This window comes from Ixodes scapularis, unplaced genomic scaffold (genome assembly GCF_016920785.2).
Source record: "Ixodes scapularis isolate PalLabHiFi unplaced genomic scaffold, ASM1692078v2 PGA_scaffold3__209_contigs__length_174095766, whole genome shotgun sequence".
Lineage (NCBI taxonomy): Eukaryota > Metazoa > Arthropoda > Arachnida > Ixodida > Ixodidae > Ixodes > Ixodes scapularis.
This window is the reverse complement of record NW_024609868.1, coordinates 98555972-98700150: the sequence shown is the minus strand read 5'-3', so window position 1 is coordinate 98700150 and position 144179 is coordinate 98555972. Positions and strand designations below refer to the sequence as shown.

At 44.6% G+C, this 144179-nt stretch overlaps 1 protein-coding gene and 1 non-coding gene across 2 annotated transcripts; one reads left to right on the top strand and one right to left on the bottom strand.

Moving 5' to 3' along the window:
• The first annotated feature begins 32156 nt into the window (after positions 1–32156).
• On the top strand, positions 32157–125914 carry LOC8043514 (sodium-coupled monocarboxylate transporter 2). The gene is made up of 15 exons (XM_042292809.1): positions 32157–32483; positions 42270–42335; positions 42979–43030; positions 43106–43173; positions 47586–47743; positions 59362–59502; positions 64227–64356; positions 65017–65105; positions 84274–84383; positions 90243–90310; positions 105817–105903; positions 116979–117151; positions 123938–124041; positions 125690–125790; positions 125906–125914. The coding sequence occupies exons 1-15, from the start codon at positions 32157–32159 to the stop codon at positions 125912–125914; spliced, it is 1683 nt and encodes a 560-aa protein (XP_042148743.1).
• A 5043-nt stretch (positions 125915–130957) lies between these two features.
• On the bottom strand, positions 130958–131029 carry Trnaw-cca. Its single transcript has one exon. It is a non-coding gene; the product is annotated as a tRNA-Trp (tRNA).
• Positions 131030–144179: the final 13150 nt, after the last annotated feature.

Sequence of the window (144179 nt, the reverse complement as noted above, 5' to 3'; positions counted from 1 at the left end):
AAACAGAAATGCTCAAGGTCAATGAACCTCCTAAAGGTGCTTTCACACAAGTCTTGGGGTAGCGATCGGGAATGCCTCCTTCGTCTCTATCGCTACTTGGTTCTTTCAAAATTGGATTATGGATGTGTAGTGTATGGATCCGCAGGTCAATCTACCTTTCAGGTGTTGGACCCAATCCACCATCAAGGTCTGGGGCTTTCCACTGGTGCTTATCGAACGTCCCCTATTCCTAGCCTATATGCTGAGAGTAATGAATATTCACTTGAAAAAAGACGGTTTTATTTAGGCTTCCAGTATGCATTAAGAATTCGCTCTGTCCCTTCTCATCCGATCCATCAAGCAATTCAGGGTTCTCGCTATGAAACTACATTCCAGAACAAGCCATCTGTCGTACCCCCTTTTACGCAGAGAATTAAAACATATTCACAGGCTTACAACCTTGACAGTTTCAGCCTAGTTGCCCAACTTCCACTGGCAGTGGCTCCTTGGGAGTGCGTAGCACCCATAATCAATTTTACTCTGATCAAATGTAATAAGCGGCAAACTCCTGTTGCTGCCCTGCAGCAGGAGTTTTCCCAGGTTGCTTATACGTACAGTGACTATTGGAGTTTCTTCACAGATGATACTAAGAGTGACTGTGCTGTCGGTTGTGCTGTTATAAGCGAGACATGGAAGGTTGTTAGGCGTCTTGATGCCAGAGCCTCAATATTTACTGCAGAATTATATGCTTTAATTTTAGCTGTTGAATTCATTATAGAAAACGCTTTCCAGCATTCTGTTATCTACTCTGATTCTCTCAGCGCTTTAAAGGCACTTGCTTCTTTGGAAGTACCAAAGAATACCTTCGTTACTAGGCTCCGGAACATTGTGCACACTGCAGCAAAATCAGATTTACACATCAATTTCTGTTGGGTGCCTAGTCACGTCGGTATTCAAGGAAATGAGGATGCTGATAGAGCTGCCAGTATGTTCATTGAGAGGCAAGTGGATATCAAGGACATTCCGTACACTGATTACAAACACAGTCTTAAAAAAGCAATCCAGAAAAAGTGGCAGTTAGAATGGGACAAGGAAATACACAACAAGCTTCATAGTGTGAAACCTGCCCTGCGGGAATGGGCAAGTTGCCGACACAGGGAGCGCTTCTTTGAGATTGTGCTCTGTCGTCTGAGACTGGGACACACCCATCTCACGCATGGGTACCTCCTACGGGCAGAGGCAGCTCCGAAATGTGAACACTGTAACGAGTCTTTGAGCGTCATGCATATTCTTATAGTATGTCCCAAGTTCCATCACGAACGCACCACTTTTTTCTCTACCTTTTTCCGGAATCGCGTCCCGTTCCACCTGGCATTATTATTGGGTGATGAACCTCTTGTGCCGCACCGTCAAGTTTTTAAGTTTTTAGATAGCATTGGCGTCCTACATCGGCTATGAAATTTAGTTTGTTTTCTTTTCTATTACGTTTACCTGAAAATTAGTGGTGGCAGAGAGCCGGCGATCTTGTATCGTCGGCACATTTTCCATACTTCCTTGTGTGAATGAAATTCCTTTAGAGTGCCTCTGGTTAGTGGAGCATTGGTTAAAATTTCTGGAGGCCTTAATAGGCCTGTATCTTGTAAGGTTTTAATAATTTATTTTCCATAGTTTTAAGATGGAACGACCTACTATAGGTCTTTTCTGTATTGCCTTTAATTTACCTTGTGTTTGGCACACTATGGCCTTAGTTGCCGCTGTGCCATTAAACACCTAAGTTTCTTCGTCTTCTTTTGTTTTAAATGATGTTTTCGTCAAATTGTTTTCGTGCCCTGTTGCCTCCAACTTTGCCGCAGCTCCAGTTTGTAACTTTTTGCCAATGTATCTTGTCAATGTAGAATCTGAAGGGATTGCTAACATAATTGAAAATCCTAAAACCTCTTCGGCAGCCAGCATCGACAATGTAACTGTTAAGTTTCTAAAGAACACTAAAACGTATTCAAGCATTATTCTATATTATCTTTTTCCCAGTCTCTCGAACAAGGATTATTACCCAGTGACTGGAAGGTGGGAAGGTGATTCCAATTCATAAAGGCGGCGATAAACATAATCCTATTAATTTCCGCCCGATCTCTCTAACGAGCATCCCTTGAAAAATTCTTGAACACGTAATATATTCACATCTTGTTCATTTTCTTGGCTCCAACTCTTCAACACAGCTCAACATGGTTTTCGAAAGTTTTATTACTGTGATACCAAAACTACTAGCATTAACTCATCATCTTCACCTCACTCTATACTGGGGTTCTACGACTGACTGCATATTCCTGGATTTCTCAAAAGCTTTTGACAAGATTTCTCACCAGCTACTTCTTCATAAACTTAGTAACCTTAACATAAATCCCAATTTCTTCACATGGATAAAATCATTCCTAACGAATCGCTTCTAATTTGGTCGGACTAATGACACTAATTCTTCGCTCTCACCTGTTAACTCCGGTGTCCCTCAGGGCTCCGTACTCGGTCCACTCTTATTTCTTATTTATATCAATGGTCTTCCTGTGCATGTTTCTTCCTCTCTTAGTCTATTCGCTGACGATTGTGTAATTTATAAAGAGATAGTTAACGACTCTGACATTTCCGCCCTTCAGGTTGAGATTAACATCTGCAAATGGTGCAAGAAATCGCTCATGGAGCTTAACATCACTAAATATACATCTATGAGAGTATCTCCTCATAACAACACTTGTCCTTCTTACTCTATCTAGTTTCTGTGTCCCCCTATAAATATCTCGGCATTCACATAACCAACGACCTCTCCTGGAATATCCACGTCCAATATGTCACTAACAACGTAAATAGGCTTTCGGGCTATCTCAAGCATAACTTTTCGCTTGCTCCTCTTTCGTTAAAACTTCTCCTCTATAAAACCCTAGTTCGTCCTAAACTGGAATATGCAGCTTTTATCTGGAGCCCCGGTATCACCCTTGCATCAGCTGTCGAATCTATGCAGAATCGTTCTGCCCGTTTCATACTCTTAAACTATCATCGTACAGCCAGTGTTACTTCCATGAAATCGTCCCTCTCCTTGCCTGATCTCTCTTTCCGAAGAACAATATTTCGTCTATGTTTATTTCACAAGATTTACTACTCTAACCCCACTCTCCGTCAAACATTTTCTAGAACCATCGTACATATCATCACGTGTAGACCATGACCTAAAGGTAGGGACTCCCCGTTGCAGCACATCCACTTTTAATGCTTCTTTTCTACCCCAAACCTGGAATCGCCTTCCCGCACATATAGTCTCAATAACTAACAATGTTGATTTTAAAAATGTTATTACTAACTTTTTAACAGATGATGCGTAGCGCGTGTTTTTTTTCCTGTGTGTTTGTGTGTTTGTGTGTGTGATTTTTTGTATTTTTTGCCTCGTTCAACTATGTTGCTTTTATGTGTTGACCGCCCACTCCCCTCTGTAATGCCTTCAGGCCCTGAGGGAATAATAAATAAAATGAATATGAAATGAAAATGATTCAGCATTTCTATTCATGTCAGCTTCATACTGGATGCTGATATCTCGCACCTCCTAAAAATGGCGCACATACAACTTTCCATGCCTTGCCAAGCAAACTGACAGCTTTTTCTCTATAGCCTACCGTTTCATCAACCAGAGCAGCCTTTTTTTTCTGTTTTCCGATGGACAAGGAAGTGCGCACAGTTTTACATATTCTATGTTTTCTTCCTTCGATATCCATTGATCACGTGTAATGCGTCGTAAAGTGATCGAGCACTGCTGCTCTTTTGCTTGGCTTTGGAGGCAACTGTGCACTTCTATTTTGTCCTGCGACAATTCATCTAGCTGCGGATTAATTGCCAGATCATTTGTTAATGCGTTAGCATTAGTTCCCACATGACAGAAAAAAATTATGACGGCGGCCGTCGGTGGACAAAACAATGGAAATGGAAGCGCGCCGCGCAGAGAGGGGGAGAGCAGTGAAGGATGAAAGCGAGAGGGAAGCGACGTCACTGGGAAGAAGCCAATTCGCGCGCGGATGTTGGGGCGAGTTTGCAGTTGCAGGTGTGTGGAACGCGTACGCCTTGGTGTGAGTTACAAAATGAAGTGTGAACCAAGTACTAGCGCTGGTCGAGGTAGGCGGCAAAAAATTAAAGGAAGATTCATTGGTACATTCTTATGGAATGCGTCAGGATGACCCTTGGGGATACGCCACACACGACCTTGTAACGAAGCCAAGAAGAGGCGGCAAAATATAGAGGAAGCAAAAGAGAAAGCCCATCGAGAAAGTCAAAAGAGAAAAGTAAAGGGGTCGCCGCTAGCGTTTTCCAAAGGTAAACGCGTGTGGCGTTTTCCAGGGGTCATACTAACGCGTTCAGTGAGGATCAATCAATGTTTTACTAAACAGGTCTTTGGTGTCACAGTGTAGCAATCCGCCGACTTCAAGGTTCTGCCGACAACGATATTGTTCTAGACCACTTGCTGATTCAGTTTTCTAACTTCCTGCCCTGAATGATCGCACTCGACTTTTTCCAATATCTTACTAAGGACTGCAATCTAAAATTATGTGAATTGTATTTCCTTCAGCACCTCGTCATACTGTTCTGACATGTATAGTGCACTGATTTTCCCATCAGCTGCGGTGTTTTAAATAAAGCCAATTTGTTTTTTGCTACCTCGCGGTTAGTCATTTGCGTTTTGTTTTATCGGACAGAACGTATTAGTATTGTTCAGTTGTTTTTTTTTCTTGTTCACACAGCGCAGCCCGAAACATCACGCGTATTCTTCAGCGGAGCAGTAAGAGACCCTGACCACTACAAGTCAAGGCTCTGCCTAGCTCGCGTCAGCGTTGCCGTCAATGAGTATTTCAGCGTCTCACAAAGAGCGCGACGCTAGCCCACGGTGACGCCAGAGGCTCCTTTTTCTTACATTACAGTGTACTCGTCCACACACTTCAGCGTGTTTGCCGCTTAGGCCGGGTCGGGGATCTACCGGGCGTCCGCGAGAAAACTTAACCCTGTTTACGCACCTCAAAAATAAACTAGACACCTCGGAGAGCTCGAACTGCGTCAGAACGCAGCCCCATCCGTTCAAACAAGATGCCGAAGTTTCAGCACTAACTATTACCGGAATAAAAAGTTGGAAGTGAAAACTGCTTTTGTTTATGAGAGGATGCCGTCCGTGAAAAAGCAACTGACGAAATGCCGCTGTTTGCGACCGAATCTCACAGATGGGGCCACTCGCCCTTGAGGCTTCCCGCGCTCCCTCGCTAGTCTAAACCGAACGACTGGCGGCAAAGTTACAATACCTGAAAAAGTATCGTACATTTGTCCCCAACTTTGTCGGTTCTAAATAGAAAAAAACCAACAAAACAAACAGTCTGAAATTGTAGTCCCTCGGGTTTTTTTTTAATGAAAATGCATCCCGCCAAATACCGAAGCAGACGTCGCCTTCTTTTTTCTTCACAAACGCCGACAGTCATCTACGCGCACCTGCACTGATTGTTTATGTTCAGTTTTGTTTTGTTACCAACTGGTGTTCCTTATGCAGCAGTTACGCGCAAACAACAGAGTCAACTCGCACTAGGGTACGCCGAACTGGTGAGCTTTAAAAAGGTCAAGCACAAGTTCTTTTTGGAGTTCGGCTTACGGCTACCTTTCAAGTTGGTTATCTGAACATGGGCCCGGTGCTTTGCAGAAATAGTAGCCTCAAGAACAAAACGCACGTCTTCCGCGTTCCTCCTCAATAGAAAGAGCTCCGCCTCGCCATCGTCGGTGCCTTCAAGGTAGATTCTCATTTCTCTTTGCGAAGAACCACATGTTTGTTCGGTGTATCCAAGCACACCGCGCGCAAAGCTACCCGCGAGATTCGCCCGTACAAGCTTTTCCTGATACATGAGCTGTTGCCAGGTGACTACGAAAGTGACTCGACTTTTTCTGGGACGAGCTCCTCAAGATTGCACAAGACCCATCACATCTGCTGTTTTTGCTGTTTAGTGATGAGACAACATTTCACCTGGATGGGCGGGTCAACACCCAGAACTGCCCTTTATTTGAGTTTGACGAATCGGCAGTGGACACTGAGGGCGTTGTAGTCACGGGAAGTAAGAGTTTTCGTGCGGAGTCTGGAGAGCGGGTGTCGTTGGCCCCTTCTTCATCGACGGCAACGTGTCTGGAGACACCTATCTGCAGATGATGCAGAATGAGTTTCTTCCCGATTTGTAAGCGCTGCCCCTGCAGCGGAACGTATGCATTGTTATGCAAGATTGGGCGCCACCCTGCTGGGCGACAACCGTAAGGCACTGGCATGGCACCACTGATCTCTGTCTTTTTGCTCTATCGCGTTTGTCCGCTCCGCAAATACGGCCACTGGAGGCCATCATTTTTGGTAGAGTTATATTACCTCTAGCCACACAATAGCAGTATGGTGGCTCAATCTGCCACTCGTTAGATAGGGTACAGCTGGTGCAGCCACTATCATCCATCCATGGCAGACAGCGTTGTGACAGTTGTGGTGTCAGGCTTACATAAAAATAGCCGTGGATGATATTTCGTGCTAGATTGAAATTGTTCGACGAAACATTGGGTTGAAACCCGGCGTGAATGGTAGCCCGATCTTTGAGGACCCGGTGAAAATTTCACAAATTCGCAGCATCGCGAAAAGCAGCACAGAACGCATCGAAAGTCCCATCAAAAGAGGCATCGAAAGCAGACGCCGGTACGGCGTCTGCTTTCGATGAGAGCTGTGCTACTTTCCCCCGGTGCTGCGCTTTCGTAGAACTTTCGCCGGGTCCTCAAAGATGTGGCTGCCGTTGAAGCCGGGTTTCAAAAATCTGTGCTTCGTCGAACAACTTTTATCAGGCACGAAATATCACCCACGGTACAAAGTACTAGATCAACGGCTATTTTTATGACAGCCTACCGCCACAGCGCTGTCCGCCATATTGCTATGATGGCAAGACATAATATAACTCTACCAAAAAGATGGCCGTCCGTGGCCGCATTCCTGTCCATAGGTCGAGCTGGTCAAACGTGATCCAGAAAATAGACATAGAGATCATTGTATGACACCATCTTTCCAGGACACTGGATGGGCCGGGGATCGCCGAACATGCAGTGGCCGCCCCGATCGCCAGACCTCGCAACATGCGACTTTTTTCTTTTTTAAGTTTGAGGTGTAGAGGGGCCGAAACCCCACACTCGACGACTTAAAGCAGCGCATCGAGGCAGGGTTCGTTCTCATGACGGACGATATTCGAGCTGCGGCATTCGGGTAGTACGTGACCGGGCTTCACCTCTACACTTGGCGCCTAGGAGACAACGTCGAACCCCTGGTTCCGACTGAAGTAGAGCCATAGGGCACTTCTTAAAACTGATCTGACAACAGTCTACGGGACAAATTTACATCTTACCTTCAAGTGTATGGTTTATTTATTTTAATACCCCAACAAAGGCCCTTTCAGGACTGCCATATGCTGTAGTCACAGAGCCTGGCCACTCGTACCTATTGTCGCGGCTGCTGTTCCGTGTCTCTGAATCCCCATGCAAAGAAGATTCATTGTATGCGTCCTCTTTACTCCTCAGATGTCGATTCCGTAGTTACCTTCAGCTTATGCAGTCCGGTGTCGCACACTATGTGCAACCTGTAAATCAGTGAAAGGCTCGCGTCAAAAAAACACATTTGCCGAGCTAACTGATCAAGCAGCAAGACATCTTTGTCCAGGATAAACAAAGTTGTTAAACAAATAGACAATTTAGCGAGCGTAACCTTGGTTAAACAAAGTCCAGCAACAACCTGGAGTTGTATCCGAACCGAACGGAGCACGTCGGAAACGATGCGACGCCACCGTGCCGCAAACCACTAGACCCAAACTGAAACTAACCAAAAATCCCTAGCCGATGGAGGCGCCATCTGCGAGCTGCGGTCGCAAATAGCGGCAGTCAGTCTGCTGCTTCTTACGGGCGGCGTCCTCTCATAGAGGAAAACAATTTTTCACTTTTCACTTTTTATTTAGGTAATGGCAAGTGTTGAAACTTTGCTATCCTGCTCGAAGGCTAGGGGATACGTTCTGACGGAGTTTGAGCCCTCCACCATGTCTAGTTTATTGTTGCGGTACAAAAAAACAGAATTGGTGTTCTCGCGGACGACCGGTACTAACGATTGCATGCACAAGCCTTATCCTTTACTTTATATTGTACCAGCTCGCTTTGAAAGACCATCGATGACGTTTAGACGCGTTGATGACCTCAACAAAGCACGTTCTGTAGGGTACAGCTGACACACTTTTTGTCTTAAAGAAATACATTTTGCTTTTAATTACTCCCCATTACAGAGTGATAATTGTGTTTCGGTGACAAAAACTGCAAAAGGCCGCGTCTGAGTAGCTGAGCTGTTTAATCGCTCCGCTAGTCATGGAGAGATCCCTGGTTTCGTACCAGGAGCGGGCGGAATTTTTCAGCGGCCGCCAATCACCTAGACCAGTTGTTCTCAACCATCGATGTTTCGCGGAAACCTTGTGGATCGACGGGGAGGATGGAGGACCCCGTTCGTGGTGAGGGGTGTGGGAAGGTATGGGTTAAATATACTAAGAATATAATAAATATATTTAACGAAGGGATAATGTGAAGTAGACTTCTCTTATTGACATACACACAAAAAAAAACTCGCCCGGAAATAAGAAAAACAAAATTCGTTCTCGATTTGAAAAAAAAGTAAAATTTTTATTACCGGGATTGACTGTCGTATTAGGGCTTTGCGGACCCCTAGAATGCCTCGCGGACCCCAATTTGAGAACCACTTGCCTAGAGGAAGCGAGTTGCGGTCTATTTCGGCTAAGTCACTTTATTCTAGCGTAAACCTTATCCAGACTTGTACGTAATGCGCTACAAGTAACAAAATTACTTGTAATCCCTTACACATATGAGTAATTTGGTAACGGGATAATTACATATTTACTAGAGCAATTTCAAAGGAATTTCCTTCCATATTTTGTAATACCTTATTTTTTTTTTCACGACACACCCCACCCCAAAAAGTGTTTTTTTTTTTTCTTGTTTTCGTAAAGTCGAGCGCATTCAAACTGTCACGCGCATTGACCAGCGCAAAAAGAGGCTTGACACTCTTCAGCTCCCCAAAGCCTTTCTTTACAACACCAAGCTCCTGAATCTATTTGAATATATTTTTAAGACCCTAACTACAATGTCAGAACTAACTTCTACGTTAACCAAAGAGCGGATGCCTCGATGAACCCAATGGAGAAGTTCGGATGGCACAAACGCGTCTTCGTTACAATTATACGCTAAGAGCACTGTCACTGTAGTCATACACAGCTTAGAAACTACAGGGCGTGAATCATTATTTTCACTCTTCTTACTGCGTGATTCGTTCTTCGGTGATCTTATCAACTAACACCGCAATTCATTTGGGATAAAAGCGATGATCAAATGCTCGAGGCACGCCTTGCATTTTTTCAGCAGTCATGGACTATACGCAGTGTCATTTGGCAAGATCCAGGATTGTGCAAAGTGGACGGCACCTCTATTCCAGAGTCCCCTACAAACATCACGGAAAGGAGTGTCACGCTGTCCACAATGCGCAGTACTAAATGTTATACCGTACGTTACAATAATAAATACATTACGCTCATTTTACAGCCACGCCCAAAATCATCGCCATTACCAAAGTCAGAGGGAAGCGAAGCCACTCAAGATTAGGATTAAGACGGCAAGCTCTATTGCAGACGACACAAACGGAAGCAATACTGACAGGAAAATACAGCCCTGTGTCGGTGCAACATGGCGTTATAATAGAAACCTCCACCTTGCGTGGTTTGCATCTTCAATGTTGGATCTGTTTTTCACATTGAAATTCCTGCAATATGACCGAATCGGGTACATGACTCTGACTAGCTATTACATTACTGATTACAATCACAAGCTAGTTTACCGAAATTATGTACGGTTTCAATTTGTGCTCGATTCATTATGATATGATCACGAGCATAAATATGCTCAAAAGGGTAGGACACAAATTTAACGTATGATGTACGCGTTCCTGAATTCTGGACTTCATAAAGTATTAGGTGTGCTCCTTGTGAACTGAACCGCCCGTAGTAAGACAGAGTCCTACATACACGCACCGTTGATGAGTCGGGTCCTTTATTTCCGCTAATCAAATTGTATAATAAATGCGGTTTGCTAGGTTCTTCAAAGTTCTAAAAAACAATTGACAAGTCTTCAAACTAAAAGGTAATAGTGTTGTGCCTATGTTTACACAGCTGGAAGTTAAACAGCCCCAGTGGGCGTATGGTTCCTCAGCTCTAGAGGAGTAATTTAGGAAGTGCAGTCCTGCCGCTAGCCTGGGGTCTTTAGCGTGCATCACGCAGTGATAATACACGACCACATGCCGCTACCACGCTCATCTAGATCAGAATGGGCAGGGATGGGGAAAGATCCCAGAATCCCTGGGTTCTGCAGTGCAAGCTTCCGCTCCATGGGCTCCGAGGTATAGTATTGTATATATAACCATATTGTATTTACAAAGAAAATGAGAAAAACAAAATGATAAGTGTTCATTGAAAAAAAGCACCTCACTAAATAAACCAAATTCTCATTCAAACCTGTCACGGTATATACCAGTGGTGGCCAAACTGTGGCTCCCGAGCCGCATGCAACTCTTCGCTTGTTAAAGTGCGGCTCGCAGCTCCCTCCACCTCCCCCCCCCCCCTTACCACCCCCCTCCCTCTCCCTCCCGGTCACACGAGCACTTCCTTAAAAAGAGAAATGGAACATGTTTTAAATCGAAAGAGAGGTTGAGGTTTGGTAGTCTTGGGTGCTACTGCTACCTTACGTACAGTTGGACTGCTTTTGACTCGAATACATTGAAAGTAGTTTGAATTTCGTCTATTGGCTCTGGACAAAAGTTCGCCCCCCCCCCCCCCCCAACCCTCCTTTCTGCCTTTCCTCTTCCATGCGGCTCATGGAACTTCCGTGGTTTTGCTTGCGGCTCTTAGGCTGGGTCGGCCTGGTTGCCCCTGGTATATACAATGGAGAGTCCGTGGTCGTCGTCGCGCAGTCACCGCTCAATCCCTTGGGCCTGTTTGGTTACAACTGTGGATGAGCTTGTCTAGAGACCTCGGGTGACTTGTGGCTTGTACCTTGTGCATCGAAAAAGTTATGTCTCCTCTAAGAACCCAGGATTTCGTCCCGGACACTCCTTGCTCGGGGGCCGCGGAGTCGGCCGTCCGAGTCCGGTGGAAGCGCTTTTAATATCTCGCTCGAGCCAAGACATTTTCAAACGTTGCTCCATACAGGCCTTCTTTGAACGTTTTTTTTTTTCGAACGTCATATTGACTTTTGTTACTCGCTCTGCTCGTGCTTTTTTCACGTCTGTCTGTTTTTGTTTTTTTCGCTCCTCTTCAGCCCAGATCATCACGAGAAGCCCCCAAATACGTTTCACCCTCTATCGCCGCGCGCATCACCGAGAAAAAACGCTTATCCGTGCATCTAGAAGTTTCGTGTCTATTCTTAGCCCAGTGTGCAAAATAAGGAGGCCAGAACGACCTTGCAGAGTCAGTCTTTCCCCAGCTAACTCCCGAACATTCTAGGTCGAATGCTCGAGATGACAAGCATAGTAGATAAAAAGCCGAGCGCGGTATTGTCCATTCATTCACTGATTCACTGTCGCGATAGGCAGCTCTTACGCCAACGCACCGTTGCTCGGTGATGCCGCTGTTGACGCTTGCTGCTTCTTTCTCAACGTGCGTGTGTTCTTCGTTTTTTGTTTTTGGCCTAAGTTCGCCGATTAAACCTTTATTTTTCCTTCATTATTCATCGTCTCGTCGCCTTCATTCGTGACATTTCTGGTGGAGGTACAGTCGGCAACCAACGTCCCCAGGACGCGCGAGCTGCGACTGGAACGCATTGCTCTCCCATGCCCATACAAAAATGGTCTATGGTTGTCTATGGAAATTTTTATGGCTGTTTATCACCCCCTATGGCCCTCTATGGTCGGCCATAGAAATCCATAAAGACAGCTACAGCCAGCTATAGAAAAATCTATGGCCCTGTGTCTAAAGACTGGGAACCAATACATTTTCTTTACCCGCTTATAGATTGTTCTATGGACACAAGTCTAAAGACTGGAAACCAATAAATTGTCTTTAACCCTCTATAGAAAATTTTATGGCCCAGAGTCTAAAGACTGGGAACCAATAAAATTGCTTTAGACGCCTATAGAATATTATATGGCCCCATTTCTAAAGACAGCGAACCAAGAAATGTTTTTTACCCGCCTATAAAAAAATCCTTTGGCCCCGAGTTTAAATACTGGAAACCAATTATTGGTCTTTACTCGTCTATAGAAAAATTTATGGCCCCGATTCTAAAGGCCAAGAACCAATACATTTTCTTTCCACGCCTATAGAAAATCACTACCGGCGCTTACTTTTTAGTAAAAACACTCCACGTTAGAAAATTAAATCAATACTAAATTTTTGTAATGGAGGTGACAAACCATGACCCAAGATATGTTCTCTGCTGTTGCAACGAGTCGTGAAAATTAGTAATATCGTTTGTTTGAAGAAGCCATGAAAATATTTGTGCCACAATTAAAATTATTTATTACCCCCCAAAAGTGAAAATAAATTACAATGGCGCCGAACACTGCAACCAAGCAATGGCTTGATTGCAATCTTCAGCACCAGTGTACTGCATGTCATCACTGCATTGTCAACGTGATTCATCAAACTTATCAAAAAGATAATCAATAAATTTTAGTTAATTAGCCTAATGATCTACATTTGCTTTTTTCAGGGTGTCGAATTAAGAGATGGGGGCTATTCCAAGAGACAATTCAAATAATGTATTAAATACGAGTAATATTTGCTCCGCCTCTCCGTGTTTTTGAGACAAATGATGGGTCACCGGGAAAGTCGGATTCAAAAATTAGACTGCTATATATACAGCTAGTGCGAACATAGCATACGTTCGTACTAAATGTATAAATGGCAGTCCGGTGTTGCTGCGTTGTTGCTGTTCTGTGGGGTAGTGTTCTACTTGTGTTGTGTGTACTCTGTGTGTTCAGATATGTATGTATATCTACCATGTAGCGTTCACAAGTTTGGGGAACTTGAAGTAAATTTTTTTAGAGTTTGCTGGCTAAAGAGAGCCATAGGATAAGCCATAGAGGAGTCTTTAGCCAACCATTAGAAAAGCTAAAGAGCGCTATGGCTGGACAGCGATAGGGCCATAGACAAAGCTAAAGAGCCCCATAAAGGCGACCATAAGAAATGCTAAAGACAGCCATAGAAAATTCTTTAGCTAATTGGGCCAAATAGCTAAAGCCGACCATACAAAGAATTTTCTATAGCCGACCATAGGACATTTTTGTATGGGTGTGCCGGCGGGTCGCCTGGTTTCGAGATCACACAAAAGCGCATGCGCGTCCTACTGTGCCTGCAGGCATGTGTGTTTTCCCGCTTTTCTGCGTCGCGGCGCCTAACTCGGAATCGGGGGCATAGTACCGCCTCGGAGATAGCGCTTGCGGCTGACGAGCGTCTGCTACACATTCCGAAACTGGAGATACCGCCTGCGGCATTGCGCCGCATTTCGCCGTGTCAGCGCATCTTGCTTTATAACCAGCTGAGCCTATCCCTCAGTTGAGCAGCGCGACTCCTTGCTTAATATGTGCCATGTCAGTAAGTGCAATCTCCGAGGCAGTACCACGCGCCCGATTCCGAGTTAGGCTCCGCGCCGCAGAAAAGCGGGAAAACACACATGCTTGCAGGCACAGTAGGACGCGCATGCGCTTTTGAGTGATCTCGAAACCAGGCGACCCGCCGGCAGATGGCGGAGCGATGCGTTTCAGTCGCAGCTCGCGGGTCCTGGGGACTTTTGTCCCCGACTGTACAAAGTGCAACCCGTGCAGCGTACCCCCCGTAGGGCCCGTACTGCTAGCCCGCTCCCCAGCCAAAGAAGATTTTTTGATGAAAAAGCCAAAGCACGAGCAACCCATACAAAAATGGTCTATGGTCGGCTATAGAAAATCCTTTGTATGGCCGGCTATAGCAAATTGGCCCAATTAGCTATAGCCGTTTCTATGGCTGTCTATAGCTTTCCCTATGGTCTCCTCTATAGTTGTCTATAGCTTTTTCAATGGAAATTTCGCTATCGAATTCGGTATGGTTTAGTCTATGGGTCTCTTTAGAATGGATGCTATAGCCGCCTATGGCTTTTCTTTTGGTTCCTTTAGCCGCCTACAGCATTTTGTATGGTCTGCTATAGAGATCTCTATGGCTTACTTTATGGATCTTTTTAGACACCGTGCTATAGCTGCCTATGGCTTTTCCTACGGTTTCTTTAGCCGTCTATTGCCCTTTGTATGGTCCACTATAGCTCATTCTATAGCTCGTCTTATGGTTCTCTATACCCATCGTGCTACAGCTTTCTAAAGCATTTCATATGGTCCCTTTAGCCGCCTATAGCATATTGTATGGTTTGCTATAGAGATCTCTATGGCTTACTCTATGGATCTTTTTAGACACCGTGCTATAGCTGCCTATGGCTTTTCCTGCGGTTTCTTTAGCCGTCTATTGCCCTTTGTATGGTCCACTATAGCTCATTCTATAGCTCGTCTTATGGTTCTCTATACCCATCGTGCTACAGCTTTCTATAGCATTTCATATGGTCCCTTTAGCCGCCTATAGCATATTGTATGGTTTGCTATAGAGATCTCTATGGCTTACTCTATGGATCTTTTTAGACACCGTGCTATAGCTGCCTATGGCTTTTCCTACGGTTTCTTTAGCCGTCTATTGCCCTTTGTATGGTCCGCTATAGCTCATTCTATAGCTCGTCTTATGGTTCTCTATACCCATCGTGCTACAGCTTTCTATAGCATTTCATATGGTCCCTTTAGCCGCCTATAGCATATTGTATGGTTTGCTATAGAGATCTCTATGGCTTACTCTATGGATCTTTTTAGACACCGTGCTATAGCTGCCTATGGCTTTTCCTACGGTTTCTTTAGCCGTCTATTGCCAATACCACCTAGAAGACAAGGCCTGCGCATGACGTTTCGTTAGTAGATCCCCGACCTGCCCCAAGCGGCAAACAGCCCGAAGCTTGACGAGAGTAGGGGCCGCGTCGCAACTACGTCGCATTCACTTGCGGCCGCAGCTGTGTGCGTGACTGTTGAGCGCGAGCTGATAGCGAGCTTCCAGTGCATTTGCGACGTGCACGCGAACGCTCCCTCGGCCAGGAGCGCGAGCTAGCATGCGCTCCTGGCTTTGAGACGCGCATTTCTAGCGCGCGCGCTCGTTCTGCGGTAGAACGCTTCGAAGCAGCTACCCGGGGTATAAACAGCGCCATCGAAAATGGCGTCCAGTGTCAGCGTCCAGCGTCCAACGAAGGGCTTTTCAGCCCTTCGCGCAGCAGTAAGGCAATTTCGCTCATGCATTTGACGCTCCACGTGAACGTCTAACTTCATCGTATGCTATTTGCAAAAGAAACTCGGCGTGAGCATCTGTTTCATTATCTGTTACACAAACCACCGAAGCAGGCGATGGAGCAGACGATGTAGCAGACGATGTTGCTCATCCGGGCTAGCTAGGGGGCGCTGAGGGGATCTACTAGTGATGACGTTTAGAGGAGGAAACGCGCAGGCCTTGTGTTCTAGGTGGTATTGCTATTGCCCTTTGTATGGTCCGCTATAGCTCATTCTATAGCTCGTCTTATGGTTCTCTATACCCATCGTGCTACAGCTTTCTATAGCATTTCATATGGTTCCTTTAGCCGCCTATAGCATATTGTATGGTTTACTATAGAGATCTCTATGGCTTACTCTATGGATCTTTTTAAACACCGTGCTATAGCTGCCTATGGCTTTTCCTACGGTTTCTTTAGCCGTCTATTGCCCTTTGTATGGTCCGCTATAGCTCATTCTAAAGTTCGTCTTATGGTTCTCTATACCCACCGTGCTACAGCTGCCTATAGAATTTTTTATGGTTCCTTTAGCCACCTATAGCATCTTGTATGGTGTGCTGTAGAAATCTCTATGCCTTACTCTATGGATCTTTTTAGACACCGTGCAATAGCTGCCTATGGCTTTTTCTATGATTTCTTTTGCTGCCTATTGCTCTCTGTATGGTTTGCTATAGCTTCTTCTATATCTCGTCTTATGAGTCTCTTTACCATCGTGCCATAGCTGCCTGTAGCTTTTCTTTTTACCGCAATCGTATGAAATGTGAAACAAATTATTTGTTGTCACTGGACATCTTTAAAAAAAACCTTGAGAGACGTGCCGAACTTCATAGCCCCATTTAAAACAAAGAGCTAACATTTCAACAAAACAACAACAAAAGACAAATGCACTCACGCAGGTGTTTGCAAAAGCACAGGTAAACAGACACAAGGTATTGTTTTCAAATTTCCTAGAAGTTTATTACACACAGCCCATTCTGTAGACAAGCACACACTAAGCAATCTCTACTATGTGAAGAGGTACTACTGAGCTGTTATACAACTGAGAATATTGTAAAGCAAACAAGAACCAAAGGCAATTCCTGGGTAGTGTCTAGTCCCCCGGCAGCCGGCCGAATTCCCCCCCCCCCTTCCCCCCGAAATTCTAATGCCAGTCGCCACTCATTGGCGCTGCAATCAGTTTATCAAAAGGCGTTTCATCGAGATCGTTTCATCAACACGTGACGTTTATAAACAACTCAAAATATGTTTTTTTTTTAATGATTTGCCAAGAAGTGGCGTGAACGGGTGGGCTGAGTCGGTGAGCACGCGCCTCAGGAATACAGGCGCGACGAAATGTCCCTGCAGCGTGCAATTCGCGTAACGAGTGCCGACTAAACTTGTGTCCATGAAGCGTCTATCCACGAAAAGGTGTCCATGAAACGTCTTTTCACAAAACGCAGAGAGAATAAGAATGTCAGTATTCTAACTACAATTTTCACATGATTTCAGAGAGCTAATGGCAGGCGACTGCGGTAGAATTACGGGGAAATTATTCTCCCAGCTGTCAGAAGATAGGCACTGCCAGGAGACATACACTACAGAACGGTCAATTGTCGCCGAGTAGGTTGCAGCGCACTTACGTTCAAAATACTGGACTTGAAAGATGTAATCCGAAATATACGTCGACACGGGCACTGCAGACCAACCACTCAAACACAAAACCGAGAAGGAAGGGATCCGTGAAGATTCACCACGATGTAGCACAAGCTGTCATTTGCCGAACCGAACACTGAACGGATCACAAGAATGTCTTGGGCTTCTTTGAAGAAATCGCTTGTTGCCGACATACGGGTAGGACTTTTCGATCGGGATACCTTTTAACATAGAAGCGAAATCCACAGCAGCCCCGCGGGCCGCACGACACGCGAAACTAGGTCCGCAAGCAGCCTCATTCCGAGATTGGCAGCGGCTATTACGTCATCCGTCAAACCACGTGATCACGCTCCTTCCGTTACATGCGCACAGAGAGCGGAGTGAAGCGATAGAAAGTCTACGGTTGATTGGTTCGCCGAGTCCGCACCTTCTGCAATGCTTTTAGCTTAGGGAGAGAGAGAAAACAGAAAAATTGAAAAGCAGAGCTCCTTCAAGGCCAGAACGGGGGTGCGATCACAAAGACTAATCCTCAGGGGCATACCAACAATGAACACAGCCAGAGAATGTGTCACTTATATCCTGTTGACAGTTCGAGCCAAGGTTGATAGTGCAGTGAATGCTATGTGTGGCTTTGGGCTTAAGGCAGGTGCCGTGTCCAGCGTTATCACCAGCTTCGAGACAGTTGTCACGGGACCCTAACCGGAGACATGATTGGCCTCAAACACGCATAGCGTCTACTCTGCTGTCACTACCGAGTGAACAGGACAGCTCCATGAAGGCCCCCCAGGTTTTGGACTTCTTTCTAAAGCTGCACTTCCCAGAAGTGACCCAAAACGAGGCATGTTTGAAAATATCATATTTTACGCCTTTTAGCCCACATTCTAATTCAAAATGAATAATTAACTGCGAATACTTTCTCTTTGCGCAGGATGTCCACAAACAAATAAATAAATAAATAAATATGTATATATATATATATATATATATATATTTTTTTTTTTTTTTTACCAAGCACTTTTGAATTATGTGTACACTGTTAGGTTCGCATTATTAAACGTCAATTTTGGGAATCTTTGCATCGTTGTGGCATCTATGATTGTGTGGTTTAAGAAATTTGTGCCGTAACACGTTTTTCATCCGTGAGTTCACTCTATATCACTGCCATCAATTACAATCTCTGAGCAGCATGATGACTCATGATGGGGATGTGTGCTCCAAGAAGCTCCAATGAGTTTAATGTCTCATAATTTAAAGAAAAAGAAGAAAAATTAGCCACAGCGCTTGCTGATTTGTTGAATTCGCAGAATAGAAAGATATTAGGACGCACCTAGGGTAGCGCGTGCCTAATGATATTAATTTTTTTTTCGGCTGTTATTTTTGTATATTTCGCCGTTCTCGACATGGGCTTGACGGACATTGCACCGCTGCTTACGCCCTGCCGGGGTAAGCTTTTTTGTTGTTACGACACTCTATCGCGCTATAGGCGCGTCGATTTAACGCTCATGAGGCCTCGAGAGAACTGTGAATTGTTTAGTCAGAGCAACGACGCAGCAATCGCGAAATGAGAGACGACTGCGTGGGACTCTCGAGCAGCGTTAACTTGCTGATGATGCAGGGCGCTGCTTTGTCGTTGAGATTCTTTGTCCTGCGAACGCCGGCGAAAACGGTCCAGTGCTCGGCATACCCTAGGCAGCAGCGCCTGTCAGCGACCGCCCGCGCAGCATCGCAACCTTTCTGGAGCCTACTGGCAGTCTGCGAGCGCCGACGATTTATCGTTGCGACTTGAATGGAAGCATTTTATGAACTCCTGCGGCGAACATGAAACACCGCGAACATGAACTCCCGCGAACATAATCCCCGCGACGGCGAACCGCCGGCGCTCGCAGACGGTGGGTTCCGGTGCTGTGCGAACGGTTGTTGGAGGACGCTGCGTAGGGTATACGCCGGGCACTGGAACGGCTTCGAAGCCATTCGAAGGGCAAAGGATTCGCGACGACCAAGTAGTGTCTTGCATCTTCAGTAAGCTAACGGTGCTCGAGAGTCCCAAGCTTACATTTCCACAGAGCGAGCGCGGCCGGCCAGATCGAGGCGCAGTCAGCACTCGCGTCGCGATTGCTACGTCGTTGCTCTGCCTACACCGATGACATGTGCACCGTCATTCAAACCCGCCCTCTCGAGACTTTATACGAGTCCAATAGACGGCTTTATAGCGCGATAAACCGTCGTGACAAGAGTAAAGCTCTCCTCTGTAGTGGTGTAAGCAGCGTTCTTGACGCCGCGTCGAGAACGACGAAATATACACACAAAAAAAACATTAAATATATTTAACACACCAGGCAGAAAGAAATACAAACATGGCAGGGACACGGACAACGTAGAAGGCGCGCTACGAAATACATATGCTTACAAAATACACTGGAAACGACAGATAATTACAGCTAAAAAACGGAAGATTGAGATGACGTCAACGCCGAAATAAGGCAATGCGCAGGGAAAGCATGCCGGCAAAACTGCTAAGGACGCTTTTGTGATCGCGGGCGTATAACCTCGGCGACGTACGCCCCGTTAACCTGGCTGAAGAAAATTCTCGCCCCGATCGAGCGCATGAATGACTCTCTTCCACTTTCGTACATCTGCGGTAAAAAAAAAAAAAAAAAAAAAAAAAAAAAAGAGGGTCGCGGGCCTATGGCCTCAGCAAACCAGTGAGCCGACTAAAAAAATTGGATGGTCGCGAGTCTATAGCTCGGGAGACATACATCACTCTATAGCCGGCTAAAGTACATTGTAAGGTCGGAGGCTATAGCATTGGTGACATAGAACACTTTTGAGTCGGCTAAAGAAAATTCAATGGTCGCGATTCTATAGATTTATGGACATACACCACTCTATAGTCGGCTAAAGCACATTGAATGATCGGAGGCCTAAAGCTTTGGTGACATAAAACGCTATAGAGACGGCTAAAGAAAGTTCGATGGTCGCGAGTCTATAGATTTGAGGACATACACCACTCTATAGCCGGCTAAAGAACATTGAAAGGTCAAAGGCCTATAGCTTTGGTGACATAAAATGCTATAGAGTAGGCTAAAGAATATTCAATGGTCGCGATTCTATAGATTTAGGGACATACACCACTCTATAGCCGGCTAAAGCACATTCAATAGTCGCGAATCTATAGCATCAAGGACATACATATTTCTATAGCTCGCTAAAGAATATTGAATAGTCGCGAGTCTATAGCTGCGTAGTCATAAATTATTCTATAGCCAGGTATAGAAATCGGAATGGTCGAGTTTCTAAAGCTTTGAAGACATACATTTTCCTATAGGTGGCTATAGCGTGTTTTATGGTTTCTAATGGCTGACCATAGAGGGCCATAGAAGGTGATAGCTCACCATAGGATTTTCTATAGACGTCCATAGATCATTTTTGTATGGGAAGTAAGGCAATCTCCGGAGTTTCGTCTTCTGCCAGCCAAGATCAAGACCAAACCGTTGAAGAGCCCAAACATGAACACCCAGTCGCCGCAGATCTCGACCGCCACTTCCATCATCTACCTGCCCACCGCTCCTCGTACGCCGACTCTCTTCCACGGGGATCCACGAGGACGTCGAGGACTGGATCCAAGACATTGTACAACCTGAGACGGGGGTTTACAAGGTGGGACAAACACAAACGTCTGTCTTATAATACCCAGCTCGCCTGTCTAGTTACGTTCACTGGATTTGACATTACGAGCGCGTGGCACGCCACAACGAATGGACTGCAGAGCACTGCCTGCAGAACCTCTATTTCTCGCTGGAAGTTACTGCGAGGCACCGTTCGAGAACCACGATGCTTCGCCTACGTCGGGGGGCATCTGCGTGGCCGAGTTGAAGCTGACATTTACTAGCCAACACTGAGGGCAGCGGTCGGAGGATCTACTTCAAACACAGACTCAAGCCCCCCCCCCCCCCCCCCCGCCCCATAAAAAAAAAAAAAAAGCATGACAAGTTTTGTTGAAGATGGACTACGCCTGAGTGCACGCGCCGACCCGCAAGCAACCGAGGACGAGTCACGCTTCCTCATGTAAGGCGTGAAGAGCGAAATCATCGGCGGGCTTTTCCGTAACCCCCGACTACCATTAAAGAATTTGTGACCGACGCAACCAACTACGAGTAAGTTCCGTCGGCCAGAGCTGGACATTAGCAAAGACTCGCAGGTGTATGGACTCTTCCCGCCACCTCAACAACTTGCTTTGACGTCAACAGTGTCGCTACCAAAAACCTGTGACAGATTATCCAAAACGTCGCTCGGGACGAGCTTAAGAAGCTACTGCCAGCTCCCAACTGCCCGGCTTCGCTCTCGATCGCCTTGATGGTTTGAAAAGAAGTCCTGCCAGCTTTTCAACCGGGGATGCCCGTCGACACGCCAGTTCCCAGGAAACCGCGATGTTGAGCTAGGCCGCAATTGCCCGACAACCACCGCACCTTGCTCACCTGTATACGGCACCATCATGACGTGAACCTTCATCGCCATAGTACGTCCGGCAAGGGGAACCTCCACCAAGAAAGACGGACGTCTGGAGGACGGCCGATCGACACCTGATGTGTTACCTTTGTGGGGTAGCCCAACATCTGCACCGGCGATGCCCCTACCGACAGCTCGGGCTTTGTGGGTACGCACCAAACGTACACCGCCCAAGGAGCAGAAAACGCCCGAGGGACATCAAGGTGTTGTTGCGTCGACCACCACACCCCGGGCGAGCTCAACCCCGAGGGTCCCACTCGCCGTCCCCGCGCCGTCAGGTGACGCTTCTTCGTAGATCCCTTGGATATTGTCTGTCCCCCATTTTTCCTCGGGAATGCTTAGCATGGCAAGTCTCGGAAGTGAAGTAATAGTAGACAGACGACGTAAAAAGCCTCCAAGAACGTCTGAGTGCTTCACTCTTTTGACGGCACGCATCGCAACGGCGCTTCTCTCGGGAAGAGGAATCGGCGTCACCAGGGGCGTGGTGGAGCTTGATAATGAAGGTGCCGTGGTGCATGTGACAAACTTTTGAGAGTAGGCTCAACAGCTTACCAAGGACACCACTGTCGGCAACATCGAGGACCTCCTGGACCCAGCCGCAATCACCGCAATTCCGAAGAAATTTTCTCGAACGCAACACAAGAGTACAGCGCCCTCGCAGCTCGACGTCGATCCCAAGCTCCTAGCTCTAAAACGGCAGCAACTAATTCATCTCCTTGTGGAATGCAAGGACTGTTTTGCGACGTCATCAAAAATGCGCTAAACAGCGGTTGCGTAGTATCGCATTGTTACCGACGACGGTGCGCACCCAGTCCACCAGTCGCCGTACCATGTTTTCATAAAATATAGGGATGTCATCCGAGACTAGGTTCAAGGAATGCTTGATGATGACATCTTCCAGCCGTCAAGCAGTCGGTTGGCTTCCCCGGTCGCCCTGGTAAAGTAAAAAACGGGACCTTGAGGTAATGTGTAGACTACCGTCGACAAAGCGCAATAATAAAGGCGGTCTATCCGCTACACTGTATCAACGATACTCTTGACCGTCTGCGCAACTCTCACTTGTTTCGTCGATGGACTTAAAAGGAGGCCACTGGCAGATCAAAGTTGATGAACGGGGCCCTGAGAAGACTGCTTTCGTCAAGCCCGGTGGGCTGTACAAGTGTAAAGTCATCCCTTTCGGAGTTTGCACAGGACCAGAAACCTTCCAGCCTGTCATGAACGCTTTGCCAACTAGTCTGAAATATCAGAGCTGCCTCGTCTACCTCGACAATGTAGTAGACGACTTCAAGCTGTGCTCCAGGCCACAAAGACGTCTGAATTCGGTCTCAAGCCAACAAAATGTCGGTTTTGCTACGGTTAAATGAAGTTCCTCGGTCACAATGTGAGCAGCGAAGGTGTATGCCCTGATCCTGCAAAAACAAACGTAGTAGCCGAATTTCCCCGCCCATCAGATAATAAAGCGGTTCAGAAATTTTTTGGAATGTGTGAGTACCATAGGCGCTTCGTTCGAGATTTCGCCAAAATTTCGGCTCCGCCGACACACCTACCAAAAGATGCCATGAATTTCTAGTGGGAGGAAAAGTAGCAGCATGTTATCGACGAGGTTAATAAGTGACGCATCCAGACACCTCCAATTCTCGGCCACTTCGAACAGTCTGCGGAGACGGAAATTCACACAGACGCCAGTAAGACAGGACTGAGGTCTGCCCTCGTCCAGCGGCACGATGCTACAGAGCGAGTAATCACCTACGCAAGTCGGACTCTGTCAAAGGTGGAAAGCAAACAGTCCACAAAGGAGAAGGAATGCCTCGCAGTCCTCTAGGCAATAACAACGTTTCTTCCTCACCTGTACGGAAGTCTTTTTGTGGGGTTACAGACCCTCATTCGCTCTGCTGGTTCGCGAAGCAAAAGAGCCCATCAAAACGTCTTCCCCGGTGGGGTCACCGACTCCAAGAATTAGACTTGGCTGTGGTCAACAAGTCCGGCCATAGGCAGAGTGACGCCGGCTGCTTATCGAGAGCACATTTTGAGCTGGCGTCCAAGGGCACCAACGACGACGGCGTCGACGGCGTTTTCTTGGCGCAGTGAACGCCAGCAATATGACAGTAGTACCACGAAAGGATCCTGAGCTGCGCGCGCTCGTCGAGCACCTGGAGGGACAAGGGAATGCAGTTCTACAAGTGTTCGCACGAGCCCTGACAACCTTTACAGTTCATTAAGGTACACTCCACAAAAAACACTTCAGCGGGAAGAACTTAACGTGGCTGTTGGTTATACCCACACGTCTCCCGAGCGGAAGTGTTCCAAGCCTGTCATGGCGACCAGACGGCTGGACATCTGGGATATCCCAGAACACTTGCGAAAATTCGCGAAACGTACTACAGGCCCAAGCTCCCGAAGACCGTCTATCTCAGCCACGAGTGTCAACGACACAAAAAACACCGACGAAAACAGCAGGACTCTTGCAACCGATCGTCCCCCCTCCCCAAGTGTGCAATTCCAGCAGATCGGAATAAGTTTGCTTGGTCTTGGCACCTTCGACGATGAAAAACAGCTGTGTAGTCATCGCACCCGATTATCTTACCCGGTACGCCGACGCGAAAGCCCTTCCTTCGGGGTAGGCTGTTAGGCTTGACTAGCTCTTCGTTGAATCCATGTCCTCAGGCAGCGGTGCTCCCGAAGTGCTAATCACAGATCCAGGGTCGACGTTCCTAGAGCAACTGACGCAAGAAATTCTCTCCCTCAGCCACACGAGATACTGTCAAGCCACTGCGTACTACCTGCAGACCAACGGGCTGACGGAGCGGCTCAACAAGACCATTGCCGACTTGATATCGATGTACATCAATGTAGAGCAGAAACTTTGGGATGAATGTTTACCGTACGTCACGTTCGCCTACAACAATGCAGTTCAAGACACCCCTTGTGTTACACGTCTCCAGCTGGTGCATGTGAAAAAGGTAACGACTATGGTCGACGCGATGTTGCCCCACAAGCTAGCTGACGACGGGAGCAACGGCGCCAGGTGGTTGCCGAACCAGTTGTAGAAGTTCGCCAGACCGCCCGACTACGCATTCAAAATCAGCAACTTGTCGACCCTGCCCGTTACAACATTTCTCGTCGCGACGTTCACTTCCAGCACTACTGGCCTCGTCGCGATTCGGAATGCTCGACGGGCGTGGGTGTGAACACCCATCCGTCACCGCGGCGCCTCAGGGTGATACTGTTGAAACTGTTGAAACGGTATTTCGGACTGTACAAGGCAGGTCGTCGCCTCGGGTAGCTGAACTACGAAGTGGTGCCCGGCGGAATGCAAGCATTATCACGACGCCAACTACGCCCCGAGGTCGTTCCCGTTGTTCGACTCAAGCCATTCTACACTGGATAGGTCTGAGGCCTATTTATGGTTCAGACGACCCCTCGATTTACTGATCGGTGGTTTAGCTTTATGTTAGTTTACTTAAGGCTACATCAGGGTGACGCACTCCTAAAGGGGAGTAATGCCGCGTGCATGACTGAGAAAAACGCTTCTACGTGCATTTAAAGCTTCGTGTTTATTCTTACCCAGAGTGTAAAAAGTTAAGGAGGAAAGAATGTTCTTGACTAATCAGTCTCGTTCTAGCTAACATCCAAACATTCTAGGTCAAATGTTACAGATGACGAGCGTAGTAGATAAGGAGCCGAACGCGATATTGCTTATTCATACACTGGGCGCGTTAAGTCCGAGCTCCTTTACTCCTACTCCTACGCTCCGAGTTTCATACTCCGAGCGCAGCAACTAAACTGCACATGGCGTACAAGAGAGCGACACACCGAAACTGTCGACTAGCTGCGCGAGCTCCTTCCGACCGGACGGTTATCAGGAACCAAGCATCTCGAGGATACGAATGGAAGAAGCCGAAATTACATTGAAGAGGAATTAATTATAGGCCTATGTGAAGCGGCATAGTGTAAAGTGAAAAATACGGCGTCGTTATGAAGTGTCTACAAACGTTTTAATATTCCTGAAAAGTTTGAAGACTCGCTTCAAGCAGTTATGTGGAAAGTGAGCTTGGCTAATTTTTTTATTTATCATGCATGCTCTTCAGATTTAAATTAAATACAACATTCTTGAACCCGCCTACAGACGCGGGAAACCCTCAAACGTGTCAGATATTGTGTGGTTCGGTTCTGCAGCGCGAGACGGAAGTCATCAATGTGCTACGCCGGTACCGGCACACCGTCCTTCAATATATATCACAACTTGTTTTCAAGCGAGATGCATGAACGAACCTTTCCCGCAACGCTAAGTGATTCTTCGGCTTTCCGATGTTATTATTTTTATTCGCTGCGGCTGTGCGAAGCATTTTAAAAAGGGCAGCGGTCCGACTGCCTTTTCGACAAATTTTCTGTCGCCGAGCTATCGGTGCACTCGTTCGATAAATCAATTCGTTTTCCGGCAAGACGCACAAACAATCCTTTTCCAAAAAGTTCCGGCTGGTAGCAGTGTATAGTATTGTTTCTTTGGACTGAGTGATTTGTAAGTGGGAACGCACCTTTGATGGTCAAACCCTTTCTTTATGTTCAGCAGCGTTTTCACCTACGTTCGCCGGGTAGCGGTGGTTATGCTAGAATGTGTCCCTTTGTGTGAGTGTCCCACAGCCAAGGTGAAGAGAGATAAGAGAAGGTTTACCGAAGTGTCATTGTCCTCTTGTCATGTGTTTTTTTTTTTTTTTTTTGTAGAGACGGCGTTGGAGATGGGGTATATAAAGCGTGTTCGAAATAAACTTTGCAGCTGAGTTTGAGACGTTGCCTCCTCTTTTACTACCTTCTGTTGTGTTCTCTTCCTGCCCCAGTCTCAGGTTTACAATCATGTTCAATCCTTTTCCCCAATGTTAACTGATGTTTCGGCTTTCTCATAGAAGTATCTTATTTGCTGGGCTAATCATTATAAAAGGGGCAGCGGTCCGAATGCCTCCTCAGCTCGACCACTTTTTTGTCGCAGTGCTACCGGCACGCTACCGTTCAATAGATGAATTTCGTTCCAGGCGAGATGCACGAGCAAACGTTTTGCGGTCTTTCTGTCTTAGCTTTCAAATCGAATTGTTTTTGCCTGCTGTATTAAGCACTAATTAGCTGACAAGAGGCAGCTGTCCGGTTGCGCCTTTCGTCTCAATTGTCTCGACAACATGGTAGCCACCTTGTTAGTGTACGCGACGTCACGGAGTGCGAAGAAGTCACTCGCACTCCGAAAAATACTTGGTGCACGAAGCGCGTGCTCGAATGTTTGTCTCTGACGGCAGTCCTATCCGTTTAGTGAAAAGAGTCAAACTCTTGCTCACCGGAGTACGGACTTTAAGCCCCGACTGATTCACTCTCCCGATAGCCAGCTGCCACCGCGACCCACCGTCGCTCGCTGCTGCCGCCGTCAACGCTCCCTGCTGCTTCCTCGTCGTCTGTTCTTCCTTTTTTTCTCTCTGGCAGAAGTTCGCCAATGAACTTTTTTTCATTTTCAGTTCATAATTTATCGTCTTGTCACCTTCATCCGTAACACTACCACATTGATGTCTTGCCTCATTCGGTGAGTGCGAATGGCGCTACCTTTTAGACACTTAGGGTGCTGGTGTACTTCCCTTGGGGCCATTCCTGTTCTCGTGCCACGCGCCCAAATCTCCTCAAGTAGGAGTCGAGGTAGTCCACCTCTGTTCGTCAAACACAGGCATGAGCTAGTGCGAGCTAAGGATTAGCGTAAGCACGAGTCCTGGATCCCTCGCTTCCTCCTGCTCCACCTAGCCCGTTCCCACCTGCCTCAACTAGACAACATTTTAAATCGAGGGTATGTCGGTCTGATTTAAATCACGATACGAATCATCATTTAAATCACGATTTCAATAATATTGATTTTTATTCTGCACCCTGCTGCTCAGTCTTTTGGGTCTCCGTGGTTGCAACTGGGGATAAGCTTGTCGAAAGACCTTGGATAACTTGTTGCTCGTAGGGATTGTTCAGCGAAGGGGTTAAATCTCCTTCCAAGGACCCAGGAATTTGTCCTAAACAATCCTTGCCGGGGGTCACAAAGCCGGCTGTCCGAGTTCAATGGAAGCCATTTTTGAATCCAGCTCGAGCAAAGTCTTTTTCGAACGCTTCCTCTTCTTTTTCACTGTTCTTTTCGTCCCGTGTTGTCTTTTTTCGAACTCCGCCTTGATGTTGGTCGCGCACTCTGCGCGTGATTTTCTTGCGTTAGTGTCTTCTCGCTTCTGTTTAGTCGACATTATCACAAGGCCTATTTGTTTTTCATAAATGCACATAAAGAAATCGTTCCGCCTCTCCACTCTCGTGAAGAAGGAAGTCCAGCAGAGCTGTACTCGATACACAATGTGCTCCTTCTTCGTCGTCGTCTGTTGTTCGCGCCGTTTCCTACGATGAATTCCCACCAACGCGCCAAACTATCCATTCTTCTATTATAGCTGGAATGGTTGCCGCCATCTACGAGCGATGGCGGAAATCATACTGGTTGTGTGTTTGCCGCCGTCGCTTATAGATGGCGGTAGCTGTCCAGGCAGGTTTGTGTCGACATACCGGACACGATCCTGGGGAACCTAGCACTTAATAGCTCCGCTGTAAAACGCGCAGCTTTCATTGTCTTTGTCTATTCTGTCGGAGTTATAGAAAGCCATCTATAGGGAGTATTCACTGACGGCCATAGCTGTGTGCCCTTGTAATGAGCGCGTGCTGACAGCGAGCTTCCACAGTTCGATTGCAATGTGAATTTCCCACCATCAAGATTAAACATGTCAAGGGTATATGGATTTTCGAGATTTCACTTAAGCTCAATAATTGCGGTGGCGTAAATGCTCAAGTTATATGGTGTAAAAAATACTTACACCGTTGCGATGCCAAACTTGATCGGCACTGGGATGACATGTCCGTGCAAGTACCGCCAATAGATGATGGGTTTGCCTGCTCTGGCCACCGACTGCACTGGAGAAAGCCACAGTGTGCGGTGAAAACTACAGTAAGGTGTAGAATGAAAGCCGAAAGAAATGCTGAGTAATCAAATTTAATACCGCATTCAATTCTTCTAGTAATATCGCAATTTGTGCATGCAAATTAGACTTTTACTTCAACACGAAGGTACAGTGTGATTTTCAGAAAGGCTCCCGCGGTCCTTGCAAGTGCGTCAGTTCGAGCGATATGCTATGTGCGCTAAGCAGTGTTGCGGGCGTTACCGAAAAAAAAAGGTAATGATACAGCTTACTCTTTAATTGCAAATAGAAAACGCGTTACCGACCTAAGTTACCCTTAAATTAAAAAAGCGCATTCCCTTCAACATTACCGATAAAAAGTAGCCCACGTCACTTTTGGGTCACTGCGTGCATATGAATTAAAAGTTGTTTGCTGTTTCTACGTTACAGGTATGCGTAAGCGCCGTATTTCAAGAAATACTATGTCCAAGCAGAAGCATAACATAAACACTTAATGTTTTTTTTTTCGGTTTCACTAAGGAACAAGGAGGCAATGTTTGAAGGAATGTGGGATGATCGTGCAATCATTAATATGACTTAGCGCCTAGCAACACACAAAAAAATGGAAGTGTAATTTTCTTAAATCGTCGGAAGAATAAGTAACGAGTAACGTAACTGGTTTACCCATTACTCGGCGGAATGAACGCAAATGCGTTATGCTTTACCGTTTTGAAAAAGGTACAGAGCATGTTACCACCTTAACAAAAAATTATCGCGTCACCGGTACCGCCGTTGCTTGGAACGCGTTTCCGTCAGCACTCGCGCTAAGGAAATTGTAACACGCTTACTGAGATTGCAAAGGTTCTATCCAACTCAATTCGCCGTGCTATTAGCACGTTTCTCATAAGCATACCACAAAATTGTGTAGCTTAAGCAGACCCCACAAGAAAACCCATACTGTTGGCTTGCCGGAGAGAAGTAAACAACTGCGCCGCTGGAAATTTTCGGTGTGTCTTTAGAAAAGTTTTAATGCGACTTTTGAATCTAAAGGCCAGCGTTATGATACTCTAAAGTCACATAATAAGAATCACTGCTTTACCTTCTAATTTATTTGCTGATATCGCGTGTTTACCTTTGTCGTGAACACGTTTGGTGCCGAGTTTCTATAAACGTGGGCCGTTCTCAATATGTGTTTCAACCATGTTTTAGAAGCTTTGGTAACCCTAATGAAGATTCTCACTTTTTTTATCACAACATATTTGACCAAAGTGTAGAAGAACAGCGGCACTTATGAGCATTTTACGGTTGGTATTTCATCTCGTTTAACTCGCGTCATACGCAGAGTAACTTTTTTGTGCACACCTCTACGTTTCAGAGAGAGCTCTTTCGATCAGACCTGCAGGCAGCACACCTACCAGGCCAGATGGAGTCACCGGAAACTTATAGCAGCGTGGATAATAAGACCAGAGTCTAGAGCGTTTTGTCGGCACATGTACATTATTCGTGTTGGAATGTGGACGTTTAAAATGCAATACATGAACAATGATTTTAAAAAGGCCACTTTATATAAAAAGTTACCACATCTGTAGCAACAATTACTGATACTGAAAACGTGTGTAACGTGAAAAATGGTCAACATTTAAAAATTTTGAAATTTGTTTTATTAAACACCACTCAAATCAGGGATTTCTAAACAGCCGTCAAAATATGCCCTACTAATTGTCAAATCATTTAAGGGACATTGTTTTTTTTTTATTTATTGGTAAGGTCCTGTGGGGTTGCACCGAAAGGCATGACCGGATGATATCTACTTCACACGAAAAAAGATATCGCTACCTATGATGAGTCGACCCGGCGCTTTTAAAAATTCCTACTTTTCTTGCTGGAAGCATGGGACTCTGATTGTACTTCGGAAAATAAGCAAACAAGAGCTTTCAACGTTTAAGTTTTACTTAGAGTCGGAATTGCGTGTTACGACACTATATAGAGACAAGAAAGCTTCTAGTTTTGACATTCAATAAACTATACGCCTCGATATGTCACAGGGTTAATTCTACCGCCTGCATCCACATTAGGAGGAAATGTGACTTTGTGTATGCAGGCGCCGATTTTTCCATTGTGTTTTGCAGGGTACGTAACACTCTGCCCGCCCTATACAACACTCAATTTTAATAAAGAGTTAACTATTTTTATTTGGGGCGTGGCAGCCAGACGGTTAAATCCTTTCAAAATAAAATTAGTAGCTTCATTTCTGTACACAACTAATGTTTACGTTTCATTGTCGTCCTCGTGTGAGCCATTGTTGACAACGATTTCGTAGATAAAGAAGGCTCCTGTTGGGAGTAATGTGAGTATAAAGCCAAAGCACACCTTTTGAAAAAAAAAAAAAATAAGTAGAAAAATGCTGGTATAAAAAAGTTTATTGACGAAGATAGTAAGATGTGTTGTTTTCTTTTTTTGAAACGGTTGACCTCAAAACATGTTATATCAAGAAAAAGCGAATCAAGGCATAATCGACACGCGCACGCTTTCTAATTTGTTTTTGGAACTGTTTATTTATTTTGTTAAGTAAACACAAAACGTCACATAGACATTTAAAAAAAAGGGCTTCTGGCCTGTTTCATTTTCAGTATTCGTTCCTATGGTGCGTGATTTGCTCGCTTTTCGAAGCGACGAACATGCGCGTGCTGGGCTGAAGAGATCGCGGGGCAGAGGATGCGTATATATTGGACTGGTGTATAGGGAGTATTCACGGGCGGCAATAGCTGTGTGCGCGACTACCGAGCGCGTGCTTACGACGGGCTTTCAGAGTTCTTTTGCAACGTGCATTCCACACCATCAAGATTTCCAGACTCAGCAACCTATTAATGTGAGGTCGTTCTGGAGATTCCCATCAAACGGCGTCTTCAAGTATGGCGTCCAGTAGATATAAAGACGAATGCTTGGTATACACGTTTCTCACAAGAGCGAAGGTCATCTTGAATGTCGTCACTTCTGGTATGCGGTAACACATCGCTTTGATCTCTCCACGCCACTGGAAGGTGTTCACGAAGAATACGTGATTGTTACACAGTCTTGTTTTGGCCTCACCTCTATCTTCTCGCATATTCCAAGCTGAAATGGTTTATTATTTTTTAGTTCCGGATACCATATGCGGAACCCACGTGACTGACATATATAGAAGATAGAAAACGTCTATAAAGGGGTGGAAAGTGATTAACGGCCGCTCACCGTCCTGGTTTTACATATGCACCATGTTTAACTGTTAAAATATTTTAATGGTCAACGCGTATCTATGCATGTAAAAAAAAGTTGCGGCTGCAGAAATAAAAACTTATTTAAAGAAGAAAATATATTCCCGTGTTCAACACAAATGTACCGAACTTCACTCGTAAATAGTTTGCGAAAACTTAACATAACAAACAATGAAAAGAAAGGTCATTCACACAGATGAAATGCTTTTCTTTCGCGCGTGTACCGTACCGGTACACCGGATGCGTGCGGCAGACAGCGAAATGAGACGATATCAACTAACATTCAAATAAAACGTTTGCCGGCACACTTCTATCATAGCCCTTGGGCTTGCAGGCACGAAAAATCATGTCCCATGTCAGCGAGTACGCTATATTTGGAATTCTCATTCTTGGGACACTCGGCCCTGGAGTCTTCTTCTCTCTTAGGAGAACCGGCCCCCTGAGTGTAGATGAAGTATTCTTGGGAAGCCGTAATCTGGCGTCAATACCACTGGCCCTATCCGCGTTTGCGTCTCTGTTGTCGTCGGCGAGCCTCATTGCCTTCATTGCCCACTACTACGCGTATGGAGTCCACATGGCCTGGTCTTTTATCACGGTCACGTTGTGTCTCCCCATCACTGTTCACATCATCATCCCCGTACTCTACCGACTGAAGATCACCTCCCTTTTTGAGGTAAGGCAGAACGTCAAGCACAAGTAACGCAGTTCCTTTCGTCGGAAAATTTTGTCTTTCTCTGTGAATTTAAGGTCTTAAAAAGCCCAAAAAAGCCAGGGTGGAATAAGACCTAACATTGTTTTTAGCCAGAGTATTGGTATATTTGCCCTAATCTGCCAAACCATGTGCCAACGTTACGCTTTACTGCTGACAATATATGTCTGTCATCTGGCATTCTTGGGGCTAAATCGCCCAAAAAGATGAATGAGTGAATGGGCCTATAATGCCAAACAAAAAGATGAATGGGCCTATAATGCCAAACAAGTACCCCATGTATGCTTCATTTCTATTTCTTTGGTTCATACGTGGAAATTTTGGCTCAATCTGGGACCCTAGCAATTATGTCGCGAGTTAACACAAGCCACAGACACACACACACACACAAAAAAAATCTCTCTGGCAATAACTAAACTCTAAAGCAAAACGGCATAAGCGCCCAAGTTGGGCGCCTGGGTTTGCCGACCTCGTGCCAAGTTGGACGTTTCTCTGACGTGCTACCTGGGACATTCAGTTATTTCTGTACGAAATCCACAATGCTCTTCATTTTCAATACGAACGTGGAGAGTCTGTTAGGTATCCTTTGAAGGAAGCCGACGCCAAAGTTCCGGACACGTTTTCGATCATATTTCGAAAAGTGAGCAGTCTAGTAAGATATAATGCGTTTTAGATGACGGCCTTGTGGTGACCTGCTAGAATCTAATGCTTGTCAAATTCGGGGTCTTTGTTATAGAAAATAAATTCAACCAATTCCTCATCTAATACTTCGTTTATTCTAGGTAATTAGTTCTAAAATAATTGAAATGTGTATGTTCATACTTAATCGTGATTAAAAAAATGAAAAAATGTTTACCATTCCCGTGTAACGCCGAATTAGAGCGCACCTTTTGAGGGGAAGGAGGGGGGGATACGAAAAGAAGGGTATGCCCCTCCTCCACATTCGTACCCTCCCATCTTTCACTAATGCGCCCCTCCCGCTTTGCGGGAAATTGTCGTTAAATTTCCCACTAAATTAGCGAAAACATTTCCTGCTAAATTTAGCGCGGAATTTTTTTTTTTTGCTAAATTTGGTGGCGAATGTTTTTTCGCCAAATGTAGCGGGAAAAGTTTTCCGCTAGATTTAGCGGGACATTTTTTTCGCTAAATCAAGTAGGGAAATTTTTAAACTAGATTTAGTGGGGAAATTTAGCCAAAATTCAGCGCACCGTGACGCCATGAGTGACGTCCCTCGTGACTCTCGTGACGTCACACGTGACGTCACGTGTGACGTCATTATGGGAAACAGCCCATAATGCAACGAGCCGTTACGCCGACGGCGACGCCGACTCCGAAACCGCTCAAGCCGGAACCGGGCGCTTCTGAGGCGCGCTCTAAAACGAATAGGATAATAAAGATTAAAGGGATACTTCAATGAAATTTGAAATATTCCCGTCGTGTTCAAAAATAGGTTGAATATGATCCACAATATCCGTAATTTACAATCGCACGTTTGTTTTTCGAGCCTGGTGGCTGTATTTTTCGTTATAAACGGCCCACTCTGGCAAGCGCTCGGAGAAGGCCCAGCGGAGACCACGTGTCATCCAACGCAATTGTGACGTAGGTCGTCTCAGGACGAGCAAAGCTACGGCGAGGCTGACGTTGAGAGGATGGCGTAATCGTTCCAGCCACCGAAGCGGCTTCTTTTGTACGAGTTTTGAGTGGCGGGTTCATCTTCTGTAATCTTGTAGGGGGACAATGGCGACTTCTGCGACACACAAAAGGCATTCTCGGGAAGAGAGGAGTTCCTCCTGCCCCTCTCCTCTCGTCGTCCCGGAGGCGAGACAACCTCCGTTACTAGCTGTCAAGGTTCCTAGACGACCATTACAAGCGAGGCGTTAGCGACATCACCAGGTGTTCTTTGCTAATCGTTTAATTCGTTTTAGAATTCCTTTTCGTGGCTTTTTTAACAAGCTATTGGTATGTTCGATGTGATGCTGCTCCTTTGAACATATATAGACCAAATAATGAGCGCCTAAATTTCGTTGTGGTATCCCTTTAAAGGGTGCAGTTCTTGACATTTCGTTATGAAATCTATAGCTACAACTTATTCACATGTGCGGAAATTATCAAGCAGTACAGTCTAGAAACGTTCTGCGGCTGTGTTAAGAATAGATGACTGTCTTATCAAATATATAAAAAAAAATATTTAATTTAGCTTGTGTCGAACATTTGTGGATAGCATAGAAGGAAATGCAACATCTGTCAAACGCATTATTTTTGTTTAAATAACGCATCTAGCTGAATAAACATGAATTTTATTGAGAACTAGAGCAACGTTCTTTTTGATCAACAAACCACATTTCACAAGAGAAATATCCGGGTCCAGCAACGTCAGAAAACACTAATGGGACACACCTTAGATCCCAGAGAGTTGTGAACTTTACACCAATATATCTTGCTCTGTGCTACAAAGAGCGTACAATAAGGTGTCGCCAGTCAAAGCTAAGATTTTCGCAAAAACAAAAGTAAAAAAAAAAGTAATTCTTTTCAGCACTAATGTCATCAGCGATTATCATGTACACTTCTTCTCATGCACAACTGTACAGTTTTAGTGGCCGCGGTTGCTGCAAAAGCAATTGAGCATTATTGGCGAGGAGATTGAACTACGGGGGGGCGCAGTTTCATTATCTTTATTATCACCACGAACAATCGCTGTGTCAAACAACTCCGACGCTAGCACTCGCCTAGCGTTCGACGCATCGTTTCCCCGCCCGCTGAACATTTGTTTCTAGCGATATGGTGCGCACTTGCTGCGTACCACAATGCTCAAAGACAGCTTTCGAACCGGGTATTTTGCTAGGCGCGTCGCAGAGAGAGAGCGTGCATAACCGAATGGTTACCACGCTTGACTTTTACGCGGAAGATCTGCGTTCGATTCCAGGTAGCGGAATGTTCTTTTATTTATTCGTTCTACTTTTCGTTCTCGCAAGTTCGAGAACTTTCTCGTCTCATCGAGTTACGAATGTTCTACGCGCCGAACGTTCTAGGCCGAATGTTCCAGAAACCCACGCCGGTACAAAAGGTGCTCCGCGTGGCAAGCCGGGGTCAGCCTTGACCAGTGTTCGATCCTGCTGTTACGCCAACTTTGACGCCCACGACGCTCTGCTGTTATCTTCTATCCCATTCTTGGTTCGGCCACACGTTTGCCCCATTAAACATTTATTTATGCCGTTTATTTATTTTTCGTTTCGTCACCACCTGTGACATTCTGGTGGAGGTGCGGGGTACCGCATGTCCCGCAGCGTACCCCTCCGAGGCACCACTGGCAAGTCTGTCAGCAAGCCCACGACAACCCGACGAAGAAACTATTAGGAAGTCGCCGCACCTAAGGCCTACACGCGGAATTCGGTCTTTTGCCACCCAGGATCAAGCAGCCAACGAGGCCGACAATGGACAACCAGTTTTCGCCGACTCCGACCGCCGCCTCTGCCGTTGTCTACCTACCCGTCACACCAAGGACTCGGACGCTTTTCCACGGGGAAGTCCACGAGGACATCGAGGGTTGGCTGCAAAACTATAAACCTGTGGCCCGCCATAACGGGTGGCCAGCTGAGTACTGCTTGCAGAACACCCACTTCTCTCTAGAAGGAACTGCGAGGCACTGGATGGAAAACCACGAGGCTTCTATGACGGCGTGGGAGGTGTGCACGCAAGAACTGAGGAAGGCGTTTGCCTGCCAACCCGGACGTGAGAGGGCTGAAGATGTGCCCTGAACAAGAGCCCAAACCCTAAACGAGAACACCACCACCTTCGTCGAGGATGTTCTCCGCATGAGCGCCCAAGCCGATCCTCAGGTTACCGAGAAGAAGAAGCTGCCCCACCTGGCGAGTGGTATGAAACGCGAGATATTTGGCGGACTCATCGGCAATCTCCCGACAACTGTCAATGGGTTCGCCACGGAGGCGACCAATATGAAACGTGCTCTACTAGTACGCGCCAGACACTACCAGGGACTTCCCAGGGCGTCGGTGCCTTTTCGACTTCCGGGTGCAACACCACGGACATCCTCGAGATCATGCGGGACGTCGTCCGGGAGAAAATTAAGAAGCTTCTACAAGCTTCTACGACGTCGTGCGGGAGAAAATTAAGAAGCCTCTGCGTAGGCTTAGCGTCTTTGTCTGCCATGGCGGGCGTTGCAGGATGCGCCACGTCGACGGCTCACTCGCTGCGTCGCTCCTCCGGGACGGATCCCATTCCTGACACCATGTCTCGCAGGGAAGGAGCGACCAGCCACACCGGATTCTGGAACCCAAGTGTTTTATTATCACTTTTCTCGAACTGAAGATAACCCCGAGCATGCGCACTAGCATGGACCGAAGTACGCGTCGCCGCGGGGCACGCGAGTGAAAACTGTCGTGTCAGCACTACGCAGAAGCAAGTTCATGAGATGCTGAGCGACGACATAATCCAACCTTCGAGCCGTTCATGGGCCTCTCCAGTCCTACTGGTTAAGAAGAACGGAACACTTAGGTTCTGCGTCGACTACCGGCAGCTGAACGCGGTGGCAAAGAAAGGCGTCTATCCACTCCCCCCCCCCCCCCCCTTTCCATCGACGACACGTTAGACCGGCTGCGCCACTCTCAATACTATCATCGATGGACGTGAAGAGCGGCTACTGGCAGTTCAAAGTCGAGGAACGGGAGCGGGAGAAGACAGCTTTCGTCACGCCGGATAGGTTATACGAGTTAAAGGTGATGTTTTCCGACTATGCATGGCGCCAGTAACTTTCCAGCCTGTCATGGAGACCGTACTGGCAAGACTGAAGTGGCAGAGCTGTGTCTTCTACCTCGGCGACGTCGAAAGGGTTGCCGGCGACTTTGACGAGCACTTGCGACGACCCCCAGCTGTTCTCCAAGCTATGCGAACCGCCGGACTCACCCTCAAGCCGTCAACCTGTCGGTTCGCCTACGACAAACTGATGTTCCTAGGCCACGTGGTTAGTAACGAAGGCCTTTGCCCAGACCCAGAGGAGACTCACGCCGTCGCGGCATTTCCAGAGCTGACAGACAAGAAGGCCGCGCGAAGAATTGCTTGGCTTATGTCCCTACCATAGGAGCTTCATTCGAAATTTCGCAAGGATTTCTGCACCGCTTACAAACCTCACGAAGGACGCCGAGAAGTTCGAATGGGCGGAGGAGTAGCAGCAGGCGTTCGACGAGCTGGAGCTACGACTCCTAACTTCTCCTGTTCTTGGACACTTCGATTAGGATGCGAAAACCGAGATTCACACGGACGCAAGTAATGAAGGCTTTGGAGCGGTACTGGTTCAAGTGCAAAAAGGCACCAAGCGAGTCATCGCCTACGCAGGTCGGACACTGTGCAAGGCGGAAAGAAATTACTCCACGACTGAAAAATAATGTATTGTGGTCGTCTGGGAAACTACGAAGTTTCGACCGTACCTGTATGGGAGCCCGTTCCGCGTAGTCACGGATTACCACTTGCTCTGCTGGCTTGCGAACCTCAAGCACCTTTTAGGACGCCTCGCTGGAAGAAGTCTTCGACTACAGGAGTTCAACATGACCGTGGTTTACAAGTCAGGCCGCAAGCACAGCGACGTCGACTACCTATCCAGAGCCCCTTTGGAGAGTCCTCCCGAGAGCAGTGACGGCGATGACGACAAGTGCTTCCTAGGCGCACTGAACACGCAGTTTTCACGGCGCGATAAATGTCAGCGACTAGGCAGCACTTCAAGGAGCCGATCCCGATCTGCGCGCACTAATAGAGCTCCTGAAAGGGCGCGGGAGTACCATACCACGTGGTTGCTCATGAGCCCTGCCAACCTTCGTCATTCGACAAGGTGTACTCTTTAAAGAGAACATCGGAGACAACTCGCCTTGGCTGCTGGCGGTCCCGATCGACTTTCGAGAGATTCTTTAAGCCTGCCACGACGCTTCGAACGCCGGACACCTTCGTTACAGTCACACGCTGGCTCGTATTCGTAAAAAGTGTTACAGGCCCAAGCTCTTAAACACCGTTCACCTATATACTTGATCTTGCCATAACTGCCAGCGACGCAAGAAATTTCCGACGAGGTCTGCTGGTCTACTGCAGCCAATTCCTGCGTTAAGTGCACCCTTCCAGCAGATCAAAATGATCTACTTGGCCATTTTCCACCGTCAACGTCAGAAAACCGCTGTAATATCGTCGCCTCAGATTATCTGACACGGTACGCCTAAACGAAAGCCCTTCCTTCACGAACTATTGTGGAAGTCGCCAAGTATTTCATTGAGTCCTTCGTCCTGCCGCACGGCGCTCCCGAAGTTCTCGTTAAAGGCCGTGGATCATCGTTCATGGCTCAGCTGACACAAGAAATCCTTCGACTCTGTAGCAGCCGCCAATGTCGAACCATTGAGTACCATACGCAGACGAATGGACTAACGGAAAGGCTAAATAAAATTATTGCCGTCATGATCTCCATGTATGTCGACGTAGAGCACGACACGTGGGACAAGGTATTACCTAACGTGACGTTTGCTTACAAAACGATGGTGCAAGAGACCACAGGAGTAACACCGTCTCAACTGGTACATGGCGGTAAAGTAACGACCACGTAACATATTACCTGCCTCATGGCAGCTTGTGAGCAGCGATGTGGGCATTGGCCACCGTTGGCTCTGGTGCAACGCTGCACTCGATGACATGATCGTAGTTGAGCGCGTCCTCTCCTTCTACGAGACACCGCTTGCCTTCCCTGATGTCTTCCAAGATTGTCGCAAGAGACAGGGTAACTTAAAATGAAGTGCGTGTTTTCTGAATCATTAAGATAAACAAATTCGGCAGAGACACTTAAGATTGCTTGCGTGCAGACTGCTTACCTGTAAGAATGCGAAAGGATTCCTTCATGCAGTGCATTCTTACAAACAGCGTGCCGCATCTTCCTTTTTTCACACGGCGCTCCGGCGGTGACATCACGCTCCCCACTGCGCAGGCCCGGAGAACACCGCCGGCTCCACGGCTTCCGTAACGATGCATCTGTGTTGCTGTAATTTTCTTTGTGTTCTACTTATAAGGCGCGTCCGCTTTGTTCTTGAGCACGTTGCCGACTTTCGTGACGAAACATCTGCGTTGCTGTGCTTTTGGCCAATGGGAATTGAGTCGGTCTTACGCTGCGGACGGTTACAGACAACGCCGCGGCTTCGCTCCATGGGACAGTAAATGCTTTCGCATCAACAGAGACGCCACGGCGGCCACATACGATCCAGCGCGCGCGGCCGATGCGACACGGCTGGCACGGCACGCCGACGCGTTACGGCACTTGGGCTTGTTTTGCCTTCCAATATGACTTCGAAGACATTCAACGCAAGAGGGGACTAGATGACTCCTATTTGCGTCGTCTTTCATGGCAGCGAATGTAGCAATAATTGCGGTTGGAGCGTTTGTTTGCCACGCAGCGTTAGTTCTCAAGGTGGCTGCTAGGGAGCGCCACTCCTTGATCTCTTTCCTAACAGGCAATCGGTTCTTGTGCTAAGAACTCAAGCAACGTAAATCGACTTCGATCAATTGTTCTGTGGTGACCTCACGCGACGGTGCCTTCAGGCAAGCGGCCGTGCGCGCCCGGGCCAGCCGGGCCTCCCAGCAAGCAGCCAACTGCAGACGGAGCGCGCACCCTCCGGCGCGCGTGATGTAAACAGAGAGCGAGCTCGCAGGTCGAGCCCCAGGGCTCCGGCGAGCTCGACCAACGAGGAGGAGGATACAGGAGAAGGATGGGAGGAGGAGGAGAGGAGGACGGGAGTAGGAGAAGAGGCGAGGAGGAGGAAGAAGGAAAAAGAGGAGGGAGGAGGGAGAGAGGAGGATGATCACGAAAGAAGTAGAGGAGGAGGAGAGGGAGAGGAGGAGGACGGAAGGGGAAGAAACGAGGGAGAGGAATAGGGGAGGAGTAGGAGGAGAGGGCACGAGTATAGAAGTTGAAGGAGCAGGGGAGAGGAGGAGTAGGAGGGGAGGAGGAGTAGGAGAGGAAGGAAGAACGAGGAGGAAATGACGGGAGGGCGAGGAGTCGAGGACGACGGGAGGATTATGGGGTACGGAGGAGAAGGAGGAGGGGCATTCCTTTCCTTTCGTACCCTCCTCTCCTCCTCCTCGAGAGCTGCGCTCTAATTTCGCGTTACAGAGATTTGTAAACGTCTTTAATTTTTTTCGTGTTCAGCTAAGACCACGTATTAACAGTTGGTATTCCCATTTGTTTGTAAAAGCTCGCGTGTCACAAGAAAGCACCTAGACAAGTAAAACCAACTGAAAAAGATGACACTTTTCTCTGTTTCTCAAGAAAACTTTTTTTCCAATTTTACATTAAGGTATGGTTTAGAGGGAAAAAAAGAAGAAAGAAACACGTCTGTAGATATAAGAAATAGACACGGCCGGGTTTTTTATACGGCTTTCCCGTCGCAGTGTTGTGCCAGAAATGCAACAAGAGATATTTTCGCACACTCACAAGCAATCTTAAACGTCGGTGCCCTCCTTTTGCACACAGTGGTGCTCCGTAGTTTTGTTCTTTCCAACTGCAAACGCAACATATGTAGTGAAATAATATGCAGTCAATTTGCAGTTTCATTGGTACAGTCGCCGGCCATATGAGCTCCCCCGGCCGAACGCCGACCGGAGCAGCGAAAATCCCGCATGCGGCGCGTCGAGCGTTGCCGCGTTCTGGGGGCCAGGCTATTGAGACCAAACCATTCCGTCATCAAAGGGGTGGACGCAGGAATTAATAGCATTCCGCGTTTTGGAACGTAAATCTGAAGCACGGCCGATTACAATCCCGCTTCCGGTTGTAGGTAAACGCAAACGGCTTATCGAAATTTTTCATTGCCTAACATCTCTGACGTTGTATGCTACTTTTTTATTTGAAAAACCGGTTTGTCATTTTAAATATCTTCTACCCGAAGAGTAATCCTACGCACAAGCCCCCTTTCTTGCAACCGTTCTTAAACCAAGATTAAACAGTGACAAGCGTCTTTGAAATAACTTATTTAATCTATAAGGATATGCAATAGACAACAACAAAAAAGATTTATATCGAAGCTGAATAAAGATTCAGGAACTTTTCATGGACGCGTTTTATCGAGGAGACTCTATTGTTATGCGTTCAGTAGCGTGCTGCTTCGCCAAGGGTAATTCTCTTCTCGATGACTTTGCAGATGGCTTCCTGGTCGGCCACTTCTCGCTTGCCGAGGGATGCTGATTGTCATGCCTATTATCATATCAAACATAGGGTTTCTAGATTTGTAAACATCGATCGAACACTGCTGCTTTATCTATACGCCTGAAGCAAGCTCCAGTTTATCAGCAGTTATAACACCATCTCCGAAAACTTAGGGCTGAAACCCGAAAACGGAAATTCTGATCGGCCATGTTTTTTTTTATTCACACTTCTAAAGGCTGGAATCCCGATAAATGCTATGAGTCCACCCCTTTGATAAAGGAATGGTTTGGTCCCAATACCCCGGCTCCCAAAGTGCGGCAACGCTCGACGCGCCGCGTGCGGGATTTTCGCTGATCCGGTCGGCGTTCGGCCGGGGGAGCTCATTTGGCCGGCGACTGTACTTATTTACAAAATGTATTATGTTACTCTAAAAAGAAGATATACAGTGATTGAGGAGTACTACACCACCGACTGCATAAATGAAGGCACAGCCAGCAATATTTCTGAATAATACTTCATGTCACTGCCGTCAAAGTAAGTATGAGTAAGAGTGATGTGTCCTTTTTCTACAGTACCTGCGTGCTCGATATGGAAGGAAAATCTCACTGACAGCCTGCGCAATTTACTTCATTATAACGGTATGACACAAAAACTATCCTACAAAATTTTCATTTTTCGTTTGTACAAAGGTTGATATTGAAGGTATCATAAACCGAGAATTTTTACTGATGCCAGAATTTTGCACTTTCTGAACATTTCTGCCCAATCAGCTCATTAGGGGAAGATGTTGCTCGGAGACAATTTTATTTTAATTTGCTCTAATATAACAACACTGTAGCTACTTACAAGGTTTTGCCTTTCTTTTAAATCCAATATTGAATTTAATTTAGCTTGTATTTGAAGGAGAACCGCGCTATGGAGGAATGAGGTTATTTAAACGAAAACAGAGTTTTCTCCGCCTGTAAAACGGACTACTACTAGGAAAGTTGTTATATATCTTTAGAGCGGCGAATATATGACGAGAGTAGCTCCTCGAATATGTCTTCGGAAACCATGGAAGTAAACACAAAATGAATTACTGCAGTTCTACCCACTGTTACATTAAGAAAATATTGGGGGTCACCTACCATTCAGTTGAATGTAAGACATCCCTGTCGTAGTCTGATCGGTAAAGAAAGTCACAGTGGCGTTCATTGCTCGCTCGCCAGAACAACTCGTACAAGGAAACGGCGTTCCTGACAACGTTGTTTGAATTAAAGAATTTAATTAAATATTTTTCAGCAAAGCCTCGGAGCGGTGGTCATATTTTCAGCTGCAATGGCAGTCGCAACAAGTGAGTTACTTTGTTGCAGCTTTGTTGAATGTATGGTTGCCAGCAATACCCCAGTATGAACGTTTGTTTATGCAGTATTTCAGGTGTCATTCCTGTGTTGCTGCTTTGCCATCGGATTTACGGGCACCTTGTACACTGCACTGGTATGTTTCATGCCTTATCAAAATAAGTACTTCAAGAAAGAGGACCGATTAAATAGTTTATTTTAACTTTTACTGAAGCCAATTAATCAGACGTGATATGTTTTTGAAGATCAACAATAATACAGGTCATCTTGTATTACGCATAATAGTTACCGTTGGCTAACGCCCTCAATGTTTGGAACGATCCCGCAAATAAAAAAGTTGTAAGTGTTTATAATGTTTTATAGTTGTAACGTATTATCGTCATAACGTATTATAGTTATAACGTTTCTTTTTTTTTTTTAAGGCTGCAAGTTTTTTTACTTGGCTTATTCTAGGGTAATGAATATCCTCGTTCTTTGTACTGCTCATTGCCTGTTACAGGCCGCCCGATCTTCTTGGATTCCCATCCTTTCTTGAGAAAAGTTTGGAATCACTCGCGCAGATGTATCCCACAGACGTATTTATACTCACTGGAGACTTTAACTACCCTGAAATCCCTTGGCCTGTTGTACCTGCTCGCATGCCGTTTGACTCGTGGCGCTGCCTTCCCGCTCAGGCCCGAGGTTTTGTTGATTTGTGCAGTCCGTACTCACTGTCCCAAATGATTAATGAACCAACTCGCGCTTCTGCAATTCTCGACGTCTTTCTTACTACCAACCCTGAGTGTGTCACAGCTGTCGAACTCCTAGAGCCTCTTAGTGATCACTCTTCTATTCACGTTCAACTGTGAATACCCACCAGTAAGTCATGCCCTTTAACTAAGACTGTGTTCAGCTATCCACGAGCCGACCAGAATGCTCTCCTCCTGCATCTATCCCGTTTCAGGCATACCTTCCTGGATGGCTTGCAGTATAGAAATGTTGACGAAAATTGGACCCTGGTCAGGAGCGCGTTAATGGAAGCCTTGCATACATTTGTTCCCAGAGTTCATATCAGGTCATGTACTGAACGACCTTGGTTCGCCGTCAGTCTCAAACGGCTCCTGAGCAAAAAGCAAAGGCTCTACAGCCGCGCAAAACAAATTAGAACCCAATCAGCGTGGTCTAAATACCGAGAATGCGCTTCGAGATGTAAATACGAAATTAAGAAGGCTGAGCACAAGTTCTTTAATATCGACCTCTTTAATTTACTGAAAACAAACCCCAAAAATTCTGGTCAACTATAAAATCTAAGCAAATTAGACCATCCCCCCAGATATTTGACTCAGACGGAAATGAACTCTCGGAAAGAGAAAGCTGCGAGAGCCTCAACTCTTATTTAGGCGACGTCTTCACTGAAGAGTCTTTTCCATTACCCGACCATATCCCTCAATATACAACCGTAGCCAGTATGTACTCTATTTCCATTACCCTGCCTGGCATCGAGAAACTGATCGACAGCCTTCCCAATAATTCTGCCCCAGGCCCGGACGATATATCAACTAAACTGCTCAAATTAACCAAATCAGTTTTTAGTACTCTTTTATGTAGAATATTCCAACAGTCTATTGACTCCGGTGACATACCCCTTGACTGGAGGCATGCTAGGGTTTGCCCAATATATAAAAGCGGTGACAAAGACTGCCCCAGCAATTATAGGCCTATTTCTCTCACTTGTGTTGCAAGTAAGTTGATGGAGCATATCAATACACAAATATTATGAACTACATGGCTGATAATGGTCTACTTTTTGTAAACCAGCACGGTTTCCGGCGGTCTCTGTCCTGTGATACCCAACTTTTCGAATTCGTAAGAGACATTCATAAAAACCTACATCTTCGTGCAGAAACGCATGCTATTTTTATAGATTTCTCCAAAGCGTGCGACAAGGTTCCTCACCAACGTTTATTATTAAAACTACGATCGCTTCAAATTGATGAAACTCTGATTAATTGAATAGCTAACTTCCTCTCAAACCGAACACAATATGTCACCCTTAACAATAGTTGCTCTTCATCTATAGTGGTCACATCTGGAGTACCTCAGGGAACCGTGCTGTGTCCTTTGTTATTTCTCATTTATGTGAATGATTTACCTTCGCTAATTAAGTCTTCAATTAGGTTATATGCTGACAACTGTGTTGTGTATTCTAAAGTAACCAATCGCTCTGACTGTGCAGAGCTTCAAGCTGATCTATGTGCTATTGAATCTTGGTGTGAAAGGTGGCAGATGCAAATCAATGTAAATAAAACCAAACAAATGACCTTTACTACGAAACATAACACAATAAACTTTCAATACTCCCTTTCCGGTAATACAATAGAAAATGTACCAATTTACAAGTACCTCGGTGTTAACTTAACAAGCAATCTCTCATGGGAAAATCATATAACCTATATTATTAGCAAAGCTAATCAGGCTCTCGGCTTTCTGCGACGCAATCTCTCCCTTGCCTCCAAGGAAACTAAATTATTAGCATACACCTCACTTGTCCGTCCCCAGTTAGAGTACGCCTCATCTGTCTGGAATCCCCATCAGTTAATTTTAGAATATATGTTAGAAGCAGTCCAAAACCGCGCAGCACGGTTTATTCATCGAAATTATACCTTCCCTACTAGTATCACCACTCTTAAAGCTCAACTTGGTCTTCCTTCTCTCAAAACGCGTAGGACGGTATCCGCCTTAACTATTCTTCATAATTTTTACTACCATCTTCCTTTCCAGAAAACTTTGTACTGTATACCCGCTCCTCATATCTCCCGTCGCTTAGATAATTCCTGCGAACTATTTTTATCCGCTCTGAGGACCAATACCTTTAAATTTTTTCCCCTGCAGCTTTCCGTTACCAATTGGAATAAACTGCCAGATCCAATAGTAATCATATCGGACAGTTCAAAATTTAGAGAAGCACTTGCCACCTTTTACGGCGCGTAACTGACGTTTTTGCTATCTTTTGTTTGTTTTTCTTGTTTGTACCGGTGTACTTAAATCTTAGAAATACTGCCCGTTCCCTTATGTAAAGCCCCACGTGGGCATTTAAGGGATAAATAAATGAAAAAATGAAAAATGAAAATCAAAAGTATATTTCAGATTAATTGCCAAGTAGACACAACAGAGCTTCAAATCAGTGCTGAAGCCCCCCCCCCCCCCCCCCTCCAACACACAAACACACACACACTTCCCTTCGCGTTCGATGGCAGGAGCGCATCATGCTATATTATAAAGATAATTCAACACTTGCGCGCCTTCCGCAAGCCTCACCCGAGCAGACAAGAGCGCTTCTCGCATTCGCTTGCAAGCCGCTAGTGCAAGGCAATTGAAAACTCTGGGTATGACGTTGCACTCAGAGGTTGGCTTTTTCGGTTTTATTTCATTGATTGATACCTTCGGGTAAATTGTTCGTGATAGTGAAATTCACAGGACACAAATTCCTTAGAATTGGTCTCTGACTCGATTTTTTCGATAATGTTTTCAGACTTGACAGCTTAGAGCATGCTGGTGAAGTTACAGGGATAAAATAATGCAACAAGAGTAGCGAAGAGGACGGTTGCCACTCTCAATGTTTAGAACGCTGCCGTTCATGTAGCTTTTCTTTATCCCCGTAACTGTTCAGATTCCCTTTATTATAAGAATTTACAGCTAAATCAAATCTGTACTGTTGAAACAATCTGTAATCATGAACTTGGCACTAGAAAGAGTGAGGTCTAGCATGTCTTGGAGCATAAAGCTACGCAAGTTTATATTGCGTTGCTGCTATTACGCAATATTCTTGTGGTTCTCGTAGAAAATCTATTGCCACTAGTATCGTACCCTACTGCATATTTTAAAAAGTGTTTCATTGCTCGTCTATTGGAACCATGCGTCTCAGGCTTTTAATATGTTCATCTTATTTGTTTCTGGTATCTTTAGTTTCACGTTCCAATCGGGCACAGTTGGTAAAAAAATGTCAGCAAAACATCAAGCAAACCAAGTTAAAATAATGCACAGCTTTCGTGTCGCAAAACGCTACCAAATCAGACTGAGAAGCAAAGTATTAATAGATTTGTTACCTAATTTAGTTCGTTCTGACAAAATACAACACACCCCCAGACCAGAAGATAAATATCTCTAACGAAGCCGAAAGTATAAGAGAGGCAGTGCTTCTGATGTCTTTTTTTCTTTTTCGTGGTTCGCAGTGCAATTGAAATTTAATGCTTGATTTCAGTCTTCATTGAGGAACTGCTTCAAACGTTTTACCAAGTAGCACGATTACTTAGTAAAAACTAAGAAAACATGCCAGCTTTTTCTTATTGCGAAATGAAAAGGTAGGAAAATTACTTTCACGTTGTGCATACCTTCATTGTGTGAAATATACTTTATTACGTGTGAATCACCGTTCTGGATAACTTATAAAGTGTCTGAATTGTTGGTATTTTTTCGTTGTCATCTTGCATTGGCACTACTTTAATTCGAGAATTACAATAATAATTATATATGTAATCTGTTGCATACCCACTTACCTTCTACTTGCAGGGAGGCTTGAGAGCCGTAGTGTGGACGGATTGCGTGCAGGCCATGATCATGATAGTCGCACCTATCACGATAATTGTGAAGATCACATACGACTCCCACTCCGGTCATTTCAAGCTTCGTCCTTTGAGTGATATCAATCTACGACCATACGTTCTTGAGTAAGGTGCTCTATTTCGAGTAGAAAATACATTACAGTGACACTAAGTACCTTAGTCCAATCCTACACCGTTGTTACTATGCCAATATTGTCATTTACATTCTATTGAAAACGTCTCGAAGGAAAATCTTTAATATATTATTAATACAAATATGTGAAAGCAAACCCCCAAAATTATTTTTGTGATTAATGACCGTAAGGTAATCTACAAATGTATTTAATTTACGTTTCACTATAAACATAACTCTAAATTTTGCTTTTATTCAACCTTTATGGCTCGTACCAATGAAGAAATCTCATTTGCTTTTACGGTGCATAATGAGGAGTAGCGGCAGGCCGGGTTGTTTCATGTTCTCCGCTACCTCAGGTCTTGTAGCCGCAGTTGTCGTTCCGGCAGAAGAAGCTGGCGTTGTGATCGCCCTTTCCAGAACTATCGTAGGCAAGGGCAGTGCTAACCCAGGATGTAGTCGAGCTCCAATCTAATTTATAGTTACTCTAATATATATATAACTTAAAGTAATTTGATTTGAATTGGTGCTGTACCACTTTCTGTAATAGCGCCGCCCTTGCCGCGATAGTACGGGAAAATGGCGATTCGGACAGAGAATCTGTGTATAGGCTGAGTATCATGCGAAAAGCGTTATGCTCGAGTGGGAGAAAAAAAACTAAACATACGGGCCAAAACACCATAATGAATGACATAGCTAGTCCATAGCAGGCAACGCATAAGCATTGAGAAATGATTGAATGAGAATGATTTAAAAATATGTAATCATAATTAAGCGCAATTCATTGCAGCGCGCAATGTACCACTCGGCTAAGCGGAAATCAAACCCTAGTATGTGTGATTCGTATCCCCACCCCACTCGAAAGATCAGTTCAAACTGGTACCAGTTTTAAACTCGATTATTGCTCCAGTTTGACCACTTTCATAATGGTGGAACTGGTCAAGGTGGTCCGAACTGGTCACACTGGTTGACTTGTCATGGCGGCTGAACTGGTCATGATGGCTGAACTGGTCATGATGGTTGAACTGGTCACACTGGTTGACTTGTCACGCTGGTTCGACAAAAATATGCTCTGTTTATTTGTTCACGCCACCACTGTGCTTCGTAAATCTTTATTGTACACAAATGTAGACACAATACGCCCACTACAAGCATCAACTGAACATACACTGAGCGCATAAACATACACGGCACATACAAACATCAATAAAACCGAACATTAACCCGATCACTACTTCCGAGTTTTGCGTTTCCGTATTTTATACTGGTCGTTTTGAACGTACGTAATTTCTCGGTGACCGCCTAAGCGATCAAAAATATTGCCAGCATGTCGATTTTTTTCCAACAATGTCATACCTTGAGTACTTTGAACGGCTTAGGGGATCAATCTCTCAGTAAAAATTACACCATCTTCCCGAGGGGAACCATGGTATGATGCGGAGCATCGCGGATCGTTATTAACGGTGTTAGTAACGTTTTTAACTTGCGTGTTATTACGTTGTTAACTTGTGTTGGTTATCACACATTGCGTGAACGTTGTTGGAAACTGCGCGATGCTCCGCATCACCCCCTGGCTCCCTTCGAGAAGATGGTGTATTTTTTTAACGTGCACCACGCAGTAGTGATCACTACTGTGAAACGGTACGAAACTCATCCAGATCAAAACGGGCGGGGGCGGCGGGGATCGAACCCAGGAGGTTCCCAGCGCAAGCTTTTGCTTCACGCTCCGAGCTGAGACGCGTTAGCCCACTCGGCCACTTCCTCCCCTTGAACGCGCGCAGCGCGCTACCGCTGCTTATATTCACACTTGAAGGAGAGGAGACTAGAGGAGGAGAGTTGCGCATGCGCGCGCGGTGTGAGTAGGAGCGAACGCACGCGAAGTGCACGCAGCTGGTAGAGAGAGAGAGCGGAGAGAGTAACGCGCAGCTGTTGGAGAGAGGGAAGGAGGAGAGTTGCGCATGCGTAGTGTGAGTGCGGACAACGACGCCCGAGCAAGAGATGCTCCGCATCTAAAAGTAAACGCTCGGTCATGCCGTAATTATTTGAAAGCCAATAAATCAAAGTGAGAAAGCTAATAAAAAGTGAGAAAAAGGGGTCAAACTGGTAATCAGTCGGACCAGTTCGTCCAATCTGGTGACCAGTTTGGTCAACTGGTTACCAGTTGGACCAGTTCGGCCAGTCTTGTGACCAGTTCGGCGTCTGGGGACCACTTCGGCCAATCTGCTGACCCGTTCGGCCAATCTACTGACCAGTTCGGCCAATCTGATGACCAGGTCGGCCAATTTGGTGACCAGTTCGGCCAATCTGGTGACCAGTTAGGCTAATATGGTGAAGTCAGGCCAATTTGGTGACCAGTCAGAAGGCAATCTGGTGACCATTTAGATCAATATGGTTACCAGTTATACCAGCCTGGCTACCAGTTGCACCAGTTTAATTTCGTCTTAGACCAGTATGACCAGTCCAAATACCAGTTTGACCAGTCCAAATACCGGTTTTCAAACTGGTCTTTCCGATAGGGCATGCCTTCGCTCGCCGCCAAGAGAGGAGGTTGAAAGGAAGCGTAAACAGCAGGACCAACTATGATTTACGGGAGTTTGTGTTAGTTGGTTATGGACAATTTCAACGATAAATTGATCATGTGACGGCATGTCCGCGCACCGTCCGTCGCCCAAGCGCGTTCGCACGGGTGAGACGACGATCAGTATGGGTCGAACCTATTTGATCTGTTCACGAACCCACGGCTGCAAAACGCCAACATCTCACCATTGTCAAAGACCGAAAGCGATGTTTGCCTTAACGTTCGTAGAAAATTAATCGTTGTGTACCGCTGCTACATACCGAGTGAGACAGAAAACCATAAAGGGCTTGGGCGAAGACCCATTAACATTACTAAACTCAGGTATGACACAAGCATGACCCTGCTCAAGGAGGCTTTGGCGTAGAAGTGACGAAGTCCTGGGCTCGTAGAGGGGCGTTTGTAGATGCATGCATGCACCGCGCGCTCGCACACAACACGAAAGTACACCACACTTGCTAGGAAGGTCTTGCTGGTTCAAGAGCTGGAACACGTGCAGAAAATATCCTGGAGCTGAAAACCTGCGGTGCCTCAGCCGAGCAAAGTTCCTGCTGCTTCTTTCACACGTCGAACCAAGAATCTCGAGACAAAACTAACCAGCGAACGGATAAAACAAAATGATATGCCATCCTTGATTTACCGCCCCAAAAATAAAACAGAACAGAAAAAAAGCCGAACTAGCTGCTGCCGCTACGAGCAAGAGCGACGGCACGCGATCCAAGACTTCAAATACGGAGAGATACACAGCACCCCTTGTGGAGCGTCTGGAAATGCATCCAGGGTTGATAAAAGAGTATCGACATAAAATAGTATTTTGGAACGTCGAAATACAAGAATTACAGCTGCGCGTGGCTTTTTTTTTTTCTAATAAAAAGGGCAACCAAACATAGCAATTCACACATTTTTTTTAAAATTTATATCCCACAGAAATTGCCGCAATGTTTGGTCGCGTTCTAACCGGAGAACAGGCCGCGGGTGATTGTACTTCTAAACTTTTCAGAGCGTTTACCTATTTCAGGTTAAGTTAACACCACTATACTATCTATATATCTATGTATATCTATCTATCTATCTCTCTCTCTCTCTCTCTCTCTCTCCCTCTCTCTCTCTACATATATATATATATATATATATATATATATATATATATATATATATATACTGGCGTAATATTTATTGTTTTATTTATTTATTTTTCTAAGAAGTGCATATTCTATTACAAGCTGGTGCGTGCGCGGAGCGGTACCTGTGATAATTGTGTTTTCTCGTTAAGCAGTCATTTTTGCAGGTTCAAGCGATGTATTGGAAGCATCCACAGGTTATGCATAACTATATGTTCACGCTGCTTATACGTATATAGTAGTATCCTTGTGGACTTCACGAATACAAAGTCTTAAATATGTAAACCTAAAACACAAAAAAATAATTTTTTTTTTCAGAATGCCAAATTTTATATTACCCACTAAAAAAAACACACTTAGAAAAAGAAAGGGGAAACAAAGCTCACAATTAGGAGTGTTATCAAAATAACGTAGCAAATAAATTAAGATAGGAATAAGCATCCTTAAAAAGATACTGAACCAAAATTTGGATTTCCCAACATATTGCCGCAGAATCATTGAACGGGACGCTACGATCCCCAAAATATCACTCATATATAGATATCTAGAACAGTAGGCCGTACATTCGGAAAAGAAGGGTGCGATCAAGTGAGGGCTATTAAAACAATTAAAACAGGGACAACACAACCACATCTTTCAACTAGCAACAGACGAGTAAACTTTCAACAGCGATTGTCCTCCTAGTACATTTGAGAATAAGGGGAAGCGGCCTCGCTTCTCTCCTCCTCGAATCGGTTCACCAGCTCGACGGGACATAGCAAGGAGGAGAGGGAATGAGAATCGTGACGTGCCTTGTGTCGTCGGCCGTGTTCAATCGCGCACTTGTTTTTCCAAAAATACGGCGATCCTCTAAAGATATCGGTTAATGAGTGATGTTTTTCGGTTTTTCAGCGTGCTGACGGAATAAAAACCTCGATAGCCGTAGGTTCACTGATCCAGATGGTTCCCGTGCTAGTGCCTTTTTTAGTTCGCCGACGTAGCGTTCTGCCTGCCCTTTAGTGGTAGGATGGTACGGGGCCGACGTGACGTGCTGAATCCCATTATTCTTGTAGAACGTTGCAAGCTCAGCAGAGACGAAAGCTGTCCCGTTGTCCGACAATACATTCTGTGGAATTCCAAACGTCACAAACAGGGATCGCAGCACATCGATGACTGCCGCCGACGTAGGATGGCTTACTTGACGTACCTCCAGCCGTTTGGTGAAGGCATTCACCACCACCAAGAAAGTGCGTCCCTCCACGGGACGTGCAAAATCCACATGCAGTGTGTGCCGCGGTGTCGACGGTTGTGGAGACGGCAGAATATTGGCTTCTGCTGGGTTCCTCTGTGTACGCTGGCATGGATCACAAGATCCAACGGTTGTTTGAATGTCTTCAACCAACCCCGGCCAACACAAGTAACTCCGAGCGCAAGTCTTCATAGCTATTACTCCTCGATGCCCTGCGTGAACCAGGCTTATGGCTTGCTCCCGTGCAGCTGTAGGAATGACAACCCTTGTTCCACAGGTGATGCAACCGCGATGAATAGTTAGTTCCTTGGCTCTTCTGTGGTAAAGTATGAAGTCGCCGCCTTTGAGCTGCTGCACCGTACCTTCTTGTATCGCTGTTTAGAGCTTTAAGAGTCTGGCATCCTCCTGTGTTATTTACACTATAACGTCTGCTGTCAGGGGTGGTTGTGGCAATGCTTCGAACATTAGAATGTCGCCGGGGACCTGGGGTTCCTCGATGCGCTCTTGTTGTGGCAGCCTACTGAGTGTATCAGCGTTCTGGCGCATCTTTCCGGCCCGGAACTTAAGGTCGTGGTCATACGCCGCTAGCTTCAGACACCAGCAAGTCATGCGGGGGGAAAGCTTTCGAGGTCCAAGAATTCCCAGTAGTAGCTGATGATCATTTACGAATGTCACGTGGCGTCCCGTAATGTACTTGTGGAAGTGGTAAGCTGCGAACACCACGGCCAGGCCCTCCCGGTCTATTTGAGCGTAATTGCGTTCTACTGTAGCCAATGTTCGTGAGGCAAAAGCTATGGAAGCCTCCCTACCCAAGCTGTCTTGCTGCGCCATCACTACACCTACGCCATAAGGCGAGGCATCACACGTGGTGATGAGAAGCTTTGTCTCGTCATAATGTGTCAGGACAGTCTTCTTCAAAATAAGCTGTTTCAGCTCGTCAAAAGCTTTATGATGTGGGTCTTCCCATTTCCACGGGCTGTCCGTCTGTAGTAACTCATACAGTGATAATGCTACTGTAGCCCTTTGCTCCAAAAAACGGTCGTAGAAGGCTAGTAGGCCTAAAAACGACTGTAGAGTCTGCTCGCTTGTGGGCGCTGGTGCTTCAACGATGGCTCGTACCTTGTCTTCTGTTTTGTGTACTCCCTTGGCATCAATCCGGTGGCCCAGGAACTATACCTCCGGCACGCTGAAACGACACTTTCCCTTGTTCAGTCGCAAGTTTGCTTGAAGAAGGCGTTGTGGCACCCTTGTCAGCCGCTCTCTGTGCTCCTGTTCCGCGGTGCCACTGACGATAATATCCTAGAGGTAACACACAGGCCCCGGGCAGTCCACTCAGAGTGTTCTCCATGAATCGTTGGAAAATGGCTAGGCTGCGGCTACACCGAAGGGAAGTTTTTTCACCTTATAAAGCCCTTTCAATTTGTTTAGGGTGAGTACTTCCGATGTAGCTGAAGTCACGGGGAGTTGCTGGTACGCCTGTGCCATGTCTAGTGAACTGAAAGTTGTCCCACCTCGCAGGGTGCTCAAGACGTCCTCTGTAGTAGGTTGTGGGTAAGATGCCTTCTTTGTGGCTTCATTCACGGTGCTCCGATAATCGCCGTAAAGTCGAAGGTTCCCATCCTTTTTGCGCACCAATACCAACGGAGTAGCCCAGTCAGAGTGTTGTGTTGGCTCCAAAATCCCTTGCTCCTGAAGTCGACTTTAGAACGGAGGGCAAACGGAACAGGTCGTGTCTTGAGGAACTTCGGTGTCGATTCCTCTGTCAGCTCCAGGCGCACCAGTGCTCCGGCATTACCCGTGATATCTTCGGAAAAAACTGAATCAAAATCTTGGAGGAGTTGTGTAATATCGGAACATCCTCCTGTCAGGTGAATGCCACTGACCGTGGTGCCCAGCGTTCCGAAACAGTTGCGTCCAAGCAAGCTGCATCCAGAGCCTTGAACCACGAGTAGGGGTAGCTGGTACGTCTTGTTTTTGTGGCGTACAGCCACTATTGTTGTACCGAAGACTTGCAGTGCCTGGCCGGACCAGGTAGTGAGGTGAATGTCACCTTGTTTCAACTCCGGTGAGCTGCTTGGCCAGGATGGGAGGAATCCCGTCCTCGTCGCCGATGTTTACTAGTTGAAATAATGACTGTACATGCTCATTTACATCGGTTACATCAAGAAATACTTCACATGAAAGCGTTCGAGGTGGATGGCGCCCGATCACCCCAAGAATCGCACGCGCCCTGTCGTCGTCGTTTTTCTCGTTCTGTCCCTGGTGCTGTTACACACGAGCGGACACGACACTCCCCTTCGCTTGTCGTGCTTCCTGAGGCCTCTGCAGGTGCTCCGTAGAATTTCCATGAGGGTCCAGCATGGGCAAGCACTGGTGAGGAGAGTTTTGGTCGTTGTAGATTTCGAAGGACCCTTACTGCGTTGCCGAAACACGATTCAAGCGTTCGAAGACGTTGGTGCGTCGCTGCTAAAAGTGGAAATTCTCTTTCATGTAAACGTGCTGCGCGGAGACGCCCCGGTGCAGAGAATGCTGGAGGAATTTACTGACGTCTTCGAAAAGAAGTTGGGCTGCTGTGAAGGCCCACCCGTGAAGTTATATCAGAAGGAAGGTGCTCTCCCCGCTTCCGCAGGGCGCGTTTCGTGCCATATGAGCTTCGTGAAAAAGTGACGGCGGAAATCAACCGTCTAGTGACAGATGGGGTGCTCTCCCCGATCCGTATGTCGCAGTGGGCTATACCAGTTGTTCCGGTGGCAAAGAACGGTGATATAAGGCTGTGTGGCGATTTCAAGCTAACGGTCAACCCTGCTACACACCTGGAGCAGTATCCACTGTCGAAAATTGACGACAATTTTTCATTCCTCTACGGAGGAGAAGTATTCAGCACGCTCTGTTTACGCAATGCGTACAATCAGCCTCCCCTCGACGGGGAGGCTCGTAAGATGGTTGTGTTAAACAGGCACCAAGGATTGTAACGCTACAACCGTTTGGCTTTGGCATCGCGTCGACCCCAGCTTTGTTTCAACGCCGTATCGAGTCACTTCTGCATGGCCTTCCACGTGTTAAAGTATATCAGGACGACATTATCGTCGCAGAAAAAAGAGAGCGATACATCGACACCACGGCAGGTATTTCAGCGGCTACGGGACAGTGGTTTTAAGTTGAACCAAGCCAAATGAAAGTTCCGAGAGAAGCAAGTGTTGTTTTTGGGACACAAGAATGACGCCATGGGTATGCACCCTCAGCGAGACAACCTCGAGGCAGTTACAGCAGCGCCGAGACCGAGATCGGTAAGCCAGCTGAAATCCTTCCTGGGGTTAGTCATGTATTATGCTAAATTTTTACCCAATCTGGCAGCGACCTTGGCTTCGCTTTATAGGATGTTTGCAGAAGGTGCATCATGGCAGTAAGGCCAAGACCAAGAGAACGCCTTCCAAGAGGCGAAGCACTCTACGGCTGACGCAAATTTTCTGGTCCATTATGACCCCCGGAAGCAGTTGCGACTAGAATGTGATGCATCACCGTACGGACTCGGCGCGAGCTGTCACATCGCATAAACGGAAGGGATTTCCCGATAGCGTTTCATTCAAGGACACTGACATCAACGGGACGCAAATTTTTTCAACTTGAAAAGGAGGCGCTGGCCTTCGTCTTTGGAGTTTTAAAGTTTCGGGATTATCTGCTCGCAAACCGCTTCATGCTGGTGACCGATCACAAGCCACTAACGGCACTGTTTCATCCGGAGCGGCCGATTCCCCAAATGGCGGTGGCCACAATTCATCGGTGGGCATTGCTTCTCTCAGCATACCAGTACAACATCGAGTACCGGAAAGGGCCGCAGAATGGTAATGCCGACGCCCTTAGTCGCTTGCCTTTGCCGGAAGAAGGGGATGGCAGCAGTAGCGAGCTTATAAAGTACTTGTTGTACAGTCAGCCCTTAGATGACCGAACTCTGTCTGCACAGCAGTTGGCGGATCTCACCACCGAGGACAAGATCCTCCGGCATGTAAAGAGGTGGGTTAAAGGCGGGTGGCCAACACATTTGCGCACGGAGCAGCAGTCTTTCCAGCCGTACTTTGTCCGAAGACATGAACTCATGGCGTTCTACGATCTGATCTACTGGTGTCATCGAGTGATTCTCCGGAAGCTCCGAGAGCGTGCATGCTGAAGGAGCTACAGGATACCCATCCCGGGATCTTGGCAATGAAGAGTCTTGACCGGAAAATGTTTGGGTACCCGGGCTTAGACCAAGAAATTGAGCGACTTGTAAAAAATTGCCCGCAGTGCCTGCAGTGTTGGCCGATTCCCGCGGCTCGCGCTCCATCAAAGTGGCCAGAAACTAACAAACACTGGTTCCGCCTGCGCATAGACTTTGCCGGTCCTATGGACGGTCACATGGTTTTTGCCCTGGTTGATTTGGACACCAAATGGATTCAGGTTGTCCCAATGAAGACGGCAACAGCGGACACAACCATTGATGTCCTTAGAGGAATTTTCGTTCGTTTCGGCCTCCCTGAGACACTGGTCTCGGACAATGGCCGCAGTTTTCAAGCGCGGCGATGGCGCGATTTTTGAAAGAAAACCACGCGTGTCATCTGACAACCGCACCATATTACCCGCAGTCGAATGCGTTAGCCGAGCGGGCTGTTCGCACTCTTAAACAAGGCCTAAAGAAAAACAAAGACGACTCTCTACAAAACCAGACTGCCAAGTTTTTATTTCGTTACCGGTGCACTCCTGTCAAAGACGGCAATTCGCCGGCTGAGTTGTTGTTGGGCTGTCAACCGAGGACGAGACTAACCAGCTTCTTCCCAAGCGGGCGAAAGCCAGAGCACGCCGTGGCTCTCCATCGTCCTCAATCGCCAAGTCACCGCTACTTGCTCCGGGAACGCACGTCTGGTCACGCCAGTATCAGCGTGGTCCAAAATGGATACCGGGAACTGTAACATCCACGCAAGGGATGCGGATGGTCACGCTGAACTCGCCAGATGGACAACAGCGCCAGCACCTGGACCAACTGCGACAGCGAGACGCTGAGGAGGCGATGCAAGCACATCTAGAAGCCAGCCACACGCAACAGACCGACGGCCCAACAGAGGATGACAAGCTGGTGAAGCAGACAACAGGAAACGCGCTCAAATAAAACTTCTTTTTTTCCCCCTTTTCTTTCTTTTTTTCGGGCGTTTGATTTTGTTTTAATTGTTTGCTTTTTTATATGTCTTTTTACTTTTATTTTTGTGTCGTCACGTTCTCCTCGCCCCCTTGGCCGCTTACTGCTTTGCACAGTCTGATGCCCTCACATGTATGCCATCTCCTGACGAAGCCGAGCCTCTCGGCGAAACTGTCGAAATACATGCAATAAACTCCTGCATAGCAACTCCGCAAGTACGGATCTCTGACTTATTACATTTTCCCGGTCTATTGTTCTCAAGCTACTCTGCCTCACCTATATATATATATATATATATATTGTTTATTTCAGTTGCAGTTTTAGCGAATATCAGCTCAGTCAAAATATAAATATAATTACTTGCATTACGCGCACGATTTGAAATCGGTGAACCGGCGCCCCCGACCTTCCGGAAACATAGGCTGCCACGGCTGAAACTGGCATGCACATGCCGCCGATCTGTACGTTCAGTATCAAACGGGCTCTAGAGAGCCGTTTGATAAAACCGATACAGTTTGCCGGTCACCGGTCACCAGTCTCTGCAACATGGTCACCGGTTTGAGCAAACGTGCGACAACTTTGCCCAAACGAGTGGCCCATTTGCCCAGACGAGTGACTCGGTTTCCAAAGGGGCGACCTGCCTGCACAAATAGGTGACCGTTATGGCTCAAACGGGGAATCCCTTTGAGCCATACTGGTGACCCCATTGACAAACTGTTGACCGGCATGGCTAAACTGTTACCGGCATGAACCCGTTTAGATTCATATAGGCGCCAAATGTTTTTTTTTTCTTCAGTAATGTTAAGCTTGCGAAAAGTAATTGTTTCAAAAAAGTCATCTACGGCCTTGTAATAGTCACGTTCATTTAACAGCTTACAAGTTTTATGCGCGTCCAGTATTATAATATACATGTGTTATATGGGATGCATATATGAAATATTCAGTTTCTCAAATCGAAAAAACGGGAAATTTGGCTTTTAGATTTTCTTTTTCAAAATACAGGCGCATGAAATCTGTTTATACAATGAGAAGCGAGCAGAGCTGGATTTGGTGACAACGCAAAGACATATATCCCCATTAAAATAAGTTTTAAATTATCAACCATTTGACAAAGATAGAACAGCAATCGTACTTGCGCCCTCCAAATTCACGTTTTCAAAGGACGTGCCAGATTAGGGCAATTATGCCTAATTGTTACAAAAATGGCGCTTTTAAATACTCTTTTTTTCGAAGAGCAATAGTAGAATGAAACGCTATGCCTAATGAAGCCGTCGGATGCACGGATATGAAGTCGTTTGAGTCAAGACTGCTCGATTGTTTGCCTCCTGAATATTTGCATGCTTGTAGATTATGTCATATTGTGTGCTGGGGGACCACTCTGTCTGTACAAGCCTGAGGGCCCGTATGAGTGTGCAAGTGTGGTGTTCTTTTGGTGTTGTTGAAATTATTTTTTCCTCTCCTGTGTTGTTCGGAAGGTTCGCAGTATATTAAATAAATAAAAACATGCCATCTATTTTCAGTGCCAGCCTTGACTTTACAAAGGATGAAAACGTCTGGTCTTGCCTTGTTGGCCTCGCTGCGTCAAAACTCTATCGTACGGGCCTCGACCAGATGATAGTTCAGAGGTACATGGCATCAAGAACACTAGAAGACGCCAAAAGGTATTGTTTCACTCTTAACAACGGCACACACTGTACAGAAAAATTCACAAAACCCATCGGTCAATGAAAGAATAAGTTGACAAACAGCTATATTTTATTTTGCGGATGGGCAGAAAACCTCCATTCAGAGACGTGGAACTGGGCACTACGACACAATGTGTCTTCATGCGTGGCTACTTGGATACTTTTTTAATGAAACGACACCTTCAATTATTGTAGTAGTGTCTCTAAAGTTAGTTTAAAAATAGAAATTGTGTAATTGTTATTTTTTGAATAAACAGATTTTATCAACAATCACGAACGAATAATTCCACACCCAGTAATTACCTTTTAATACGCTTCGAACTTCAAAGGATTAAGGAGAGAACTAAACTTCTTGAACTGTTTTTAGAGCAACCATTACGACAGGAAGTAGAAAGTGCAGAATAATTAAGCAACCGTATTGAAATTTAGGCTGAAATTTATGATCACGACGCCAGAGCAACTAATATTATGTCGCTAAGCTGAAGAGTACGCCAAATTTAGTTTTCAGTAAAGAGCGTGAGCTCGAGATTAGGGTACTAGACTCTGAAGAGCGCACAGTAGGATTGTGTCCATGATAATGCGAGAACACTTACCAACGCATAAGTCCTGCGAAACAAAACTGGAACCAATGTGAGTGTAAACGCTTTCAAAATAAATATGCTTAGACTGCTCGATAAGAGGACGGCAGAAATTGTGAACTTGTTTAATTAAGAAAGCAACGTCTGAATACAAGGTACCTGTACGTCTCGTTTGAACAGAAAAATGGGCATGCATCTGAACTCTTAGATTTTACTGTTTTTTTTTCTAAATGGCGAACTTGAACCTGACGAGTTTTGAATACTTATTGAATAAATATATCTGCTTGCTATTGTGGCAAATAAGGCAACGACACTGGGGCAGTCTCGCCACCAAGCATCCCGCTGCAGTGACGTGCGCATGGCCGGGCTTCCATAAAATATTTCTACCTCATTCCATGAATACGTCTTTTTTCTTATCCTGCCGGCCACAAATTTTCGAAGCGATCTTTTTTCTCAAAAATTGTTTTCCTATTATCTCTGCCACTTTAATTGGTGGCTTAATCGTATCTTTTCTTAGACTCCCCAGACACGTTAGGATACGTTAAATAAAAAAAAAAACCTTTTATGATCAATGAAATTCAAATTTTAAGGGGGTCTCCAGTAAAAATAAGCTGCCGGCATTGCTAAATAATTGGTTTCCCTAAATCCACGATGGTAGAAGTGTAATTAAAAAAAATTACTGACATTGAAGATTTTTGCTTAAGAAGCAGGCTTATCCCTTGGCTGTTTTACGCATTGTAGGTCAATTCGATTAAGTTTATGAAAAAACACTCATGGTCCCCACAAAAGCTCCCGGAACCGCGAAAATATTAATAATAGGTCAATTTTGCTTTAATCTTAACGTACCATCCCTTTTTCGCTAGAAGTGTCATTGGTATTTCAGAAAAATCTATTTCCAGCCATTTACCTTGCGACTTGATGTTGCCCGTACTGCTTGCAATGCATGTGCTGTATAAAGGATCATCTTGTCAGTGTAGAAATTAACACTATCGTCACATGTCGTTGCCTACTCCTACAAAACTGTGCATACCTTCACGTGATTAAAGGTCTATTTTGAGGTATTTTCCCCGCAGCAGGCTGATTAGCCATGCATACTATAGCGCCAAATTTGTGCTGAAACCCTGCTTCGCTGGGCACGCGGTACTTTAAGGCCGCCTGTAGCATGTTTTTGAAAACTAAGATGCCTGTTTATGCCAAGACAACTTCTTGCAGTTGCTAATTACGCCGCTGTGCACTTCTTTGTCCTCTGCTACTGAAATGGCAAATCTCAATTGTGGCAGTACTATCCGGTTGAAAGCTTGGAGCAGCCCATTTTCTCGAAGCTCCCGTTCCAATTAGAGAGGGTCTATCAATACACCTGCGACGAGCTACCAGTTCTCACCCCTCCTAGCTCGAGAACGCCTTTTGTGTGGTGCTTTCCCAGGTTAGAATTCATCCCCGTAAGTGTAAATTATGGGAATCACAAGCGCTAAAAGTCTTCATTTCTTTACCAATACTTTTAAGGGGGTTATAACATGAAAATTAAACTGGTACATTACTCTTGAAATTGAATGCTATTGGGTTATTTGGTAGATACACCAAGTTTCGCGATTTTTAAATCTCTAGTACTTGGAATAATAAATTTATGAATGGTTATCATTTTCGTTTGGCGACCAGGCAACACCACTCAAGTTAGTCCCTTCATGGCGCCCCTAAATAACGTGATTATCGTATTTAGTTTAACGCTCTCTACTTCTAAGCGCCCCTGTGCTGGTCCAGCTCGGATCGCCGAGTAACGATCGCACACTCTCACGCTACTCAGCTACACCAACGTTTGCTCTTGCTCTCGTCCCCTTGCCCTTAAATCTTCCACCCTGCAGGCACGTGCGCGATCGTCCCGGGCGACGGCGGGTCCTTTCATGACGATCTCGTCGTCGTCGCTGGAGCTGACCCCGAACCAGTCGTAGTCAAAATGACCAGCTTCTAACGTCTTTTGATAACAACACTCTCATCGCTGCTGCGATCAGTGTCGAAGACTCTAACGAAGCGAGTGATGCCGTATATGTCACCTTCTCGAAACCGCGAGCTCGACACTCAAAGTTAAACATGAAAGCTGATTTTCGAGACGCCGAGAGAGCCAGGTCTGCGAGTGCGTGCAGAGGGACTCCGCGCGTTGGGCGGGTGACGTTAGCCACCCAACAGACAGGACTGCATTTTCGAATGTGGAGTGTCGGAGTGTCCCGCATATAAATCGATTCATTCGCGAAACTATCGCGTCTGTTTCCAAACAAGTTTATCATGATTATAAATTATACAATGAAGCCAGCAGTATAGTTATCTCATATTTTAATTTTTCCGCGTCCTAAACTTTTTAATGCTCATATATCTCACGCATTTTTATCGGCCGCACTCCCGTCCGTTTCGAACATATAACTGGCGAACACAGAAAGAAAACTTTGTTCGAGCAACTCAACTGTTACCTGATTATTGCATCCTCATAAGTTGGGGCGCTACAGAAATTATTTGTAAAAAGTTCCCGATATGTTTATGCTGTGCTATGCATAGGTTTTACGATTATATTAAACGAAAGGATGTTGCCTCCACTTTCTCGCTAGTAGACGACACAAAACCGCAGTGTGTCGCCACGAGCGTAAGTGAATATTCACCTTGTCGCGCTTCACATTTTATAGAAAAATATGACATGTGGCCCTGAGAGTGCCGTGCTGCTCGCCGCACTACGTTCTAGGTTATTTTGGCTGCTTTAGTACATCATGGCTAAACGGGACATAAACTTTTCGTAATGCTAAGTTACTCTATAAGAAAACTGCTGATCAGTGTTCGCACAGCAAGACATGTCGATGGTCGCAGACCTGTTCGCAGATAAGCTCAAAATTTAAAATGACTCACGTGCCCTAAACATTTAATTTTGATTTAAAAAAACAAACAAACAATATTTACGTCGTTTGAAGTGAAATATATATTTGAAGTTTCTCAGTGGCACCAATTCCGTATTCACACGCTAGTCATATATCCAAATCTCAGCATGCCATCTAGATACAACAAATCAGCTAGCCTGGTCCTACAAACACCCTGTTAACCCGCAAACCAATACTGTCACCGGCAAACCGATACTAATGCACTATCAAAAACTTCAATTATCTATATTACACCGCTGATTGCTCAAACTTCCTAAGCCAGTTGCTTCCATTCGGTTGTGTTAAACGTACTTCAGCTCACCGTAGCGCACACTGAAAACTTTCAAGCCGTGGCAGAAGGCGGCTCCGACGTTTACAGGAACTGAGAGCTCAGCACTCAGCGGGTTGACACTTGAGCCACTTGACACAAGAGCTTGTGCTCAGACTGATTATGTTTATCGCCATAAGGTACACCCTCTAGTGTGCAGGAATGCATATACCGAATCGCACTCGGAGCAAAATAACAAATCCTCTCTAAAAACATATTCTTACAAAGTACATACGGGTATTTAAAAACAACCAATGCATTCTTTATAAAGTATGCAGGTTGTTTTTGAAACAAATATGTTATTTACATAAACTTACATAATTTGCACAGCAGAATTGTTTTTTTTTTTTTTATCAGAAACCTCTGAACGAAGTTCCACCAGACATTGGAGTTCTGTCCGGATTTAAAGTTAGGATATGCTCGAGGGTGGAGCTGATGTTTATGGCCAGAGCAATATCATGGTCGTTTAGAGCCCGTGTTCACGGGCTATAATTACAATATTGTTTTTAATAATTTTCTTTTGAGTTTTTTTTTTTTTTTATTTGAGAGTGCCCTGTAGAAGCTACAATTATATAGAAAAGTTGTGAGACTCCAGCTTTTGCTGGCATTTTCTGTGAATATTCAGAACAGAAACAGTTCAATTCATCGTCGTATACTCTTCAATGTAAATAATGTATTTCCTAGAGACCGTCTGTACTATTTCCAGGGAACCAATAACGCTATAATAAAGGATGAAGCACAAGAGTATTCCTGTGTGAAAATATCAACTTAAGACGCATGTCATCAGAGTCAGATATTTTTCGTTGTGTTGCTGAGGTGATGTTATCAAGCAAATTAAAAAAGAATATGTTGAATTAACCATATTGCAAGTTAATGAGTGCTTGTATGTTTTATTTACAGGACAGCCCGTGTTGGAACCGCAGTGCTGATTGCCTACTATGTCATAGAAATGCTTCTGTCATTCTTACTAATATATTGGTTTCGTGATTGCGACCCTCAGCTTACAGGAGCCACCAAGCAGATAGATCAGGTGAATAAGACATATTCCCTTCGCGTAGTTGAGAAACATGAAATCCGGCATTTTTCCAACTAGATAGCGAGAAATTCCGATATCACTGCAGAAGTGCATAGGCATTGCAGTAAATTTGGATTTCGTGGCGGTCTAAAAGCGTTTTGCTTACAAAGCGAAGCCAGTTGAGATACCTGTCATACTGATGCAGGTTGTGGTAGCGGAAGCTTTCATATAATTTACCGCAGTTCCGGACCTCCCGCTATTAGAACTTTATTTTATCTACAAAAACAATCTTCTGGTGGTGTTCATAACCAATAGGGGGGGGGGGGGGGGGTCGGTGGCCTAGTTGGCTAGCGCACACCAGCTCGGAGCAGGTGGAGCGAAAGCTCGCGCTGCGAAACCCAGGGATCCTGGGCTCAATCCCCACCCCTGCCCGTTTCGATCCGTATGAGCATCGTACCGGCATGCGGTCGTATATCACTACTGCGTGGTGCACGTTAAAGACCCCAGGCTAGCGGTTGTACTTCACTGGCTAAATTGATATTCTACAGCGAGTGACTCGTCGCAACTTTGAAATGGCTGACCAACTACATACAGGCTGTATAAATATCCACACGACCCCAATTATTAATTATTAATTTATAACCAATACTAATGATTGTAATTTATGTTTTACAGCTTATTCCGTATTATGTCAAGAGGCACTTGAAAGAATTTACTGGATTTTCAGGCCTATTCCTTGCCGGAGCTGTCAGCGCAAGTACTAGGCACGTATATTATTTATTATTGTCAAAACTTTAAATCCCTCATGGTCACTCAGCGTCTATCTGAAGAAGACTCTTGTCCCTGATAGCCGATTCGCACGACGGACTGATCCACGGACGGATTGATCACGTGACCGCATGTCCGCGGTTCTTCTGTCTCCCAAGCGTATCCTCACGAACGGGACGACGAGCAGACGCCAGCGAGGACGGACCGAACCTCTTCGCCGCCCCACATTGCCGCAAAACTCTAACCTCGCACCGTTTTCCAAGAGAGAAATCGGCGTTTGCTGTTGCGATAAAGAATCGTACACCGGTGTTACGTGCAGATCGAGACATAACACCATGATATGCTTCGCGTGAAGCGCCAGAACCTTTACTTATCCATGGCATGACAGTGACACGTGCATTGTCCTGCTCGAGAAGGCTTCGGTGTAGAGGTGACGAAGTTTTGGGCTCTCGGAGGGGCGTTTTGAGATGCCTTTACGCACTCCGCACTCGTGCACATCGCTCAAGTACGTACACCGCAGACACAAGAAAGGTCTTGCTCGGTGAAAGGCTGATTGGACATGCAAGAATTATCGCAGCGTGCTAGCCGAGTTTTGACGGAAGCTTGTTGACACGCCCCCGGAGGAGTACCGGAACCTGCGCCGCGTCAGCCGGGCTAAGTGCCTGCAGTTTATTTCACGCGTGGAATCAGGAATCGCGCGAAAAAAATGAAGCAGCGAACACACAAAACACAACACAATTTTTTTAACCGTCCAGAAATAAAAAACCAAACAGAGGAAAACATTGTACCGTTACCAGACTAAACACTTTCCAAGTCAATCTCCCGCCAAACTTCCATGAATGAAAAGGCCCTTGGCTTTCTCAGTCCTCGCGTCCGTAGACGAGGCGCGGATGGCAGGAATCAGGAACGTGATGTCACGTGATACACAGTCCGCGAACGAAAGTCACAATTCGGTCCGTCGTGTGAATTGGCCATGAGGAGTACCCATGCCACTACAGCGCTGGTCTGCCCCGGATGAAACGGACTTCGCCCAGGGAAGAGACATCGGCCGGGTGATGCTTGTGCGTGCGCTGACGCGTCTGAAAGGGAGTACTTCCATATTATTGGACGTGTCTCCGGCCAGCGTTCTCGAGTTCCTGGGGAACGATGCAGCGAAGCATATGGGGGATATCTTAGGATTCATTTTCAAAGAGGAGCTTCAAGACTTGCGGCTCGGCTGCGAAGTTCTGATTGCTAAAAGTGGGCTAGAAAGAATTCCTCAGAGATTATCTGCCCTTGACTGTCACCTCAACGATGTACAGGACTTTCGCGCACCTCATCAAATAACTCATGACAACGTGGGCAAAAGGGAACAAAGTGCTCACCTTGCTTCAGGGCGAGTTCCGGAGAGGACGACTGATGGAAGACAAGCTGTTAACTCTCATAGCATTGGAGCAGCCAGGAAATATGGAAGAAGGCTGCTCTATTGCTGCGAGATGTGACGAAGGCATATGAAGTCGTGCTGCACGCGCGACTCGTAGTGTGTCGTGGAAAGCTTCACCTTGCTTATGAGTGACTAGTCCTCGTACGCTGCACCTACGCCAGTTATATAGCGACGACCCGGTTGAATGGTACACATCAGAGGAGGTCATGGTAAGGGGCCATCCTTTGACAAGGATGGCCGCTTACCACACTTCTTTTCTTAAGTATCAGTTTTGGAGGAACAGATTGTCGAGTCGAAGCTTGGGTTTTAACTTACGCACCTGGACGGTGGCACAGAGTTGAAGTGGATGCTACTGGGTATCACCTATGCGGACGAAATTGTATGGACAGCAGAGGCGGTGCAAAACCTACAGCGCAACTAGACAAAAAACTACAGCGCAACGTCCAGTAACTTTTTTTATTATCTGGAATATGGAATTGGAAATCTGTTTCTGAAACCCTGAAATCAAAAATGCACACAAATGAATAATTTCTGAAAACCTGAAATCCAATCAGAATAAAGGTTGATAGATTTACGGTTCCATAATTTAGATAGCGAAAATTTATACAGGGTTTTTCAGTAGTGAGGCGACTGTGCAAGGCCTTTAATTAAACACCAAAAAATCGACAGTGCTACAGTTAGCTCACCGCGAAGAAACTACATTGAGCAGTGTGGCGCTCAACGGTGGAACACTACAGGTGGAAAAATCGTGCAAATATTTGGGTTCTACGCCGGCTACCAAGTTCCAAGTACCTGACTGAGCACTACGCAGATTTCCATCAAGCAGCCATGCGAGAAACCCAGTTCTGCGCAAGCGTAATTTGTGGAGCTGCAATCGCTTTTGTGTGGCTCGATAACCCTGGAAGGTGGTGTTGGTACCTGGACTAACCTTCGCCAACACAGTTCTCTATGACCCTAGCTTAGTGCGGCAAGTCTTTGAAAGTCGGCAGCAATAGGTTGGGCGGCAGGCCTTGCGATGTCGCGGAATGGTAACCAATGTCGCGGTTCGGAACGATCTTGAGTGATCGTGATTTGAGGGCAGAGACGTAACGAGCAAAATTACTTATAACAGCCGTGTACGCCACAGGATCCTCAATAGGTTGGCCAAGAAACTTTTGGTCCATGCGTACCTTACGGCAGTCAGGCCTCAAGCAGGAAGCGGGTGTACTAGCTAGAGAAGAAGTTCGGCTCGTGTACAGCCCCAGTGAAAGCCACACAAGGTACAAACTGGGGAGAGGTATACAGACGAGGGTGAGAGAGGAGGAGGCAATTAGGTTGGCAGAGACGGCAGAGTTCAAGTAGAGGCTGCTCATGTAGCAGCAGTGTAAGCAAGAAATTTCGGCAGAGACTGCTGTCTACAGCAACAGTCTGAGCAGCCGCTTCCTTTTGAAGTACGCGCCGGAGCTCTACGACCGCAAGTATACCGCCGGCGCTTCGATTATGCGGTGGAATCGCCGGTGTGTTCAGTTTGCGGTGAGGCAGACCGAAGGACAGAGCGTATTGTACTGCCGTGCACCGGCCTGCACCCAACAGAACCACCGGAGTGCGGACAGACACCAAGTAAACGCCCACTGGTAGTAGTTTTCAACTTTGGGTCTGCTCTAGGCGTGGACTCTACACTAATTACCAGAGTGGAGTGGCGGGAACCACAAAAAGAATGTTAGTATATTGGTGACTGCACGTGCAGAAAAGGGCTAAGAAAACCCCACAGGCTAGGTGCCTAGCACCACGGGACAGCCTAATTTATTTATTTAATTTGTTTTGGCTCACCCCGTAGAGGCAACATCGTATTGAAGACGACCCCACACTGCTGATATTTTTAAGGCACCAGCGAAGGCCAACGCTGGATACAGATTGGAAACGAGGGCTGCGTCAGCGCTCGGCCTCGACTTAAGTTTGAGCCGAACGTTCACGCAATCTTTGTGTGCCATCTCTGCATAGCGTTGGCCTTCGCTGATGTCGACATCTCTATCAGCAATACGGCTTTGTTTTCTAGGAGGTGTCGGTAGTGGCAGGAGATAAAGGCGTTATGCCTGTCAAAGCCGCTTCCCCCTAAGGCTCGGCAGCTCAAGATACCTAGATAATAACATTTAGAAAGCAACTTGTCTACTCCAAGCTGTAATATTGTACAGCCGAACGCCCCCGCTTAGTCGCCAACTATGTTGTCCGCGCAGCATTTATGCTTTCTAGCACTGGTGGCATAACCAAGCTCAACCGGCTTGCAAAGACGGTGCGACCAGAAGCCGCTTCGGACGCAAGTGGCAGTTCACGTTTGTAAACAGCAAGAAGCTCAATAACAAATGATTGACGAAAGAAAAGTAAATGCACTGTACAAAAACATTTGATATATCAATTACTGTGTACGCTGTCTTTGCCTTGGCAGCACATGCAACCTCAATCTTTACCGCGAGACGCATGAGCGAACGATAAGTGCTACGTACTTATTATCGTTCGCGCGCGCCTTATAATCTATCGCGCGGTTTTGACATCTGTGTTTTCTTTTTTCTTATTGAACCAAGTGTCAAAACAACATGATAAATGACAAGGCGTATGCGAACGCTGATAATGAGCGCGCGTGGGTTTTCTGTTGACGGATATATATATATCTCGACCTACGAGTCATATACAGCTTCGCTGTGAGACATATTTATGTTAAATTGATTAGATACACTGACTATGTTCTAATCGCAATACAATATCCATATGAAAATGCCATTTCACTGCCAACTAGGGACCTACCGATATAATTTTTAACAGAAAACGTCTTATTAAAGCTACCGTTCAGTTTTGTTTCATTTAGAGTTTTAGATGTTTGAAATGTTGCCGTTTGTCGGCCATTGATGGTTCCTATGGCCAGCATTCTTCGCTCACAGTTTCTAGCAGGATATTTACTCAGGCTGTGTGGTGCTGTGGTGTAGAGTCGATTTTTATGTATCAATTGTAAAAGTTTGAAGTAGTATACGTCGGCCTTAAGCATTCTATATTTCATAAAGATTGGCTCTTCTTAAATTCCTGGTATTCCCTCTATAACTTTCACGCATTCGTATAATTTTGTTCGGCAAAAGGATAGGCTTACATAGCTCACAGTTGTCGTTCCCCAATGTAAAACACCACAAGTCATTGTAAAGTGAAATATATAATAATATATTTTGTGTGCTAACCTGGTTGTCATCTAATTTTTTATTCTAAAAGGAAAACAACCGCAGATCATCATCACCATCTGCCCTATTGAAAATTCTCATTTGTATGAGAAATTTCTGTGTCCAATAAACACATATGAATCATACAAGATATATAAGAACATATAAGAACCGTCTAAGAACCATATAAGAACTATACAAGAACTATATAAGATGTATGAGAACAGACAAGCACCATATAAGAAACTCGTGGGAAGTTTCTTATAAGTTTCTTATGGGGTTCTTATATATCTTATATAATTCTTATATAGTTCTGATATAATTCTTATATGGTTCTTATATGTTCTTATATATCTTGTATGATTCATATGTGTTTATTGGACACAAGAAATTTCTCATACAAATGATTTTTTTTACTAGGGTGATGCGCTCCGATAGGAAACTGGAACCTAGAAACGCGTCCAAATTCACTGTTCTTCAAAACGCAGTAAAGTTTTGTACGTACTTTCTACGTTTCTTATAAGATCCTTTTGTGGTTTTCAATTATCCTCAGCAAGTTTCTAATTAGAACCGCACCTATGAATTGACTCATTAAAAAGCTAATGACATGAAAGTAACTGAAAATGTCATTACACTGAATGTTTTTAATTTGTACGGATGGGCCCTCTGGCAGAGTCTCAATACGACATTTACCTTTCTTCGGAACCCTGCGTACTTTTCGCAGGAGCGATTTGGTTGACGTTTTAAGACATACATCCTCTATAATGAATCTCTGATACCCTTCCGAAAAAACACTGTAAACAGGATTATGGAACAAAGTCTAACTTGATTTCTTGCTGTAAACCTGAAATCCAGTTTGCAAACGATTGCCGGCAAACTGGATTTCAGGTTTCCCGCAAAAAATCACCCAGTTAGATTTTCTGTTCCTTAATCCAGTTTATGCTTGTTTTTTGGTAGGGTATATATTAAAATCATTATCATTGTCAACATATAAGACTTCTTCCTGAAGTTCATTTCAGTCGAGGATGATTTGAACAGAAACAAAATAGAAAACAATTTCACATGACTAGGATACATTAAAACTATTTTTAGCATACCTTAAGGACACATAATGAGGAGGCTGTATCTCCCTAGCTAGGCAGAAGAATAAACCGACGGCAGATTTATTTGCCTTCTTTTTACGGGTCTTGAATGACCGACAATCGTTATTGCCGATACATATCATCTTTAAAGTTAATACACAAAAAATTACTCTAGGTGAAAGCATATGTAAATAAATTTGAAACGACTTGAATTATGTCCTTGCCGTATGTTAACTGCCTAGGTGAACATCTTCACAACTAGGACGACGAGGAGCACTCAAATGCAAACTCCGCTGTTGATACGCTTGATTTCCATTACTCTGACTGTACCAAGGCATTGTGTCTGAACGAGAGCAAGAGGCTGTTGACACTCGTGACATCGGCCTTGGTAGACATTTGTCTGTAGTGTCGCATGCCTCACTCTAACTCGTCTGAATGATTGAAAGTTTCAAATGTCTTGAATAGCTACTTTCAGTTTTGATGTTGGTGTGCACCTTTCTCTATTCATATCTTTAACGACCTTGGTCTCTTGCCACGTATCACTCCTGGTTTTGTTGAACAGGCTTTATCACCTCAAACCCGCAGAGCATCTTCATTTTATGACGAGAAATACTTTCCTACCGAAAAACCCCGTATAAATATTCGGTATCTCGATTATGGAACCGGAAATCTATCTGGATTTTATCTGGAATCTATTAGGAATTAGGTTTTCAGAAACTATTCCTTCGTCTGCAATCTGCAGTTCGAGTTTCCAGACACTAATTTCCGTTGACTTAAAACGAACGAAACACACAAGAGGACGAAACAGACGACACAGCTTTACCCGGTTCCATAATGCATCTAGTGAAAAGTTTTACTGGGTTTTCAGTAGGATTATACACGGTTCCTGTATTGATTATGCTTTAGCATCGGTCATGAAATCTGGCAGAAGCGTGCAGGCCTTTCGTCTCATTTGGAGCTTAACTGGCGCTGCTCCGGATTCAAGTGCGTAGTTCTGCAGGCTAGTTAACCTAACCAAAAGTATTGACCACAGTGATCACAATTTTTGACGACTCTATAAACAATTTGCCCCCCTTTTCTCGCAAGTCTCTTCAATTTTGTGAATTGCGGACTAGATGTCACATGCTTTAGGTAATGGTGAGCTGCATTTAATTCAACTGTGTGCTGCTGTCTGTACAAACTTCGGGCAGGATGCCATGGCAAGAAACATAATTGCCATGACGTCAATCTTATTTTTTTGTGTGGGGCTTCGTAGTTCCACACCCTTGGGAAAGTTTTACTAAGCATCGCAGAGAACCAGGTAATATTTCCCAGCATACAGGAACAGGCCTGCTCAACTTTCATCTAAAGGAAAAAGAACGGCATATCTCCTAGTTGTAGATACTTCTCCTGCAGGTGGTAGGCAAAGTTCTAGCAGGTGCCGTATCGCCTGGCCATTTCTGTAATGCGTTTATCGACTCCCTGCCAAACAATAATTGTATGGCACGTGATGTGCACTCACTAATGCCGAGGTGACCGCTGTGCAAGCGTTTCAGCAACTCGGCTGTCAGTCCTCGAGGTATTACGATTCTAGCTCCTTTTATGAGCACAATGTTCACAACAAAACGTTATTCTTTAAAATATTTGAGCTCGCCTTGAAATGACGTGTATTGAGTCCATTTGATGACAATCTGTTTTGAGTGTCTTGTCTTGCTCTGTTGATGAAACAAGCCGTGCTATTGTTTTGTCGCTGAACAATGTTGAAAGAATATTTGTTGCATGGATATCAATGTATTCGCTGGGGCCTTCACTTGTTACCGATGTCTTCATTCCAGACAAGACATCAGCAAAGACGAGTTCTTTTTCTGGCAGGAACTATAGGTTCAAATCATATTCCACTAACTTCACACGTTGCTGACGTATGATGACATATCACCGATACACTTTTTGGATATGTAAATCAACAAATTTTTATCAGGTTCAGCAGTGATATGCCGTCCACAGATAAAATTGGGAGACGTTTCACATCCATAAACAATTGCTCAACCATCCTTCTTAATTCGAGAAGACTCAGCTTTTTCCAGGGCCCGATTGCTCGCAGCTGGTTAACTGTAACCGTGGTTAGAAGTTAACCACGCTTCCCTACTTAGGTACGTCCGAGTACATAGCTGCATTCGGCAAAAACTCAATGCGCAATTTTTCACGTTTTATTATTATGCGGTAGCTCCCGCCACCTGCCGGTCGAAGCAAAGAAATCGCCTTTTAAGAAACTTTTTCGATAGTTTTGTCTTTATTAAGGAAAATAAAAAGACATCTTAACAGATAGTTTCGTTTTATGCATGAATTTATATATATATATATATATATATATATATATATATACTTTTAAAAAATTACAAATATTTTGATGCGTCTATTGTTTCGCCAAATACAGCATAAGTTTGCAGCGTTGAATTCGGATCTGGCAATGGTCTTTATAGATTCGTTATTTTGTTCTCGTATCCTGCGACGTACGTTTCCGACGCTTTAGTTATCAGCAGATTTTCACTGTTTGTCGTCTCTGCCGTTTGCCCAACCGACCCTCCGACTCGCCCGCCGACTGACTACCGGACCGACTGACAACTGATGTGCGGAAGGATTGGCGAAGATAAGGGACTCCATGTCGACTTAATGTGACGCCGACATCAAAGAGAGCGCGTGTTCGCCCAGTACGGTGTTTTGATGATGGGACGGCAGCGTGTGTTCCGTGACCGCTTGAGCCCTTTGGAGGATTTCGACGAAGACAAACTGCAGGAGCGCTTTCGATTCGGTCGCGCGGGCATTGTGTTCCTTGCCGATACACTGCGCCCGGACTTCGGGTGACCGACACGTCGCAGCCGCGCTCTCTCTGCAGAGCAGCAGGACATTTTCGCCCTGCGGTTCTACGCCACAGGGAACTTCGTCACCACCAGAGGAGACTACATCCGTGTGCAAGTCTCCACTGCTTCGCGGACTGTGAGGAGAATGGCTCTGGCCTTGGCACGTCATGCCCGAGATTTCATAGGGTAAGTGGTTTGGAGCATCTCCTAGCGTGCCCTGATAATAGGCGCATGTGAAGGCTAGTTGTCCGAGAAAGAAGCCTGGGCCTAGACTGCCCAATGAGCAATCACCGTTATTTTAGAAACTCTTTGTATAAAAATTTTGGTGGGTGAATTGTGTTCGCTGAAACACCGGAATTTGTTGAAGGTGGTCAGCTCAACACACATGTTCTGCAATTTATTTACGGCGCACCACCTGCGCAATGACACTTCAGTTTTTCTTTCCTAAGTTGTAGGCTTGCTAGCCTGAATATCTGCCAGCGCATCAATCCCCCCGTATACTGGTAGCTCCCTAAAGGAACATTAATAGTGTTGCTTCAGCACTAGATATTTGTTCCCTGGTAATGGGCGTGACATGCAGACCAGTGAACTGAGCAGTAAAATTACGCGAACCGATTGGAGTATACAAAATGACTCCCTCAGTACCTATTATTGACTCAGGTGCAAATGCAACTAAGCTACAAATAAAGTAGGAGTGCTAACATTTATAAACATCCTGGTTTCAGCTCTCCCAACTATGCTCTACGTGCTACTGACCTTGTGTTGCGGCTGCTGAGTACTGTCATTGTGCAGACAAGGTTTTTATTGCTCACTACTGAATATGAATGATAGCTGCGTTATTTTAATCATGTGATCATAACAACAATACCATCGCTGTTAATGTCATAATGCTACATATTGACTAAAATTCATCTACAATGCAGGTGGCTATGTGATGCTGAGGGTCATACCTAGCAACCGGCCTTCTTTGAAAACGGTGGGTTTTCTTCGGTCGTGGGTGCTGTTGATGGCACTCGCATTCGGATACAGGCAACACAAGTGCTGGTGCTTGAGGAGGTGTACGTTAACCGCCATCTGAACCATTCGATAAATGTACAGTTAGTGGTTGACATCTTTTGCCGTAGCCGCAATGTCGTTGCAAAATGGCCGGGAAGGCCCCACGACTCTAGGATATTCACCAAGGGCTCGTTGTCAGGCAAGCTGGCCGATGACGTTTACGATGGTCTACTGCTTAGAGACAGCGGCTACACCTGCAAGCAATGGAGGATGACGCCCTTCCTGTCTCCGTCATAACCGGCAGAGGTTACCTAGAATGCGTCGCATAGCACAAAGAGGAGCATCGTGGAACGGTAAAGTGAGGCTATGCGTCCTGGTTCGACGTTTCAGTGTTTCGGCACCTTGAGACACCTAAACTTTTCATATGGTTGTGCCTGCGCTTTACATTTGTTGCTATTTTTATGTTCTTGCGTAGTAGGCTACGGCTGCTCAGAAGCAAGAAAGGGAAGGCATATCTCTGCTACACCTTATTTATACTACTGGCTATAACCTACTGCCATGGCCTGTATGGTTTATTCTAAGGTTAGCCACATTAGTAGGAATAAAGTAAGTCAATTCACAAAATTCAACCATTTGCAAGTTAACTCTATACGTCACAATAGTTATTAGATTTCATTTTCTCATTTCTGTTTGCACTCCAGAATAGAAGTTAGAACTTCTCTGAAACATGTCCTTCCTTTTGATGCTATATGATTGGTCTAATTAACCTAAAGGTTTTTACTAGCTGTTTATACTTTTCAAACAATAGCGGTAAAATATTTTTGCTACTTCATATCGCCTAAATGTAAAGCAATTCTTAGAAGAAAAAAAAAAGCAATGCTTGCGATGTGAAAAAGAAAAATACACATTGGCTTAGGCAGATCTTGTTTTCAGACCGTTTGAGTACAGACATATTCAAACATATCCTCTTAAATACTGCTTATCTCAAACTGCGTTTTCCTAGCATTTTTTTTGCGAAGACAATTTTCATTATATCAGTGATGGGATTGGTGCGCCATTTGCCCCAACGTGAGTTTCCTGCTACGTCTTGCTACTTTTCACGACAATGTAAGGAATTTGCACCAACGCAGTGCTAAAACTCAATATAACTTTAATAATAGTGAAAACATAAATAGCTCGGGCCTCACTGCCCGGCGGGGCCGTTACGATATGCTCACGAAAGTTTTCAGGTTTTCAAGACTTTTGATTATCGTCTCAAATTACCATACTATTCTATCACATTTTGTATGAATGAAGGACAATATTAGGAAGTTTCGTAATAATTTTCATGTTAGTCGTCTCTTCATTCTGGAGGTTTAGCCAGTGTCGTTGAGTGCGCTTTTTACCGCGCACTGGTGTATTGCAGAGAAGCAAACACCACAGAGTATCTTGTTAACGTAGCAGCTTGGGCGACTTGGTTGCTCATTTTTACACACACTACAGCGCACTATTGCAAACAACACTCACTCCTTACACACGAAAAATAAAGCAAAATTCAGACAAACCGCGCTAACTGAAAACTCGTTTCGATATATACTTTGTCTTCCTCTACCACTTGCACTACCGAATTTCCCCAATCACGCGCACCGATCTCCTAGACGCTTAAATTTTTTTTTCTCTTTTTCTGTCAGGTTTAAAGATGGTGTAGTGATACAGTTTTTATAATTCCTGGCTATGTGTTCAGCTTCTATAATTTCTCTAGTTAATTGGTTACTGTTCCTACCTAAAATTGTACAAAATGGCAGGTGAGCCTCGCACCCAAAATCACGGCAGTGTATGCCCGGATGGCCAGAGTTAGCTCTGGTGGTGTTGTTTTTGTTTTCACGGAGTCTATCATTAAGGCATCCTCCGGTCTGCCTGATGTATATTTTCCCACACGAAAGGGGACATGAGTACACCACTTCCTCGGCGCACTCAACGAAGCTGTTCTGATGTTATTTGGTACAGCTTCCTGTTCGGTGGGAATTAGGTGAGTTGACTTGTTTGCACAAGTTGGCAAGCTTATTAGGAGCAGAGAAGGCGAGGTTGATGTTGAACTTGTTAGCGATTTTCTTGATGCCATGGGAGAACCTGTGGAAGTAGGGAAGAACGACTGGTCTCGTGGTTCTGTCTCTGGCTCTTGGTGTGACAGATGTTCACTTATTTTTGATTTTCAGGTTGCTCTCTGCAATCGATGTTAATAACGAGATGGGATATCCGGCAGATGTTAATCTTGAAATTCGCGCATCAAAGCTTACTGAATTAGAGTGCTCGCAGGATTTTTGAAGAGAGTTGTTTAGACATAATTTTACGATTCCTCTTTTTACCAGCTTAGAATGTGCCGATTTGAACAAAAGAATCGTTTTTTTTACTTCTTGGCTCATATTTACAGCATATATGAGTGTGTCGGAAATTGAGCCTGAGATCTAAGAATCGGATAGATCTTTCTTCCGGAAGCTCATGAGTAATTTACAATGGTTTCGGGGAGTTTTTAAAAGTTGTAAGAATGCCGGCTACAGTGGTTGGAAAATTGCTGTTCTCGGCATGGTTTCAAAGAGGCTCGTGATTGGACCCGGTGGCCTGTAGCATTGAACTTTGGTCCATCGTAGGACGAGAAGGAGTATAGAAGATCGTCGGAATCCAGAAATTTATTGACAGTTGCAAGTAAAATGGATTTTATTTCTCAGCAGCTGTGTTGGCTTTGTCATATGTAAACAAATGCATTCAAAATAAAATTAAAAACAGCATACCATGTCACTGTTTACTATTCTCCTAATTGTTGTTTTAACAATTTGATTTAGTTTTTGATTTTTCTAACAATTTAACAACGCTGTGTTTCCAGTCCAACTTAAGTTTTTTGGTCCTCTAGTAATTTTTTCGACTGATGGTCGTACTCCTCTGCAGCAGTTTCTGCTTCGATCGATGCCGTGGCAGCTTGGATAACCCTTTCTGTGCACTCCTTCTCCAACAGGACATTCGCTGCCTCCAGCCGCTGTTGCCTCTCTGTCTCCTGCAGGGACCGCTGTGAAGCCTCCCGGCACCAACGTCGGCCGTACGGCACATTTGTTGAAGGCCGCTGCACCGCCTCCTGTGGCAAACTCTCGTGCAGCACTTCCGCACTTGTTGCGCTCCCAGGGGGACCAGGTTGTGAATCTATTCCCCGGGAGCTGTCACTGCGACAAATGCATGTGTAAAAAGTGGTCAGGTTTTGTTCTTTTTCCCACATGGTGTGGGAAAATGCGCATTTGGTTGTTAAGAGCATTTGCATGCATGTGTTCGTACACTTTCACTGCTAAATGTTCGAATGCAGCTGTGTAGCTATGTTATCAACAGTTCATAAAATTAATGGTTAAAAACTTGTGAGCATTCCCGAAGCAAAATGTACGTAAGTTTTGCGGAAGTTACGAATTTCGTCGAAACCTATGCAAAACTTACGAGCATTTTTCTTCGACAATGCTCACAAGTTTGTAACTTTGTCGTAAGATAAATTTACTAACTTTTTTATCGTAAGAAAGTTTCGAGAATCTGGTCTTTGGTCTTAATATAAACGTACTCGGCAGTAATGCTATTCAAATGGCAACATGCCCATCTTCTTATCAACGTTTGTCCTCGTCTTTTAGAGCCTCGCCTCGAGCGACAGTTCTGCTTTACTATGACCGATTACTTACCGCCATTCACTCTTCACACAATCGGGTCTAGAAACCAGTCACCTACTCTTTCGTGTCACCTATAGTGGCATCCAACCCGCACAGGTTGGGAGAGTCCTCGCCGATCACCTCGAGGACGGCTTCGACGAGGGGCGTCAGGACATGGGGGGGTTTGGCCCAGCACCTATAAATGAAGGCATAGTAATTTCGTCTCGTCTACCACTTACTCGAGTCACGAGCAAAAACAGAGGAGGTAGGATTCACTGTTCAACGAAGTATGCAAAGGGAACTTTCATGAAAAAAATTAAACAAAGACTGCATGCGGCATTCTTTTGAACAATCAGTAACTGCGAGATAACATTGCTGAAACTGTGGATTATGTAATCATGCATTATTTACTTTCTTACAGTTTGGCCTGTCGGCCTCGCTTGGCCTCGACCACTGTGCTCTCTAAAAATATGTTATATTATTGTGTCCAAAGTTTTGGGTCTTACATTAGAACTGTTTTTCAAGTTTCAACCAGCCTGTGCAGAACTTGTACATTAACTGCAATAAATTGTCTTCTGATGGTGTAACACTGCTTTTACTGCTGTTCTTGGAAGATGACAAGTCTACTCAGAGCAGAAGGCAAAGGTCCACGAATATACAGATGTCCACATTCGCGTTTCTAGGTTTGAATGTCCAGATATCATCACTAAAGCAATGCAATATCTTTTTGACTTAAGAACACAATGAACTGACCTGTGCACTGTTCATGCTTCTCGTATACGCTTTACAGTTTTCTGGTCTTTTTTAAAAGGTTCCTCCAGCACTGCTGTGACTGATCTGGGTTGCGCAAACACCCCATGGCTCTGTAAATTTCGTCCCATGCATGTCGTTTTGTTTGAGTCGTGATCATAGCACTGAACTTCCCCATAGTTTGATATTTTCGGTCCGCCACTGCCCAAATTAGTTGTAATTGCTTATCCAATACCCAATTCCTTTGCTGTTTCATTCTGATGGCTGATGTTGCCTGACTCATTTTCGATTCCAGATGGGTTGTGATCGTCTGTTTCGTAATTGTGTCTCACTTTATAATCCTAACAAGGCATCTAGTTATTTGAAAACTAAATAAATTGAAGAAAGACAAGCGCAAGAGAAAATATGCACACTTCTTTCATGTTAGAAGCTTTGTTTATTTCCCAGTTGTACAAGTTCGCAGATGACAGTACCGGAGTTCGATCGAATGCCGTACTGGCAGCTTTTATTGAGGGAACGGGTATATGCTTTCGATTCAGGTTTTTGTTTACATCTTGCTTTCGTTGAAACGTTTCCCGCTGCAAGGGGGTCGTCGGTGCTGTAGATGCGCTGCAAATACAATACATAGCGAACTGTACTATAAACAAGACTCTGCGATTAGAGGCAGTTTTTCGGAGAGTTTTTTTTTTTTTTCACTACCATGCGATTGCGGTTCAAGGTAGGTTTTAATAGTGAAAAAAAAAATAAAGCTGGACGTTGATTACAACGCAAGAACTCCTGACATGACATTTTGATAGCGGTACGATCTCAAAACTTTCTCGTGAAACATCGTGGCATTCACCTAGGTAATATATTTTGAAGGTCCCGCTGACTGTAACAATCATTGGAACAAGTCCACTTCAGAGGGCGATGCGTGATCTTTCTCGAACTTGACGTGACCAGTCAAGCGTATCCCTGGTCCCACAGCACGCTCGCTGTCGGGTGGTGGGCGAGCTGCCGTTGACTCCGACTGTAGCCTCTGTGTTGAAATGTCCGTTTCGTGGCACGAGGATGACGCATCATCGTAAAAATGAATGTTCCCAAGCGTGACGAGCAGCCGTGGCAGCCATATTGTCTGGTGCTAGGTAATATTTTACTCCTGCGTCCCTACTCTGCAGGTCACGTGACCTAAACTTCCCTCTCGTAGGGAAATACGGTTAACCGCGGTAAGTTAACCACTTTCGAGCAAACGGGCCCAGTAAGTTTCTGCGCATCCGCACTCCTCTCTCCTCGCTTTGTTTCCCGTTGTCGCCATTTTAGCACGAAAAAGTTCCGGTCGACCAACGTAATCAGCAACTACCTTTGGGCGTATTTCGTCTGTTTTGGTCATTCTTGTTTGAGTATAGGCTAGTATGGGTCATAAAGATAACGAAGATTAATACAACGACAAGATGAAAATGTATTCTGACGGGCGGAGGCAAGTTTGGCTGGCCTTCATTTGTAATTCGAAGTCAACTTTGCAGACGGCGTTCGTTTGTAAAAAAAGGTACATTGAATCAAGGATGCAGCGAAGGCTTTTTTCAGTGCATCTGTAGAAACCTTTGTGTTTACACAGCGTCCAAAATGGCCAATATCAGGTTCTCTGCTAACAACGTTTGAAATATTTTTCAGTCGTGGCTGCGCTGTCAACCAAAATGTTAATATTGTTTATTTAAACTGCGCAACAATGAGTTTGTCTTTGTCAAGTTCGGAATAAATGTCCCGAAGTAGTTGACCGCTCCAAAAAGACGCCGTATTTCTCTTCTGCTTGTTGGTAGTTGCATGCTTAGAATGCACTTTGGCATCTCGGAGTCTGAATTGATTTCTTTAGCACTAATGTTGTCGCCCAAAGAGCATATTTGTTCTAAGTCAAGCTGAGGAGTTTAAATGCTTAGCGTGAGGACAGCTTTATGAGCTGTTTGCGACGCTTTTTTCAATCTTATTTCACTTTTTTCAAGACTAGAGCCCAAAATCAGTATCTCAATTGTGCAAACTCATACTTCAGGTAACCCCTCAAATATCTGAGGCATTTCTCACTGAAACACTTCAGGTGCAACGTAAATTCAGAATGTTATTCTCAGGTACCGGCAGCGACCAAAAAAAAAAGCTGAAAAAGTGAACATTCACGACCTACTGTCGTGAAGGGTATCTGGTGTAATCCGTTATAAGGGTGGAGCCTAGTACAATCCTTCGTACCCGCTAGCTCAGCGTAAATATTGTCTGGAGGGAAATTTAAAGTATTCCCGTATCGAGCTCTGATTGGCAAACTTTTGGTCCATACACACACACTTTTTTTTTTACTTAAAACGAAAGAAACATGCAAGAGGACGAAACAGACGACACTACTTGCGCGTGTTACTTTCGTTTTAAGTCAATGTAGATAAGCAACACGCTCAAGTCTTTACATATTTTGGGGGGGTTTCCAATTTCACTTTGCTTCTATCACCAATGGACTTATCTAGTCTATTGGCTTTTAGAGCTTGGCGATGATGCCACTGGTCCAACTGATAATTTAGAAGATCGCGTAGAGCATGCGAAAAGCGAAGTGCTGGCTGAATCAGGGGACGGCAGTCACCCTAAAGGACCAAACTTTTCAAATGTCAATGGCCATTGCCAAAGTTATATCTTTTTCTCTCTGCAGAATCTTTCTGAGCTTCTTGCTCGGTATACCTTAGCCCATATTATGTCGAAGCAATGCCTCAGCTAAAAGTCCGAAGTTACAAGACTTCGCCTTCGGTTGAAGATCTAAAGGAATGTTAAACATTCTTAAGTTCAGTCTGTTTTGTTCCGCCTCGGTGGCTCCGACGCAAAGCGCCTGCCTACGGATCCCCAGGTGGCGGGTTCGGATCCCGGCCGAGATGCCCGCAGTAGGACGGAGGTTTATTGCGGAGAAGGCGCCATGGAAACTGAGACCCTGAGTCGTCCGATGGGGCGTGCCAGATGCCCTTCGTTTGTTTGGCACTTAAAACTCCAAATATAATTTTTTAAGTTCCAAGGGTAAAAGCGCTAAAAAAACAACAGACAAGTGGAAGAAACGAACACAGTGCGCTCTGTGTTGGTCGTTTTTTTCACTTACCAGTTGTTTTTCTTTAGCACCTTTACCCTCTTAACTACGAATCGCCAACTAACCCAGGCGAATGCCATTTTACAGTTCAACTTGTACTATTTGAGCGTATTAGTGCTTTTTTAAAAATTTAGAAGGTCGGGAAACATAAGGGACGATACCGACAGGACAATCTTTCATCAAAAGATACTTCTGTCGGTATCGTCCCTTATGTGTCTCCACTTTCTACAGTTGACTTTTGAAGTTCTCGTTGCATTTTAGAAGGCAGTACTTCTCAAACTTTCTCATAGTCAGTTCATAGTCATCTATTTTTGAATCGGTCAAATTGAGTGTGTTATAGACGACCATTACTTCTTGGCAAGTCACATGTATAAATATAAATGCTTCGGTCCGATTTTCTTGATCTATGTTGCTTGGAAGTAATCTGACGCGCTGCTAAAACGCGTTCAATTTTTAACTGTGTCCTCCGAGATTCACGTCCTTCAGGTGGTAGTAGTTCAACAATGGTGGCGGTCCTCTTCACTGAATGGGATTTACTTGGCCACTTTTCACACCATGTATTGTGCGAGACAGGCACAAGAAAAAAGGACACGTTTTCTCCGAATGCCTTTGATGTGGCGTTAGCTCTGCCGTCACGCTTATTTTGTGGTCTTCTCTTTACGGCTCCTGCATGAAAAGCTAGCCTGATAACCGATGCAGTGGCAGGACGCAGATACCTTTTCGATATCTGTGTGCCCACGATATAGAGTGGAACTATTTTAATGCTATTCACCTTTTTCGTTGTTCGATAATATTAAAATTCTATATGTGTTTCATTCCAGTGCAACGTCTACAGGGGATGTAGTTGTTTATAAAAAACCTAAGCCTTTTATTTTGAATTACTTCATACTTAAGTGCGAGGTAACTTTGCGATGGGTACTCCCAACATCATATGATTTAAGAAACATACAATGTATACTTCACTCTAAGGGATGCATTCTTTAAATTATTTCGTCAACACGTAGACATCGACAGATCTGTCTACGTAATCGTGTGATTTTAAAGTAGATAAAAATAACCTCCGGGATACTTATATTTTCAACAGGTTCAAGTATCAATGTTTTCATTTTCTACAGGTTCAAGCATAAATGTTTTCATTTTGTACAGGTTCAAGCATAAATGTTTTCATTTTCTACATAATCATGGATCACAGCATCGAGAAAAGCACACGAAATTTTAGCAATATTTTAATATTTAAAAAAGATTTCACGCTATGAGTAACACATCAAATTAAAATACGAGCGAAGCTATAACCATGTATTTAAATACATACCAAAAGCATTTTAAGAATATTAGCGGCTTACCCTGTGTTAACATGGTGCCATGTGTATGGTCCTGATGCGAAAAGGGAAGTTGACTCAATAATTTTGTTTCTGAAGCTTCTTGCCCACTGTCATGTATGTTAAAGTGCTGAGCCATTCGTGGCTCTCGTATATAAAACTTATCTAAATTAGCCTTTTTAGTTGAAGAAAAACGGGAAGTGGAAAAATTGCTGCCGGATACTTTTTCAAAACTATTTTTAAACAATTTATAATATTTTACTACTAGCAAGTACTAATTACAAGCCATTATCATAGCTCTTTTTTATACTTGTTTTACCCCAAATAGGTGTTAGAATTGTTCTGTAAAAAAGGTTCGGTATCCCGGGTGGAAGAATAACCGCAAGATGAAAATTAAAGAGAATGTTGCAAAACAAAGAGCATGACCTAACCCATCCGGCATATCATAATAAAAAAAACCAAAAAGACAAAAGACAAAAAGCTCACGAACGATCATCGGTCAGCCAGCCACCGCTTCCAGCGTTTTCTCTTCTGCTTAGAACTAAACGTTCGAACACTTGAGCGAAATCACCGATGTGTCCGCTAATCTTAAGCGTGCTAAATAAAATGACAAATAAAACTCAAATGTATTCGACCCATATCTTAATTTCTGTTGTGAATAAATATTACCAGTTACGCCATATATAACCTAAATTGTTCACATGAAACAAATAGAAATATTTTACGTATGTAAGATACTATTTCTTCTAATATGGCAAAGTTCTGGATGCGTTTTATTACCCAGAAGTAATTTTAGCGCAGTTAGTTCCCTTATTGCCCCCTGACTGTAACTCGTCTTCACAGTACCATATCATCCATCATCAACTCTCAAGCTGGCGTTCTGTACATCGACGTGGTGTCGCAATATTTTGTTCTGACGGATCTTCAGGCTACAAGAGCTACAAAGGCATTAGGTATGGTACTCTTTACCAAATCAACTGTACGTTTGTTTTTCTAAGGCGCCAAAAGGTCAGTGTGCCAGGAGGAGGAAATATATATGTGAATGTCACGAATTTCATTAGATCCACTTCGCGCTATCACTTTGCATTGACTGTATTTGTTGAATGCACGAAATCATGTGCAGACGAATGTTTAACTATCAGTATTCTCCTGCCGGATCTGAAGTTCTCGAAAATGAGCCATTAAATATGTAAAACGAGGTTACCTGACAAAGTACCAGAATATTACACACGTGTGAATGTGTCTAACTGTGTAAAGTCGTTGTGCTTTTTGATATCCATGTGCAGCCATTTTAGGTAGCACACGAAAAGACAAGAATGCTTTTTCTGGATTTGCTATACGTGGTAACTTCTAAGTCTGAAAGGGTCCGATGCCTTTATCTTCTTTACCCACCTGCAAAGCAAACAACAAGTTTGAGGGCTCACAACAGTTATAGGTAATTTTGACTACGAATGCCTCTATGCGCGATATAACGACATGGCTGTAGCCTTTCGCACAGACCCACGCAACATTGACATAAAATATCGAACGTAACACATCTTCCCACACAGTAAACCTTAACAATTAAACTTAATATGTGCCAGAAAAAAGAAGCTATACTTGTTTTTTACCTTATGAACCGCAGTAAAAGCGTCCGGATCCTCGCGGAGCATTATTAATTTCCTGCTTTATCTCTGAAATTAAGGCACATGTAAGTGAATTGTGGATTAGATATGCGTTATGTTATCAAGACATACACCCCTCAAACGACGAAAGCATCGCGCTTTCCTCCGACAACGAAATCGTCTAAGAACTAATTCGCGCTGCATGTATACAATTCGCAACTCTTCCATTTAAAAGCGGTAGCTTTTTTTTAGGGAGAAAACAAGTACAGTACAGACCCTGACAGTAAGAAACGCAAGGAGCGGCACGTCGCGAACATCATATTACCGTTCCGCAGTCAATGATATTGCGGCAGGGCTAATAAAAACGCAGAAGAACGAGTTACAAAGATCTGTCACCATAATTAGCCGAGCCCTGTGCGTCTTGAACTCTGAGCAACTATTGTAGTCAGCGTCGCCTTCCAAAAAACATGCAATCGAAACTTCAAACCCCTAGCCTGTGGAACCTTATGCGTGTCTTCATGTTTTAAAAGTGTGCACACTCTAACATATTTATACCGTGCTCGTGCTTCGAATGCAAACTAATGTTTTATGAGGTAAAATGGTAGCGTTACTAGACTTCGGTGTTCACGTGTTAGAACGCGTTTAACGGAGGGCCCGAAACACTTTGCGTATGCCGATGCCACCCGGCAGGTTTGCCGGACCCCCTTCTACGATTAACATATATTCAGTCATTTTTCCCGCTGATTGCAGATGGTGAGCGGCAGAACGCAGTTGTTCTTTGCTGAAAATTCGCCCCTCCTTTCTTTTTCTTTTTCTGCTGATCTCCTAACTTTATGAAGCGATGCCAGTGCTGCGAATTATGCGTCATGCCTGCGTTCATCGCGGCAGATGTTCTGCACTATTGTGGCAACTCGCCTGGCACATTAATAATGTAAGAAGGTAATCTGGTCCATTAAAGAGGGTTCCCAGCTATAAAGAGCACAATTTGGAGTTTTTTACGCCTACATTTACAAAATAAAAACAAAAACTAAAATATTACATATAATTGCATAGAAAGCTATTTTCGGTGCAAAAATGCAAGCTGTTTCGTTTCTTTGTAAGGTTCTCTATTCGATAGTTACAGTAAACGCTCACGTCATCAGAATCTTTATTGCTAAAAAAATAATGAATGTAAATTCGGTCACAGCGATGGCAAAAATAACGCAAAAGTTAGAGTAAACCAAACAGGTAGGGTTCAGTCTTTGGTGTAATAAGCGTCTTTGCAAATATTTCACGTTCGTTTTTATTAAATAAGGATTCGTAGACATGTCCTAATGCACCTCACAAAACGCTCTCTCATTTACACAAATTCGACCTCCAGTATAAAATTCGGGGCATGCTTATCTATGTGCACATTTAAATATTATTTTTATATTAAAATCAACTATTCATTTCAACTGCATATCCGCTATGCAGGTAAAGGCTTTGGCATAACGATGACCGAAATAACTTAAGATATGTAAGCTACATGAAAAGACCAATGCGACTTAAGAGCAAAATATATATCAGTGTTATCGTGTTTCAAGACGTATACCTTATTAGAAAACAATGTATTCAAACAATATATAAGCACTCTATTGGCGCACGTTATTTATATCACTTGAGAACGTTTTCAGTAATGTAATATACATATTAATGCTACTCGTATGGATTTTTTGTGATAATTTTCGCGAATTTTCAGAGCGCTTTTCGACACGTCTGGTCAGTGTAAACAAAACAAAGTATACTCTTTCATACTCCTAAAATAAAAATCTACAATCTTGAGCACAGCAAGATGTCTAGTGTATTACCACTGAAATAATTGTTTGCATGTTAACATCTCATTACAACTGCGATTCGGGTCAGTTGGTTGATGATAATCTAAAAGAGCGTCAAAAATACAAAAGAAGAAAAGAAGGTTGGTAATACAGGGCACACTCTCAACCAATATGTATTGAAAAACCTAGCATCTATATGGCATTGGCAAAAGTCAGTGTCACCACTAATGGCGGTGTAGCCCCCATTGCAAAAAAGAGTCTACCCTTGCGAGGAGGGAGCCACCGCGTATTATGCACTCTTTGACCAATGGTAGCGGGACTTCTGGTGCACAGATGAATTCTGGTACTAAACTAAACCTTAAAAGCGCGTCAAATTGACTTCTCTTTTTTCATGTAAGTTATAAAATCCGCCATAAAATCAGCCGAGGGAAATTTGGAACGCGCTCAGTGATATTAGAAATAAAATTGTATTTCGTTTGTATAGATTAGATTACTTTCAAAACGTAAAAGTTAATAAAAAAAATCGCAAACATGATGAACCCAAAAGATTCCCAAAAATCAGTTCGGGAAGCTTTGTCTTGGGGGTAGAAAGCCTTTAAATTATTCTATGATATTTAAGCTTACTATGCTGATCAGAATTTACGAATTTGCTAAAGCTTTCAAAAATAAGCGTTTGACCAAGTATTAACGGGATTAAGTCAGTCCCTGTGGAACACGCTTCAAAGGCACTCTGTCATATTCTCTCACAAGTAGTTAACACCATTCTATTGAAATAAATATTTCCTAGCATATTAAAACTTGCAAGCGCTAGCCCAATATATAAAGGTGGTCAGAAAAATAGCCTCAACAATTACTGATCAGTCTCGATACTTCTAATTTTTTCAAAACTATTTTAAACTTTAATCAGCACTAGACTGGAGGAGTTGTTTTTATTTTGCGAACATTATACAACAAATTAGCAAAATCAATGAGTACAAATAAAGACAGATCTATGAAGACAACTTTTATACACTCGGTTTAAATTTCGTCTTCACAAAGGCCTTTGATACAACACAGCATCATATGCTACTGATTAAACTTTAATATGAGGAGGCATACCACTTGGCAGTAAAGATAATGAAACACTTTAAAGTTATGCCAAATGAAAAAACTGTATCCTCAGATATCGTACAAATACGACACCGAGTACTCCAAGGGTCACTTCAAGGTCATTTGTTATTTGTAGCTTATGTTAATGTGACAACAATGCGAGACTTCCAGAATTAATCTTAAACGCAGATAGTATTATACGCATTCTTTAATGCACGATCTAAATACATATACAGTACTAACAATGGCCAATACTTACCTGGATAGACTATCTACCTGATGAAAATGCAACAAACTACACCTAATGCTAAAACATCCCAATAGAAGGTTTTTTTCTGGCATTGACAATCAATATATCATAGTTCAAATATATTAATGTTGGTGGAGTAATTATAAAACAGGTAAAGGTGCAAAAATAATTAGGCATATGGTTGAATTAAAAGTTTTACTAGTCGACGCATATATACAAACTCTGCTTTGTATTATGAGGTGCAGTAGCTAGGATGTATATATAGATTTCATAAACTACTTCCATCATGATTAGAGTATTCTATAATGTTTTGCTTTTCTAAAATGTCATATGGGGTGTTAGTGTGAAGTACAACAACAAAGATGACCACAACAAAATAATAGTCCCCTTCATAGACTTACTCTAAAAGGATATACTAGATCAACGGCTAAAATTATACATTACTTTAAATTACTTTGATACATACGAAGGAGCTCCACCTAAACCGAAAGAGGATCAGCTCATAGCGAATTTTGAGGAAAATGATTAGGAAAAAACCTAAAATCCGAGCCAACTACGTCAGGCAACAATTTGATTACAAACGTGTTTTGTCGTACATCAAATGGAAGACCAAAAAAGCGTTCTATGTTCCTTTTCCATTTCCAAGCAAAATACTAGAGTTTCGGGTGAAGAGTAATACCGTGTTTAACCAGAAAACGTGCATATTTCAATTTGAATCAGAATTATTAGCGTCCTGATTAGTATTGTTTAGTATTGTTTAAATAGATCTAATGTTGCACAATAATTTTCATTATGCGATTGAAAGTTCCACTTTAATTTTGCTGATGTCCCGTTCCAGCGCCAAACTGCAACGGGAGCTAGGCAGGGGCCTCGAAAAGCGGCAACAGCATTTTTCTCTATCTCGCTTGATCTCTTTTCTTTTTCTTTTTTTTTTTTTTGTGTGTGTGAAAATAAATTTAACCCCTTAAGTGCCAAATTCGTTTTCCAAAAGTAACCTACAAGTGCCATATTTTTTTTAAATTGTTATTATTCTAATATTAAACATAAAATTTGAAAAGTTTATTACGCAAAAATCAGCGGAGGCGAAAAAAAATATTTGCCAACTAAAACGAGTGCTGCCATCTATGATCAGCTCCGTAAAACTGCTCGGACGAGGTCAGCTCGTCCGTGGAATTCAGGGCTGCCGAAAAAAGCAATGGAAAAGCTGAGCTCGTCCACGGCATTTTTAGCCAGAAAGTGGCCGGAGAGCTCAGCTCGTCCAAGGCACTTAAGAGGTTAAATCACTCGATAAAAGTTCCACAAAGGCCCAAAATGTCCTATATTTTGATGAAGCGGGTGGATTTACTGGTCTTCGATAATACCCAGAAGATTTAATCAACGGTATACATTTTATATACAACGTAGAATGTATATTACTCCAAAGTAATTATGACCCAAAATATACTGAACGTTATAAATTTAATAAAGAGGTTTTGTGGCCGACATCAGTACTACGGCAATCTTTTCCTGTGCGATGCGTAATTTGTGCAGGAACGGTTTGATCTATTTTCGTGAAACACCGTATATACTAAAGTAATCAAAAATAAAACTAAGGAATGTGACGGTTGTTTCTGAACTTTATATAAATGTAGTGTTTTGTTGGCATCTGCTTTGCAAAAACGTTTCTCGTTCATGTGAATTTAACAAGTGCACAACTACCAGCGCCATAAAAACAGTGCCGAAATGATGCAATGTATCTTAATCCTAGGATTATAGCCGGAAGCAACGAGCTATACAACGGGCGGACACCTAAATTTTGTCTCCTTATTATTCCTCATTAATAATACAATTAATTATAGAAACTATTACAACCTCATGAACTTACTTAACGTTAGCGAACTTATGTTTCACGAAATCTTATATTTTTTTTTTCTTGTAACGCTCTTCTCTAACTTTACACTATTTTCGTGAATACCAGCTTTATTAAACTCGGTGTTAGCATATACTTCTAATTTATTGTAAGAAAACTGTATATTTATAGGACCTGTTTTATTAACTGCATTTCTATTTCACTTCTACCCGATCTTCAAATAGCCTTTCTCGTCGGCATCATAATGACCCTCTGCAGTATCTTCATACCTTACCTTGGTTCTGCGACAAGGGTGAGCATAAATAATTGCTTCTGTATATTCGAAATCCTGCACGACTCAGACGGCACTTTGTACATTGACATTCATTTAGCCGGATGGTGGTATTCCTTCAACCTGTCCGGCGTGCCCAATCTAAATGAGAAATTTGGCCATTCTACTACGACGTCCGACCCTATACTTTTAACGTACACCGCATAGTATCTAAATGTTATATCAAGTGAAATAAAGTATGTTTTACTTATAGAAGTGTCTAAGAGAATAGGGACTGAAGGCATCTGATGTCGGCTGGCGAGGACCGATGTGTTTCCCTGTTCAGTACCGCAGAAGAAGCAAATTGGAGAAAACATTGTACGAATAAAAACGCCCGGATATACAAAAAAGAACAATAACCAATGACATAAATTAGGCACCTTATAAAGCAAGCATAGCACACGGCTATATATAAACACCTTATATAGATATATTAGAGCAAGAATATGGATTATAAATGTACGCGTTGTGTAGGCGTAAATATTTATACTCCTCCAAAGCCCTACTCTTTGGCAGATAGTGGTTAAGTTAAATGCCCTAAGGCATCTTATGCTTACCACAGTTTGTGTGCGCTCCTGACTATATGTAGTTTATAAATAAAAAAAAATATTTACCTATATTTTAATCTTGTTATATGTATGCTACATTGGAAGGCATTATTTTATTTAGCAGAGCAAATAAATTGCCAATTTTTGAGTTGGTTAATTTTTGCTTCTACAGCAATATTAACATATATGTAATGGAATATTCCTAAAATCATTCTCGATATAAAATGTCGGTAGTTTATCCCACATATTTTTTAATTCAAAGCAGAAGACTGGCAGGTGGGCTTGGCTTTGGCTTTCCAATGTAAAGGCAGTTGCTCAGTGTCATGTGATTGTTAAACTACGGTCCTTAGCCGGCATCGTGCAGGATGGTTTACGTGGCCTCTCAGCTTTAAGGTTCTGATCCACATGGAAACGGGTACGGGTTTGGATAGAATCCCTGAAATTCCCCTGCGTTCTGTAACGCAAGACGAACTTTCCTACGTGTAGACCTGCGCTGCGGTTTGTAGCACGTATTGTTGCGACATAATCCTATAGTTGGCTTAAGTGCAATCGACTTGGAAGGTTCTCGTTGCTCAAATTTCTTCAATTTTCGATCTTCTGTAGCAGCAGACCAAATTCCCTCGGGAGATGGATGTCTTAATCACAGCGTGAACATCATTTATACCGTATCACAATACAATGAGCCGCGAAGAACGTTACACGGTTCATCGCTAAAGAGGCCATACAATTTAGCCTTCGCTAACTCCTATGGTAACGGGACTATACGAGGTGACCTGCGATGCGATGGGAAAGTTGCCACGTGATACGTACAAAGTACTAGATTTGCTAAGATGGCTCGTGGCGTTCGCTGTGGTCCATCTTATAGTGAACCGAGTTAGCACCGTAGAAGAAACCCGACCGCGCTAGTCACAGCTGATTTTCCAATCGCTCATAGGATAGCCTTCACGGTCTTCGAGCGTCGTCATATTGAAAGCAAACAAAAAGCAAGTAGGAGATGGAGACCCGGCCATTCCCCCTGCCAAGCTCGGATATTAATGCCAAGACATTAACTGTCACATGAAACGAAGCCGGTGTTGTCTGTAGCAGCGAAAAAGAGCACCTAAAGTTCCATTGTCTGAGCGAAACGGCACCTAAATTCCCATTGGCTGCTACGCCTCATGTGGCTCCATAGCAACGGCGTCATCGTTTCTATGGAGCCAGCTGAACAGCGGGCGCCGCAGCCTGAGAGGGGACGCGTGTACGTGGTGGCCTGGCGTTATGCCTAACACGTTAGGCCTATCGTTAAGCTTTCAAGTCTAACGTCGCCAACCGGTACGCGCAGCTGTTTGACATAAAAAGTGTTTGGGGGGGGGGGGGGGGGGGCGGGTAGGCGCAGACTTGATGTTAGGTCTAACGTTAGTCCTAGCCAACGTTACTAAAAGCACTCAGTAGGGAAACTGAGAGACTGCTCTGAAAAAGTGGCACCGATCCGTACTCGGGAACCGAGCTAATGGCGACCACAACGCCGCCATTTCTCCCGCAGCGGCCACTCGATGAACTGCACGTGACTTCTATTTTGGCTTTAATCGGCCATTTTGGCGCCGAAAGAGATACGGTGGTAGGGGTATCAGGGGTGCCAACCCCGTCTCCCAAGCGGACAATCCGCGGATAACTGCCAAAGTTAAGGTGCGCCTATAGGTCGGGACGCACTACCTGAAATCACCACTGAGGAATGGTTGTATAAACACGTTATTAATTGTGCTGCAAAACCTTGCAAACTAAAGATTTTAGAAAACACCAAGAGCTCTTCATTTTGTACTAAACTACAATAAAAGTTAGTACAAAGAGTTTTTTCCGTTGGTTTTTACGCTAAAACATGCTTTCTAAAATCTCAAGGTGACCACAGTAAAGACAAATGATAAAAAGTGGCGTTGTTTTTTGTCGTATTTAGCTCGGCGTCTGTGGACGCCAACGGCCCAGATTTGAACGATGAGTTTCCCAACTGAGGGTCCTAGTAACGTTGGTCGTAATGTTACACTTTGGGGTCTAAAATCGTTAGCCGGTACCCGCAGCTAGGGCGATATGATAATAGTGAGTTTTAGTATTGCGTATGGGAGCAAACGCAAGCGCTGTGTGTTTGCGTTAGCGGTGCGTTCTCCACGCTGCGCATGCGCGAAGTCGCCACGCGTTAGCCCAAGGTTGCAGTTTGGGCTCCGCGCACGCGCAGTGTAGAACACGCAACGCGTACTTAAACGCACAGGGCTTGCGTTCGCTCGTATATGCAATCCTAAAACAAACTATTGACAGGACACGCCATTTTAGCCCGCTCCTAGCCGAGCTTCGCAGTCCCGCCGCCGCCTCGCCCAGCGGTGCAGCAGTCACCAGCGTAGGGAGCCTACGTACTCGCCGACTCCGTCTTTAGGGTGGTGACATCTCCGACCATTGCTGCCGAACGCCAGCTCAGACGGCCTCCAAACCTGACGAGCCGCCATCTTGGTGCCCAACTTTTGCCCGGAAAACGGTGCAAGGGTAGGAACTGACAGATATCGTTGGTACTGTGAATTTTGCGTCATTTAGTAGCAGAAAATGTTTTCTGTGATGATGTATGGCATTGTTTAAACTGAAAAAAGCGTTTTTTGGGCTTATTCATACAATAAATAAATACATGTTTCCTAGTGGTCACCCAAAAAATTCGTTACCAACTAAAATGGTCCGTAAAAAAGCAGCATGCAGTTTTGCTCAAATATGTATTTTATAGCCACATTTTCACATTAAATTTTCAAGTTGCTAATTTGAGTACAAAAAAAAAAAAGTTTTTTTTCTTAGTTTGTTTTTGTAATAGACTGAAACTTTTAATGGAAAGATTTGACTAATAAAAGACATATTTGAGGAAAGTTGCAAATCCATTCTTCAAGTCCTCGAAATTCGAGGCCTGGCCAGGTGCAGATCTAATTAGCTAGGACAAGAACGGTAACGGGGCTTTTCAGTTACGATCATTGCGGTGGGGGGGGGGGGGGGGGGGGGGGCGGGGGGGGGGGGGGGGTTGCCACTTCTGGCAGCACCCAGTGTCTCCGGCACTGACGTCGAGAGCTTCTGGCAGTGGGGCAGTCATCATTGTACAGGCACGGAAAGGCGAAGCTGCACGATTTATGTCGCTTGCACTGCCATGTAACGTTGGTGGTGATGGAATGGCTGTTGATCCATGAGCACGCTTTTTGGAGGCCTTTCTGTGTTTTGGGATGGCTGTAAAAGTTCATTAAACTTGTCAACATCAGTATTCATGCATATGCATTTTCAAAACACTGAAAAAACACGACATTAAAAATATACAGGCTTTCTTTATCAATCCTTAGGTACCAGATAGAATACTATAAAATAAATAATAGAGCCCTTAATTTGTTTCTAAAATATCGCATCAAAATGGCTTCCCACACTATAACAATATTTATGGTTACAAGAGAAAAAAAAAGGATGATTAACTAAACACCATTGCTTGTAATAGGGCAGTATACCAAGCTTTGGACTTAAGTTGTCTAGACCAGAGCTACGCAAAGTGAGCGTAGCGACTCGCCAAACTCCTGGGCCTCAAAAAACCGCTGAAGAAATGCATGTGCGCTATGTTAGCAGAGAAATAGGTTGTGAGGGTTTAACGGGGCGGCATTCAGACACTTTAGAAGTTACGGACCCAAATTGTTTGCGCATCTCTTGTCTAGTTGTTTTAACTGTTTAACATCTAACCATCCTGGCACTGTGAGAACCTAGTCTGTCCATATTTATATTTACGAAGTCTACAAAAGATGAGAATATAAGACGGTAGTTCAGAAAGAATGTTACATTAGTCATGCATTGTATAACAAGAAAATGCTGGGAAAGGATGGAGTTTTAAAATATTACAAAAAATAAACTCTTGAAAGTTCAGGAGTGTACTCAAAAAGACTTCTGAACATGCATACACAATATTGAAACTTACCACGTTAAGGAAAAAGTGTCGGAACAGCATCTGGCCTCAGTTTTTTTAACCTGTCCTGCCAGTCTTGCTCGAAACTGCTGTCCTGAAAATAAAAATAAAAAAGGGCATTTTACATAAGTTAGCAAGTATTCCGAAGATAGCACTGTGCCTGCTCGTTTAGTGGACAAACACTGTAAACAGGATTAGGAGCGAACTCCATCCTCAACGAAATTTTTGAACACACTCACGGTGCTTACGTGAGGACTGCTGTCGCTTCGTTTATCTAGCATTAGCCAAGCGATGAAATAGAAAAGGTATTACTGGATCGATGTATCCAATACGCGCCTACATACGGGACTCAGTCAAATTATTGAACACCACCTAATTTTTGCGAGGACCTGAATTTCTCAATTTGAAATCCATCCCAAAAACTGTGCCCAACAAATATTTCCGGAACCTGAACAAGTCGAGAAAAATCGAGTTCGCAAAAACTAGATCCTTTTCAAAATGTTTTCAGAACCCGTCTTTAAATATAAACCCTGAGCCAAACCGTGGTTCGCAGCAGTCTGCTAAACGAAGTTCGTGTTTAATCTTTCTTTATTTTGCTCTGGAGTGCCGCGGCACGGCGGAAAGGCAGCAGCCCGTACCATGGAGGCCCGGGGTGCCGCGTCTAGTGAACATGATAATGTGATGAGTATATACATGTATGACGAGTATGTGCATGCATGATGCTCGTATTTCTGTTTCCCGAAAAAAACTTGATAATAATTATCGGTGCATTCAAAGCGCGTTTGCTAAACAAGCATGCAACAGCAACGCGCACGTCCTGCGATCAACGTGCGCCGAGCTAAGTCAGATTAGGAAAAGGCACGCTCTGTCTCAGCCTGCCGCGAAGGCACGAATCTGGAACTCGCGACGTTACGTGCTGCTCCCGAGACAACCGGAAACGCTATACCTTCTTGCAGAGTGGCGCTAAACATTCCACTCACATCTGCGATCAAGGTACAACCAAACTTATACTGACGGCGCAAACACGAGCAGCTGCAGTGGGTTCCCAAGCGTCTCGTTTGACTTGCGCGAGCCAGCATTTCTTTCGAGTAAGCCTACTCGGGAAGCGGAACATACCTGCAGTAATTCGTACACTGCAAAAAACAGCCAGGCATTTCAGCTCCTCACGCCTCTCTTGCTACCACACTTCTCCGGTGCGAACGACTCCGCAAAACACACCGGCACCAGCCGGAGACTAAAGACGGTGCGATGCCGGTAGCGACTGTAGAAGCCCGGCTAGCGGGCAGTCTGGGAACCAAGATGGCGCGGCGCCTGCTGGTGGCCATGGCAACAATTAATGCCTTGGCATTAATATCTGGCAACACTGGTCGACGGCATGCGGCGGCGAGCGGTGTGTCAAAGGATGACACCACCCTAGAGCCGGAGTCCAAGTATGTAGGCTCCACACACCAGCGAGCCAGGGCGCTCTGCGCGGCGCGCCGCCGCACCCGCTGCCGGCGTTGCGGCCGCTTCTGCTCTTCTCGGCGCAGAGGATGCTTCCGCATTCCCTACTCATAAGAACTGCTTAGCTGTCCTCGGAATTTTTTTATATCACGAAGTTAGAGGTATAGGTAGTGCAACGGCTTTAGAAAAAGGTGCTTCACTGACTTCCTTAGTAAATATTACATGAAGAAAATATAGAAACGTCTGAAGATATCCTTCTTAGATTGAAACCGGCACACTTTACTCGAAATGGTGAGGTATGGCGGAGCTAGATTTATAATGAGGCCGTGGAAGTTAGGGCGTTGCAAAACAAAATATATATCACGTTGCAATTCTTTCTAGGATACGTGAGAGGTTACTGACGCAAGTGTTCGCAAAGATATTGTGAATTATCTCTGTCTGGTCTGCTACTAAGACATCATGAAATAGAGGTCTTAGAGTGTTCGATCCTTTTTAAGGAACGTCTTTGGGTGTCAACCGATGCAAAGAGATCCTAAAGTTATTAAAATTTTCCTCACCGAGATCCTCAAAACTTTTCTAGGGAAGCGGGGTTTATAAAAATATAGCTTGGTTCAACTATTTTACACAATAATTAATTATGTATTCTGTCGAACATAATTAAAAATTTTAAGGTGAACATTTGAGAGAAGTGTCTCTGGTTGGGGAGCAACAATAATAATAAATAAGATATACACCAACCAAATCCTCGTTTAAAGGCAAAACCCTACGTTTCAAGACCAGCTTCGTCTCGAAAAAAAAAAAATGTCATGCCCGGACTGCCCCGTCGCATACATCGGGGAAACGAAGAACTTTCAGGAGAGAATCTGCCAGCATAAGAACGATGTTAGAAAGTTCGACCATGAACGAAGCGCCGTAGCTGAGCACTGCGACGTCAAAACCACAAAATTGACTTTGCCAACACCAGCATCCTGGCTGTTGAGACCAATCCCAGACATGGACTTTTTATTGAATCTTGGCACATACAAACAACGCCAGAAAACATAAATAGATCCCTCGGCACTCTGCCGACCGGCTACGTGAACGGACTTCGCCACCTCACCGATGCAAAAAGATGGACACTGCCATAGAAGAAGAAGAAAACAGATTACTGCTCCTCAACGGCCACAGCCGCAGTCAATCCCTGAAGAAGAGACCAAGCTGGTCTCGAAACGTAGGGTTTTGCTTTAAACGAGGATTTGGTTTGTGTATATTTTATTTATTATTATAATTTAAAAATTGACCGGCTGAACCGAAAAGATAAAAAAGAACAAGATAGCCGTTCTTTGTAAAATTTAAAAAAAAGTGTAAAACTGATACGAATGAATTTTGTGCAGACGTACAGTGCCATGAACGCTTCCACAAATAACTTAACACGCACGCATAAGAAGAATCTGTGTTAGTTTCTAAGCGTTGGCATTCTCTTGCGATTAATAGGTTTGCTTTCACAAAAAAAAAAAAAAACGGCCTGGCCCCGCCGGGCCACGCGTATTGTAAAGGTCGCCACGTCGGCTGCCTGCGGGAGCATGTCGTCGAAGTGGATGGTGTGGCACTCCCTGGTTGGCGCAAGTTTCCACCTCACCCGCCTGGACTGGGACCCTAACTCGAATTTTTATGGCCTCTTCGAGTCCCATTTGGGGGACACTTTTGCCCGATGCTTGGGCGCGGTAATGCTTCTTGGAATTTGGAAATAAGTTTGCCAGATGCCCCAGTTGAGCATATTTGGCATTGGCGAAGACACTCGTCACCGCGGGCGACGAGTGTCTTCGCCGCGGTGACAGTCATTTCTGTGTGTGTGTATATATTGCGATTGTAAGGAAGCAGGTGTGTTTTGTTGAGTCGATTACAAAGAGCACCATTCGATTGGAAGTGGCAAACAGCGCAACAATCGACCTGGGAGGCTCGGGAATGCTACCCACTCTCCCTGTCGGCTCCGGGTGTATCCTCGGGCACCGCGGTAAAGTGGAATACCCGTCTGGACAGTGAACGTCCCCTACTTCTGTGCTCCTACTCTGTGCGATCTTCCTCTGCCGGTCTGCCCCTGAGCCTCCGCTGTCCGTGACGCGACAGCGATTGAAGACAACAACCACCATTTTTGGTGCACCGCGGCCACGTCGAGACAGAATCCATCGCAATCGACCGACTTCCGGTACTCACACGCATCTGCCAACCTCGTCGTACCGGACTGCGTCCAAACGCGATATTGCTCCTATTCATCTTCTTACGTATTCTCTGTCTTGCCCATAGATACTAAGTTTCTCTTGTATGCTTCCACCTGATGGAGACTTTGTCTGTATTATCTTTTTACTTTGTCAACAAATTATTAGCATTTTAATAAATATTTCTAGCGCTCTGTTCGTCACGTGCCTTGCATTTGTCCCCCCGCCCCTAGAGCCCCCAGACTGTGGGATAGCGGGCGACCGAACCCTCTTGCGGTCCGTGTCGAGTGCGCTTCCTCTCGCGCTCCGCACCGGATCGTGACATTTTTTGGAGTCCGTGACAGGACGCCCATTTTTCGGTGGACCGCGGGACAGAGACGGATTTTACGAAAAGCTTTTATGCTTAAAGTCCTGCAACATTGCTGTTGGAGTGACGGTTGATGCAACGCAGTCCGCGCAATTGTTCCAACACTGCGTGTGGCGCACAGATGGAATGGGAGAAGTAATTATCAGTGGGAACTCAGCTAGGGGTTGGCTGGAGCCGACTTAAAAATGTATATGGATGAGGACACCCACAGGGTTGCTGCGAAAGAAGCTGCCAATACGGACGCCGCGCTGGATGCCGCAAAGAAAGAACGGGTTTTTGCTAAGGAAGACGTAGAGTGATAAATTGAAATCTTAAAGCTTAAGATTCAGTTGTAAAAGGAAGAAAAAGTTAGCGAGGCCAGTAACGTGTAAGAATAAAGGCACGAACGAGAAGGGCAGAACGCCTTGGACTTGAGCCCCAGTGAACCCCTGGTAGAGTTCGATTAAAAGAAATATGACTTGGACGCGTACATCCGAAGTTCGGGGCTATAGCACTCAGCCAGAAATGGCCCGAGTGCCCACGGGCGACCGCGCTCAACACCTGCCTGACCGGAGAGGCTCTCAGCGTATATGGACGCCCAACGCCGGAGGATGCCGCAAATTACGGAAAAGTGAAGGCGTCTTTGCTAAAGATTTTCCGGTTCACGGTCGACGGATTTCGGAACCAGTTCCGAGAGGGAAAACCGCTCGACGGAGAAACCGCTACTCAGTATGCTGCCCGTCTCGGACACTACTTTGATCGCTGGTTTGAACTGTCAAGCATCGCGATAGATTTCGAACGCCTCCGTGAGTTGGTCCTACGGAAGCAGTTTCTGAGGGTATGCCACCCGAGCCTGGCCCTGTATCTGAGGGAGAGGAAGGTTCCGGGTTTCGAGGGGTCGCAGGAGCCGGCCGACCAGTATTTGGAGGCGCAGTCTCATAAAAACGTTTGGAAATCTCGAAGTGGAAAGGCATACCGTACGAGAGACGGCTGTGAAACAGGTGCCGAGGCCACCGGTGAGGTACTACCTTTGCAGCGAAATCGGTCATCTGGCGGCCCAGTCCCGTGGCGGTATCAACTGTGAGAACGTGCTGACGTGTCGGAAGTGAGGCCGGAGGGGGCAAAGAACCGAACTGTGCCGAGGCTCCGACGGAGGGAGGCCTCAGGCCTTGTGCGTGTGTGCTCCGAAAGAGGGACCGACGAATGCAGCAGGCGGAAACCATTTCGTGGAGCTGAAGAGTGGGGAGAAGATTCTTGTCGTGAATGCCGCTGAGACCTTGCGGGCGAAATTCCTTGCTGAGGGAGTGCCCGTCGTAGAGGGCAACGTAGGGTCGATGAAGATATCCGTCTTGCGCGACATGGACAGCGATATTGTAATCATCAAGAGACACCTGGTTGACGACGACCAGATAACCGGAATTTGGAGGCCCGTTTACCTGGTTCACGGGTCCGTCAAAATGCTCCCCGAGGCAAGAGTTCGGGTACCGACCTCCTACTTTCGGGGATGTGGTGACGGCACTCTGCATGGAAGAACCGTTGTACGATCTAATTTTTGGGAACATCACCGGAATCAGAGACCCCGGAAGCGCCGTGGTGGACGTCGAGGGAGAGGACGACCCACCCGACGCCGTCGTCGAGGTCGATGGAGTTAAACCGAACGCCCAGAGTGAAAAGGACCTGATCTCAGACGAGGTTTAAAGGCCTACGAGTAGGAAGAAACAGGACAAGAACACTAAACCTAAAAAGGATCATGATATAGCGGGGGTGGTCGAGACACGGAATAGGAAGAAACAGAAGAAGCCGAAGCACCAGAGTCTGAAAACTCCTCGAAGAAAGGGAGTACTCGGCAACAATCCAGAGTTCAGGCAACAGCAGAAAAATGACAAAATTCAAGCCGCTTGTTATTTCTAGATCGGTAAGAAGATGGAGTGCAAAGACGGAACGGGCTATTACAAGTTTGTGCAAGAGAATGAACTTCTCTACCGCCTCTATCACGAGAGGTCACGAAGACAGACGTGCCAACTGGTCGTCCCCGGATCGCAACGGAGAACAGTGCTCGAAGTGGCGCATGACAGAATAAAGGCTGGCCACCTTGGAGGCAGGAAGACCTCAAAGAAAACACAGGCCGAGTTTTTCTGGCCAGGAATGCACGCCGAAGGCAAGCGCTTTGAGGCCTCCTGTGAGCTGTGACGCCTGCGAGAAAACCAGCCGAAGAGAAAACACTCGGAAGGTGCCGCTTAGAAACGTATCAGTGATTGACACGCCCTCCTCTAGAGTGGCGATTGCTATCGTGGGGCCGCTGTCGCCCCGAGTTCCGACTGGGGAAACCGGTACGTCCTTACGATGGTCGATTACGCGACGCGCTATTCGGACGCCGTCGCCCTGTACAGCATCGAAACAGAGAGAGTTGCCGAAACCCTGGTCGAGATGTTTTCACGGGTTGGGGTGCCAAAGGAGATTTCTAGCGACAGGGGCACCAATTTCACTTTGAAAATCTTGAAAGAAGTGAACCAACTCCTCTCTGTAATCCAGCTGCACACGATTCCGTAGCACCCTATGGCGAACGGCCTGGTGGTGAACTTCAACGGCACCCTGAAGCGAATGCTAAAAAAAGCGTGCCAAGAAAGACCCAATGACTGGGACCGCTACCTGGGGCCGATTCTATTTGCTTATCGCGAAGTTGCACAGGAGAGCTTGGGCTTCTCCCATTTGAGCTGTTGTTCGGACGGAATGTGCGCGACGCTCTGGCCGTTCTGAGGGAGCTCTGGACTCTATAGACTCGCAGCACTCTGATATGAAGTCGACGTATCACTACTCACTGGAACTTTAAAACAGGCTGGAGAAGACATGCGGGTTGGAGCACGAGGAGTTCAGACGGCCAAGCGCTAGGTACGAGCGCTACTACAATGCCAAGTCCAAGAAGCGCTCCCTGCAGCCGGAAGATCGGGCACTGATTTTGCTCCCGACTGAGCACAACAAACTGCTCATGCAGCAGCGACATGTTCCTGCCCAGGTTAACTTGTAACCAAGATGCCAGTGTCCCACTAGAGCGACAGACAGAATCAAACGACAGCTACAAGCCTCAAGCCAAAGTCTTTCGCGACTTGAGAGGCTCTGTAGAATAAAGGAGGCTATGCTCAAACACGAGCATCGTGCACGCCAGTGTATCTTTGGCAGGCTTGCAATCGTTCGTGCTTACTTCACGAGAACTGAACGACTACACGCGTGCCTAAGGTACCATCACGAGCATGCTGCATAGGTTTGAGGCTTGTCGCTGTCTTTTGTTTTTGTCTGTCACTCTAGTGGGACACGGGCAAGAAGGATAAGGTCGACTACGAGGTCGATCTGGGACATGGCACCCGGCTGTTTTGCGTCAATCTCCTGAAGAAGTACGAACTTTGAGAAACAAACACGACCACGACACCCGCTGTCGTAAGCTCGGTCATTGCAATCGAAGACGCCGAAGACGAAGAAGGGCTTCCAGTGATGCTGCTGCGTCGAACGGAGAATGCGGAGAACGTCCACATTTCGGCGGAGTTGAGTGCCGGAAGGAAAGAACAAGTGCGCGAACTCACACGCGCGTACGAAGGCTTCTTCTCTTATGTTCCGGGAAGAATGGACCTGGCGGCGTGTGACCTGCGGCTGACTGATTGCTATTCCACTTAGGTCCGGCGATACCCCCTCCCTTTCGCAGTTTGGCAAATTGTCGAAGACAAGGTTCGGCCTTTGCTGGAAACGGGCATGGTGAAAAAATTCCAATAAGCCTACAACCTCCCCGTGATCGTCGTTAAGAAGCGGGACCAAACTCCCCGCCTCTGCATCGACTTCTGGAAACTAAACGATGTGCTGGTGGCCGATGCGGAGCCGACGCCCCGGGTAGACGAACTACCCGCGTCGGTCGGAAGAAAAAAGGTTCTTCACTAAACATGACTTTGCCAAGGGGTACTGGCAGGCCCCACTATCCGAGGAGTCTGAACAGAATACAAGGTTCTCAACATCAACGAGGCTGTATAAGTTCAAATATATGCCCTTCGGCATTAAACTGCCCCGGCAATCTTCACCAAGGTGATGCGAAAGGTTCTCGAGGGAATCCCTGGGGTGAGCCACTACTTCAACGATGTCTCAATTGCCAGTGACGAGTGGGAGGAACACCTGGCTACTCTGAGAGAGGTGTTTGAGCGAGTACAGAGGGCAGGCCTGACGGTGAAGCCAAGTAAGTGTGAAATTTTCAGTCAAAAAATCACGTTTGTGGGCCGTCGCATCGCCAAGGGGAAGTTTCTCCCGTCCATCCCATCCTCGAGAGACCAAAGATGCGCAGAGTCCAAAGACCAAGCGTCAATTTAGATGTTTCTTGGGTCTGACGGGCTATTATCGTGATTTCATCCACGTTATGCAATCATCCCTAGTCCGCTGTCAAAGTCCACCAAAAGAGGGACGCCCAACAATGTCCCCTGGCGCGAGGAACAGGAGAAAGTGTTCACGGAACTGAAGAAGAAACTCGCGAATCCACCGATTCTGAGGCTGATAAACCTCGATTGTCCGTTTGTGTTCAGCACGGACGCGTCCGACCGAGGTGTCGCAGCCGTGCTCATGCAGGAGCGCGATGCCGTCCTCAACCCAGTGGTGCACGCGCGTCGCAAGCTGCTTCCCAGGGAGATGAGCTCCGCCACAATAAAGCGGGAGGGACTCGCCCTTGCGAGGGGGATTAAGCACTTCAACACGCTTCTTTATGGCCGACCCTTCACGGCGCAGACCGACCACCAGCCGCTTCAGTACAATAATGGGGGAAAGCACCTGAACGGCAGGGTGCTGCGAGGGGAGCCTCCAGCTTCAGGAGTACCAGTTCCGCATATAATCCATAAAAGGTGGAGAGAACATCGGCGCCGACTCTGAGTCGCGCTGAGTAAGCACTGATCGCGGCGCCGGCACTACCGTCGTGTGACGCCTTGCCTCGTACTGTAACTTAAAAACACCTCCATTATGTTTTTTGTGTAGAGTTTTTTTTTTGCGTCGCCTGTGTGCCGTAACAAGGCGCGCAGCTTGGCCAGCCTATTTAGTGCAAGTACGTATCAGTGACCGGGCCATGAGAGTGTCAGACTTACCGCAAGTTTAAGTGCTTTAGTGTCGTATTTTCTTTGGCGATTGTAGTGTTGCTCATTGTGTTACCTACTCTATTTTCTATATTGCCGATAGGTACTATGTTTATTTTGTAGGCTTCCACTCGATATAATTTGAGCCTGTATCATCCTTTTACTTTAGTTATATTCTTATTAGCCCTTTATTAAATGTTTCTATCTCTCTGTTCATCACGTACCTTATCTTGGTCCCCACGCCCCTGGAGCCCACGTACTGTGGGATAGCGGGAGTCTGAACCCCCATTGCAGTTCGTGTCGAGTGCGCTTCCCCTCTCGCTCCGCACCGGACCGTGACATTTGCACTGTGGGCAACCTGTGGATCCAAAGCGTTGGACCACATTGGCCGCTTGCTAAATCATATATGGTCACTTCCGCAGGAGGGGGCCAAGTGCAATTGGCCGCGCGAGCAGCACTCCACCTCTAATAGATGGGCGTCGCAGCCAATGTGCAGGGACTTTGTGGATCGCAACGCGTGCGATAACAGTGAATGAATGACTACGTGTTGTTGAACCATTGTGTTGTGTCATTCTCTGAGATGGGTAGCAATGAGGGAGTACACCATTTTAGACATTGTGAAGTAATGCATAGCCGAGATTAGTTGGTCTCGTCGCTTCCAGGGTGAAACCCGTGATTGGTTCCGAATTCGTGCCGAGCACTGACACAGCGCTCACGCAGAATGCGTGTTGATCCGATTACACTCTGGATGCTGATCAAGCACTGGGATCCAACGCGTGCTCGCAGTGGAGTACCAACTAATGGCGGCAACGCATATTCTATGCATCATTTCGAAATTCCGAAAAGGGGTTAAGCCGGGAACACATTTGCGAAAAACCGAACCGAAAATCGGAGAGAAATCGGAGGCTGCGAAAATCGTGGCATGCGATTTTCGGATGTCGAGCCACATGAGGTGGAATGCGTGGCGCGAAATCGCAATGCACTGCGGTTTTCGTGCTCCGACTTCAGGAGGCTGTTCGGTAGTCTGGCGAACTGGCGTCCCATATTTCGCGCCTCTTTAAAACTTCAGCTATTAAAACCTCGTTGCAAGCCACGCGAGCCTTTCTACCACCACCCTTTGATAGAGACAGAAGGGGTTTTCTACGCTGCGCTGCTTCCGAAGCTGCGTGAGCCGCCATGTTGCGAGCCGATCGTATCTTTTCGTTCCGTCCTGTTCCGGGCTTTCGCTCACCGAGCTCCTCCGCCCCGAATTCGGAGGCGCCGTGCGAAAATATCTGGCGCTGCAGATCTTTCGAACCGCTCCCGATTTTCGGAAAAGGGGAGGAGCCTAGCTGCCGTGCGATTTTCGTGTGCGGTTTTCGCACAAAATTCGGCCTTTTTTCGCAAATGTGTTCCCGGCTTTATTCCTACAGCCTATAAAAGTTCGCATAGTTTCTTCTACTGCATTCTCGTCAAGCCGCCTGATAGGGCAGAAATGTTATGTACGTCACAATTCAATTCTTCTGTCACTGAAACGAAGGAATCGAGACATTTTATTAATAGTTGTTAGGGCCCAATACTTAAACCATATGGGTTCGCATCCTTCTGGTGATCCAAATTAAGATGAACGTTGCGTGATCAGTAGCATTGTTTTTCTTTATTTGTAGTTGCATTATTGAAGGCGATCCGCCACACGCACATCTACTTATTAGTACAAAATAAAAGTATAACAACAATAAATTATTGGCGAAATAAATTGAAATCATAGAACAGTCTGAAAATTCGGACCCTCGAATATCAAACTTTCACCTTTTTCTTAAACTGTTCAGTCTCAACTAAATTCTGCTTTATAAATTTTTTGCAAGACCAAGAGGCACTCTTGGGGAATAAAATCACAACATGTGCACAGGCAACGTAGCTTTTTCTAGCGTAAACTTTTACCGCTTTCAGATTCTTCTCATGATCCGCAGCGCCGTTTCGGGGCCATTTGTAGGACTGTTCCTGTCGGCCCTAATGTTTCCCTGCGTGAACAGCAAGGTACGCATTTTTCAATAAACAATAAATGTATATACACCGCGTTTTCACATAAGATCGAACAACCATGTCCGCTGACCATTTTTAATTTTGCTGAAAAAAAAAACAATATTTAGAACCAATACTCGTTTTTGGTCGTTTTCGGAAAAAAGAATGTTTGTCTCTGCGAAAAAAAAATGTAAGCACTCTGTCAGTCACGTGCGCCTTTTGCGTATCGCGCGATGTTGACATTTTGGGCGGCTTCCCCAAAAAAACTCTCCTGGCTACAGGTCTACCAATATTTACCGACACATTAGGCATAAGAGAAATTGACAAAAGGTATAATTCACCAAATATTAGTGTAAATATTTTGAGAAAAAAAATTGCAAACACGGCACAATGTGCAATACCGCTCTGGAATAAAGAATATTTTCCACCCTATCTGTAAAAGCTAACGTCTTCAAACTTTTCCAGTGCGTTGCCCTGTATATATTTAATCTTTCCGGGAAATATAAGTGTCCTGGTTAGCGGGAGAAATTTACAAGAATTGCTCACACAGGGGCATTTAACTAAAAATGCATTATTTCGAAACTCATTTTAAAAAAGGCCATCTTTAATATTCTTTAAACTCTCCAAAATTAACGTTTATAATATGTACTAACAGCGTCTCCAAAAAAAATGACGAAATATTTGCGTTGCTTCTAAGTTATAAAGCGAGAAACCTGGCCAAATTGGCGCTAACGCGGTTGCCATAAATAAGCCGTGCACATCGTTCTTCACAATTTCATTTTTATTAAGAAGCGTAAGAATGCTACGGGGGGGAGGGGGGGGGGGGGTCAGGAAAAGGCAAACTGACAGCACAGAGGTGGACAGTACTTTTTAAAGGAACATTTCTATTACATTTTCGTACAACCGACTCAAAACTGCCCTAGGGCGGGAGCGATCGAGGTGCGGCACCCTGTAACATGCTTCGCGGTACTTGTTTCAACAGCCGGCGTGTAGCGTCTCCGTCTACGCGACGTAAGCGAAGCAGCCGGAGCGACTTTGCAAACTTTGCGAGCACATCAGCCTACAACCTTGGCGGCAGTCTTGTACACGTTACTAAAAAAAAAGTAATCGATTACAATTACTATTACCCTTGGCTAAAAAGTATACGATTAGATTACTTGATTACTCGACGGCAAAAGTAGTTGGACATTACTTAAAGAAGTAATCGTTTCTTTTCCGATATCTTTATTGTGTGAAGACACATCTTTAGCGCTCCTAACAATGAACTACTTCCAACCTATATTTCACATTTGCACAAGTATTGAAGAAGAAAAACTGGCTCCCTCTTCGTGGTCGTTGCACCTTCACAACGCGGACACAAGCATAGAATTCGTTTGAAGAAAACGTTTAATGATTTGGGCGTTCGCAGTGTGTGTGCGTGGGGGGGGGGGGGGGGCGGAGGGGGTTCTAGATCTTGTTAAGCTTGAGCAAGGGTTGTCGCTCAAAGTTTGCGTCGCTCATTTTATTATTCACATGTAGATGAGCTCGCATGTTATACAAAAGAGCAGCGGCTCCAGTATTTGAAACGGATCATGGTGTAGTATCCATTAGCGGAAGAGATCGCCCCGACCACTTCTCAACTCGAAACATTGCTTGTCACAAAGACCACGAAGGGGAAATGGGGAAATATTTCAACTGCCTTTGTTATATTTTGCATCCGCTTTAGGCATTCTTCGGTTCTGGTTCTCCTACGGGCTGCGAGTAGGTAGCCTAAGCAGGATTTTTTTATTTGTGTATTTCTGTGTGTGTGTGCGTGAGGGGGCTAGCTTGAACGAAGGACTCACAAAGCTACATTCTGCTTCCTCAAGCCCTCAATGGCCTTTGTCACGCACTGTGGCTTCCCTGGGGCTTCCTCCTCCCAGTCCGAGCTCGAAAAAAACAAAAAGGAACTTCCACAAAAACTGTACATAGAAAGCGATTGACCTCGTTTCCTACAGCTCGGCAAAAATCTTTCTTTTTTCCGTTCGAAAAGAAAGACAAAATTTTATTTTTGTCATTTCATAAAAAAAGGCGTGTGCCGGGAGAGGGGGGGGGGGGGGGGGGGTCCCGTGGACAAAATGTAACGGTTACAAGTAATTTTATTAATTCAAAAAGTAATCAGATTACTCGTCTGATTGCTGCCTAATAAAAGTAATCAACTGATTACAAGATTATTCCAAAAAGTAATTGATTACAAGTAATTTGATTACTTGTAATGCGTACGGTAAGAGTCTGCTTGACGGTAACATGATATAGGAAGTAGGGCGCGGCAGAATCTGAACCTGCGCCGCCTGTGAGCACCAATAGATCCGCCGCCGTCGAGAGCCGCACAACCTGTAGAAAGTAAAAGATAATTTAAAAAAAAAGATCCTGATTGCCTGAGATTGTTTGTATATTCGGCTTTTTCAGACAGGATCGAACGATCATATCCGGTCGACATTTTTTTTATTATTAAAAGATATATATATATATATTATATTGGTGATTTCATCTCCGATAGTGCAGGCAAAAAGGGTCGAATTTTTAATTTCGCTGGAAAAAATATATGCTATGGCGTCGTCTCTAAAAACGCAGAAGCCGCAAACCGCAAGCTTCCCGGATTTTTTGTTCTCGATTTACGAATTTTAAAAGAGGCCGCGGCGGAAAGCAGTGTTTCTCACACCCGTCGTGGGTCGGATGTTTCGCTCGATCTCCCGCCGTGGATTTTCAGTCCACATTGTACTAAATTTTTTTCAAGAACTCAGTGAGCACAGGTAAAACTCTCTAATACCATGAAATAGTTTTACGCGCTTTGCTTTTTTTTCTGTATAAATGTCAAAAACGCCCCCTCGGTCGATTGCTGACGAAATTTGACAATTAAATACTGGCGATCTACTTGGGTTACATCAATATTTTTTTATGTCCACAGAGAGCCCAAAACACGCTCTTTATATATGTTATTAATTGACTCAGCTGTATAAAATATTCTTTGCGGTACGTGTACGTTAAATTCATGCTAAAACCAAAAAGAACCAATTTGGAAATCGATTTTCTAAAAAAAAAAGATCTTTTATTTTTTCATTTTTTGTTAAAATGTAGTAAGGATAGTTGTCTACTCAAAAAGAAAGTCGACAAGGTGTTATTTTGTTTGTATGTTTTTTATTTAAGCCATCAATATTCTACAAAAACGTGTTTTTACGCTGGAAACGGACTTGGGAATTGCGCGTCTTCACAAACTTGGAAATATTTATGCCCTTTTTTCAACGTGCCCACATAAAAATAAAATACAATAGTTCCACCCTGTTATATTTATTGATCATTTAAATTTTATTATCGGCAGCAAGCTACATTGGAGGAGATCAAAAGAGAAAGCAAAACTTCTGAACAGACCAGCAGGCGTCGTAAATGTGTAATGTGTAAAAATTGGCAGACGTCTTACTGATTCGGGGCCCGCATTGGCTTATATAAACGTTAACCATGTTGAATATACCTGAGACTGGGGTAGAAAGGAACATAAAAGTCGAAGAAACAAAAAGGGACAGGACGACGTCTCAAACTCAGCTCTCTATGAACGTCCCGCGCTTTCGGAACCAGCAGATGACCACGATCTTTCGCGCTCGTTGTTTTAGATAGGACGGCCCGTGACAGTAAAGCGAGCAGCGCACCCTATGTCACGAGGAGTGAAATGGTACGAACGTGTCTTTGACGCGGCGAACAGTGACGGCCACCCAGGAGTCAGTCAGTAAGAGTATTGCAGAAGGGAAAGCAAAGGAACTGTTTCCTGGGAGGATGAGGACACCACGGCCTTACAATATCGACGGTCAACAACAGTTCTGCCGGCCAAAACAACGCCGGCGCTAACACCGGCGGCGCGGGACAACAATCCCGCAGACGCACACACGAAGCTGGCCGGTTCCGTTAGGGATGTAGGAAAATTTTTAAACCAGCCATCCGTGCACGCGTGAAACGATACCACGTATTTGCCCAAGCTTCGAGCGCCCTATACTTGAAATGGCCGTGCTTTACCTCTCCCCGCGGGGCTCCGATAGCACCGAAGGGTTATCTCTTTTGGAAACAGCAAAGCCCGGAGACTAGTTGGGTCGAAGTCAGCCTCCCAGTCAACTATAACCGTTTGTGAAGAGTGGTCTTCTTTCGAGATGAAAAGTTAGCGCCGGCTGACGTGTCCTTTTGAAAAAGGGAAATAGAACGAGAAAGTTTGAGTAACTACAGTAACCACCTCGAAAGCTCCTCTCCCGACATGAAGCTCGAGTTATGTCTCGGTTACCTTCTCGCGCATCGCTGCTCAAATCTATTCTTCTCTCTGTTCCGCACAGCCACTGCTCCGCACAGCCGTCGTGGGTGTGCGGAACAAAGTGAAGAATAGATTTGAGCATTACCTGGACGCCGTCATCCTGCAAGACTTCAGTGTCGTGGGACTGGAGTCGGCGTCGGTCAGTTACGACTCTTCTTTTTTTTTTTTTTATTTCGCCGCTGAACTTTGTTTCTCGGGTGCGGTTCTGCTAAACGTTTTTTTTTTTTTTTTTTTTCTGAATGTTTTCTTATTATTTGTTTGTTAGCATTGTTTACTTGTTGGGTTTATTTCGTCATGGCGTAGCGGTCGGACGGTGCTGTAGAGAGCGTATTCGCAAGCATTTGGCTGTGTCCCGTTTAGGGAATGCCCGGAGGAGTTGGTTTTTGTTCTTGCCGTGTGCGGCTGAGTTTTTCCGTCTTTATTAATTTTTTTTTTTTTTTTTACCTTTACGTGTCGTCGACTTCTTTGTCTGACTCTCCACCAGGCGTGGATTTATCGCCTTGCCACCGCTCGAACCTAAATCTTTTATTTTTTTTAATGCGATTCTAGTTAAAATCGGAGTTGGGTAAGTTTATTCTATTTATTTATTTTTATTTCCTACCCCTCTCCGTAACAATCTCTCCGTGTGTTTCGGACCATTTCTGTGTCTTCCGTTTTGTGTATTACGGAAGTGAAAGGGCCATTCCCTGGTGAGCTGTGCGATGTGCGGCGACCGAACCCTAGCGTTTGGCTTCGGAACGAATTTTATATAATATATCAATGATGTGGGTGACTTTCTATGTCTTAGTAATATGACAGCTAATAGTTAGTCATGCTAGTTTACAGTGAAAGTTTATAAATCGAAGCAATACAACGTCTGTGCCTCATCGGTATTGAAGGTCTATTAGGCCTGCTGATCAGATTAGATATGTTGCTCGTGGTTTCCCGCTCTTATCATAACATGAATAACTATACAATATCACAAATTGCTTTTATTAATGATTACAAAACGCAGACAATAATTCAAGAAAACTTTTTCACAATTCATAGAAACGCACGGGTCGCTGTGTCTGACTTAGGTCTTGCAAAACGAAGACGTCTTTTTTTCCAATATTGAGGCTTAAATATAGAACATACAAACAAAATAACACTTTCTAGACTTACTTTTCGACAACTGTCATATCTACACTTTAGCAAAAAAATTAAAAAATGGGTTTTTTGAGAAAATTGACTCCAAAATTTATACTTTTTGTGTTTAGCATAAAATTAACGTAAACGTACCGCGAAAAATATTTTATACAGCTGAGTTATTTTATAATATATATAAAGAGCGTGTTTTGGGCTCTCCATAGACATAAAATTATTGATGTAACCCAAGTAGATCGCAATTATTTAACTGTCAAAGTTCGTCAATAATAGACCGATGGGGTGTTTTTGACATTTTTACACAAAGAAAAGCAAAACGTCTAAAATTATTTCATGGTATTAGAGCCTTTTACTTTTGCTCACAGAGTGCTTGAAAAGTTAATATAATGTGGACTGAAAATCCACGGCGGGAGATCGAGCGAAACATCCGACCCACGACGGGTGTGAAAAACACAGCTATCTGCCGCGGCCTTTTTTAAAATTCGTAAGGCGAGAACGAAAATCCGACAAGCTTGGGGTTTGCGGCTACTGCGTTTTTAGAGACGACGCCATAACATGTATTTCTTTCAGCGAAATTAAAACTTCGACCCTCTTTGCCTGCAGAATTTGAAATAAAATCACCCATATATACATATATATATAAATTTAGATATAGATATATATATATATTTTTTATTTGGTGTATATTTCCGCAAAAACATATTCAAAGCTTTTGCGGAAAATAAAATTTTTCTTGGGGAAAACAAAAATCACAAAGTCGCTGCCGGTATACGGGCACGTTATTGCGAGTAACGTGAAAACCGTCCTTTTTGATATTTATAAAAGAAAAACGGTTGCCGTCTTAGGGTTAATATTGTTTCGTGCAGAGACTGCACATAAAATGAAAAGAGGTAAACATGCATTATCGATTACGAAGCAATTTAGAGCTTTATGAATCCTGATCTTAAGACTGTAAATGAAATTTTTTTTAATGATTTGGACGCGTCTGTTCTAATTCGCATAAATTGTGATTGAAATCAAAAACGATAACCTTTCTAAAAAAATACACTGAAATTTATTCAGGTTACTGATTTCCCAATAATTAGAAAATCAGTTTAAAAAGAAGGTCATCGTAATTTTTCTTCTACTTTTTCCAGATCAAGGGTCATAATTGGTCCTATCAAACCCTTCAAGAATGCTTTGCAATATTTCTTCTTTTTTTTTACAGGGTTTTAAATATAGAGAATTGCTGTAACGGTAGTAGAGAAAGATAGGACGTTGCCGATTTCAAATAAGGGCAAGCAAGGGGTCGGAAAATGTAGGAAGTCTGTGACGATAACGCACTGCTACAGGAGCTCGTGAAAAATAAGAATTCATATAAAAGGTTACAGGTGACTTTGAAGCACAAGTCAACAATGTAAATACAGATTTCTCGGATCGGTGAATTTCGAAGAGGCTGGGCTGCTGAATACCAGGTTTAAATAGTGATCAGGAAAAACACGCGTAATTAATCAAGAGCCCGTGCGCACATTCGGAGCTTGTCGCGTGAATTCTTTCTGCCGGACGCTGACCTTAGTTGGTCACGGTGCTCTCCTGGCACTCCGAGGAAGAACATGTTTTTCCCCGTTTTGCCTGTAGAGATTACTGTTCGTTTCTTCTCAGTGGCACCGCAAGCTCAAGACATCGATCTGCTTTACGCAGCCATAGGAGACTTTACTTTTAAAGATATATCTTTGCTGTGGCTATTGTTCTTGCTACAACAGCTGTGGTTGCTAAGTGTCGGACCGCGTGGACTGCCACAAGTGACAGGACTGAATTCCACACACAACGGAAAAAGAGTCCCAATCCTTTGCTTTCATGTCCCTGAACGCTTTGACGTCAGCTTTCGGGACGTGGATTAGTTCCAGGTTCGGCAGTTCAGTGTTCAGTGGGGCAACCATCTCTGACGCCGACTTGATCGCCGACTTGGTGGGCCGTCGAGGCTGTACGACGTTGTCTGGTGCTTGGCACGACCCTTGAGTCAATCGCAGGCACTGTTGCCATGTCAATCTGCGGAACAAATACACCTCGTTGACGTGAAGTTGTGACTCTGCACTTCGTGTGGTTGGTACTTGTTCTTAAAATGGCTTGTTACACCATCACTTACGTGGGTCACATGAGCATACCCCAATTGAATTTCACGATTCTGCAAACCGTTTTCTTATACGCCTCGCAAGTGGTCTCGTTTTCGTATTCTGCGCATGAGAAAGGAAGTAGCGGTGACGTAAGAACGCCGAGTCCTGATTGGTTGATCGCGACCCCCTATCTGAGCGTCGTCTGCTCCTTTGCAACGTCGTCTGCTTGCAACATCGTCTGCGTCTCTCTTACCTTTCGTGCGACTTTCGGAGCGAACTCGACTTCGCCTTTACAGGAGGGCAGACGAAATACCTCGAGCGGTACGTTGTTTTTGTCTAACAACTAGCAGACGCGCATCAAGGAGGGAAGTCAAAGGACTCACTGGCGAGGTGTCCCGGGGCGCCGAGGTTTGTTTACTTAGAACCGAGAGTGAGCGTGTTAGTGTCCGTAAGTTCCCTCCCAAATACTTTTTCCCTCCATTCCTGTGCGGCGAGACCCCTCACTCTTTGACGGCGCCGGCGGGTTGGCGCAGTTAACGTCGCCTGCTTTACGTCTGCTAGTCAAAGCGATGGCTGCTTTACCTTTCCTGCGTCTGTCGGAGATTCACCGCTTTTTCACCGGTGAGAGTCACCGTTGCCTCGGGAAACAAGGAGATAACAAGAGGAAGAAATTGACCTCTTAATCTAAAATTGAGGTCAGCGATCAAAGTATAACACGGGAAGGGTTCACAAGGGTCGCGCGGGCATATTCCATTCAGCACGTCAGCCGGTCGTGGGCAGACGTTCGCCGAGTCGCGGAGTGCCTGCTAGGCCTAACTGCCCAGCTCGTTTGGTCGCGTTCGGTGGAATCGAGGCCGTTGGAGCTTTTCTCCGGTGTTTGTGGATCCAGCCTTCTTGTTTGTCGTGCTCTGTTTCAAGTAATTTTTACTTTTTTCTTGCTGCTTGAAGTCAGGACGCATCAGAAGCTCACGTAGAAAAATAAACGTCCGTGGGTCGTCGCGACTGCGACGCTGTCGGCCGTGCTGAGTTGATTGTAAGAAGTGCGTAAGAGAGCTTCGGAGCTGCCGTAGGATTTCGCCGTAACCTGCGCAAAACTTAAGAAAATTTCGTTTCGCGAATACAAATTTGTTCTTAAGCTTTGTCTTACGCACATTTTTGGCGTAAGATCGTTTCGTGAATCTGGCCTCTGCACTTCCGAAAGTCGCAGGAAACGTAAGACAGACGCAGACGACGTTGCAAAGGAGCAGACAACGCTCAGATAGGGGGGCGCGATCAGCCAATCAGGGCTCGGCGTTCTGACGTCACCGCTACCCCCTGCGCTAGAAGCAGACGAACTTGCCCTCCGCATAAATTAAGTTACAGACCATCTCATTCAGTCACCATTCTTTTTTCGTTTTTTTATGCATCTTTTTTTTTCACGCGTTGTGCGGCCCTCCACGGCGGCGGATCTATCGGCGCTCACAGGCGGCGTAGGCTCAGGTTCTGCCGTGCCCTACATCCTATATCATGTTACCGTTAAGGTTGTAGGTTGATCTGTTTGCAAATTCGTTCCGGCTACTTCCTGTACGTCGCGGAGACGGAGACGCTACACGCCGGCTGTTGAAACAGGCACCGCGAAGCATGTTACAGGGTGGCGCACCTCGATCGCTCCGGCCTATGGGCATTTTTGGGTCGGTTGTACAAAATTGTATTAGAACTTTTCCCTGAAAAACTACCGTCCACCTCTGCGCTGTCAATTCCTATTTTCCTGACCGCCCCGTAGCATTTTTACGCTTTTCAATAATAATAAAATTGTGAAGAACGGGTATGTGCACGCCCCATTTATGGCACCCGCGTTCGCGTCGCTTTGACCATGTTTCTCGCTTTATAACTTAAAAGCAACACAAATATTGCATTATGTTTTTGCAGACTCTTTGAGTACATATTATAAGCATTAATTTCAGAGAGTTTAAAGACTATTAAAAATGGCCTCTTTTGAAGTGATTTTCAAAATATTGCACTTTTACTTAAATGCCCCTGTGTGAGCGATTCTCGTAAATTTCTCCCGCTAAGCAGGACAACAATATTTCATGCGAAGATTAATTTTATACAGGGGAACACACTGGCAAAGTTTTAGGACCTTAGCTTTTATAGACACAGAAAAACATATTCTTTAATCCAGAGCGTTACTGCGCAATGTGCCGTGTTTGCAATTTTTTTTTTTCAAAATTACTACCCTAATACTTGGTTAATTATACTTTTTGTCAATCCTTCTTATGCCAAATTTGTCAGTGAATATTTGTAGACCCCTCAACAAAACAGCTTTTTTAGGGAAGCCGCCCAAAGTGTCAACATCGCGCTATACGCAAAACGCGCACGTGACTGAGAGAGTGCTTACAAATTTCTTTCGCAAACACAATTTTTTTTTTCGAAAACAATAATTGTTTTTTTTTTCTCCTAGGAATAAAGCCAGCAAAATATTTTTTTTTCATCAAAACTAAAAATGCTTGCCGATCATGGTTGCTCGATCGTATCTGAAAACGCCCTACCAGCAAAAACGGAATGTCAGAAGATACTTGTTAGAGTAAGTTGTCGTGTGCTGCATTCTTCGATCATTCCAAGGTGATTAAACAACCGCCAATTCCGGGCGTGTAGTTCCTTTCACAGCAAGCATATGACCAATTAATGCAATCTAGAGAACGCTTAAACCCAACGGCTAAATAAAAAACATCAAGTTGTCTTGACGTATAACGCTCGCAGATTCGCTTAATTGATAAAAACCCTTGAAATGTTCATTTTTTCTTGTACAGATAATTTTAGGCCAACTTGCTTTCTGATCATAGTTATTCCTGGAGCATGTTTCAAAGATTTCTTCACTTTTCCATGGAAAATATAGTCACTCAGGCGTTGTTTCAGGTTTACGACCTAGGAAATGTGCCTCTTGAGAATGGATAGTTTCTAGATTCTAAAGGATGGAGATGTAAAATCAATCTTCTGGCTTACAGAGGATCACAGGCTTGGCCACCGCACATGGTGTTATTATAAGGTGCTGTCCATTAACGCTGATGTGTTGATAGGAAGCACCTAACAATTCAAGATGTTTTCACGGGATCTTGCGGTCTCTAACGATCCTTTTCCACTGGCGAAAGATATGGTGAAAAAATAAACGTCACACTACGCACGTCTGTCTGCCAAGCTTCACTCCATTCCCAGCTCCACTTACGTCTTCAGAGTTGCGTATGTAGTCGCTATTGCTGTTGTACGCCGCTGACCCCCTGAATAAAGATAGGTGTCCCCGTTCTTTTGCTCTGATGTGGTCACAAAAGCTTGACTATGAATTGCTATTTTCTCCCAGTCACATACCCGAATTCCCGGAAACAAAAAAAGAAGTGTTCCACATCAATTTTATTCAGGCTATAATTTCAAAAACCTATTTCATCATTCGTAGGAGCCATGAAATGCTACACGCTCTTTTAGAAACTGTATTTTCAAGAAACCAACGTTCGGTTTTTCCCTAGTTTGGCAAAAAGGTACTGTAACGCTTTCATAATAGATTTCTGAAGCACCGCTCTGTCCAATTACAGGGAGCCGGAGCAGCCACACTCCTGACGACGATCTTCCAGTTGTGGCACATGAGCGAGAAATTCCGCCTAGGAATTCGTCCATCCCGAATGCCTGTCACCACTGATTATTGTTCAGGAAATATTACAGAAGCAATTAACGCGAATACCAAGGCTTCCTTCCAGGCGGAAAGAACGTGAGGATCACAATCGATATTTTGCCGGATTTATAAAATGTTAGTTGTATTTTATGATTAAATACAAATTGTTCGTTGAACGCTGGCTAAATTGTTCCGTCAAACACACATCGCGCAGAAAAAAAATATATATTGTAGTATTAGCGTTTTTCAAAGGGCCTATTTGGGAAAATAATAATGTTTAATGTAATTCGTCTCTTTTCAAAATTAGTCTTTAGTGATTTACCTTATATTTGGTGTAATACTCACTGCAAAGTTTTACTGCGTTAGGATGAGCGTCACAATCAGAATGAGCATTTGGATGAGCGTCACAACCAGTAAGTTGATTTACAAAAGATTAATGCTTATCATTCCAGCGCTTCGCAGCCATTAGCTTCCAACGGTCGCATGAGGTTCGGCCACGTACTGTCTTCAGGAAGCATTCTTAACACACTTGCTTAAGGGTTTATGTCAATACGTATTTTGGTTTCGGGCTTCCCGATTTCAAGGCGGGGCACCAAACGATCACTTGCAGTTTTCAGTACGATTGTGCCTAGATGGTGATATAGTAGCGATAGGAATCATTGAATGATAGGTGCAAATGTGACAAATCAAGTAGTATGCACGTAGAAATATCACTTTTTTTTTCCTTTTTGGGTATGACGCAGAATAAAGCGTGCTCTCTACGCCCTTCCTAGACGAAGTATCCTAAATAACTAGTGCGCCATCGTCTGCTTATTTACTAAAAGCATATGTTTCTGTCCCCGCTTAAAATCAGGATTTATGAAAACAAGCAAAAATTTTAAATAGCTTGAAGTACATAGCGCTTCTGTTAATTCAAAAAATAAATTATAGTTTAGATCTGTTGGCTGCGTTCAATGTTGCAATTATAACATGAGCATTGAAGGGAGTAATTAATATGTTATATCCCATATGCCGGGTGTTTCGCCGACGACTAATGATTAGGTGTGCGAAGAGTGAAATCATGGCTCCCATTGAAATCGAAGCGAATAGCTAAAAAAGTATCATATAGAATCGAATATTGTCCGCGATGGATTGGCGAGACGGGGACTGACAAAGAGACTAAACGTTTATTAAGGCGAACTTGTGCTAAAGAAACAGAGTAATAACAGGCGTCGAAGGCGAGCTACGATGACGGTGACGTGGCGGGATCAAACGCTGGCGAAATACTGACTCCGGCTCACCACGCGGAGCACCTTATGTAGACGTGTGGGATTCTAAAACAGTCGGCGCCTAGAACATTCGGACCTCGAATACGCAGCAAGGCTTTCGAATTTTCTATAATGCGGGAGATACACAGATAATTTACGTCCGTCTCGTACGTCTGCTGCCAGGAGTCAAACCGTGGCCCTTTGCGTGAAAACCAAGCTTGGTAACCGTTAGGCCACGGGCGCGCTGCCTACTTGGTCGGCTGCGCCCGCGGCATTATTCCCGCCATTAAAAAAACATGCATCGTCCCTATGCAGCACAAAACGAAAACACAAATCCACAACAAAAGGACAGCAGAATTGCGGGCCACAGCTCACAGTTCACTCTTTGACGAGAGTGCAAAATTCTATCGCTGGTAATAGGGCTTGAGCCGGACGACGTCCGCCACCTCGGGTCGTAGCTGGCGTTTTGCAGATGGACGCGTTCCGTCGAGAAGCGAGCGAGCCTCGTGGTTCTCGAAGCAGTGCCTTGCGGTGCCTTCCAGCGAGAAGTAGAGGTTCTGGAAGTGCTGCCCAGCGTTCCATCCGTTGTGGCGGGCCACGCTCTCGAAGTGAAGGATCCTATCTTCGACGGCTTCATACATTTCGCCATGGAAGGGTGTCGGTGATCGAGGAGCGACGGGAAAGTACACGAGGGGGCGTCGGCGGCGGTGTCGTTTTGCTGGCGCGGAGTAGTTATCGCTGGGTTCGCTGACTTCTTTCGCCGAGGGTCCGGCAGTAGTTCGAACTCTGGAGACTCGCCCTGGTGACGGCGGTTTGCCCGGATCTCGGGTTCCTCCACTAGCCCTCCTCGTGGATTCAAGGTCGGGCTTGCGCGTTGGGCCCTCGGAGGGGTACGCTGTGCGAACATGCGCTACCCAGCATCTCCACCAGTACGCCACCGATGGATTTGCGAGACGGGGACTTAAGAAGAAACTAAACGTTTAATAAGTCGAACTTGTGCCGAAAGAAAAGAGTAATAAAAGGCGTCGAAGGCGAGCGAGGATAACGTCGAAGTGGCGGGATCAAACGCTGGCGAAAGAGTGACTCTGGTTCGCCACGCGGAGCCCCTTATGTACACGCGTGGGCTTCTGGAGCATTCGGAGTAAAACATTCAGCGCTTAGAAAATTTGGACTTATAATACGCAACAAAGTTCTCGAATTTGTTAGAATGCGAGAGTTACAGATATAATAAAAATGTACGTCCGGTGCCAGGGAGCGAACCGTGGCCCTTTGTGCGCACGGGAACCAACCTCGAAAACCGTTAGGCCACGGGCGCGCTGCCTACGTGGTCAGCTGCGCGCGCGGGAATATTGAATAGTAACAATTTCTTTATTTGGCATCCTCAAAAACAGAACAAAAACCGCTTGAACTAAAAAAGAAGCTAGTCTTGGGTTTATTCTGATGAGAGCACTCTGAACGAACAGTGGTTAGCACGTAAAAAACGGCGTTAATGATTATTTGACCACAGCAAACTTGATGAGACGAAGATGAAAAATATGTCCAGTCAATCACGCGTGGTTTCATAATGTCGACAACGGCAACGTACAGATACATAGGCATGTAGGGCGGAACTCTTTCAATGAGAAAGATATTTTGTGCAACCTGCCGCACACCGTCTCAGATGTTAAATTATGATTAATTATAAGCAGCTGGCCTTCGCACTCACTGTTATATGAGGAAAACTAAGTTAATAAGCGCCGCTATATAAATCTGGGGAAAACAACCGCGTTTTCATGGTATTAACGTGGCAATGCGGTGGCCTGCCTCATATTTATATGGCGGCGCCTATTGAATCGGTTTCGAACAGATAAGGTTATGAGCCCAATACCTGCCCGGCCAGTAGGATGTCGATGTGTAGCGGACGCTCTAAACACAGAGCCGGGAGTGTCGTTTAGAGCGAGTCGCCATAGCGCGCCGTAGGCATGAACGCCGAGAGGTTAAGAAAGCCGTAGAAGCCCTACTTCCCACGCACGTTCGCTGCCTCCCGTTGTGATGAGAATGCGCGTACGTATTAAAGATATTATTATATTATTATTATTATCTCAATTTCGTTTGCTGCACCGATCGTATCGAATGCCAGCAGTGATAGCAGGCCGAAGAAGTAGACCATAGGCATTGAGGAGACGTAGCCTAAGTCTAACGAGCCGACCAAGCGGCGAGCAGATGATTAGAGCATTGTCGTTGGCAGTTTGCAATTTAGTTCCATGGCGGTCCTGGGATATTTAAATGTGCTTGATTGATTGGCATGGTATGGATGCAACAACCGTTTTGTGGCGCGAAAAGCTGGCGCTCCGTGACACAAAGGACTTTAATAAAAAATGGTCACATACGTCGTTTCCGGCATTTAGTTAAGTGGACCAAAGCCCAGCCAGCACGACAGATAAAATCCTAACTTGACCCGAGTTTGGAAATCTGGGAGGCCCAAGTTGGGCCTGAGGGGTTTTTGTTTTAGGGCGACATCAGGCCCACGAAACTATGCTTTGAATAAAACAAGGCACAGAAGTGACAGCACGACTTTGCTGTGGTTCGCAACATGAGTGTCACAGTCTATACGTTATTCTAAGATGCTAGCTGGCAATCGAACAACCGGTGGTAAGGTCTCGAACTGGCATTTACTCGGAAATTGAGCCCCAAAGATGCCAGACGACGACCAAATAACTGATCAGTGAAGCCTACGCCCGGTATTTGTCTGACACTTTAGGATCATATATGCCGAGCTAGAAACTAACAACCAGCTGCAAAGGCTAATTCTTAAATTTGCTTGGGAACTGACGCCCAACGAAATCAGGCCACAACCGAACAACGGGGAACTGAAGCCTAACTTTGGCGCTCGTTTAGCGATTTAAGACCAGGGCCTGTGTGCTCGAAGCGCGGTTAAGCGCTAACCGCGGCTAAAGTTTGCCGCAGTACCAAGGAGAGGGATTTTGAAATCACGTGACTGGCTCGGTAGGGAGGCGGGAAGCCACACATGGCCCCGTCGTTTCGTTTGACCAAATAGCTGCGGCGTATGCAGTTTCCACGTTCGCGATCGCATTGGTATTTGTGTTCAGGGCCTGTCTGCTCGAAGCCGGTTAACTTTAACCGTGGTTAAAAGTTAATCGCCTTTCCCTACTAGGTACCTACAAGTAGCTAGCCAAGTGTGAAGAGGGCTGGATGAGCAATAACTTCGTGTTGTATTATGGGGTGATAGCTGGTGTCACCTACTGGTTGTAGCAAATATAAGCGGCTTCCATAGAAAAAAGTTCTCAAAAAAGGGCGGGGGGGGGGGGGGGGACCCAACAACACGCGCCAGCGGGCTCTCGCGACGCAGCGCGGCATATATTTGAGCAGACCTATTTTTTGTGACTCGTGGTCCATATATTGGGTAAGGTAAAACTATATTCACCCCTGTTTTCAAAATTTCTAAATGCTTGGTTGTCTAAATTGAAGGCAAGCCTCGTTAAAATTTCTTTTCAAGTTCGAAAAAGGACGAGGAAGTTCAGTCCTACAAACGATATGGGAAGAAGTGAGCAGTGAAAGGCGGGCGGTACACCGGCAGCATGGTTGACCAGCATGTAAGAACTGTATTTAACACCATCATGAATTGGAGAACCTGTAATTCGGCTCCAGTGAAAATAGACCTATTAGTAAATTACGCAAGCATCGTGGAGAACGCTGGAAATGTAATTCTATGGTCCGCGCACGCTGGCCTTCCCCTTATAAAAGATTCGATGTAAATAATCAAAATAAGGATTTTACGAACGCGCGTGCAAGGCGAAATTTGTTTTAGATTTTTTGCTTGAGAACAATTACTACTGCAGAGACCAGCACGTGCAACGCGTGTAACTACACTCGTAGCATGCACCTTGGTGTTTGGAAAATTTAGAAAAGAGTCTATCGGGACGCTGTCTGCTTTTGTGTGCTATCAGTAAACGGCCGATTGAGTCAAGCCAATCCACTTTCCAAAGACGTTGCCATTCCGACAACTATTGCGTTCATTTAGGCTTAGAAATGGCCAGAATCGAAAGACTATCTAAAATATGTGGTGGATATTACCTATGCTTTGCGATTTCAGTGAGGTAAGGCAAAGCGAAAGCCTCCTGCGCCATTCGTTCCTGACTAATGCGCCCGATATTCCAGCTACAACGACATATCAGTTCCAAAGCTAGCGGCGCTCACTCACCGGTGCACCACCATGTTTTCCCGCATCCTTACCGAGCCTTATTAACGTGATTTTAAAATACCTCTTCTAGATACTGCCGCCAACTTTAGCCGCGGTCAGCGCTTAACCGCGCTTCGAGCAAACGGGCCCATATTATCAAGACACTGTCAAAAGAATATCAAGTCCGGTAATAGCTTGTTTTTACTGACGTACTTTTGACTACGATTTTGATGTCATGCGCATTCGGCTGCGATAATTCAGAAGATTTACATGACACACTAAAAGGGAGTATTTAAAATATTTACATGATATACTCAAGTCGATAGCACAAAAGCTCATAAGTTTCATTACGCCCCTTTTTCTTTTCTGATAATAAATAAAACATGTTCTCAAACACTCACTCTAAGGAGACAATCGTTGATTGACGTCATGCGAAAACACTCTACACTCTGGCTTCTTCGTACTTTAGGGCTCTAAATTCTCACACAAGAACCACGTTTCGGCCCAAAGAACTGTGCTACCGGGAGGTGCTCGAGCGCGGCTGCATCATGCGAGAAACACAAAAACGAGCTACATTTTATAGAAATGGTAGGTCAGTAAAGATATCTTAATGCAGGCTTGATTCATATCTAGACGAGTCCTGTGAGGACTTCGTCACCATATGACAGCGTCTTGAATAACTCGGAGTTTTATAGCAGAATTCAAGGTGTCAAGTTATTCGAAAGCTCGTATATTAGAAACCTGAAAGTCGAAAGCCAAATGAACTTATTAGATCGATTGTTGTTACATTTGAATTACAACCTGAATATGCGCCGCACCTACTAATAAGACTTCTGAAAAATATTCTCAGTTGTTGGTTTCTATTTCTATGGTGCAATTTCAACTCGCTTTAACCGCGGTAAAAAAGAATGAACTTCCTCGGTCGGAGCTAACTTGTGGTACAACCGAGAGAGTGGTGATTGGGTGTCAAAATATGAGTTCTCATACGAATGCAATTGAATGCCTTTAGGCTTAATCTAGAAAACATTTTCTTCCAGACGATCGGCACGTTTAGCAAATAGACCTAAAACATTTACACTCATGTCACATATCGCAGACATTAACGGATTCAACTAGCTTATTGAATAGGCAGCAGTTAGAAACGTCCTTGCGAATATTGATCCTGCTGCCTGACACAGGAGGTCTGTTCAAACAAATATGATAAAATGTTCACTCACTCGCGGATCTGCGCACGCCAGTAACAAATTTGTCTTAAGTTTGTAAATCAGTAAATATGCTAGCCGTAGAAAAAATAAAAAAATGCATGTGCCTTCTAACTTTTATAATGCTGTCTACAACAAAATATCATTCGCATATTCATTCTCTTAAAAAAATTTAGCTATTCGGCCATCAAACCTATTAAATGACGCTATTTCGTAAGATATTGAATGCTCCACTTGCTTATATTATGCACAGGTTCGACGATGTCTTTATTTTGTCACGCTTGTCATCCTACTGGAGCAATTCCATAAGCGCTGTTCTGACCATCCTACTGGCCTTGGTGATCAGCGGGCTAACAGGTAAAATATTATTTTTTCTCGTCTTGTATTGCGTTAAGGTAAACTTTGCAACAATCACTCGCAGAGTCGCAAATCAGCACAACCAAAACAAAAAAGAAACAGTAGTATAAATAGAAAAAAAATATGCGGACTTATATAAATTCAATTTGTAATATATTAATTTGCACTCATGTATTAATGTTAGCTACAGTGAATTTCATTACACGAAACGTTTGTCTGCGATTAGTTGTCCATGTAGAATAATTCAATTTCCGTATACAACCTAATCTGCATAACGAAACCACAAACATGTTTTTACCTCCATAACTTTATCAAGGCAAAAAGCACATCCTCGCAAGTTCCATATATATCTCAGTATTAACTAAGTTGTAACTTTTAAGGCCCTCATAATTAGAGATTTTAGTTCAATAACGAATTGTGCTCTACTCGAATAAAATGTTTTGGTACAAAACTACCTTTTGATAATTATAAAACTGTGATAATTGGGAAGGCAAGGCCAAATATTTCCAAACTTTACACAGGCAATACTTCCTCGGGATTACTTACCAACAAATCCCACCTTTTAAGGGACACTGACATCCGAGATTAATTTTTTTCGCTTTTTCTCAACTCTCAAGTATGTTATCAAGGATCAACTCAATGCGGGGAGCAAGTCGTCTGCTTCCTGCGTAGGGATTGCAAAGACGTCAGAGCGACGCCGAACTTTGATTGGTTTTGATTGAAAGGATAGTAGGTAGACTTCAATGCTAAATACACTGAGGTCTACACACTGTGTTTTTCAATCCGCCAGAGGAAGCTCGGCGTTCTGAAATGAGTGCAACCCCTGCGCAAGTAGCAGGTGAACTTGCGCTCCGCATTAACGTTTTGTTTCGGCGTCATATGGGAGCTATAAACAACAAAAGCGACACTAAATCCCGAAAATCAGCATAGAAGAATGTGTCCTAAAAGGATCTAGAAGTCACGGGTCTTTGTTAACTTTCGTGGGAAATTACATCATTTTGTTTCTTAATTGACGTAATTCTAGTATTTTTATAAATTTTACTCTTTATGAAATTTAAATATTTGTGTTAAACAAAATGACGCTAAAGAACCTCATGTTACTATTCAAATATTTGACGTACCATGCGGTCATAGCCCATGAAACTAATTCGATAGCTCTTGGCCAGTGTTTTTTTTCGCCGGCCGAGAAGCTGCGAACAGCATAATATTTGTGAAAGTTACAGTGTTTTCGGACCGCGTTTCTTTAAAAATATGCGCATTTGTAAACGCGTTACCAAAGGGCTACTAACTGCTCGTTTGAACTTCTGTGATAAGAAGTTTTTATTTATAATTTCAATGTATATGAATTTGTCAAATTGCACGATATATATCTTAGTAGTTTTGGAAGTCACTCTTAGGCCCCTGTGATAAAAAGTGCCATTTACGTGCGAAATATTTATGTTTCAAACATATTTACTGCACGCATAAATCAGTAATGAGTTCATTTTTCATTATTTTAAGATACAATAATTATTGATTTACTCAAAACGTTTTACACCCTCTCATTAAAACCTTTTCAACACCGGAGAGTTTCATGTAGTATTGTTCTCAGTGGCGCTTCGCGCTTTTAGAAAATAAACATAATTAAATCCATTTTATTTCAAATCAGGTGGACACAAAACATACAAAAAACGACTGTGTTTGACAAGTGATGTCTGCCTTCGCTTGTGGAGAAAGTTAAGGCTCATTCCCAAAGAGGAAGACCTTATAGTGAGTCTATATGTATTTTATAATTCTTTCTTGAAGCAACCTCTGGTTGTGAGTGTACACACGACGATGTCATTTAGCGTACTACATATATCTTCATTCACTTTTTCTGTGCTAGATTTTATAGTTAAACGAGTGCTAGATGTTTGTTTTTTCTAAATATATTGCCGGACAGAATGGGGCTCCTAAACACGAAGCTAAAATTTGTCATTTTAAAACTTAATTTATAATCCCACACTCTGAATATGTGTGCACTCAAACAATACTGACTTGGACGTGGACTGAGCAAATGCTTTAGTGGTTTGATTCCGGAAAATGATGTTGCATCTACAATATCTTAGTTGTAATGCATTTTGCACTAAATCGCGTCTCTGCTACAATCATCTTCCTCGTAAGCACCTATGTATAGCAGCAGCTCAAATTAAATTCACATTTATGATCTACAGCTTGGCATTTCTCAAATGTTTTCACCTGAACTCACGCAGAACAGAATATTTAGTTGTCTAATTATAACTGCAACTAAGGCCTATTTTGCAGAGTGGTGAAACATTTTTAATTGGAGTGTGGCAGCTAGTCTAATACACAAAAATATTAATGACTGGACTGTAGATAGTGCCTTTTTCTTTATTAATTAATTTTTTTGGGGGGAGGGACTAATTATCACTTCGCGCTCGCTGTCTGAAGTCCGCCGAGGCCGCTAACATTGTGCCAAAGGAATTATATCTTTATATCACGTATCTTGTTGAATAACTATCCTCAGTCGCTCCTAAACACATTTGTGTAGATACATAGGAATAGACTCAACCGGCGTAAGATATAAGAATTTGATGGTAGAAGGTTCCGAGACAAGAGTTCCTTTTTTTTTTTTGAAGTCTATGTGAGAGCGAAACAAGCTGTTGATCTATGCAACGCTTTATGGTGCATGTATCTTCACATTTAGAATATTTTTTCTCTGAAAATCATGTAAAGACAACGTAAAATATTTATTATTATATGTACGAAGTTCCGTGAATCCCACAGGTGAAGTCCTGTTTCAAGAGCGAATAAGGATTAAATCCTGCATACAAACACCGAAGAGAAAAAAGTGGGAAATCGTTCGATACTAATGGAGAACACGTACCAGAAAAATGATTCACACATTTTTAAACCCAGTAGAAAATGCTGAACAACAAGGCGGAGTTGAGTATTGGTCGTACATACGATCGGTAATAAGGATACCCAGCAGAGGGACACGGTCACTTAAAATATTGTTTTTCTCATGGCCGGCTTACCAACGTTTTATCATTTGATAAGTACTATGTAAACTTTTTCATAAATGAAGGGAATATATAGCTGCCTCCTTAAAGTGACCTCACGTTTTAGGTGCCAGAGTAACGTTAAGTGTTCAACGTTTTAGCTCAGATTCTACTCATACTTTGAAATTATACGTGTGTTTGTGGTTCTTCAGAGGATCCAGACTCCTTGTAAGTTATTTTGCATTAGGCTTGTTTTACCACTGCGGCAACGTTGGTGGCCTGGGCGGCCACTTCAAACGAAGCAAAATGAATTAAAATACAAGGTTCTAATTAGTACATTTCTTTTTTTTTTCTTTTTTAAGGGTATACTTTATTTTCAAAAGTAACGCCCGGCATTTTAATAGTGTAGCCGTGCCAACAACTTCGAAATAAAAATTCGTAGCGGGCAGTACAGGGCAAGCTATATAATCACTTCACACGGCTTCAAAATGAAACCAAAGGAACAGTGATGTGAATGCCTTCACTCTGCGCGTGCTCCGCAAGCAAAACCGCCGGCGAGAGCATGGAGAGATTGGCATCACTGGCACCTTTGGACCACTTAGATTCAGTTTAGAGCATTTGGTTGACATTTCACGTCCTGTCTCGTTTCCTACGAATTTTCTAATCAAAATTTCGCACCACAAAGAGATAACGGAGGAAATCTCACTGAAAGAAGCTAAACGAAGAAAATCTCTACCAAATGTTTGGCTCGTCCGGAAAAATGCTCACCAGGCCTTTGACAGACCGGGAGAAAAGCTCACCTTGAGCTCAGTTTTATGCAACTTGGTCGTAATAATTTTAGATAACTAGTGCAATCAAACCTAGCGCCGTATCACACTGGCTGTTGAACCGCGTTCGTAGCGCAGCTACCAACGTGGTTGCTTAAAGATCCAATGCAATTTTACGCGCGTTTGATGATGAAAACAAGCGGATCCACTTCGCAGTTCAAAGCAGGCCACTCCACTCCAGCCTTCGTTCTGCCTTCATTACCCCGGTTTACTTGCGAAGGTTGCCTTATTAAACTTTGGCGTAGCCTTATTGGAGGCAATATTAGCTTTCTCTCTTTCCCACGTAGAAAGACTTAAAATCAAAGTTATCCTTTTTAGACAACTAATAAAATGTGAACATTTTGTGTAGCTTATGCAGCGCCTGCTGCCACGAGAAAGGTAATGCAATCTGTAAATATCCAGCGACCACTCAAGCTGCATTCAATTACGCTGATATTTTATCTCGACGAACTTTTAATTACCCTTCTATGAAGATTCCTATTTCATTCTTGTCGTACCGTCCAGCGTGCGTATGAGGAACACCTAAAACAAACACCTCATTGTGATCTGGCGAATAACCACATGCACATAAGGCATATACGCAGGCTTCGGATGAGCGAACATTTTCAGTTTATAGAAAACCCTTGACTCACAAATTCGTTGGACAGCTTTCTTCAAGATCCATAAAAAGGCTGGTGAGCTTTTCTCCGCATCCCACGATTTTGCTGTGAGCTTATTTCCCGTGTGTTTATTTTCCCTCTGGGATATATCAGACTCGTTTGCATAAATGGAAAAAAAAAGTTATCAAACACACTTTGTTTTTATTTCTAGGATTCATCGATGGCCGGCCCGATTCCCATGACTGATGAATCCTTCAAATTTGAGCTTCATGAAGTGGAAAAGCTAACCTCCGAGACGGCCGCATAAAAAATAACAAGCCATAGCGCTATATATCTTGCGAACAGTGCCACTACAATGCCTTGTAATGAATGTTTGATATTTAATTTACTCTTCTTATTAAAACATGTATACAAAAATTGTAAACCTACTGTGTCGACTCACGGCAGCTCAGCCTTAAAGCGATGTCAATACGGCAACACGTTGTTTAAAAACGAGCCAGCGTTTGCCCAAACTAGGTGTGGCCAATGCACTTACGCAGAAATAAGATTCGTTTAGATGAGGTGTCTATACTTGCGCCATGACGTAAGCAGCGCCGCCTCAGGGGCGTGGCGTCGGAGGGCGGAGTTGGTGTGAACACAATCACTTTAAAGGGGCAGTGCAACAATTTTCAGACTTTGGAAAATTGACTGCGAAAATTAATCTGCGTCAGCTACGAAACGAAAAGCAGAAAGCCGTATTTTCTTGCGAGCGTTAATTCTTATTTAAAACAAAAATAAAACAAATTGAAGGTCAAAGTGCCTCTCAACTCTTCACGTCAACTTTCGAGTGACATTCTCTGGGGGTTCACGTGGTTTTCCCTTGGGCCCTGTCTTCAGAGATCCCAGCCGCTCGCTCCGCGATTGTCGACTTTTAAACGATTAGCATCGTCGAAGTTCACGGCGAGCGATCGACGAGTGCAGCAGCGGAGGGGGATATGTTTTGTTGACTTCCGCGTATCCCCCAGAGACGCTGTCATTTTAGTTACCTTAACGGCGACAGACGACTGCAGATCACCAAATAATTTGTTTTTCACTTTTGCGATTACGCACCAGAATAGCAGATTTTCGGGGAAAGGCAACGCGTTTTTGGTCACTTGGGCTTGCATAAAAAATATAAAAAAATCTAACTGCCAATTCTTTCAAAATTAAAAGCGTTGCACTGCCCTTTTAAAGGGAGTTTACAGTTCGTTTCGAACTGTACTCCCTTTACGCTAGCTTGTTGCTGACGCCAAGATACCTCTTCTTGTTTTAACCCAATGAATTCCTCGGCTCGAACGTTCTTCCATGGACGTGTTAGCGTTTACAGCTGAAGTGACGAACACGTCCAAAAGGGCATCATGCCTCCTGCTGCTGCCCGCAAGCGATGACCGCTGTGTCCTCTAGTTGCTTTTATATTTGTATAAAAGTTTTTTTTTTTTTGTGGCTTTACGTTTTATCTGTATTCCGCAAGCTTTATTCGGAGTGCACTGAGGGGTTGAATTCCGTTTATTCTGTCCACGTGGTACCCTCTGCTGGGATCAACCTTGACAATACTTGGTAAACAGTACAATGAAAAATTGGAACGTAGGGACTGGACTCTTGGAGCATGTAATCAGTGGAGAGAATCACAATCGGAAAGCTTTGCGCTGGTGTTAGTTTCCTCTGTTCCCAAATTTCTGCATTTGACAGCTCAGCTTTACTTGGGTTCGCCACAAACTAAAGGTCCTTAACCTTGTCCTAACCACCTTGAAATGACTAATATTCTTACTGGAGGCCTCTAGACTGGGCAGATACACAAACAATAGAAGCGTACGTCTCGAGAAGTTAACTGAACAAAGCTGGTTTTGTCGGTTCGTAAGGGAATTATCCGAAAGAATATGACCATTTGCCGATAGCTGAATCGTCTGTTCAGCCCTAACTGTGGTTGTAGATTAATACTTCTTACTAGATTTATTTGTATAGCCCATCTAGCGACTTTTTGCCCTGAAAGAACCGGGTTGAGTAAGTTGTGTTGTGCACGCATTGCTACACAAGTAACTAAATACCCCTATTCATTACTTTATAAGAAGAAAAAACGTGCCGGAAATACGTTAGGCATTCCTGCTCTTCAAAAGTAAGCAACTTGTTACTTTGTTACATAAAAAAAAAAGTAGGTAAATACAAGTAACGCGTTGCCTTATTGTCTGCCTTTCTCACACAAAAGTCATTGGATGTTCCGTCTTATTTTTTGATATTTTATTTTAATAGACCCAACCCAGAAAGCGCTTCAAGCATGTGTGACGCCGACTTAACTGTAGTTCACAGGAGGCAGGCGACAGTGCACGAGACAGCTCGTGCACTGCTCGTGCCGAAACGTTGTCGAGTACGCAGAAAGACAAAAGTTCCCGCGATGCATGCCGGCTTTAGTGGCGTTACGAGACTGTCTCGTGATATCGGTGTATAACGATGATATGGCGACGTTATCAACACAAAATATGCGCAAAAAATTGCATGACCCGGACGTGATTCGAACACGCAACCTTCTGATCTGGAGTCAGACGCGCTACCGTTGCGCCACCGGGTCGATATGAACTCATGGGACTACTGATGTACAGTGCGCCGCAATATGAAAGAGCCACTGGGAGCGCGTAGCCGAGACGGTGGCTGTCGGGGGCGCTGCGAGCGCTCTGGGCAATTCCATTCTGCTTCGAGGGAAGGAAGCTCACTCGGGGCCCAGCTAAAGCGCGCGCTTATCAGTTTGTGCTGAGCCCCGAGTGAGCGTCCTCCCCTCAAAGAAGAATAAAATTGCCTGGAGCGCTCGCAGTGCCCCCGACAGCCCACCGCCACGGCCACGCGCTCCCAGTGGGTCTTTCATATTGCAGCGCACTGTACACTTGAAAAAAAAAGAAAAAAGCTGCTGCGAGAATGTTGTTGGCGGTTTAGATTCATTGTGATAACAATCATCTACCAGGCGTACGGCTGGGAACATGAGAATGTAATACTAATTTTGCGTAGCCTACCAAAATCGCTTTTCAATTTTTTTTAAACTACTTTTATGTTTTTAGTGTACCAAATTGCGTACTGGATTTAAGCCGATCGAGTCAATGAGACGATCAAAGTGTTTTCTGGTCTTCGCAAAATGAGGTAGAGGCCTGAATGCACTGTTTACTTTAAAGCCGGGTTTCCTTCCAAACCTAGAAAAACTGCGTTCTATTAATTTTTTAATGCTTTTTTTTTGCAGGGCGCATATTTTAGTACTTTTTATGGTGTCTGGAGTGGGCCTCTCAGGATAGAACATCATTGTTATTACCGAACGACTGCTTCATTTTAAAATTTTGAATGTTAAACCTTCTCACACTAATACTGAATTACGAAGATGCTACCTTCTACGTCGTATCTAAACTTTATACATGGCTGCTCGCCTCAGGCAGTGGATTAATGCGTACGTCTTGGTTTACGTCATGAGCGTCACTTCACTTGCTTTTCAAGTGATATGGCCTGCATGCACATCTTAATCACCATCAACAAAGCCGTAATTTATCTAGCAATAGAAATAATTAATATTTTCTTGTTTATTTTGTTCAAGGGCTTCTTTGCAACTAAACCGCGTGCCCTTTGATTTAATTTGTGCGGTAACCCAAGCGGACTGTTAATCCGCAAAAATGCGGCACTATCGGAAGGGACGCAAAAATCCCACAACTTGGCAATTTCCTTAACTGTTCAAAGCCATCTATTAGGAAAGGAGTAAATGTTTTGTTAGCTCTCTACTAAGTACATTTAGTCATCTATTGCGGCTCTATTGTTGTAAACGGAGGCGAGAGAAATTTCGTCTTTCCAAGCACCACTGCCCTTTCGGTCAAAATTTGGTTTTGGTCTTGCAATCGAAGGGCCTGAAAATCCCTAGAAAAGCGAATGTATAATCTAACTTGACATTCGTTGGCCAGAGTCTGGGTAGTTTCAACCCGAATCTGCAAAAGAAGTGGCAGAGCGTCACTATCTGGTCGTTCCATTGTCACCGTGTTTCTTTGGTCCCGGTTCCCAAGGAAATGCAAGAATTAGGCCTCACTTCTGGTTGTTCAATTTTCGCTTGGAAATGTCGGGCCTAAATTTACAGAGAGGTGCCAGCCAGAACCGGGCTCTACCTCAGGTTTTTTGGTTGAAACGTGAGATTTTAGGCTAGAGTATGGCACCATTTATCTGCTAAACGAGAAAAAAAAAAAAAAAAAAACGTAGAAGAGTCAAAGAAACGTACTTTGGAAGTTGCTACCACCTTAGACGAAAAGCGGTCGCCGGCTGCAAGCAGAGCGTGCAATCCGCGACTGCTTTTTTAAAAGGGGACTTCCCTCAGTATCTGCGTGTGCTCACGACAGGCTTTGTCTACCAGAAAAGTGGCGCCGGAGTGACATTGGCGAGTGCAGCAGGGTGAAAAGAGAAGAGTAAGAAACGTGGCTGAAAAACGAGGGGGCCCGGCCCAGCAGTAACAGAAAACCAGTCGCCGTTACACAGTGGCCGTCAGGCATATCAAGCGCACGTTCACTAACCATCCGTTAGGTGCAACGTGTAATGCTTACGACAGACTGGATTTTGGCTGACAAGATACATTGAAGATGGGAGCCATATATTTAATTTTGCGTTTTTAAGCACGCCCCGTGTACCCAGTAATTAGGGATCCATGTTTTTTCATTAATTTTTAAAGAAATGAAGATATTTCGCCATTAAACGTTCGTAAACTTGAATTTATTGAAGAAACTTCAAATTTTATTTACACAACGAATAAAAAATATTACGGTATTCTACAAGCAGTTTTAGTCAGAGCAGGTCAGCGGTCCAGTATATAGGCCCAGCTCAGTTCATTTTCAAATATCGTACCTTGTGCAAAAGAGTTTCCCATTTCTCTTTTCAAGGTTAGTTAAAGATAACGGGTCACTGTACTTTCTGAATCACGACAAAATTCGCAGTTGCGGCGTCAAATTTGAACCAGTTTACTCATGCAACTTAGGGGCAGGAGAGGTTGTATCTTATAACAATGAAAACTATTTTCTTTTTTGTTTGATAGGAGGCGGATAACTGAAGTTTTTATATTACTTCCTTTATCACTCCACCGCACATTGCAGCTGAAGAAAGTAGTGAAATGGAATCGGAAAACAGGTTTCTATGCAACGCTCAGCGCCATCTGTTTTGTAAGTCTAAGGCATCGACGTTTATCAAAGAATCTTGCACTTCTTTGCAAGTTTAGTCGAGGTACAGTTGTGATTTACAATAAAAAGTGAGCCAAGCTATTACTAGCTCAAAAAATGTCAGTTGTTACCGGTTAACTTGTTTATCAATTAAGGGGGCGTTTTTGCCCCAAATAATATATATATATGTTACATTGGAATTCTTGAAAATCCATAACAAAGTACAGTTAAAATCCAAAGTTCAAATATTTAAAGTCTATGCAAAATAACATCCGGAAAACACTGCATATTACGAAACATAAACTCCAAAAACACAAAATCACAACTTGTGACTTTATAAGGAAATCGTGACAGGAGTACGAATTGCTGGTAAAAAAAACAAAAACACCTTCAGACGCAACCTTGCCGCTCACTCTACTTCGGCGCAGCGGTAAACTCCTGAGGGTATCAAAGCAACAAATCTATTGGAGCAACCTCTCAAGAAAGGAAAGAGCATAATGCAGTTAGGCGTAACGCCTTCAAATTTAGAAACACATGAAAAGTTTTCTGAAATTCGAGGAAATTACCTCCCGTTTTCATCACTTATATGATTTTTCGCGACACTGAAAAAGCCAGCTTTATTTTGAAAACACGTAAAGTGCCAGATAAAAAAGTATTCAAAGTTTTTTTTTTTTTATATTAAGAAATTATCTGGCATTCCTGATCTCTTTTTTCCTCATTTGAATCAGAACGTCTGCCTGAACCATTTCAGTGTCTTCAGCACATTGCAAGAGTGTTGCAAGAGTTACCGAAAGAAAATAATAAAATACGCTACTCGTTACTTGCAAATTAAAAGAACGCTTTACCGATTACATTACATAAAGAACACCTTACCGTTACCGTTACAGATAAAAAGTAAACCAGGTTACTTTTTCCTTTCTTTTAATTTATAAATTGGCGGTAACAGCGCTTTTTTTTTTTTGTACTTTGCGACACCGCTTTTCGACGCTGGGAGAAATCACGTGGGCGTTGAGATTTTTCTAAAGTAGGACTTTTTGCGTGGGCAAAAAACAAGCGACATTTTTAAAATATGTGAAATCAATGCAATAAATCTTTCAACTTTTTCGCTATGGTGAAGAAAGAACAGCAGCGGAGCTGTACTATGTGCCACCGTCGCTCAAAGATGGAAGTAGGTGTCCAGAGGGCTCTGTCGAGATTTATTTGTCCACGGGCACAAAACCGGGGAAACTAACCCTCAACAGTTCCGCTGTAATTAATGACTTAGCGCCTACCCCTCCAGACGCAGCCGGCACTAATAACTAATGGGACTAATCAAACAGTGTCAAAAGCGAAAGTCACGGGTCTTTTTTGTTTATGATTGGTTCAGTGATGATAGAACACACACGGTAACATGACGAACACCGAGACTGTGCCCTTCTGTCGATATCTGATTGGTCCCATAAGCTCGTAGCGTCGGCTGCGCCCATGAACTTCAGGCAAAACGACGCATAGAAACACTATACAAATTTAAGTATACTTTTTTTCTCGTCTTGGGATGATGTATTGAGTAACGCAACTACGTTCGTTGTTAGTCGTTAACCGGCACTCGATACCCGTAAACAATAGTGACTTCATAACTAAAAAAACAAACAACTACGGATTGTTACGACCGGAACTCTATGGTACGACTCGATTTTGAACGCGTGTGTAATGCGAAATTTAGAAATCATCCTTCGTATCTATCTCAAATTTGTGAGTTATGCACTTAAGAGCCTAGCAACGAGAATAAGGCACTGCCATCTGTCAAAGGCGGGTATCTGGACAACAACGAATCTAACAGAGTGCATCACATTGGTGGAAGTCGACCGGCCGTTGCACCAAAGCCTCTCGGCGTTACGATTGGCCATTATTTTTATTTCCCTTCCTTCCCTTCATCACGTAGGACATTCGGTAGGAAAATAATATTTATTTAGGCAAGTTACCCTCGTAATAGTTTAGCGTTTGATCCCGCCACAGTGCATCTAGCCGTGCAAAACACCTACTGCCAATGGAACTTTCACCAAGTGTGATCAAAAGGCGATTTTCCTTTCCGTGATGTGTCGCTTCAAGGTGAGTGAATTCCTCATATATATATATATTCTAAATATTCAATCCCCCGGATGCACTGAGGGAATGAAACTCTGTATGCTCGTTTTTCCTGCCACGTCGCATTTTTTGGGTCTAATATCATTCTAATCTTTTTCATTTGCTAAAATCCTTCAGTTTCTTTGTGTTTGTTTTTTTTTGCAAGGATTAGTTATTCCATCTTTCTGCTCTACAGAACGTTGCCACAAATGGACCTTATTTAGAATGAAGAAGTGGTTTAGCTGCACTTTCCGCTGCTATTCGCTACACCAGGAAAGGCGACGTGACGAAGCGGCATGGACACGAATTTTAGAAAGGGACCTCGCGCTCGTCGAAATGTGCAGCGAATGTGCAGCGAAAACATAAAACAGAAGAAATGTGAATACCTTTTTGAGGTATTCACATTTCTTGGGGTTAGGGCAAGCCAGCGGGCACGGACAGAGTAACTAAATATCAGTGCGTCATATTTTAACCGGGCGACGCGGAAACCTCCTCCACCAACGAGGGCGACCTGCGGCACCGAAAGTTCGCGAAATGTGACGTCTTTGGTCCTGGGCTTACTACTGGTCAGAGCCGTTAAAAGCTTCTTTTTAGTCGAAATACAAAATATAAGAGTTGCGAACCGTTTCATTTATTTATAAAAGTAGTTTTGTTCACTATTTTAGATCAGAAAAGAAACGAATGCAGTTCATAAAGTACGGAAACAAGAAATGACCCGTCGACATACCCGCCACCAAGCGGTGGAAGAGGTGGCGCATACTAGAAAGGAGTTGTGGGATCAGGCGCCGACACGGAAAGGTCCCGGATGTACGCGGCGGCGCTGCGGTTGTATGGACAGGAGGATCCGACCGATTCCGAGTGTTCCGAACGCCTTCGGCGAGAAGCTTTGTCTTGCGGTTTGGCCGTTTCGCGGTATGGCAGCGCAGAGTGGCTCCCATTCTGAACTGATCTTTACCCCGTGTTTGCTGTCGTTTGTGGCCAATGAAGTGTCATGCCGAATTAGTATTTAATCGCGCAGCAAATGCAATGAGAGCCGTTCTCGCTGCCCGCTGCATACAGCCTATCCAGAACATGCTTTAGTGGCGCCCTCTCGCGCCGTGGACACAAAGTGCGGCAGCCGTGAGCGGCCAATAAGCTCACTAGCACTCCTCTATACTCCGTTTAACCTTATGTTGTACCGCAAGAAAGGCTATAAGCGCGAGCTCCTTGCTCTGGGGCAGATCTCGGCGGCACAAGCTCTCGTGCACCAAGGACAGCTGTCAACGCTATCCGCTCGCGCTTTCAGCCTTCGCTGCGGTACAGTATAAGGTGAAACGGAGTATAGTTCACGGCCACTCTCAAGCAACCAAGGGCGTCATGAGGGAGGTTATTTTTTGCTTGTTTTTTTTTGTAATTTTAATTTGCCTATAACTTTTAAAATAAAGAAAATTTCGAGAAAAGAAAAGTTTCACTAAGTTACTACGTTCAGTGCGCTCAGGTTCGGTGCAAATTAAAGACCACTAAAAAAGCCCTTGCAGGGCCCCTTGTGGGAGCCTCTGGCTCCTTTTCCCTGATCCGGCCTTCTGGCCGCGGGCACGACGTCGGAAGCTACTTGGCTTCCGACCGGAGCGTACCTTATCGTGGCAAGGAGAGGGAGCCATCTTGGTTGTCTACTCTCGCCACTCCTCCGTCCGCGTCCCTCCCGCTGGGGGGGACGTAGGGAACTTCCCTTTGGCGGGCTCGCCCGCCCCTCCGGGGACGAGGCTGGAGCCGCCAGGGAGAGAAAGAGAGAGAGAGCGTGTCCTCTGGCCGCTCGGGGAAAGGACTGTTCTGCTGGACTTGAAACTGTTCGGACGTGCGGCCACGCACTCTGCTGCCCCACCTCCGTCCAGGCTCTCGGGAAAGTGCGGCAAGGTAAGGACAACCTCCCCCTTGCCGTTACTAGTCTTTATATCTTTGTATTTATCCGGACAAATAAACCCCGGGTGTCCCTCTATTCGGTGTGTCCGTGTACTCCCTTCGTGAGTCCCGGCTAGCGGGTGCAGCCAACAGTCGAACCCGTCGTAGCGGTGACTCTGATCCGCTGCGGGGTGGTGGTTTCGCGGTCGGCCTCCTATCCGGACGCCTCGCACCCATTTGAGACCTCCACACCCTTTAAAGGCGCACCACTGGAGATGCAAGGTAATGTTTTCGCTTCGATTGTTGATAGCGTTGGTCGAACTCTATGTGAGACGGCGATGCGACGGGGCGAACGGAGAAATCAACAAACGCCGAACCATAACCTAAAGAGTTTAGAACGTGTCATTGACCGGTGCGTATATCATTCTATCCCTGCCATACATCAAAGGTGTTCCAGAAGTGACAATAAATGACGCCACCGAAGCTGGCGAGCCATGTTGTCCGACGTCTTGATCCTGGTGCTTGCGGCAAGAAGTAACGCTAAAGAATACGAGCTAACGCGAGTGTTGCTGTCGTCGTTGAGTCGTCCCAACTCCTGGCTGCTGAAGCAATCACGAACCGAGATGCTGGAGTGCGACCTGCGGCAGAACAGGATCCTGCCACATTCCCTAACGTGGCTGTGACGCCGCCAGGGTCGCGACCGGCGACAACATGACACATTTGTGACGTCATCAGGCGAAAATAGAGGTACTATACTCAGTGACAACTTTTCTTGGCAATGCAGCGGAGAGGAAGAGAGCCCGCGCAATCTGCTTTATGCAACCAAATACTTTACTAAGGGGAATACATTCCACTCCTCTCAAATACAATAGCATTGGCGGGGACAGGTTTTCTGGGCTTGGCGAGAACCATCTATCCTCGGGGAGGTCTTGGCTATCGGGCGGTAAATGGTGATGATGGTGATGGTTGTTCTACATTCCAAATTCATTGTTGTGGAAATGTTCGAGACACGTGCTGCGCGCCACTTATAGGAAGATCATGGCGTCTAAAATCTAGCTCAGTGCTGCGCCAACCACTTTACTGCGTTGTGCCTCCATGATCTTCCCAAGGATTGCACGCTGCACGTGTCTCGTGCATCGACTCACCTTGCGCTACTTTTGAAACATGGAGGGGCTTTAGGTGGAATCGGAGACGACACCGCTGCGGCCGCCGCGAACATCCAGGTGCACATGCACGTGGACTGACGTGGACCTCCCCTCCGTCAGGGCTGGATTCGGCGCAGTAGGCGTTCTGTCTAATGCAATTGAGCGGAGTGGAATCTATTCCCCCTAGTAAAGTATTTGATGCAGCGCTCGAAATGCGAAATGGAACGGGTGCCTGTACCCCCCACTGCATTGCCAAAAAACGTTGTCGCCGAGGATAGTTATTAGAACGCGGAAAACACACCAGTCGTAGACACGGTCCAGGCTCCATGCATAGTATGCATATGGTTTGGAACTGAGTCTTACATTAGTCTGGTTGAAACGCAGCGCGTGAGCGAAATACAAACGCCGCTTTGGTCGATATTCACGTGGATTTCGTTCCATCGTTCTTATAGAGGAGCGCTTTTGAGCAACAACTTTAATATAAGCCTACATAAGTAAACAAGGTTCAACCTTTTCTAACGCTCCGCTGAGCTTTTATTTGTGTCACACTCACATTAACTAGAGTTCATAGGTAAGGGCTTCCTACAAGTAGCGACATTCTTCGAAGAGCCGACTGCGTGAGGGTGCCAGTTTAAGGAGCAAATGGCGGCGCACAGCAGCGGACTGAAGTGATTGACGCCATTTCGTTCCAACAGAATGAGATTTGTAATTTGTGTTGGTTGTCATTACTTGTAAGTAGAAGTGTCAAGGGACTTTAGTATTAACAAACAAATACATATGTTATTAACCAGACAAGAATGATTACGTGACTGTAATCCTCGTGGCTAAAACTCTATATCTCTCTTTCTCTCAAACTCTCTTTCTCTCCCCTTCCTCTTCTTTCTCTCTTCCTAAATTTCAGTAGACTGTAAGAACTCTAACGAGAAGATTTGGTTGGCTCTGGTCGATTGCTTGGCTGCTAAGAGCTTGCTGTTTTCAGGCAGGAAACTCCAGACCGCTCCCACCCTTGGTTGTTCGTTGTCCTCCTGTTTGGAGTGGATCTTACGGAGTAAAACGAGCCGGAAACATCGGAGCCTTAACATAGCAAGCTGAAACGTTCACCAAATGGGGACCTAGCTGGCCGCTTTTACCCTGTGAAATTGTAGGGCATAGTTCTTTTCCTTTAAAAAGTGAGGCCAACAAACTTGCCAAAATAAACAGCGGGCGTGTTCGCAGACGTCCGAGTTAGCAACGAATGTAAGTTGTGGAGTCATCTTCCGGGAGCCGCGGCGATAAGTCGTCGAACTCTGTTGTCTGCTGGATCGCCTATAGAAAGATGGCGCCACAAGTTACATTCATCCCAAACTCGGTCGTCTGTCAGTACGCCCGCCGTTGACTTTTGCAAGCATGTTGGTCATTTTTTTTTCTTTTTACAGAAAGAGAATTAGGCCTTGAAATTTCGTGAGGTAAAACCCCCGCCTCAGTGCACATTCGGGAAAACTCTGAACTTGGTATGTGAAGGCGCCGATTTTTACAGATTGTACTACAGCTTAAAATCCACTGAAGCCACGATATAGATACATGTATAAGCCTGTTCAAATGATATCTTGAAATTCGAACATTCAGTACCTTTACGGCATGTTTATTTTTGTTGTGTTTTTTACAGTTTAAGCAAAAGTGTCTATTTTTCTACACGGCCGTTTGTGTTGTCGATTGGACATTTTAATTTAATGTTTTACCCAGACGTCTTTCTACTCTGCTTGGCGGCGCTGGAAATCGTTATTATAAGAAAATAGAATGAAAGTATCAATAACATTACCTTCAATATCACGATTAGTTACTTATATGCTTAAAGATAACGCAAGTGTAAATGTTCCAGAAATATTTTGATTGGCTAGTTAGTTTAACGTTACACCATGAAACCAGTGCGAACCTCGCGCTATTTGTATCTTATAAGTGTAAGGATCCTAAACGAAGCACCCAAAAACCTTAATGAGGACGGCAATGTCTTTTGGTCGCTGACAGCCACAGAAATATAGAGCGTTTTTTTAGAATGTGAGCTATCTTATGCACATATGGCAGGACAACAGGTCTGTGCGTCCTCCTCCCCTTTTTAGCTTGAATTTTATTTTTATATTTTTTACCAAACCCTTCGAAACATCACATACAGCCCGGGGAAGGAAACCCGCTCTCTTTATTTTTAGTAATTGCGGCTGGAAGCTATATCTATAATAATAATAATAATAATGTTTTATTTTTCTTTATTGCCCACAAACAGCTCTAACGCCTTTTGTGTGGTGCACTGTCATATCGTGTTTACAGCAACACTATTTAAAATACAAACATGCACAAAGTTACATAGACATTTGTAAGGATACAAATACAAGTTGTAAGGACCGAATTTCTTCAAGGAGTAGCTTGTTGGTTATTATTCTCACAAAACGTGAATCGACTTCTTATACGTATTTTTATATACGCCTAAAATACTTACAACTCTGTTAGCAACTGTATCTATTCCAGTTACAAGACAGCACTCTATTTTATCCTGTGTTTCTCTTCATTTAACCTATTTTCGCGCTGTTTTATTATCATGTATAGCAACTACTAACTAGCCCAACGTTTGACCTTGTTACAGTAGATGTGGCAGTAATATGTTTAAACTAGAGATAACAATTGAGACATGTTTTGATCGTTCGTATACTAACCTCATGAGCACCATAAAATAAACTATAGGGAACGCAAGGTAATTGCTAAGCCACGTTGGGGTGTATATGAACACTAATTCACGCGGAATTCATGCTTTGGTGCCTACTTGTTTTGGATAAAGCTGCGGTTTATGCCTTTCCTCGATATTTTTTTTTTATGTTGCGTTGAAGCTACATACTGTTGTATTTTTATAGTTACATTTTTCTTGTAACGTTCTACTCGGACAATGTACAAAAGCGGATCTATAATCTTCAGCTCAGGAGGAAATAGACCAGGCTTCTTAATATTTCAGGCTTTAGCCAACAGACTCACAGCGGAAGCGCCCAACAAGCAGAAACGCCAAGGATTGTGGTATTTTCCTCCTGAAACCAGGTGCGGCAAAGGGCTGCTCATACATTCCTCTGACGGCCTGTGGCTGGCATGGAGATCGCAAATTATTTAAGATGTAAATTTACGTGCCCTAAAACCTTGTGGATCAGATATTTGGGTACTCTAAACTGTTCCAGATTTTGTGTTTAAGTTCTCTAAAATTTATATTTACGTGCCTTCAAATTTGCTCGGGATTTGATCATGAATTTAGCACCCTTGCCCTCAATTGTTAACCACCACACACTAATTGTTTTATTTACTTTTTTTATAACATGTACCCTCAGGGCTTTTGGCATTGAAGAGCGGAGTGCTTACAAAAATTAAGTTGAAGTAAAAGAAAGCAGTTACTAGAAATACAAAATATGGCGTCTATTCATACAATATTAGTTAAGCCGTTCTTGAACAAGTAGGAGGTCTTCGATTGAAGCTGTTGGTACGGGAAGGCGATTCCACTCTTCTGATGTGCGTGGGAGACATGACTGAAAAAAAAGCATTAGTCCTGCACGATGGGACACCGACCTTATGGACGTGATCTAATCGAGATGAAACGTATTAGGGAGGTAATATAAGTTCGGCGCGGAGATGGGGGTGATAAAACAACTTGTGAAAGAGGCAAAGACGAAAGTTTTTACGACGAGATGACAAAGACGGTAAGTCAGGGCCGAATTTCATTGTGGTTATGCTCGCAGTTCTGTTATAGTTGGACAAGATAAAGCGAACAGAGTTATTCTGGACCATTTCGAGTGAGTGAATTAGATTTTCACGACAAGGGTCCCAGGCTGAAACGGCATATTCGAGTTTTGGACGAATTAGTGTTTTGTAAAGTAAAAGTTTTAGAGATGAAGGAACTTTTGCAAAATTACGTCGAAGATATTCCAACATACGGTTAGCGTTATTAATTATATATGTTATATGAACTGTCCAAGTGAGATTTGATGTGATGTGAATACCAAGATATTTATAACTAGTCACAGCATCTAGGAACGAGTTATGAAGATGGTAAACAGGTAGATTATGATTTTTCCTGGACACCCGCATAAATTTACATTTTTTAATGTTCCATTGCATGCACCACATTTTGCACCAAACAGAAATAGCGTTAAGATCGGACTGGAGCGTGTTAATGTCATTTTCACAAGTTATTTCTCTAAATACAACACAATCATCGGCAAACAAATGAATATGGGAAGAGACACAAGAGGGTAGATCATTAATGTATATAAGAAAAAGAAGAGGTCCGAGCACAGAGCCTTGGGGCACACCGGAGTGAACGCCACTCGGCTGGGAGAGGTGATTATAAGCTACAATGAACTGCGAGCGGTTAACCAGAAAACATTCAAGCCAGATAAGAAGTTTTGGGCCAAGGTTAAGTTGGTGCAATTTATAGAGTAATAGCTTATGGCATACCTTATCAAAGGCTTTTGAAAAGTCTAAACAGATGCAAGCGGCTAATGAGGAATGGTCAAGAATAACATTTAGTTTATGAAGGACTGATACCAATTGTGTTTCACATGAGTAGGTTTTTCGAAAGCCATGTTGTGACGACGTGAAAAACGAATTAGATTCAAGGAAGTTGGCGAGGTTCGAAGATAGTATATGTTCAAAAATTTTACATGGGATGCTGGTTAGTGATATTGGTCGGTAATTAAGTGGAGAATGCTTGTTACCTGATTTATGAAGTGGAATCACCTTCCCGACCGTCCACTCAGCTGAAAGACAACCACTATCGATGGTCTGTTGAAAAATTTTTGATAGGATAACTGAACAATAAACACTTGTACATTTTAAAAATTTGGGGCTGATGACGTCACAACCAGAAGCGGAGGAAAGTTTAAGTGATCTAATTATGCTTTCCACACCTAAAGGATCTAGGATTATCCGGAACATAGCAGGGTAGTCGTAAGAATTGGTAGTTGGTAGTGGGATGTTGGAAGTTACAGAAAAATTACGCGTAAAAATTTAATTGAAGATAAACGGACATTGATGAGGGGGAATGAGATTCCCTGAACTGTCAACTAATGAAATATTATCACCATCAGCAGGATTCATCACGCGCCAAAATTTTTTAATGTCGGTTACAAGCATGGATGGTAAGGTAGTATTATGGTATTTTTCTCTGGCTGATTTAATGGCCGCCGCGGATTCATCAGAATCCAGTTTGTAAGCGGCCCAACGAGCATCGTCTGATGATGAATTGGCCGATCTGTACAATCGCTTTTTTCTGTTAGATAGACGTCTGATGTGGGGGTTATACCAGGGAGCATTACTATTAGATATGATAGTGCGGGTAGGAATGTACTTATTAGTTAAGTCGTCGATCTTGGCCACGAAGATATCCCAGTTGGATTGCACGCTGCGAATTTCAAAGTCCTTCAAA

Excerpts from the sequence above, each read along its gene's own strand:
- LOC8043514 (XM_042292809.1), top strand. The coding sequence starts at position 32,157 with ATGTCCCATGTCAGCGAGTACGCTATATTTGGAATTCTCATTCTTGGG. Across the intron at positions 59,503-64,226 it reads ACACTAGAAGACGCCAAAAG|GACAGCCCGTGTTGGAACCG; the intron begins GTATTGTTTCAC and ends TTTTATTTACAG. Across the intron at positions 64,357-65,016 it reads CCACCAAGCAGATAGATCAG|CTTATTCCGTATTATGTCAA; the intron begins GTGAATAAGACA and ends TATGTTTTACAG.